This window comes from Poeciliopsis prolifica, unplaced genomic scaffold, assembly GCF_027474105.1.
Source record: "Poeciliopsis prolifica strain line A6 unplaced genomic scaffold, Auburn_PproV2 SCAFFOLD015, whole genome shotgun sequence".
Classification (NCBI taxonomy): Eukaryota; Metazoa; Chordata; class Actinopteri; order Cyprinodontiformes; family Poeciliidae; genus Poeciliopsis; species Poeciliopsis prolifica.
In genome coordinates this window covers 4,319,371-4,441,266 of record NW_026562390.1, presented here as the reverse complement: position 1 = coordinate 4,441,266, position 121,896 = coordinate 4,319,371, and the positions used below count along the sequence as shown (strand labels likewise).

The 121,896-nt window shown below is 37.3% G+C and overlaps 3 protein-coding genes across 3 annotated transcripts; 2 read left to right on the top strand and 1 right to left on the bottom strand.

The window, feature by feature from the left end:
- The first annotated feature begins 10,161 nt into the window (after positions 1 to 10,161).
- Positions 10,162 to 53,886, top strand: plppr1 (phospholipid phosphatase related 1). The gene is made up of 8 exons (XM_055040660.1): positions 10,162 to 10,454; positions 24,246 to 24,353; positions 33,424 to 33,612; positions 41,028 to 41,160; positions 43,668 to 43,918; positions 44,887 to 45,063; positions 51,901 to 52,032; positions 52,493 to 53,886. Exons 2-8 carry the CDS (start codon positions 24,294 to 24,296, stop codon positions 52,523 to 52,525), a joined length of 975 nt encoding a protein of 324 aa, XP_054896635.1. The 5' UTR covers positions 10,162 to 10,454; positions 24,246 to 24,293; the 3' UTR covers positions 52,526 to 53,886.
- Positions 53,887 to 56,102: 2,216 nt separating this feature from the next.
- Positions 56,103 to 116,061, bottom strand: grin3a (glutamate receptor, ionotropic, N-methyl-D-aspartate 3A). Its single transcript, XM_055040586.1, has 10 exons — positions 115,279 to 116,061; positions 107,958 to 108,679; positions 90,150 to 90,819; positions 89,044 to 89,427; positions 88,649 to 88,794; positions 85,204 to 85,319; positions 83,970 to 84,121; positions 80,675 to 80,836; positions 79,917 to 79,987; positions 56,103 to 57,862 (listed from the first exon to the last, which is right to left on the bottom strand). The coding sequence occupies exons 1-10, from the start codon at positions 116,029 to 116,031 to the stop codon at positions 57,301 to 57,303; spliced, it is 3,738 nt and encodes a 1,245-aa protein (XP_054896561.1). The 5' UTR covers positions 116,032 to 116,061; the 3' UTR covers positions 56,103 to 57,300.
- Positions 95,214 to 98,183, top strand: LOC129366619 (tripartite motif-containing protein 16-like protein). The gene has a single exon (XM_055040588.1). It carries the CDS (start codon positions 95,214 to 95,216, stop codon positions 96,870 to 96,872), a length of 1,659 nt encoding a protein of 552 aa, XP_054896563.1. The 3' UTR covers positions 96,873 to 98,183.
- Positions 116,062 to 121,896: the final 5,835 nt, after the last annotated feature.

Below are 121,896 nucleotides of genomic sequence, written 5' to 3'. Positions count from 1 at the left end.
AATGGGAGGGGCCAACCCAGCATGTGATGTCCCAGGTGTATGATGCCACTGATTGCATCAGCGGCCACAACCACATGGAGAATGTTCTTATTTGTAATGTCAAACAATACAGTCAAGGGTCATTGACTGCCCTTAGATCCTCTTCTTGGCTCTGATTGGTTGTTTCTGATTGAGCTGGGTATTTGTTCAGATGACAGCAGGACCATAGAGAAAAGTTGGATTTTTATTTACGATGTAGACATATTGATAATTTTGTCCACATAGTAGACATAGTTTTGTCTACTATGTAGACAAAGATGAAAAAAATAGTATATTTTTTTATTAAAAGTTACATACATAACTTTAATTTATTGAATTCTGCATTTTTGAATGTTGAAAGCAGAAGAATTTATCATTAAGAACATTACTGTTCATTTTATGTTTTCAAGTTTGTTGTTTCGTTTTTTTTTTTTTTTTTTTACCGGTTTCTAGGTGAGCCTACCTGAATTGTAGTTGAATTGCAGTTTCCTGGTGTTTTTAGCTTTCAGGAGTGGCACGAGCGGAATCTGGCAGAGGATTCCAGAACATCCACTGCAGAACTGCCAGACTCAGAAATGGCTGTCTCCCACTGGCCATCAGACTACTCCACAATCCCATCACTAAAACTGTCTAAGACTGCTTGAAAATATTGAGTTATATATATTTAGCAACCTATTACTATTTGTCTGTTATGTAATTAAAGGCACACTTGTGTTTCTGTGTGTGCTCCGTTGACCAAGCGATGATATTTCATTGCCAATTTTACTTATGTTTCTTTGAGCAATGACAATAAAGTAAGTCGAAGTTTAAGTCTAAGTGGGGCCGGGGGGGTGGGGCTAATGTTTTCCATCTGTTGTCAAGTGACTGATGATGACGTTGGTGGACGTCCCAGAATACACTTGGAGACAATAAAGATGACCCACTTGCAATTTTATGTGTCAAAAAGTTAAATGTAAGAGTGAAAATAAAGCCAGTTATGTAGCACAACATTTTATTCGGTATTTTACACCCACTATGTTACTAAAATTAGTCGGTCTTGTAAAGTTTTTAGCAACCATGAGTCAACAATGGCTGGGGCTCCATACTGCATAGTTTACTGGGGCATCATGCTATAAAATCCTACATATATCATACTCAAGGAGAGGGGTCTCCTTTTCTAGCTCTCATCAGACGTGATAAAAGGTTGGATCCCTGAAGTCCCCCATCCATGCTCCGCTCCTGAGGAAAGGCATCTCACATGCTTTAGACTCATTGCATCTCACAACAAGAAATTTTCAACTGCTCACTGGTCATTATTTCTTCCTCAGATCATCCTCTGTGAACTGAGGTATGATTGTGCATAAAAACTTGGTGAATCATCTGAAATACTCAGACCAGACCATCTGTACTCAACAATGATGCTAGTGTTTATCTTCCTTAACACCCCTTCTTACACATTCAGATGCTCAGTTTGGACTTTAATAAGTTGTCTTCACCCGGTCTTCACCATTGATCCATTGATCCAATGGTGATAACGTTGATAAATATTGCAATGATAACAACTCTGATTATGTATATCTGTTTTCATCTTTCTTCTCTTTCCATGATGCTCTGCTGTCATGGAACTCTCTCCAGTTAGCACACAGACAAAGTTGTGTGCATTATGCACATTACATGAAGAAACTATTGTGTTTTTTGTGTTTGACCAGCTCCTGTTTGGATATATCTTTGTACATAGAATGGATGTACAACTCACTTTTTTTCCTCATCAAGAGAGCTATAAGGTTAAAGTGCCTCTGGCAGCAAAATGCATTTTGCATTGAGGTCAAACGAGGGCAGAGTCCCCTGAGAAAATCCTGATGCTGTGCTGAGTATCTGAGTTAAAAACTTGAAGCAGAAATAGTCAAAAATACCACATGTTAACCAACAAAATACAGACACTCATACATGCATGCACGCGCACACACGTAGGGAGCTTGGTACACTCTGGGGACCTCTGGAGAAGAGAAAGGTAATTTCATATTGTATTTTACACTATGTATATATTGCTTTCGCTACTCCTGCTACTCACCTTTAAGCATGTCTTAAAGCTACTAGCAAAAGTCTTTATGAAACTGCAGAGGTGAGGTTGTGAAAATGTTCTGCTTCGAATGAGAATGGCAAACAGAAATGAGCTAACCCTATGAGGGTAAATAAATAAATACAATGCAGAGTTTTTCAAGTTATGGTTTTCGAAGATCAAGCAAAACGAAGAAGGAAAAAGCTGAAAGGGTGTGATGATTCATGACTGATGGAAACGAACAGCTCCACCTCACTCTGAATCCCAGGCCTTTTGTCTTGTCTCACTAATCCTTCTCACAGCCTGGTCTCTCTTCTCCCATAAGCCCACATCCCAGTTATCCCTCTCCCAATCCTCCCTGTGCACGAATCTCCTCATTTCACGTCAAACATAATTCAGCTGCCTACTGGTTCTGCTGCTTGCTCCTCTTTGACCTTCTCACTTATTTTATCACCTCCTTCTCCCCTGCCTCCCCTTCTCCTGCATCAATCCTGCCCTCTGGAAGCTCTGGCTTCCCAGCTGTGACCCATGCACGCTTCTCTTCCCTGTGATCCTGTTAAAGCTTCATGTCAGCATTAACGTCTCTCTGCACATATTAAAGCAGACAGGCATTGTGAGGGCCTGAAAGCTGGAGGCTTAGTCTAGGTCTGCAGAGGCTTGTCTCCTTGATTGTAGTTTGTGTGATACTGATAGTCTCTTGCTTTTAAATAAGATATTCTTGACTTTGTGTGTCTTTCAAGATATTGTGATTGTGTGTCTGAAAATTCTCCTCTCCTCCTTTGAGGGGGGGGCCGTCATGACTATTTGCAGGCTTGTCCAGCATCAATACTGTCCTCATCTGCTGTCAAGCAAGTTACAATAAATGAATGGAAGAAAATGTCATTTTGAAGAAAATGTGTTTTGAACAACAACAAAAAAATCTCTGCTGTCAGGGAGGTTTAATTGATCTTTGCCCAGAGCGCAGATACTATCTAGTGAGAAGAGACAGGTCTTTTCATCTTCAGTGTCAAGATTAAGATTCAGGGTTATTTCCTGGAAAAAAAAAATCCATTTGATACTGACAAAACACATTTCTATGACAGAATGACCCATTCCACTATTTTAGGACACCTGAATGAAGTGAAACGTTCCTTTCCTGGAAAAGTCCCCCATGAAGTTTATTTATGTAACATAATAATATAGCATTTCATACATTACTAAAATGTATTCTCCACAAACAGACAGTGTATTCTTTCTACAATGAAATAGTTTTTCTCACCCTTTCTTCCCTCAAACAGTTCCTTAGTATTCTCTTAAACTATGTTATTTCATCACTATTTATCTTCTCCCTGTTTCTCCTGTCCACTCAAAAGACTTCAAAGAGACTCATATTATACTTCCTCTCAGATTTTAGGTTTTTCTTCAACTTTTCAAGGTTCCTTTGCTGTTTTTTGTTCTCCCTTCTTATACCCACACTGATTTTATTTTATTTTTTTCTTAAGCAACTGAGCGTTCACATCCTGGTATCAGTTTGTTGGTTGCCAAGACAATCTACCGAGCTAAGTTATTTATAGCAACAGATCAGCATGAATCCCACCCAGTACAGGCGTGTCATTTTTTTTTTCATGAATTTGTGTGAGATCGTTTTATCAGAGAAAGAAGAGATTCTGCAGTCGGTAACCTGTCTGAGATTTCAGCAAAAATAAGTTATAGTTCATATAATTCATGATAAATTGGAGCTGCATATACAAAATCTAATGTTGCAAATGTATGTAATTAAGCAGACAAGTTCACAGGTCCCAACATCAGTGCAAACATTTCACACTCACATATTCACGGGTTCCACAACATCTGACCTGCAAGCCAACAACTCTAGTAGCAGCTGGAGCCACATTTCTTTATGTGAAGGCAACTTTGAGAAGGAATGCGTTGCTCTTACATTGTTCATGAATGATATTTTGAGATTGAACCTCAACACAAACCTGCTAGACACACACTGTGCCTCAGACAGCCAAGAGTTACTATATGAGGAGGTTTGATATATGTAGTAGTAGCCTCCCAGCTGAAAGCACAAGCTGACTCTCAGGGGGCATCCTTCAATGGGCTGTAGGATTTAGCTGACTCCACCACTGACAGGACCACCAGTGATGTGTAAACTTGGGATTTTCAATGGTTCTGCAGGTGGAAAGTTAACTAACAAGAGGGTTTGTGAAAATGTACACCCTAGACATATATATATATATATTTTAGTTTTTGCAAACCAAGCTAAAGAGCCTATAAAAATATATTTGTTGAATTTCTAAGCTTTTGATCAATAATGACCAGAAGCCTACATTATTCATAGAGTGAAATTATGAATGTTTCACTCTATGAAAATCTAACCCTCACGCCAATATGATGCTTGAATTCACAGTTTTATTTTTCACAGATTTGAAAAGATTATATGAAAAGAATGCACATTAGTATTTGGTTTACAGATATTTAGAATTGTTAACAGAGTTTTATAGAGCCTCTACAAATGAGGGTTAGTTTGACTTTAGATCTCGAAATGTCTTTGATATTTTTCAAATTATAAATGTGATCATTTTTTTTTCTTTCAAGTTTAACCCAGCTGGTAGTTCATAGCTCATTAACCATCATGAAGTCTGTTTGACGGGTCCAAGAGTTTACAAAAAGAATAGATGGTAAAATAAAAATGCAGGAGAAGAAAGGAAGCCACAAGTAACATATAATGGGGTTGCAAAAAGAAGAAAATAATGACTTTTGTTTAAATGAGATTTGGTAAATTCTGGTGCAAAAACAGGAACACAATTATCGGTTAGTGCTTGTTTGGGTTACTGTTTTAAAGTCACACATATTTTATATAGACCTTACTCTCACAGAGCTGCAGTGTGCAGAAGCAAGAGCCTGACATTGATTACCGACCAAATTAGTTGTAAACACAAAGAACAGGAGAAACAAACTCAAGCTGGTGGGAGAGCTTTGGCCAACAGCTCTCCCAGCAGGTTTGTTGGTATCTTTGTACACACAGGGAAATAAATCTCTAGTCCTCATAATTACAACTTGAAGTCAGAAATTATTGTCTGTGTTAGTTTGCCGGTTGTAAGGTGGAGTTAACTGCATTGTTAATAGAAAACCAAACCGAAAGCTAAAAAAAACCCATGAGACTAAAAGCGTGTTTAGTCAAGAAGTAGCTGAATTGTGTCCAATGTTTTTATTGTTCTGTTTCCAATAATTAGAAATCATTTAGGTTTATAACTTTCGTAGTAATTTTTGTTTTTCATGGCTCCAACCTGCCAAAGACTACAGATGAAAATTCTGTTAGATTGAGGTATTAATGTTGAATAACATGAGCTCTCAAAATTAAATAGAGAAAATAAAAATTTAAATATTGTATGTTGCTGTGTCTGATGCTCAATTTTACCGATGTAACATCCCGACTGTAAAGTGGTGCTCCGTGACTATACATTACTGGGTCACTGTGGAAACAAACGGCTGTAGATTGAAAACCTTTTTATTGTTTATCTTCTTCCAGTGTGTGTGTGTGTGTGTGTGTGTGTGGGGGTGTGTGTGTGTGTGTGTGTGTGTGTGTGTGTGCGTGTGCATTTAGCTGTCTCGCGTCTCCATTGATTGCAACCAAGGCCGTAGCTCCTGTTACGTTACCATGGAAACGAGCCTATCGCTTGGGAGCCGCGGAGAAACGAAACACCCTCTGATCAATAAGAGTCTTTAATAATATGTCCGTCGGAGACGAACACAAACACGCATGCAAAACAGAGACACACTAACCCAGACTCAGTAAGTACTGTTGCGTTGAAGGAGCCTTTTATTGAGATGTTGCAGTGAAGGATGAGCAGAAAATAGCTGGACTCTTTTGAAGCCCACTGAGACACTTAACTGAGTGCTGCAGGGAGAAGTCATGGCAGTTGGCAAACTGCTGAAGAGGGAAATCTGGAGTGTTGTCACTATTCGTCTCACAAAATGTCTTGGAAAAAAAGGAGAGGCTCAACACGACACTTCTCATTGTGAATTCTTATAACGGCACTTAAAATATTACTAGCATTTATGTGAAAAGTTGTGTAAACTAAAACTGAAACTTTAAACATTGAAATAACAGTGGATGCAAGTTACACATAGGGGCTGATAGTGATTACATTGTGGTACAGATAGTGAAGAAATTAGACAAAGATAACGTGAGTAAACAAAAAAAGCGGTAAAGCATGTTATAACTTCAATTTATGTACCAAAATTCAGTAATTTAGTAGTTTTCTAAGTATACAACCTGAATGCCATGTAAAATATATTTAAAGTTTGTGATACAACATGAAATCAGTGTGTTTTAGGAGAAATTATATTTATGTGCAGCATAACAAATATCTAGACTGTGTATATAGTTTTGTGGTGCATCATTAGCACACTGTAGAAACTCTATAGGGAATCTGTGCAAAACTTTTTTTGCTAAACAAGGAGATTAAAAGGAGGTGTACAGTAAATGAGATGACAAGCATACTCTCAATAAAAGCTGATATGTGTGTGCCTGTGAGAACTCTACTCCTGCAAAGGGCTCTACAGCCCAGCACAGTTAATCAAGACTGTGGAAAAAGCTGGCAGGACATGTCATATATAATGAATGTGAAACCCCCCCCCCAAAAAAACAATTCAATAAATCAAGGTGTTTTATGATACGCGTTTCCATATTTTGGACTTTATTCTGTTGTGTTTCTTCAACTTCTTGCATTCAAAGCTGTTATCAGTTTCTGACTTTCTTGTTGCTGTTTTCCTGTTTTATTTTGGTAAGTCAGGTCAGTTCTCTTTACTTCCTGTTTCCAGCCTCATGTTTTGCAGTGATGTGTTTGTGTACTGTTTACAAGTTTCTGATAAGTGTGAGAAAGTTTTATTTAAGTTTATAAAAACCCAACAGCTTACAGTATTTTACTGTATTATTTTGTTGTTGTTGTTGTTTTTTGCATCTAAAATAACTATTTCCCCAATAAAGTATGTTGTTCCAACTAATTTTGGATCCCTTTAATTCTCTGTGCTTTTATTTGCTGTGTTGCTTCTCAGTATTTATGGGACTAAATTAAGCTGTGTGTGAAGAAATGATACATCAACATCCGGGTATATTCCACAAACCTTTCTTCCCTCTTTAAATAGGCCAATGATCACCATCTGGTGCTGACACACATGTGGAGGAAACAAGCAGAGCCTCTGTCCCTCATAGCATCCAACTATGGTCTGCAAAGTATAGTAAAGCCTGAACTTCACTTCACAGCAACTATTGTAATAGTTGTGTTTGTTGAAAACACAACATTACGACGAATGCTTTTGAATATTACTAAAGTACACAGTGGGCTTGTGGTTAACACCAAAATTATCTATACACCTGATTTTGATTTTATTTAGCCAAGATGTATGTGTCGCCAGATAAAAAAAATGGATACCTACAAAATATATTTTGTAAAGTCTCTTTTGCTTTTATTTCACCCACTAATTGTAGTTCTTATTTTTGTCAGCAAGTGGCGCTGTTAAAATAGAGCGATTTAAAACTACCGGAAATTGAAACAAACTCTTGTTTACGTTCGCTGGCACTCTGACTGAGAAAACGGAAGTGGAGGACATTTTTGGTTCATTTTCACCATTTTGCTGAAGCCCTTGCTGGTTACGAATTTTAAGTTTGTATTAAATGGACCATTTACATAACAAAATACTATTTTTTCTGCATTTTTTGAACTTTATTTTTCAGTTTTGCAACTCAGAGAAAATGTTATTTTTGGGAAAAAAGAACCCCTTTTTTGTTTGATGTTCAGCGTGCTCTATTTATCCCAGCGTATTTCAGTTTTCACTGTTTTATTTGACGTTCTTTGTGCTCTGTCAGTCCTGTCATACATTGTAAAAGTACATTTTTCTGATCATAGCTTGTTGTGACTGTGGACCAAGGATGAGAGATAACGAGGCGCAGAGATATTGAGCTCAAAAATCTCCTGGATGGAAGAAGGTGAGTCAGAGCATGGAGTGTAATGTAGCATGCAGGCCAAATCTAGATCACTGAACACACCAGTATTTCTTTTGTAATTTTTCATATCGGAGATGGGCACCATGATTTCACTTCAGTGTGTCTGTCCCAGTTTTGGCAGCAGTGCATTTACAGTGCTAACACTGGAAGGAGTTCAGGCCTTTCTTTTTCACAATTATGTACTTTTAACAGTGGTGGATATTATAGATTAGATGGAATTTAATTTTTTATTTTTTTTAATAGTTTATAGTGTCAGATTGTATGCTTTGGACAACCAGTATTTCCAATAAAACATATTTCCCTTTCTTGTAGAGAAATATGCCATCCTCTCTGCTCGATACATCAAAAATAAAACTATTTTCACTGGTACTTTCTCTGATATCTTATTCAATGGATCTTACTATATAAAGGTCTGATATGCTGAGCAATTCTGAGGGTTTCAAATCTGTAACATTTTAAAAGCTTTTCATATATTCATGTAAGCAACCAGCCCTATGTCTATTAGAACTCTTGTGAATCCTGTTTTTCAATGGAGGCTCTTTTGCATCAAATTTATATCTTATGTTCTCCATGAATTATGACCATTAGTTCCAGGAACGGATATTAGCTATCCTTTGATTCAAGTTCAAGTTAGGAAGTGGCAGTCCACCCTTCCTGTAGGATATCTGTGAATGCATTTTAGATATTTAGGGTCACTTACCTTTGAAAGTAAAATTAAAACCAATATTTAATCCATGGACAATTCCATCGGCGGTCCAGTTTTAGTGCTGATAAAGCAATTTGGTTTTCCCATTATGTGGAATCAAAAATTATATAATCAATTTTAAATAAAGCCTTATACACTACGCTGCCCTGCTTTAATATGATGATCAGAGTCGGGAAAAGAATATGATTCAGTTCAGCAGTCTAGGTTGAGCAATAACTCAGCTGTTTTATTTATAGGTGGCTTTTCTCCAAAGAAATATGAGAATCTCACACTCACTGAAATGCTTGGCATGCAGTTTCTTTTGAGGCTGCAGGTTGACTTGACTGAAGCGTTTCTTTCTTTTTTTTTGTATATTTGGATTTTAAAAAAATCCAGGACGTAGGCTATCTTCAGTATCTGCACTTTCTTATGCACAGAAGGTCCACAGTAAAATATGGCAGTTTTTTTTTAGAAAGTTTTTATTTTATAAAAATATGTTTTAAGAATATATGTTGAAATTAATAAATTAAAGGAATAAACTCAGCAGTGTTTGTAACTCAGTAATTTGTTAGAAAAAATTATAACTGAATTGTTGAGCCTTTAAAATCTTAAAAAATATGTCAATTATTTTATTTATATAGATATCAAACAGTTACTGTGCTCTAGTGAACAATGAGATCATTTAAACTGACATTAAATGAATTGATCGTCACATGTATTTTGATATCAAAGGTGTATTGAAGAGTAGCTTAAAGGAGTGATAACTTCCTATCACTCTTTAAAAATAAGTATGGTAGCACAGTGAAACTACAGTGAAACATTGTTTTATATTCTTATGTATCTAGAATATATCTACATAGAATATATACTTTTTTTTATTTCATTCATTAGAAATAAGGAGAAGATCTGTCGTGGTACAGTTGTGTTCATTTACAACAACTCTCAGATATTTCTGCATTGAGTTTTCGTGTTTTTTTCTGAGCATCCATGGGTTTCTCTTGCCACTCAGTTAATTTTAGGTTGACTGGTTGCCTGTCATGGACTGGTAACCTGTCCCGGGTGCATTCTGCCTTTTGCCCAATTACTTCTGGACATAGGAACCTATGTCCCCTTCCCCACCACTGAAAGGACATGGATGTATGGAACCTCTATATTTGTATGTGGTTAAATAAAAATTATTTGTTTAAAAAAAAAAAAAAAAAGATACGATAATTTATGACCATGGCTCATTGAAACCCAATCAGCAGCAGAGGCAGCCACTCCTCAGCCAACCATCCACCTGTGAAGCAATGACGCTTCATGCATAGTAAAAGAGGGCTCTTAAAGGGACAGCCACTTCCCCCGCTATGCTAAAGAAACTTGGGGGCTTCCTTTAAGTACACAGGGGGCCTAGAGGACAGGCTGCCAGGGAATATGTGGGGCTAGACAGCCTGCTTGCTTGTAACACAAGATCCTTTTACAGAATTATCCACGCTCCGCTGGAGCCGCCTGTCCCCGCCCCTTCCGTCCCTCCGACAACACACAGCATCCATCCTCATGGGCTCACACGCTGCGTGATCCACATCACAACCCACGGAGCGGTGGCTTGGCCGAGCCTCATGGAGTAGTAGGACTACTAGTAAGAGGAGGTGGGCTGCTCTCGGCTGCCTTTTGTTACTTTCCTCCCTTTCTTCTTTTATGGAGTCGCCTTTTTGTCCGGAATATCGCTGCATCCCATAGCGGTGAGTGTCTGTGCTGCAGATGCTGAAGGGGAAACGGGACTATGGAGCTATTGTCTGTTGCTGAGCCAAGTTCAGATTTCTAATTAAAAGACAAAGCTGGGGTCAGATTTAATTGGATTGATCCATTAATTAACAAGAATCGCTCAGAATCTGTTAAAACTGCTATTCGGATAGAATATCGGTATTTCACAGGCACCTGTCTGTCTTTACCAGCAACAGTGGCCACCTTCCAGCGCTTATTTAAAGCACAATCGGGGATATCCTCAACCTTTTTTTTTTTTTTTGCACAGCCAACAAGAGCAGCGTGAGATATTTTAATGTATTCTTGCTGTGTGTAAATATGTCGCCTCCGTTGCCGAGCAAAATGTGTTTTCAGCCCAAGAGGGGGAAAAAATGTGACCCGTTTCCCCGCCCCCCCAACATCAGATCCTGGCTATGTCTCTTCCAGCAGCTCCCGTAGCCGTGCAAAGACGCCGCTGATTCCTCAAAGACGGAATTCCCAAGCCTATTAGGGGTCTTTATGATCGTTTCAGGGCAACCTTGAAATTAAATCAGTGTTGCATGTGTCATCAGCATGCTCTGATTGCCTCTTCTTTCATTATGTTTCCACTGCAGTGCCATGCATTTACTGTGATGGCTTATGCTGGGGGAAGAAATGAATATAATACGTGCAGATCCGTCACATTTTGCTCTTGTGGAGTAAAAATTAGGATTTAAGATGTTTGTAATGCACCGATAAGGTATTCAAATAACAGATTCATCTTTATGTGGGCAAAAATGCGTTGATTCTCGGTTACAGCTATAAATTGTACATTGACCAGGAATTTTAAGTAAATTATATGTGAAGTCATTATTACAGGAGCCATTGCTACTTATGTTGAGTCAGCTGCAGGATTAAATCTTGCTTGTCCGGTCATTGCATGCCCTTAACCAACTGTGTGCATGCACAGTTGCACTGAACCCTCCTCAGCTTGGCTGAACATTGAAGACAAGGAAGCATTACCCACCCAGAGAGGCAGCATATTTTCACCTTCCATCCTATACGGGCGTCTTACTGCATGTGCTCGTATATTTACGGGCGTGTCTAAGCTCATGTCTGTTGTGTGAGCCAAAGCAGACGAGTAATGTCATTTAGCGGCCAGATGGCCTGCAGTTGGACCATCAGGTGAGCCTTTTCCACGGCTGTCAGTAGGATCTGGTGAACGCTGGGCACCGCTTGGATCCCAGCCACAAACTACACAAGTGTGCACCTGAGTGTGTCTCTATGCGGTTGCTCTCATATACAGTGAGTGTACGCTCCCTTTTCAAATCGCTGCATATGTTAGTTGGCAGAGGCTGGTTAGTAAATGCTTGGATGTGTGCATTTTCCTGCACAGCTAGCCAGGGTGAGGTCACAGTGACATAATTTGCCTAAAGCATAATCATCACCAAGAATGACTGTGTGGTAGAGGCCTATGAAGGGTTCCTACTTGAACAATCTAGGAAAGGATGGGACTTCCTTTTGTAATTGTCCAGGTCTGAATCAAAATGGAAATTTATGTGGTTTAACTTCTAAGTGTGTCTAATCTCATCTTTTTCAAAGGTTGTAATTGGCTTATTTTAAATCAAAATAAATCTTTTCATTTGTCAGGTCAAACATTTTGATTTTCCACTGATTGGCTAAGTTCGCTCACTTTCAAATATCAAAAAGAGACTTTATTACTATCTATAAGTACAAGGTCAACTGCCATTCTAGATTTTAACTTGGTTCTAAGAAAAACACGTGAAACGGTGTAAAATGGTGGTGGCAGCACCATGCTCTGGTCATACCTTTTTTTCCGCATTGGAGACAGACAAGTTGAAGGGATGCAGAGAAATGTACAATCCAGAGCTGCATTCAGGTTATGCTTAAAGTTCTGTGTTCTATGCATGTTTATTATGCGTTACATGAAAAATATGACACATTATTCATTCTGAATTTGTTGATAGAAATGTGACAGAAAAGATTTCTTATGTATAATAGGTGCTACTTATCATGGCTAGTCTCCAGGTACAGAAATATTAGAGGGAATCCTGCAGGACAGTGGACCGTCCACTGAGGCCGATTAAATAATTCATCTCTTGTGTGAGGTCGCTCCTTCAGTGATGAATCATAGCGTCCACATGAAATTCAAGATGCATCCTGATCAGCTGTAACAAATTGCTTACAGAAACTGGATACTGTTGTTTTGATCTTTTTGTATTACTTGATCCATTCATTTAGCTTTGCATTTACACACATAAAGCATTAAAAAAATAATTCTTGCATGAAGAAAGGTTGAGTTTTACCTATCAAGATAAAACAAATGGGATTCAATCTGCTTTCTTCCCTTTTTTTTAAGTAATCAGATTCCAGTGAAGCTGCAGAAAGAAGTGACATTTGAACCCATCTCTAAAATCCATCCTGAGGAGGGACTAAATATTGATTTTCCATGCAGTCTTGCACCCATAGACATACATGTATGGGCAGAATCACACATAAACCTCCTCCATGGCTCAACGCTAGCAGGAATTTGATTACATCTAGACATGGGGGGCAGTGTTATTAGTGCAGTGGTGGTGTCTCGATTGGGTAATAGATCTGTCACAGCGATGCCCCCTGGGAATGATCGGCCCTATTGGGCGAGATAAGACCTGTCACTAGAGAATGAGTGACCCTGCCTTTATTTGAAAACGCTGATACATACAGGTGATAAATCTCCCGGTGGGTGAGCTGGAATGGTTTTGCCAGATTTTGCAGTGTGGCTTACTGTTTAGCATTTCAAATTTGAACATCACCACATATAGATCTATATCTTAAAACCATTCACTCATAAGAAAAAACTTCATGCTGTCGAGGTTAGTTAAAATTTTTATCAAAAAAGAATTGGTCAGTCATAAAATTCAGAGAGTTCAAATCCGCAAAGCAGGTGTAGTTCAGTGCATGTCTCTGCAGCACTGCAAAGCAGCATTTTCTATTGAGGGAAGGGCTGCTTTGCAGTGTTGTCCCCTTGAAAGTAAGTTTAAGGAAATTGTCAGGATCATTTTCTGGTTTGGGATAGTTGTCAGAATACTCCATCAGCCTGCTGAAGACTGATAGAAGCAGAAAAAAAGGGGACAGATCCTGAGAGATAGGCTGACGGCGCCTAAGACTAAAGCCGATTTTGTGTGTATGTTCAATTCAGATGTCTTTGCGATGCACTTCACAACACTAATATACCACTTCACATACAGAAATATGAGTGGGACATTAACATATTAAAAGTAATTTTAATGCTTTAAAAAATTTAATGGGATTAAATCTTTTTTTTTCCTTTTAAATGCAAAAGTCCTGAGCTGGAACCTTCTGTGTTTCCGGTACATCCATGTGTCTGATACACAAACTGTATCAAAGCGATGGATGACACAATTGCTTTTTTTGGTCCACTATAAATTTTGCCTCAGAAAGCAATTTGTTGTACCAGTTTTTTTTGCAAAAAAGCTGGCCTACTACTGAAGCTGTTCAGGCCTAAAGTACCATCTCAATGCAAAGCATGTAGTGAATGTTGTCTGCGGGGGTTAAAATAGACTTCTGAGGTGCAATCAGAGGTTCTGAAAGAGTTCACAGCTGTTACATATTGAAATGTCTTTCTGTTGAAAATATGCATCTGCTTGATTTGTTTCATAATTGTCATCAAAAAGTGTTTTAAGCACAAGGGTGAGCACCTCACATTTTTCTCTTTTAGAGAAAAATGTGCTTGGCCTCTGCTGTTTTATTTGATGCATCATCTATCCATGATGGTATGTCTGTCAAATCAAATCCCTGGCCTTGAACTATCTTGCATCATAGATGTGTATTATGAAAGGATCCGATTGCTTCAATTGGTGTTAGAACTTGGGATTGTTTTGAGTTGGCTTTGGAACTTCCCTTCCTTTGTCTAGCTGGTGCAGAGGAAGACAACCAAACTTAAAAAAATAGCAAACTGCTCTTGGACCCATTTTAGCTTCACACCAAGAAGCTACTTGGCTTCTTGGTGTGACTGTGATGCTGCTGTCGCTGTTCAAATGCCACTCAACTTTTTGAATAAACTGACATTTATCTTTGGCTGGTAAATCCCATTTGTCCATCTCTCTGTCATTGGTCTACTTTGTGGTATGGGAGGTCATGCCCTCTTTGTCCTGTTCATGGTTTCATGGGGACTCATGCTTTTCTCCAGCAGTTTAAGGTTGTACATCTTGGACGCTGCTAATTTCACCTGTAATGACTCAGATGTAGCTAAATATGGAATAGGAGCTACAGATTCCTGTCACCAGATGATAGAGTTCATATTTGAACTAAGACTTTCCTGCATAGCTCGATGCTCAGTGTCTGCTGTGGGAAGCCGATCCAGACTTACTTCTTATGTGTGGCATAAAATGTTCAGAAGTTAAAAGAATCTTCACCGAATTTTTTGTCTGGAACAAATCTAATTGAAACAAAAGTTGTAGCACAGAAATGTGAGATTTTCCTTTCTCTTCAGCTGGGGTAAGAAGAATGCGGATGTTATTTTGATGATTCTGAAGTAGCTGAATGCTCAGATCAAAAAGCCTGTTTGATCTCACTATCGACTAAAATCCAGATATGTTACAAGGCAGCATGAGGAAAAAAAAACTTGCACTGGATCACTGAATGTTTAAAATGAAGTGAAAACACAATGGACACTCATGGGAAGACAGGATTTATTTTCTTAAAAACTTGATCATGCATATGCAGATACCTGTAGGCATTTTCTGCTTAGTGACATTTGTTGGGCTGCAAAGCAACTCATTATTTTTATACCTTAACAAACTGTGTTGCTTTACAGAAGCATATGCACAAAATAGTTGTGAAACTGCAGTTTATAGAATCTAATTAAACTTAACTTCTCAAATGTTAAAAATATATCCCTATTGAGAAAAGCTAATTAGGAGCTATAAATACTCATTTGCAAGTTGGCATGATTTGTTTCTTTTGTCATACCACATGCATGAGAAATAATTGGATTTGACAGAGGAATCATGAGTCTGGGATAAGACCTCTGACAAAACAGACAGCTGGGCCATTGAGCTCAAACATTTTGAGGCCATTTTTAACCCTGTCATTTAAATGTCTTTTTGTCGCTTATGTACAGTTTGTGTACATACTGTTGTTTTTACAAGTCATATGTACTTTGTATTCCAAACCAGCCATGTAAAAATGGTCTTAAGATGAAACAAATTTGGCAAAAACAGGAAATCTGAGTTTTCTGACTTTTGTTTTTGTTAGAACAATGGTTATTGGATATAAATTGTACTGTTGGACAGCCTGGTTACTTTCCCTCGAGTATTCCACATTTGTAAGGACAATGTATTTATGGATTGAGCAGCAGGAATGAGTATGTGGACTGCATCCATAAAAAACTAGCCAAATCCTATCTGCCAATGCCAAGCAGTTTATTCCACGATTAATGCTTGTTTTAAGCATCTGGTACACCTGGTACTGACAGCCAGGTGCCTGATGTCTTCTTCTGCAAGCATGCCATTTGACTAATCTGGGAATTGCTCATTCCTTACCACAGCTTTCAGCTGGTGGTGGGCAAAACCAAATTGCAGCAGCAGAGTGGACCAACACAACAGTGTTGTGTTTTCCTAACGTGGCATTTTTAAGGAAAAAACAGGCTCTTTAATAATTTAAATGTATATTGCTCAGAAGCAATCAATCAAAATTTCCCTATGTGTTTGAATGAGCAAAGCAGGTACTTCTATCTATGCATACAATATGGAGTAATGGATTAATAGTTTTGGATTTCTACAAATTTCTACAGGCCATTAGAAACTGTGATGCTGGGAAATCTTATGTTTTGCTGCTCATGTGGATGTTTTTTTTTATTTTTTATATTTACTACCTACCCCGCCTTCTTCTATGAAAGGAAATATGTTTCAGGAATGATCTAAGAAAACAACAACAAGCTTGAGGTGTTGACTTGGTTTTTAAGGTCTCCAGTGGAGCATCTGCGGATGTGCTGGGTAAACCACTCTGATCCATGGAGAGCCCATCTTTCAGCTTCCAGGACAAAAACGATTTGCTGCTCACATGTTAGTGCCAGACACCACAGCACACCTTTAGGGGTCTGGTGGAGTCTTTGCTACCAGGTCAGGACTGATCTGCGACCAAATGGGGACCAGCAAGCTTTTGGGCAAATATTCATAATGTTATGATCAATCAGTTTAGTAAACTTAGTAAAATCGCTGATAAAGATAAACCTCTGAACATACAATAAGATATGTTTCTCTCAAAATAAAACTATGCAAGTTTTCAGTTTTTTCTGTCTACTTTTCTGTGTCCTTTTTTTGTCCCATCTCTTATATTTTCTGTTTCTCAATTTGCTCGTCCCGCTCCGCATACCTGATTGAATTCAGTGTTCTGTCTGATGTGTAACACCTTGGGGAGAATGGATTGGAGAGAAGGTGGTTATCTTTTATGTTAACTTTCACTTACGTATATGTGCATGTCTGTATTTTAGAGAAAGCTTGCAACAGCAGTTCTCTAAAATATTGTACAATGGAAGATTGTGACTATTCTATCCCAGGGTGATATTTAGATTCTGATTTTGTCAGAAGTCGGCTTTGAAAGAAAAGCAATGACTTTACAGTCTGAAAAAAATTATTCCCATGGAGCACTTTAAAAAGTCCTACAAAGGAGGATTGAAAACTATTTTTAGCGCCAAAGATTCTCTGTTGGCAAGAGTGTTAGCTATGGGACTTTACTGTTTCAGGCTCAGGAAGCTGTGGTACAGTCAGCAGAAGAGAAAAGAACAAGCAAAGGAAAAATTGGATCTGCATGTCCTGTTATCTATGAATCTTTTTCTCAACAAGCTGCAAAGTGCATATTTGCTATTTGGTGACAGTTGGAGTGTTTATGCAGCCAAAAACCTCCTTGAGTTTCATTGTAGCTGAAAATCAACTGCTGAACAATTAGACTGTTTGCAGGCAGTATTTTTCCAAGGCTTTGTAGTAAAAATCAAGAAACTAAAAATAAGCTTGAGAGCTGAAGAACAAGACTGTTGATACAAAACATAAAACACTGCATTTAGATACAAAAAAAATGTAATTTCCTCATCTCAATTGTCAGTAGCTTCAAAAAATCACAACGCAAACATCCAAGTTTATTAGAAATATCAAAAAAACAGCTTTGATTCTAATGTTTGTTTAATGAGATGGGCATCTCTCAAACGATAAAACACCTGAAACAATATGAAAAAGAGTGTTCCATTTTCTTACCCTTCTTATAATTACTGAGCAGTTTTTATGTTTCCACTGATATTTGCTCAATTGGAAGGTCTCCTTGTCATGACCCTAATCTTTAGTTCCCTGCACAGATAATCTGTCAGATTTAACTTGTGTTTGGGCGGACCACTCCGAAACATTAATGTTTCTACCTGTCAGAAGAAACATGTTGGTGAAATAAAAAATCTACTTTGCACTTAAATCCCATGGATGTCAGTGTTGCACTGAAGTGGAATTGCTGATTGTGGGAGCTTTGGCAAAAATTGCAATAATTGGCAACAAGTTGCTGCATGGGCAGTTTGGCTTCCTCTTCTCTGCATATATGTCTTAATTAAGTCACATTGGATGTCTTTCAAAAACCAGTGGTCTACTTGAGGTCATGCTACAGCATCTCAATTGAAGTTTTATGCACTCCAAAACTAATCGTGTGGGCCATTTTTAACCAATCAGAGGTGGGCTTGCTGGCATGCTTCAGAGCATTTTCCTGCTGCATAATTCGAGTGCACTTGAGCTTCACAAACTGTTGTCTGAACGTTTACCTTCAGGATTTTCTGGTAAAGAGTAGAGTTTATGCTTTCATCAGTTCAGATTGCAAAGCAGCAAATCAGCCCTATGCCAGGACTCTACTGCTGCCATATTTAATTGTATGATTTTCTTTTTTTTAAATTATGCGAGTTTTATGCCAAATGTAACGGGATCCAGCACTTAAAAAAAGCTCCACTTTTGTCTTTGCAGTAAAAAGGATATTTTTGCAAAAGTCTTGAGGTTAATGAAGATGTCTTTTAGGCAGATTGACAAGTCTTTCTGTTAAGATACAATTTTTTCTTAGTCTCTTTCTTATTGTTGAATCTTTAACATGGATCTTAAACAAGGCAGGTGACACCTGCTTTGACTCTTGTTTTGAGATCTTTTGTCATCTTTCTGAAGCTTTGATTCATTCTTAGAGTAGTTTTGGTCCTGGAAAAAATGATTACCATACTATAATTTTAGAAAAATCTAACAAGAGACATTAACTGATGAGCAGTAAAGTAAAATTGACAAAAGAGGGTAGGAAGTCTGGACAAAAGAGGGTAGGAAGGTACAGCTTACTTCTTTTATTCACAAGTGGTAAACTAAACTTTTTCTGTCTGTTTTGTTTTTATTGTACCTACTGTGGATGCTGCATTTTATACTTTTAACCTTAAATTAAAATGGAAAGGTTTTATAGTAGTCTCACCAGCCTGTTTGTAAAAGCACAAGAAGTGCTGTAGTTAAGCAAAATGCAATTCTAGCTCAATCCAGGACAACATAAAGATAAGAATGTGACAATGGAAGAAAATTATTGAGGTTTTCACACACAGCTTCTGATTTTTGACTTGCTGTGGGAGGTAAACAACTCTCCTCATCTTTCTGTAGGAACAAAAATCAACTGGAGATCAGGAGATGGGTTTTTGGATGTAATATTTCTGCGCTCAATATTTTACTTCCAGCTCCTGCTGTCTCTGATTGGAGCACAGTCACAACTAGAAAAAGCCATCACAGCTGAGTGGTCGGGCTGAGGAGATACTGATGAGTGCTGACAAGACCTGTGGGCTACTCGTTTGATGAGCTTGCCCCTGGGTAGATGATCTGATCTTGTCATTTCTGACTGTAATTAACTGGCACAGAGCTAGAATGAAAATTCTGTTTGGACATTATGTTTGGAGCGTATTTTTAAAATGTCTTGAGGTTCCGGGAGAAGATAAATTGTGTTAAGCCCTTATCGTGACTATAGGCCCAATTGTTCTGAGCCGTGAGGCCGGTCTGCTGAGTGCCAAATAAATGAGTGTGGTGTAAACTGTTTGACATGAAGTGTGGACCCTTTTAAAAAATTTTTTTATTTGAGTCATCTGTCACAGAGCCTCTGGTGAAATCATCATGTTCACAGTCAAACTGTCACATTCCCATATTTCTTCAAATATTTCCTCTATTTGGAGAAAACACAGGCAAAAAATGAAATTACAAAAGCTGGCTGTTTCTCCAAAAATAAATAAAAAAAACAATGCAGATTTGTGTTGAAGAGTTTGCAAAGAAGCCAACAGCAACCCTGAAGGAGCTGCAGAAATTTCTCCCAAGCATCACTTTTACTCCACATGTGACGACCTCATATATATTGCAGGTCTGGTTTGAAGATTAGGACTTCCAGACAGAAACCTTTTTTTTTCAATAAAATAAAGTCTGTGGTTCCATGTGTCTGATGAAACCTCATCTTAACTTTAACTACAGTTCCAAAACGTGAGTTTAACATAAGAACAACACAGCTCATCATAAAAATAATATGACTTTAAACTTTTATTTTCTTCCACTCACATCCTGTAGAATAATACTCTGCTTTAGTTTTGAATATGTAAGTGGACGTCCAGTAGATTATAGAACGAATGAAGCAGAAAATCTGATTTTGCAGAGATCAGATAAATTCAGAACAGGCTGATTTAGGTGCTTATTATTTTGTTGTGATTGGAGTTTCATTGATATAAGCTGCAGGTAATACAAGTGAATCATTTTAGCAGTTTAAGTGAAACACTAAAAAAACCCTTATGTTGTAGTATTGGATATATATATTTTTAAAAGTACATTTCATTAGGATGGTCATTTAATTTAATTCTAGTGGATTTTTTACCGCAATAATAATAATAATAATAATAATAATAATAATAATAATAATAATAATAATAATAAAAGTCAAACTATTGTTTCTCCCTTCTGCTGACATAAAATGTCACTGAGTTTGAGGTCATTGAAAGTGAATTGAGATGGATTGCATTGGTTTTTGGTAGAACTACTTTCATGGATTTTTTTTGTCTCTTTTTTTTGGGTGCTGTGCATGCTCCTTCAGGCGTCCAAGCCTTTTCAGGTGAATGCTTGCGGTTTCAGAGAACCGTGAGAGCATCATCCATAAAACAGAGAACCTCAGTTTAAATTCACTCGACAGCTATCCGCCCGGTTGATGCGTCCTTGAAAAGGAGAGCGAGTTTCCTCTGGCTCTATGACAACAGCGAGTTAATGTTTTGCATTGATCTTCATTGAAGATCAAGAGAAGACAAGGATATATTAGAATACGGAATAAAGAGGAATGATCCGTACAGAACCAAAGTCTTCCGCTTAAGGTTGTCTTGCATTGACACCAACAGATTTGTTTTGGTGAAACTCCAGCGGATTGCTTTAAGTACTGGGAAGCAAACTGATTTTTGGCATCTAATGCAGTCCTGAGCAGGTTGGGTGGAGTGTTAAATGGGTTAGGGACAGGCACTTAGGGACTGATTAGACCTGCCAACATCAATACTGGCTGTCAAGGTGTAGTGACTGAAGGATATTGAAGTGTTTAGTTTCAGATTGGCGCGGGAGTTGGACGCCGTGAACGTGAGAGGTTTTCAGTTAGCAGACCGATCGTTTCAGTCTGGAATAATTTTACACAACAATACAAATAGTAGCTGTTATTCAGCAAGAGTGAAATAATAGTTCTTGATGCCACTTCATAATGTGCTGTGGGATTTTTTTGCCATATTTTAATATGTTTAGTTTTGGTTTAACATCACTAAATACCAACATATTTAAAAATACGATTGATTGGAATTATTGTGTTCTGTTTTAACAGGACAACTAAATTTTTTAATATTAGTGGTGGAATACATTTTCACTCTTTTTAAAAAATTTTTTAAGGCAGTTTTGTGTTTATGGGACTATGCATCCTTTAAAAGTTTTTTCATAAAGCATCTTCTGACTGAAGTAATGACATGACTCTGAAGTGGCTCGCTATCTGATGAAAACCGAGTTCAATATTTTATAGAACCAGTTAACAACTGGCTATAGCGAAAATACTGTTTGAGCTGAAAATGCTTTGTTGCAACAAAAAAAAAAGTTTGGTTTAGCGTAAGCATTAAGCAACCTTCAGCCACACAATGAAAATCAACTTGCATACATTTAAAAAAAAATATTTCTACCAAGAAACCAATGTCATTTTGTTGACTCGCTTGATTTTGGTCAAGGTCTGGCAGTGCACATAGTAATATTTTTCTAAGTTCTGTCTTAATTGAAAATGTTTGTTGATAAATTAATATCTGTTAACAACTGAAAAGGTTGTATATCACAGAAGTTGTACAAATAGTGCTCTACATGTTGTTGAATGGAAACATTTGCAAATAAGTCTGTCTTAAAAGAATTACATTCTTCTTTATAATTCTGATTTTCTTTTTTTTTTAAACATTTTTAGACTTGTTTTGCATATTTCAAAATATGAAAGTGCACCATAATAAACAATCTGTTCTCTTAATTATAACTTTGCACACCGAAAACTATTTCTTGATAGTCATAAAACCCAAAAAGAAAAGTGCATGCATGCCTCTTGATTGCAAATTATAAGTCTTATAAATTAAGCCGCACTTAAATCAAAGACACTAAAAACAAACAACAACAACAAAAAAATCCTTCCTGTTGCTTTTTACAGATTTTTTTTTTTCTGGCTTTTGATTTAAGCATAATGCAGATGCTTCAAATGACTAACCTTGTGTCCTGTGCACTCAATGATTCACAACAAAGTGTTTCCAGCTTCACTTCATCATGGTGCGTTCAAAGACACAAGAAAAGGTTATTTGTAATTGTCAGGCCAGACACCATTCAAACCACTCCACCTGGAAATCTGCCTGGTACATCATTTATTGTTCACATTTGAAAATACTGTGTTTCCATCTCTGCATTTTACAGAGGATTTTTGCAATAGAAATTAAAGCTGACCAATTTCCTCTTCTACCACTTTTGAAAATCCAAAACGAGGTTTATGCCTGTACAAAGGGCATGACTGAAGACTTTATATATTTTTACATCTGTTGGTTGAACTGGTGACATAACGTTTGTTTTCTACAGCAGAGAGGTTCTGGAGAGGCTGATAGAGCGATATATTCTGCGTTCACTCCATTCATTATTCAGGATTGTGCAGTAAAATGACATAAGCTCAAATTAGGAACTTTATTCCCTAACAGGCAATTAAAGGCAATTATAACTTGATGGTCATGAAACATTCATGACCTCTTAATATCGACTGAGGGTCAGAGCTTTAAATCAAAAGTAATTACAATTAAATCAGATGTTTTTATCTTTAGGAAATAAGCTTTTAAAAACCACCATTTCTTTTAAAATGTGCAGGGATCTCTTATCAATCACTAAGCAATAGAAGCCAGAAAGAATACATTCCTGCCCATTTCACAAAACAACATGAAAACAATCAGTTCCATCAATCTCAAATTGAGACAAAGTGTTTGCTAAATGTACATGCAACTGTTGTTTTTCAGTTCAAACCTGTTTTCTTGTGTTATCGTGATCTCAGTTAAGAACATACATTTCTCAGTGATTTTTAGAAGTTTTTTTTGTTTTTTTTAATTTCAGTCAACTACCAACAACATTTACAATCAAACATTTAATAACGCTGCTTTTTTAAATAAATGACGGCCAATCTGTTAGATTTAACCGTCTCTAACTAGCACAAACCCAGCTTTTTGTTTTCACAACTAATCTGACTTTTTCAAAAAGCTGTGCTTTATTTTCTCACTAAAACCAGGAAGACGGAGCACATCACTCTGATCCTAAAGTCCTTATCCTGGCTCCCTGTAGCTCATAGAACAGACTTTAAAATACTGTTGTTGTTTATTCCCTAGTCTAGCACAATAATTAAAAATAACAGCTGAGTTGTTTTATCAACCTTCCAGACCGCTCAGGTCTTCTGGTTCTGGTCTGCTCTGCATCCCAAACACTGAGAACTTCCAGAAAATTGCGAAACAGTGATTTGAATGTAGACTAAAAACTCACGTGTGTCGAGTTGTTTTTGTATCTTAATTAATAAAACACGAACCAACATTTGATGTGTAAATGATGGCATTTTGAAAAATTGAATGTTGGTTGTTTTTTTTGTGTTTTATGCAAAGCACTTTGAACTGTCTTGTTGCTGAAAATGCTGTGCAAATGAGATTTGTACAGCAATCAAATCATAAAATTTGTGATTTGGTTTAGGAATAATGTCTTTTCACACGTAAAATTGTTCCTGTGGAAATGCAAGTGTCACTTCAAAGCCTTTCAATAACATTTCCACAAATATTTTTTCTGACTTAAAATTCGTATTGTCTCGAGGTCAACATTCTCAAAAAAAAAAAAAAAAAAAAAATGTATTATTTTCCCATTACATTCTTATTGTGTGATAGAATAATTCTTTCTTGAACACTCAAAGCAAAGTTAATGAAACAAAATGGACTGATGCGTTTACATGCCACACAAAGTGGCAGTTTTTGGATTTACTACATTTTACAGAAAAAAAAAAAGTTCTGCTAATCGGAGCCTTCGAAGAAAAACCGGGTAGATTTTATTGACGAGGTAATTGATTAAGTATTGATAGTAATAGATCTTATTGTTCCAAGTGGCACATCAATATCAGTGTGGTAGTTCCACTAAAATAGATTGTGATGGGTAGAAAGTGTGTGATATGATCACATGACAGCTGACACTTGATGTTTTTTATGTTTTCCACAGAGTGAGCGCCTTTGCATTTTAAAAGCACATAGTCTCCTTGGAGACAAGATGGCGTCCAACAACACCTTGCGCAGCTACTCCATCATCCCCTGTTTCATCTTTGTAGAGGTAAGAAGCTGTGTGTGGGTGCATGGGTGCAGGTGATAAGTCCAACATATACGATTCTTAGAAATGTGATCATGCAGATGCATCGAGCATTCATGATGAATTGTAGCAGGCTTTCAGGGAGGGACATAACTTGTCAAAGTTCACATTTACTGTTGGGTTATGTGGAAAACCTGCTGCACAATTTATTATTTTTGTTGTGTTTAAAGGAGGGTTAGAGTCTATCTTTTTGCTTGTACTGCATTAGAGAGTTGAGCACAATTACAGTGATACAGATTTTTTTTCTCTTTATTAGCTTGTGTCCTGCTTGATCACAAAATACACTGTAAGCTACTTCAAAATGTTATTTGAAGTTTAAAGCACAGTATGTCTGTCTACATTCTGTCTCAGCAGTCCTGCAGTATTTCCTCTTTTGATTTTTCGAAATAAAATGGGTCAATGTTAATACCGATCATCTTTACTTCACTGCTAGCCATTCAAAACTGTAATTGTTTTATTCCAATTCTCTAGCGATACAGAAACGATATATTTGTCTAAGTGAGAATTTATTTCACTGCAAATGACCTTTTTCAGGAGAATTATAAGCAACTTACCAGAGTAGAGAAAGTGGAAAGCATATTGTTTATTTCTGTGTGTGTGTGTGTGTGTGTGTGTGTGCGTCTGTGGGTGGTGTGTGTGTGTGTGTGTGTGGTGTGTGTGTGTGTGTGTGTGTGTGTGTGTGAGGGAGAGCTCTGCAGCCTATCCATATTTAATTATGGTGTCAGCTGAAAGTCCTTAATCAGAGAGATGTCTCAAGACACTTGGCTTTCTTCTCCCCTTTCTTTTAATATTATAGTCTCATTAGCACTCATTTGGCCCCTCATAAATTTATTCAGTGTTTGCTTTTGTGTTACACTTACACATTTGGAATATCAAACAGACCTTAATATCAGACAGTCACAGTCTCTTTAAATACAAATGTAATTTATTAATGCTGTTTAAAGAAACAAAAGGCCTTTGTGAATGCTTCACAGTGTTTTTTGATATGATCTTGCTCATGATTTGAAGTGGTTCTTTCCTGCTATCCTGCATTAAATTAATGCTAGGCTGTCACCAGTGTTTAGAACCAGAGTTAGGACTCTGTTAGAAAAACAAACAATTTTGACGAAGTAAGCACTGAAAACAGTTTGGTCGAATTACTGCGTCATCAAGATGTTTTGAAAATTAGGTTATTTACCATACAAACTTTTCTTGATCTGAAAAACTTCAACATCAAAAACATAAAACAGAAGACACTTGTAGGGAGGATAAATACTTTTTAACTTGGCTTTTTCAGTCATTTGAGGGATTCTTATATGCGTCCCATTATTATTATTTTTGACCTATTTTTTTTTTGTTGATGTTTTTTTTTCCATCTGAAACTAAAAAGTAAAAAAAAAAGTCTCACCACAAAACATGTTAGACTAGCAAGAGAAATATATTTAATAACAATTAATATGACAAATGTTTAATAATTTGTTGCTATATGACATTTCTTTTGTATCGTCCTCCATTGCTGTGCCTTGTTGCTGTGCAATGTGATAATTTTCTGGTGCCATGGCCAGAACCTGACATTAAATGTTTAATTGGGCTTTGCTAATTATGCCTTTGCAGTTTGTTTACTGATGTGTCACTGGAAAGGAGTTGAAGGAAAACCCTAATTACATTGTTGATGTATAAACACTTTTCGGTTTAATGCTGCCAACTGTGTGTACAGGGGGTTCAGAGAGATATGATGCTGAATCTCTCCAACAGATTGACTTTACTGCTTGATAAGAGGGGATCTAAATATTGATTGCAGCCATAAAGATCGTTTTTTATGTTGTTCCGGTACTACAGAGCTCATATCCTTGCTTTGCAAACTATAATTGGGTTTCTTTTACTGTTGTTTTAAGCTAGGTATTGACTTTTTATTTATTTATTTTTTTAATTAGAAATTTATGTCGATGTCTGGTGTTGATGACCTGTGTTACTCATAAGATTATTTTAGGAGAAGACAAGCTTGTCTAATTTATTTGACTAAAAACAAAAATGGAGCTATTCAATTCCATCTATCACAGTGATTTCTGTTTTATGGGAATTCTAAGCTCTTTACTTCACGTAGTCAAATAAGTAAAAAGTTATTAAACAGCTTTTCACCGAAACTCTTCCAAGAATAATAAGGAATACTTTATGGGAAGATATTTTATGAGATTTTAAACCTTATTTTGTAGAAAATGTTGGTATTTGAAGAATGTTTGGCAATAAAATGAAATCAAAACCCTGGATTTTATGAGCAGGTTCTGTCAAGTTGCTCTCAATGGCCCCTTTTATTATCCAATAAATTGCTTTGCTATTTGCAGATACAAATAGCAAAGCAGCTAGTCACACAGCAGCTTACTGGCTGTTAGACAACTTGCTTAATTTAAAAAGGAGCAGCAGAATGGGAGAAGAAAGGGGTTTAAATCAATTTGGACGTGTTGTGGATGCATTGTTTACATCAGAGGAGAATGGGAAGACTGGTTGAAGATGGTGGGAAAAATTATTTTCACCCAAACTGTGGAGCGTAGCATCTCCCAGTGTTCGTTACTTCAAATGTGGACTGTTTTCCTTAATTTTCTGATTTATCTCCAAAATGAATCTCCAATGTCGCTAAAGCTACGCAGTCTTCTGTTGGTTATTTCCAGAAGATTGATGCATAGTAGCACAAATCTGAGTGTCAAGATATATTGACTTGTCAGGGGAATATTGTTGAATCTGTTGATGAAGAATCAAATGAGTTCTGAAGCGAAAAGAGGATCTAAACCCGCTCTAAAAAAGTGGGCAGTGAATGTGGATCCATGTTTAAATTTCATGCATCCATAAGATGGTGGATCAAAACTCTTCTGACCTATCAAAAGGCTCATCTGAACCCAATAATGTAGAATAGGAATGAAAGTCGTTCTGCTGCTGTGAAAGTACTTTGTTGCTCAGCAGGAAGGCCGACCCTCTCAGGTAATATAACTGCATACATTTGTAGATTATAATGGAAGGACTCACATACGACATAATTAGTCTTTTACATTAGTATTGAGACAAATCAAATGTAAAAGTTGCTTTTTTGTTTCAAACAGTACAGTTGCTTAAATAGCACAGCTATTGTAGGTCATTTGTACTTACAATGACAAGTGCATTTTAAGACTGTATTTAATATCATTTGATCTAAACACATGAAGATCTGTTTTTAATGACCCTCTGATGTCTATCTTATTATTCTATTATCATAGGTCTATGTCTATATCTGCTTTCTATATTTTTCAAGATTTTCCAGCTTTTCTTGGTTCGTGTCTCAATAATATTCAACATCTTCCTTTAACGCCACAACTAAAGCATGTTCCCTTTAAATATAGCTTAACTATATTTAAAAAAAATATATTTTAATTTAATTGTCTCTCATTTTACTTTTTCTGTTTGTGCTTCCCTGCTTACTTGTGTCTTTGTCCTTTTTATTCTCCCTCCTTCCTCCTCACCCAGCCTGTCACAAACATAAGAAGGCAGAAGGATGCCTCTGTCACATGACCAAAAGAAAACAACCTGATTGGATACGGCAGTGAACATGGAGCTCAGTGCCAGGGGCTGCGTGACATAAAGGATGGTTATTCTTGAACATGCCACTTGTGTAACTTTTTCGTCTGTTAGTTAAAATCCTGATTCTAATTTGCTTCAATGGCATTCTGCAGCAATGAAGAAACTCACACTGTCAGATAGAAAGCAACAATGTTACTAAAAAAAGAGGAAACTGTTTGCTAGGAAGCTGGAACACAGGGGAGAAGAAGCAATGATGAGACAGAGTGGAAGGGGGAAAAATAAACAGGAAGGAAGTGAAACGTCGCTTATTGACATGAATAAAGGCAGATCTGAAAAGGCAATCTGTTGAGACGGAGCCAAAAACAGATATACCCTGCATGAAGTTACGTAATGTGCAAGCTACAGGCATACATTTTGTTGAAAACGGGTCAAAGTAGACTCGTCAGATTTCTGTTAAAAAAAACAAAAGCCTTAAAGCAGCATCTTAAAACAGCATTATATTGTCAGTAATATACAATGCCTATGAAAAATCTTGGATATTTTTCTTTTTTTATTCCCTTTATAAATCAAACATGATAGACACAATTTTGTTTTTTTGACAATACTACAAAAAACCCTTTTCAATGAAAAAATAAAAATATTTCTGTAAAATAATGACAAGTAACTGAAAATACTTACCATAAAATAAGTGATTGCATAAATATTCAACCTCTTTCAAGTGACGGACCTAGTTCAGTGCTACAATAAAATAAAGTCTCTCATAGCAGGTAAAAAAAAACTGTGGGAAAATTGATGGTGAATCTTAAGAAAGTTCTTTGGTGATGGAGCTTTCTAGCTAGACGTTCCTCGGAGGACACCAAACACAAACAATCACCACAAATGCACCATCCTCAATGTGCAACATGGTGGTGTCAGCATCATACTGTGGGAATGCTTCTCAGCAGCAAGCCCTGGAAAGTTGGTAAATGTAGAGGGTAAAATCAATGCAGCAAAACTGTATAGAAGTCTTGGGAGAAAGAAAACTGCGGCTCTGGACAACATCCTTTCCCCAGGAAAACAAAGACCTGAAGCATCCAGCTAAAGCTACTGAAAGTATTGTTGGACATTTAACATGGTGAATGTTCTGAAGTGGCCCAGTCAAAGCCAAGACCTCATTTTGACAGAGAATTTGTGGCAGGACTTAAAAAAAGGTCTGCTGACACATAATGGAGCTTGAACAGTTTTGAACAGAAGAGAAAGTCCGATTGAGACATGACGACCTGTCATTGCATCCAATGCTGACTTGAAGTGGGTAAATATTTACGCAATGACTTATTTTATCCTAAATATTTTAATTTGTCACTATTTTGTAGAAATCAGTTTTCACTTTGATATCAAATGGTTAGGTTTGGTAAATTCTCCTTGTCAAATCAGAAACATTTTTGCTTTTATAATTTATCTATTAAAACAATAAAAATGGTAAAGCAGCCAAGGATGTGAGCACTTTTAACAAGCACTGTAGGCTTCTGAACCCTTAAAAAAAATTTAAATTATTTTATCTTGCTCAGCATTTTATGTTCCAGAATGTCAAATCACCAGGTCTGTCATCTACAAAGCAAGAAAACTGTCAACAATAATTCACAGGATGTGATGTTTTTTTTATTTTTTATCAGTTATTTCATGACTGCACTGCTGAGCAATGGGATTTACCATCAGGTAACTGCATTCTGGGTAGGTACTGATCAGCAAATGGACTAATTAAAGCTGATGGTTTGGACAGGAAATGCAGCAGTGACTTCAAGAGGAGAGTTTCTGCTTCCTTTTGAGAAGAATTTGCTGTCAGCACAGGCTGTTGTATTTCAAAGTAGTTGTGAAACAATCTGAAGCCTAAAACATCATAATTGTCTCATATTGATTTTTTTTTATCTAAAGGTATATGGTAAAGAGCAGAATTCAATTAAATAATAATAATAATAAACTTTATTCCACCAGTTGTACTTTGCAAACAGATTTTGCTTTTTGTTAATGATTTAAAATAATATCTTAATCATTGTTAATTTTAATGGTGCTGCTTTGTTATATGGTAAATAGCATTGGAATTAAAGTAAATTCAGCAAAAGCTGAGAATAGTGAGCTCTCATGTTGCTTCAGTTTGACATCAAAACTGTAATGTCGGGCTTTGTAGTTGGCAGGTTAGAGTTGGATGCTTATTTCTGTCAGTGTCTTCTCTAGTCTGCTAACATAACTTGACAGTGAACTGAAAAACTGTGAGTTTACGCAGGATTTATGCAAGATCTTTCTATCGACTTTAAGATGTGAGGAAGTGACACTAATTAGGCAGATAAAAGTGTTACCAACTAATTTATTAAAAGTATTATAATCACTGTTCAATTTGTTTTGATAACTCACTAGTTCAACACCTTATTATCATGATGCTTTATGATTAATAAACTATTAATCATTTAATTTAATGTTTTGTCCTGGATTCACCTTGTCCAGATACCTTGCAGTATTCTATATAGTGAGGTGTGTGTTTTACTCTAACATTTAAAGAATATCTGTGGAACCATTTTATGACTGCCAGTCTCTTTGGTCTGCTGTTCACTTTGCTAATGCAGCATGACGCGGGCTGAGGACTGAATTTAATAGACCTATAAGTTACACTTTAAGCTGCAGAAAGACATTTGTTCAGGTGTAGAACTGTCATATAAAACCAGCGAAAGCAGCCGCCAGGGATTAGACTGCACCTCTATTTTCAGTTCATTGGAGTTACCACACTTTGACATTTTCATCCAAAGGTAATTATAGCACTGACTCATGACCAAATGTGTTTTGTCACAAACTTGTTTACGAGAACTTGAAGAGTCAGTTGAAGCTGGAAAAACAGAAATTGTTTTTCCCTCGTGGCCCATATTGGCAACTTGAAATAGCCTGATGATGTTTCACATGTCTGGTAGCTAACTAGTGTTGTAATGTGATCAGCATAAAAAAAGACTTGAGTTTTGAGTCTCCAACTGACAATCGAAAATCGATTTTGGTCATCTGATGATTTTTGATTCATCTTTCATATTCTGTGTCTTCCTACTTGGAATTTTCCTGTTTTTGAATTATTTTTGTTCCCCAAAGGCAGACGTTGCAGTTTCAAGCAAAGTATTTTTTTTCATTTAAAGCTCCATAAAACATAGTAAGACATTAGGTCAAGTTTGCTGCAACATTCTTTACCTTGTTTGTTGCTCTCTTGCGATCTTTTGTCTGAGCTTTTTAAAAATGCATTACCCTTAAGCCTGTCACAATTCTGCGTTACTGCAGTGCATTGCATGACATTTTGGGAAGCAATGGAATTTGCATTTTAAACTATGAATAATACCTATTTTTGCATAGTTGGAGCTTATTTGCAAAGGTGTTCCAAATCATGAAGAGCATCAAGATTATTTGTATTAATCTGACATTTAATTTGCTTGTCACTGATAGCTGTGGGCTCATTTGTGACAATTTACTATCGGTACATTGACTATAAGAATGTCTATTCATATAGACATATGTCTATATAAGGTGCATATTTTTTTCAAATTAGCACCTTACTCATAGAGTGCAGTTCAAATTTTTCAGATTTTCAGAGCAGTAGCTCCCAATGTGATCTTTGTAAAATATGGCTTCACTCGCTGCATCATTTGGAAGAAAATATGTTGTTACCAAGCAAAGATTTGCATAGGCACACACAGATAAAGTATGCACCACACACACATTCACACCTGGACACCACAACATAGCCATCTGTTAAAAGACTGGATGAGCCAATACAACACTGTTAGCCATCAACACACGGTTTTTTCAGAACACCAACATTCCAGACGACTTCCTGCAGACTGTTAATATAAGATCGACTTTAATTAAAATATTTTCATGTAAAAAACAGCGAAGGCTTGACTCTAAAGATATCACACTTTGTCGCAGAAATGTGCATAGTTTAAAGCATTCACAAGTTTGTTGTTTAAATGTTTCAGCTATTCATTTAAGATAAATTGGGAAAAGGTTATCAATTTAAATGAACTGCTGATGGCACTTTGTCATTGATGTTACAGCAATTCGTCATCATGAGCATGAATGTGGCGACAGGTTGGGTGAACAGCTAATATTTTTGAACAGGAAGAAACGTCCAGTAGAGCCAGTTCAATTTGAGAAGCATCTGCCATGGCAGGGAAATGGGCTGAGATGACAGGAATTAAAAACTTATATGGCTCAGTTCAGGAAACTGACGAAGCAAAAAACAGAAGCCCTGAGCCAGTGTGCTTTCCATGGGAAAGAAAACCAGAGGGAATTCACATGATAAATGGGAGCCATAGCTCTGTTAATGAATCATTTCTGAAAAGAGACAGAATTTACTAGAATCACCTGGCCATGCATACCTTTATAAAAAGACAAATGCAGAAGAAGAGCAAAATGTTAAAAGCTGGTCAGTAATGGACCCATCTGACAACAGTTTGAGTTCCAGTTATTTCAGTGCCACTTCCACATGTCCTTTATAAATATGTATACTAGTTACATGAATTTTGGGGAAATCTACTGAATATGTTTGGTAAATTTCAACAAACTCAGATGTCTGTCTTAATGACTGAATCAGTCTCTGTAGTGACAGTGACACTTAGTGTTGGACACAGGTACTACAGGTACGCATGCTTTCAGAATCACACAGACCTCTATTATTGCATTGTTTAAAATTGTAAATATGTCTCTTTTTCTGCTGTCTGCATATAACACCTTTTTTCTGCTTTTCTACAGTGTACAGATTGCACTAAAGTAGAATTAAATATAACACCGTCACCATTTATCCTTCTCTTCTTGCTTAACTTATGGAGTGGTTTTGGCAGCTTTATGGCATGAAATCGTCTCATCTATCCTGTTTGACGTTAACCCAAACGGCTTCTTCGATTGGCTAGAGTTGCAGTACATCATCGGATGAAAAGCACGACTGCAGCTGATTTTTAGAAACCTCACTGAAAGCCCCCGTATGCAATGTGGTGCATCTTCTGTTCCACTGCCGGTCCATTATCGGTGACTAAAGAAGCTATATATAAACAAAATATATTTATATAAATGAAAGATGCCTGCAGCTGTGTTTAGAAAAACACATCAAAAGGAGGCCAGAGACAAAAAGATGATGATAGTGGGATAAAAGGATGAGGGGGTGAGGGAGGGAAGTGGAAAGAGATGATGATGGTTTGTGTGCGTGTGTGTGGGGTGGAAGGGTTCGGGGGTGGGGGGTTTGCATCACAAGAGTTAGCATGTGATCGAGGGAAAAAAAGGGGAGAGAGAGGAAGAAAGACGTACAATTTTAGAGGATTTATGTTGTTTTGATTCAAATCTGCTTTATTACCTCAGAGAGAAGAGAAGAGCAACGTTCAAGAAAGCAGATTCTTAACCTAAAAGCTGAATCAGACCAACCTCAACTTGCAGTAAAAACTAACGGCTCTCTCTTTCACTTTTTTCCCGCTCTCTCCGTCCATCTGGCCCCGACATGTTTTTTGTGCAGCTCGTCATCATGTCTGGCACCGTGCTCCTGGCCTACTACATGGAGTGTACGGACCTCTTCAGTGTACACGTGCAGGGCTTCTTCTGTAACGACGCCGAGCTGATGAAGCCATACCCCGGCACTGAGGAGTCCAGTTTCGTCCCTCCCCTCATCTTCTACTGTGTGGTCGCTGCTGCTCCCACTGTTATAGTGAGTAAAAAAAAAAAAAAAAAAAAAATCTTCTAAAGTTGTCCTGTGATAATTGTCATATTTATGGTTTTGTTATATTTTTAATTAATTATTTTTATTGTTTCACCATAATTTCAAGTTTTGGCTTTTAAGAAAATAAAATATTTTAACTATATCTTGTATTTAAAGAAAATACTTGCACATTTTATATTTTTGTTAAAGGTTTGGTATTATGTGTTTGTCAGGCAAATTGTGCCATTTTACAGCACAATCAGCTAACCTTGTTACCTTCAAGTGTTATAAAAATGATGTACATATTTAACATAACTTAAAAAAAATTGACTTCACAATTTGGTGCCTTAAAACTGGCCTCTGTCTCTTTAAGAAGCTCACTCTTTCCAACACTGTGATGCTTGTCAATTATGACATTTGACCACAGCACTGAGATGTAGTTGTTATGATAAGCTCAGCAGACACACAGTTCCACCAGGTGTTTTCTAATTGCTGCTGCCACTAGTCCAGAGGAGCTGTGAGGAGAAGGCGAGGGGGAGGTGTGTTCTGGGAAATGGAAGCTCAGCTGGAGGCTCCTGCTCCAAGGAGGCTGGCTCCTTGTGGAAAACCAAGAGCGGCGGAGATACCAGGGGCTAATAGCCCGGCTTATGTATGTGCGTTTCCAGTTTTTTTGAAAAAAAAAAAAAAAACTCTGTGGTGCATCTTGTAGTGAGATGCGCTCTATAGTCTGGAGAATACGGTAAATAAAAACCTCATTCTAACACAATTGAACATTGTGAATTCCACACACTTGATCCCAGTGCCCATGCACTGTTCTGAACAGCAGTGTATCCAAGCTGACACATATATCTAAAAGACATGCCAGGACTTGGTGTTTTCCCAATTCTCCTTTCCTTTCCCATGTTTTGACCTACATAACACTATTTTCAGTACACTAGAAAATATTAGACAATAGAAAGCAATGCCACAAGTACAACACTGTTTTTAAAGGTCAGCAGATATTAAAAGTAATTTTAAAATATTCTTTAAGAAAAATTATAAAGTCAGCACTTTAACCTATGCAAATCTGTCTCTACCCTGTTAAAGTTGTGAAACCATTCATCATAAAATAAGAAGAAATGAAATTACTCTTGCCTGGTCATATCCTGAAGTTTGGGCCTAATCTTTATTTTAATCATAATATTTGCTGGTAATTGCTGTAGTGAAGTGTGAAGCTTTACTCTAACAAACACTCCCAGTGGTCTTTTTTTGCTGAGTTTCTTTCAGCTATTGCACATTCCTCTTCTTTGGCAGCTTTGGGCTACTTTCTGTCATTTGGTAATTTCAAATCTTAGAAAACACTGGTCGCATGTAGAGTTTTTGATCTTTAGGCCACCTTCATTTAATCTCTATCAGCTTCCTCTAACTCTTATTCCGGTAACTTGAAGATGCATGACTTTTTATTCCTGCTTCACCTCATGACCACAGTCCACTGCAGCTACAGCATCGATGTGTCAATATTATAAATTAGTAAGTGGGTCAGAATTTTCTTCAGCTAATTACAGGAAAGAAAGTTTTGGTGCCCAAAATGTAAAGATCGAGATTAGAATTGAACTAGATTCAATGAGGCTACAGATAACAGAGCCTATAACAAACCAATACATCATTATAGACTGACTTTTGTCATTTAGTAAAGTCTTTAATTAAAGAATATTTGTAGCAAAACAGGAAACAAAGAATTTTAGTACATGATTTTATTTTTAGATTGTTGTAAAAGTATCTTTTATCACCCAGGTCATGAGAGACCTGTTTACTCAGGAATAAACCTAAGCAATAAACCATTTCTTTAAAATGCTCATTGGTTCTAGAATCTAGAACCAACTTTGAAAACCTGAGATATGTAGAAACCATTTGTTACTTTAAATCTGTGTTTTTAAATAAATGTTAAATGTTGTGCGTCCATTTTGAATTTGCATTTTCATATTTTGCAGAGTTCCTATCTCATTAGTTATTTTTTTGAAAGCGTTTCAAATGACTTTTTTGCGTGGATGGTTTTTACAAATACTTACCCTGAAACTTTGAGCTGCAGAGACTCGAGTGCGGGCTCCCACATAGAGCCAGCCATCTTTATCAATGTGCTCAGCATCTTTCGGTCATTAGCAATTATGCTGCTTCCTCAACCGATCGGTGCACAGAAAAATGAATATGGTATCTGGCAGCATCTGCTGATAATCCAAGTCTTTTTCAAGCAAGGTAACCTCTTCCATTTGTTTCTCTTTTAATTTTTGTCTTTTATTTGTTCCCATTGCACACTAAATGATGCCCCCTTTATATTTTTTGTGTTAATTTTCTTGTTGATCTTGACACTTGTTATTATTAATGTTGATAATCTTTTTCCTTAAGACTATTGGTTAAAAATACCACCTGTGAAATTTGCGGCAGTTTGCCACGAGGTGGCAGTGTTGCTCCATTCTTACGTTTTAATCCAGACATCATGACTGATTTTCTGTTCATTATCTAAACAAACCATAATATATGCTTTTTTTGTTTGTTTGTTTGTTTGATTGTTTCCAATTTTATAGTTATAAACATGTGATGTAATGTGAGTCAAAACAGATCACATACGTATGTAAGAGTGTTATGCAAATGTATTAAAATTGTTTAATCTGGTGAATATAGTAATTTTGATATGGATTTAAAAAGTTTCTAAAACATTAGGTTGTTTGGTTTATCTAAAGTATATTAATTACTATAATGGAACAAGATGACACATTTTCACTATTTCACTATTTCAGTTCATCAATGTTGATTTTAGGGTTAAAAATAGTCTACTTTTTGTGTATTAAATAAGTGTTTATTGCATCATGAAAAAAAAAAAAAAACACCCACATGTTATGTTACGATAACATATGTGGAACAGATTGCACAATTTATTCTCGGTCCATCTTTTTAGCTCTGATACAACCAAGCATATAACTTTTCAAAAATTGGTGCAGATCAACAAAGAGTGAAGACTGAATGAGGTAACTCTTTGGGTCGGCTTGGCAATTTAACGGAAATCGGAAGAATTATTTATCCGGCTGGCAATAGTGTGCTGTATGTGGTGGTGGTATATGAAGCGTAGCCACTTTATTTTCTGTGGAGAAAATAATTGTTTGTGTGTCACTGATATGAGGAGCTTCTTCAGCACCCTTGGGCTTACTTCAGAGACTGTTTAGGATTTAGTTTCTGTTGTTGCTTTTTTTTTTTTAAAGAAAATACATTTTTATGGTCAATACATTTCTATTCAACTGTAAAGAATACAATTTTTTCTTTACTTAAATATTTATAAGTAACCTTTCTGTTAATAGTGCTTATACCTCAGTACTAAACATAGGGTTTTGTACTGAGGTAGAATGATTTTACAAGTCTTATTAGCTATGACAAAGAAAATGATAAAACATATTTCAGACTTTATTCCCTAACCCACAGTCAAATGTGTGCCTCTGTCCACATGTCCATTTGCCCCATCCACCTACTAGTTAGCTCATTACGTGCTTTCTAGCATCATATACTTTTATTATAACAGGTTTTTAGAGCTTTCAAATTTAAATCATGTCTACTGTGATTGCATCTTCCCTGCAATCACAGGGAAGATGTTTGCTTGCACTTTAAAAGTCTTAAAAGCCCTGAAAGATGTCTGTACTTTTGACATACAGCCAGTGCAGAAATCTTGAAAGCACATCTTGTAATTTCTACGAAATTGTATAAACATAATGGTGGGACACTTTGTATCAGCTTTTCAAAAAGAAGTGTTTTGTTTAACATTTTCTATCCAGTGCTATTCTTTTCATTAATTCTGTTATAAAGCCCACTAAAGAAAGATGAACATGATGAACGTTTAGTTGTACAGTTTGTCCCATTTCCTTATCTTAGGTTTCACTTCTTTCTCAGCAGACATCCGCTGCACTCATTTCAAAGTATCAAGAAGCACTTAATTATGGTTGTAATTGTTAAAGCTGTCTGATTCCTAGACACACACCACCTGTTCGTTTAGAAGAAGATATTACAGTCCATATGCTTCTTTGTGTCTCGAGCGCTAATAATTGCTTATTGTCATTATCTTTTGATGCTTTAAGGCCCTAGAAAGTGCTGCTATGGTTGTGCTTATCTAATGTGCCATTGCAATTCTTGTGCCACAAATAAAACGCATCACGTTGCTTGAGTTTTCTGCCTAAAGCTAAGTGTTACTATGAGTCAGCACTCCACAATGCATCACATATTGATCCTCTCAAATAGTTTTCATTAGTGTCAGTTCCTTCTTTTGCTCTGAAAGTGAATCTGTTTTTAGTTTTCAATAAAAATTCTTCATTAGCAATCAGAATCTTCTTATTACGGATTTCTCTCTCTCTTTTTTTTTTTTTACTCTTCTGTCATCCTTCCCTGTTATTTGCATAAAAAGATTCCTTATCCATGCGTGAATACCCTGAACTTTTTAAGTTGCGCCCTCTGTGTTTTGTAATGGTGTATAGATTGAACCTGAGGCTCTACATTTAATTCTGTTTCCACTTGTCTTACAAAACAAAGAAGCAGCCGATAAAAAATGAACGACGACAGGGCTGAGATACTAGCCAATTAGTACAGACGCAGTAATTTAAGCAGAATTTTCCGCATGGCTGGACCATCAAGGATCTGTGGAGGTTAGATAGGTCGGGTTCAAGCAGTAGTCTATAAACTTGTTCACTTGTGAAGAAGGGTCTGAAACTCAGTCCAGTCCCTTTGGTGCCAAGACAATGATGGATAGAATGGTGTTGTTCATGAAAAAATGCCGGTCCAGCAGAAACACAGTTGAAATTTTTGAGAAAGCAGTGATCCCATGACAGCCTGTTGGAGTTTTGTAAGAAAAAAAAAATCCCAGCATGGGAATGGGAGTGACAGTTTATTATTTTTTAATCCTTGTCTGTTTTTGGAAAAGAAATTCTGCATATTTTTTCTGCATACCCTTTCCATACTTTGTCACCTGAATCAGCTGGTTTACAGCATATTTTGACATGTTTTTTTTTATTGACAAAATTTTAACAAATCTTTAATATTCCCAAAAATATTCCTATGGTGGATTATTGAAAAAGGTTTAAATAATTTTTGGCACAACAGGTTTTAATCAAACGTAAATAAAATGATTTAAGTAGATATCTTTTTTTCAAAACTGATCTTTGCCATTTATTTTAGTACTTTATTTGAAAAAGAATAATTTTAAATGTGAATCTCCAAATGGTATGAAACATTTTGGGCTTAACTGTACCAGAATCAAATTAGTTGCAAACCACAGTAAGTCGTCAGCAGAAATTCAACCCATAATGCGTGCAACATGTCTGTAAAAAATTTAACATGGTGAACTGCTTTTTATTTTTATGCATATATTACATTATGAGTTTCTACGCTTAAAATTTATGAATTAACAAACGGTTCTTGAATAACAAGATGCTAACCGTGTAGCAAGCAGCTTGTCAACTTCTGAGGCAGAAGAAGCAGAAGTTTGATTTATTGTGGATTTAATTAATTTTGACCAGTAGAGTTACTTACTACACCTAATTAATATTGATTTGCTAATTAGGTCATTTGACATGTTTTTCTATGATAAATTCAGCTTTACATATTTTGTAGCATATATTTAGTGTCTATTAATTTGGACTGTTACTCATTAACCCTAGAGATAGAGCTAAAAAAATTGATGCACAACCTATCACAACTCTTGAAACTGAAGAATTAATCACAGGCTCTTCTTAACGTGGGAGCTGAATTTGAAATGCCACAGTTGAAACTGGCGATGAGTAAAAGCTTCTTGTCTTCAATGGGCTGAAGGCAACAGTTCTGCACAGGAAATGAACAATCTAGATACAAACTGAATTCAGCATAGAAACGTTATCGAGTTAAACGTTTCACTTTTTATTTTATTTTTTTACTACAAAGATACTGTTTAACCTATTTAACCTATTCAGATCTTGAAAACCATATTCAATATCACTGTGTCAGTTGAACTCTGAGTTGTTCCTTGGCGTCTGAAATGATTCATGCCGTTGGTCGTTTTCAGTCAGTTTCCATGACATTTCTAGAAAGGAAAGGGGAGTTAACATGGGATGTAACAATGCAGTCATGCAGTAGTACCTAACCTTTACAGTAGGGAAGCAGACTCCAGTGATTCAGATACTTTAAGGCAGGATGTGGCTGTTTGGAAATGTTAATGTCACCAGCTGGAAATAACAAACTCATGTGCCAAGTATGAAGTACTAAAAGGCTTCGAGGGCGATTCCACTAAAGTTGTTGCTGGTGCTTTTTGTTAACTCTCAACTGACACAAACTCAAAAATGTAGTCAGTTTTTTTTTTTTTTGAGTCATGATTCATAACATGACTGCTTCATGTAGGCTTTTATGTACAATTTGCAAGAAGTATTTATCTTTTAAACTTTTCCATATTTTACCATCTTGCAGCCATAAATATTACATGCTGTGCTGTATTTTTATGTTTTATAATAAGGATTTGGCATAAACCAGTGGTATGGTTGTGTGAAGACCTAAATCCAATAGAGAAACTTTGGTAAGATTAAAAGCCTGTTGTTCACATACACACTCTGTCCAGAAATAAGCTATGAGATATTTTTCAGGAGGAGCAAAATGCTAGTTTCCAAACGTACAAAATAACTCATAAGATTTGAAGCTGTAATAAAAGCAAAATGTGGTTCTAAAAGTATGGACAATAGAGGGAGTGAACATAAATGCAGTTCATTCAATTTTTATGACTTAAAGATCTTGAAAACCATATTTAATTTTCCTTCTACTTGCAGGATTCCATTACTTTGTGTTGACCTGTCTAATAAAATCCATTGACGTTTTCTTTTGCATGGGATTGAGTCCAACCGATGCGAACACTTTTCCAAAACACTCTAAATTTTTAGCGATTTTTTTATTTATTTTTGCCAGCATTTACACATCATTTCTTCCTTGTAGATGGAAGAAAACATTCACAAGACAGAAAGGGGCGGAAGAAAATGCAAGTGTCCTGCGGCGTCAAACAAACTCTTTTAGAAAACAAACAAAATAGCATGGCTACAAATTTTGTGCTAATATGTAATAACTGCATCCACAGCCTCCTTTTAAAACACACATATATTCTGTAACAGCGTTCACCACCCCAGGCGGCGTTCAACAAGTTCCATTTTGTGTGTCCAGCAGCAGTTTCTCCATTAGACCTGATGTAATGTCCGCTCCATAATGGACCTGAAGAAAGGCTGCATTGGAACACACTCATTTATGAACACAGGCCAAGCCGGGACAAAATGTCCTGATGATTTTTCATAGTATGCCAAGAGTTTTGCTCTTTGTTTAGCCATGTTTGTGTCCCTTTCTGTTTGCATCTTGACCTCTGATTCTCTGTTTCTTTCCTGTGGCTATTTTCTAAACTCATGTAGATCTTCATCGGGGAAGTGTCCATGTATGTGATGAAATCAACAAGGGAAGCTCTCCTTGCTCAGGAGAAAACGATAGTGACAGGAGACTGTTGTTACCTCAACCCGCTTATTCGCCGCATCATACGCTTTATAGGTAAGAACATCGGCATGTCTTGTTGTCTGAGTCCACTTGTGTCGAGGGTTAGTGGACAAGAACAAGCACATGTTCTTGTTCAGCAAACTTTACTTGTACATTCAGTTTGCAAGTAAATCATTGTAGGTAAGATGGATCAGGTTTGGAAAAAGGCCAGTTAATAAATAGAATTATGAATAGTTCCTTGCAAAACCCTTAACCTTGTCTTAGAAGTGTTTTAAAAGGAATAATTTATTTAACTGAAATGAGTGTTTCAGGTAAGTGTTAAATCAAGTTCACCTAAAAACTTGATTTGCCTCAAGGCTACTGGCTTTATTTTCTTATTTCTTGTTTACTTCTATTAAAACATGTAATAAATTACACATAGCAAAACCTCACTTCACCAAGGTACAAGATCTGCCCATGTAAAATATATGCTCAGTATACTTTGCAGTTCTTTTCCATGAATTGATTGGATCAATGTGGCGTTGCACGGAGGTGATCAGCCACTGCTGCAGTGGGTTTGAGTTGTTGAGTTTAGAGTTCATGGCTCTTTAATCTCCCCCAGCAATTCTCTTAGCTAAAGTTATCCCTGTTACTTGTTCAACTTTTTCTACCAGTTTTTCCTCCCACATAACTTTCCATTTGGATACTGCACACTGTCTATTGGACAACTTGCAACATCAGCACTCTCTCCCATGATTTGGTAGGCTATAACATGGATATAACAAGGTTTTTGTGTAAAAGAAAAATAAAATCTTTTTCAGGGTATTGGGTTTGTGTAATATTCAATAAAAATAAAAAATAAAGAATTAGGGGTATTTTTTCACAATAATACAAATAAAAACCTGAACCATCTTTTTGGATGAGTTTCAATTCCAAATCGAATTACCCAGTTAAGATGCTTTCTACTTATAGTTTTATTAATATACTTTTTCCTATACGTAGCTACAGAAAAGTAAATACTAGTTCAAATATTGTCAGTAATTAAAAAAACAAATTATGAAAAATACTCATTATCATCTAAATAGCTGCAGCTAACGTGTACACAATTATCTAGCTTCTAACTGCTTTTTGCGTCTTTAATGGCAATTGGTTTCAATAAATTAATCTATCTCCACTGTTCCACTTTCTTTATTTTAGCTCATAGATTTAGTAAAACTCTGCAAAGTGATTGAAGATCTTTTGGATTTTCCTTGTACTTTTCAAACCATATTTCTTGCCCTTTAAATAACACCCCTTCAATTAGCTAACCAGTCCTGAAATACTCTTCAGACAGGTCACTTAAATTATACTTCCATCTTTTTTATTGAGTAATTTCTCCGATTTAAAGGCTCACTGAGGCTTTTCGGCTCCTATTCTCTACCTCTCCCATGTGCTCTCCTCTCGCGCTAATCTCCCTTCTCTGTTTCCCCCGATGCCCTTCACACAGTCCCCGTTCCCCTCGCAGACACCCCTTCACACGCTCATACACATGCGCTGAGCAACCACCCTCCACCCAAAGCCTGGATGACAATACAAAGGATAGTAATTTCATGGCTAAGCAGGCTAGATAATCAGCAGCCATATTTCACAGCAAACGGAAGGCAGACATAGACACTGGTCAGGGTTGGTGGGCTGAAAGTGTCAGTGCAATCATTCATATTAAATCCTATTTTTTTCCCCCTTCTGTCTCTGTTTTCTTCTCTGCTCCATTCTCACTTTTACTTTTTGCTAATAGAACACCTTTCTCTCTTTTTTATGATGCATTTGTAAATGCTGATAGCTAGATTAAAATAAACGCCCCGTCTCTGTTTGATCACCTCCACATCGCACCTGTTAACCAGGAGAGTATTTGCATTCACTGGTCTGTTTCAGTGTTTCTTCATTCAGGAAACACTGCGGCGTATTCAGTGGAGCGATTACCTACATAATCCAAGTTCTCAATGAAAAAGCTTCCTGCTGATACATAGTCGCACCGATTTTTAAGAGAAGTAAGCCTGTGCATACAGTCTTAGTTGAGCTAATCTCTGTGCATTCTGAGCCGTCTTTGCCAAATAGATTAGTGGGAGTGGAGAGTGTGTGTTAGCAAAAAAAAATCATCTCTCTAAGGTTACACAGGGTTTCCAAACTGTTTGGAAAATTACAGAATTGAACTTAACATTTCCCGCGCATGAATACACATAGAAAAGACATTAGAACTGTTAAAACTATATGAAATTTGTCATATTTACAGACTTTATTATTACCTATCCCATGACTTAAAAGTTCTGTTCGTTCCTACTGTTGTAGAAGTATCTGAATTGAAATTCATCAACTTTAGGTGTAGAAAGCATGAAATGTAAATGTGAAAAATGCTAATGCTAATAATAATGTTTTCCAGAAACCTGATGTTCATTTGGATTTCATTTGGTGCTTCTGTGGTTTGGATGATTAGAACCCAAATTAACTCAAAACAAAACTTATGCAAATGCTGCTAAAGTTTGTTACATTCATTTTGTTTTAGTTCTGTGAGTTTTTACATGCTCATGTCTGCTCCCGTCTCCCAGGTGTGTTTGCATTCGGCCTGTTTGCCACAGACATCTTTGTCAATGCAGGCCAGGTAGTGACCGGAGGCCTCTCGCCCTACTTCCTGTCTGTCTGCAAGCCCAATTACACCGGCACAGAGTGTCGGTTCAATCACCAGTTTATTGTCAATGGAAACATTTGCACTGGGAATCCCATTGTTGTGGAGAATGCACGCCGGTCTTTCCCATCCAAGGATGCCTCACTGAGTGTTTACTCTGCTGTGTACCTGACGGTGAGTAGGATGCGTCTGACCCCGTGGTTTACTCTGTGGGATCTTTTGAGTCAGCAGCAGCTGCGCTTCAGTTCATGTTTATTTCACTTGTATTCAATACAAACATTTTTTTTAATTATTTTTTGAAAACTAAGGTGGACATCTTTTCTGCTACAAGTGTAATTTGTATGTGTTTAACAAGCCTACAGAGATACAACAATGAGTTTTTCCTCATCATTGAGTGTTCTTTTTTATAATGTTTTCTATCAATAGAAAACATTGGATAGTGATTGATTAGTAGGCGATTTGGCATAGCTAAAAATCAAGATCCAGACCAATATATAAGACCTTGATTATAGAGGAACAGCCAAAAGGTTCAAAGTGAGAAAACAGAGCAGCAAACTTTACTATAAGAATGTTATACTGAACCCTAATTAAAGAACTTGGCAACAAGACAATAAAGATGTAAAAGACTATTCGAATATTTTTATATGCAAGAAATGGCAACATCTACTTTACCTAGCATAATGTGTCTCCTTATTTGGTATATGGCCTATTAGTCATTGTTTTCAACTGAATGAAAACTTTTGGAATATTTTTGCTTTGAAATTAGTTTACTTCTAAAACATCGTCTTGCTTTTCTGAGATAAAATCATCGACTCATTTGTATCATTAGTTCATTCACTGAAAACTACCTATTTTAGTCCAATTTTGAAATCTTACTCAGTTTAACAAAAGCTCTATGTTTCGAAACAGTTTAATTCATCATGATGCAAGGCTTCACATCTTCCCTTCACAGCTTTGTTTTGTCTGTCTTGAATTGGTAAAATGTTTGACGTCCCTGCTGTGGGAACGTCTTTCTAACTTTATTGATCTGCTTCAGCAGAGGAGCATGGGCTTTCAGCGTTCATTTGGAACAAAGACAAGTTCATAATCTTTGAATCCTCTCCCTTGTTCCTAATTTATTTCTCCCTCTTCTTCGTCTCTAGATGTACATCACCAGCACAATCAAGACCAAGTCCAGCCGTCTGGCCAAACCTGTGCTCTGCCTGGGCACACTCTGTTCGGCTTTCCTCACCGGCCTCAATCGAGTGTCTGAGTATCGAAACCACTGCTCTGATGTTGTGGCTGGATTTATTCTGGGATCAGCCATCGCACTGTTCCTGGTAAGGGCTAAAATAAATAAATAAATCAGATGTTTTTATAACCCAGACGCATTTTTGTTGAAAAGGTTTTAAAAGTAAAAATTAGAAAGACATATCATGCCACTGCATTACAGCAAAACATATTTTTCAGCTATGTCTTTTAGCTTGCGGCTCTAGAAACAGAAATCTTGTCCTTTCTTCTGTGAAAAATATCCCAAATTCAGTCAGACTGGATTGTTGGCTAACCTTCCCATCAGGGTCAAAATATTTTTATTTTGGATTGTTTATAAGGTTTTCCTCAAGAACTGCTTTAAATTTGACTGCACCTAATTTCTTACTAATTTCTTTGCTGGTATTGTAGCCTCACAAAATCAGTAAATTCAATTGTAAGAAAATCACAATAATAGTCATCATGACTAAAAATGATCCAATGTACAAATTTTTAATTGGGAAAACCAGGTAACATCTTTATTCCCCAATGTATAAGTATGTTTTGCTCCTGGTAGTTGTGCCACTGCCAAAATGAGGTAAAATCTAGTGGCATTTGTAGTTTAATCAGTTGAAGGAAAGTAGAACAAAAATAGATTATTTTCAGAGCTGGATCCTGGCCACATATATAAATATATACATTTTAATTTTTTTTAAAGCATATGTTATGATCAGAGTTTGGAACACACAGAGACTGCAGTCGAAGTGCTGAATTCAGGCTTAATCTCACTTGATGATTAGTCATAGGCTGCTTCTTTTAGCACTACAAATCCATTGATTCAGGCAATTTGTCATCACTTTCTTTCCACTGCAGCTTGTTTAGCCATTTTTTTATTGATTTCAGTGACAAGAGAAATAAAGATGATTTATCAGGAGGATAAGCTTTAACCTGAGCTCTGAGAGGGTTCAGATACAGCTAAGGCTGGACAGAAGGTTCTTGCAAAGGATCCATTAGTTGATTGAAAGAGTAGAAGAAAGAAGAGAAAGTCCTGATGTTGCACCTGCATTTCCACAGAGATCAGCAGTTGCTCTTATTTCTGAAGAGCGTACTGAGGAAGAAATTCAGGACAAGGAAAGGGAGGAAAGTTGAGGTAAATATTGGGTTGAATTAACAGCTGTGTTTAAAATGTAAAATCCAAACCAATCACCAGTGATGTGCTGTCAAGCAGCTCAGCTTCCACCTGAAATCATATTGACTTAGTCAAGTGCAGGTTTTCTGCTTAAAGTTTAAATTGCTTGGAAGTTATTACTTCTGAAACCTTTAAGATTTTTTTTTTTTTTTTGGAGGTAGGGGGCAGTTGAGGTAGACAACTCCCTAAAGAGGAAGCAAGGTAAACGGATCCAGCAACAGCCTCAGAAGCCTCATTACTTGTAGGTTCCGCTTGGCCCTGAGGGGGGTCAGAGCAGGAAGAGGTGTGAGAAGCAGGCAAGGATACAGAGGAAGACTGAAGAGGAAATGTGGGATTAATTTAGGTGCTCTGCTTGGCCTGGTTGGTAATTTAGCTGAATCTACAACCCGTATGCCACGAGTTCAGAGAGAAACTTATAGATGGTGTAATTGTACTGCTGCTCAGCACCTTTCAATTTATTTTTGTCCAGGGAGTTTCAGTGCTGAAAGTACTAATTTACTCTGGCTTTAAAGAACAACTCCGATTTGCAGGGACATTCAAGAGAAGAAAACCACAACAATGGATTCAAAGCAATCTCTTTCAGCATTACAGACAGCAGCAGTGGCAATGAATGTATTGAAAATAAAGTTCAGGCACCTCAGGAACATTCCAGAGAAATTGTCATTTGTTTTTCATGAACAATCATATCATAGCTTTTGCTTGTTAGCTGTGAAAATCCTGTTGGCTTGGAAAATTATATGCCTTGAAATGAAAGAAAAAAGTTGAAGCTACTTTCTGGCCAACATTTTTTCTTTTCTTTCATTTTTTTTTTAACCAATAAAACAAAATGAGTCTCCACTGTTCAAGTAAGAACTGTTAAAGTTAATTGTGAAACTTTTAACAAATAACTGGATAATTTTGACTTCCCGTGGTCATTATTATTATTATTATCTTTTGGATTTCAATCTACTGTATTTTACAATACTGCAGCTTTTTTAGAATAACTAACGGGTTCAACTGTCCTGTTTTTATCATATCTACATACATTCACATGTTGCTTCAGTTTTTTTAGTTAATAGTATTTCTAATAATTTTGTCTAGAATGTTACAATCAGTTTGTGAAGAAAAAAAATCCAAAATATATTGCACATAAATAGTATACAGACTTCAACTGTTCTTCCACTCTTTTGAAAAGCTATTAACCAGCATGTGTAATATAGTCTTTAAATATATGCAATTTGCTTCTATTGTCCTGACCTTTAAAATATATTTATTCTTATGAACAATTTGAGTTAAAATAGGTTTATTTTTTTATTTTTTCAGAAACAATAATGTTGATGCTGACTTTGCGAAATATGTACATGTCAGTCTTGAAAACTTGTGCAAACTAAATTTAGGAAAGAGTCTAAATCATCTACCTTTTTAACAGTTTTTTTTAAAGTATTAATATTTGCAATTATTTGAAAATGTTTATCTGTGTCCTAAAAGCCAATACGTTATAGGAGATCAAATGTTATAAGCCATTTTATTGCATTCATACCTTACAATGATTTTGTTACACATTGAAATCCAAAAGCAAATATTGGGTCACTGCCATGTTCACGACATTTTATGTGATCTGTATCCAAGTCTTTTCTAAATCTCAACTCTTGATGCTTGTACCATCTGTGACTTTTATGTCAGCATCATCCCCAGTGAGACATTTGGCTGAACTTTTGTTGCCTTTATTATTATTATTACATCTTCTTTTCATGCACACAGCTTGCTTGTTGTATTGCAAAGATTGTCATTTTGTTGAGTTACTTGTGTGTGTTTGTGTTATGTGATCTGCTCAGTCTGCCTTCTCGTTGAAGAAGAACTGAGGAGAGACCAGAGGATATTTCCAGCCAATGCATTTTTTGCTGAGATTATAAAGCTTACAGCAAATTTTCTTCTGAACAGAAAGGAAATAATGCTGGTATTCTGAACATTGCTATTAAGTGAGTTAATACTGATGACATGTAGTGAGTTTTAAAAGTACAGCAGAGAAAAATAAGCACTGGGTATCAAAAACAAATTACTCCAGAGACAATTTAGTATGAAGTGTTATAAAAAATGGCACATGGAGTAATGAAAACTCCATGTGCCATTCAGTACTTAATAAAAAAATATTTTTAGTCAGTGAAAGGTTGAAGACAAGTATTCACATGCATTGCTTAGGTGGGATTTCAACATCATCCTTCCACACAAACTATATTTTGGGTTCTCTTTTGGATTTGTAATTTACAAAAAATGTGTATAAACATATTTGTACCAAAGATGTCTAAATATATTTCTATGTATTGTTTCTTCAGCATATTGATTTTCATCTCCTAACTTTGTTGTTAATTTGGTGTTTTGGCTGTGATGTGCAGAACTGCCTTCCTCTAAACATGGCGTTTTCAAAAGAAAAACGATACATTTTAGTCTAAGATATTCTGCAAACTTAAATATACTTTTTTCTGGCTGCAGAGCTTTTTTATACACGGTGAATGGAGGCTGTTGTGATTAACTGAATTAACTAGTTGTCATTGAAAAGCTACACTGCTGATTCCAGATTATTATTTGCTGATTTTTATTTATTTGTACTTTTCTGTGAAGTCGTTATAATGTTGTGGTGAAATAATCTTCTTTCCATTTCTGGATCATTGCTCCAACAATGCTCACTAGAACATTTAAAAGTTTAGAAATATATCTGCAGGCAGTTTTATCAGTGTGTTTTTCAAATATAAGCCAGTGACGGTCTTGAGAGGGCGGTTTACTTTTCATGAGATGTGTCAAATGCCTTTTCTTGAACAACTCTAATTGAAGTCTAGATTGAGAATACATTTTCTGAGGGAGACATTCCCAGTTTTTCTTAATTTGCGGAACATTCCTGATGTTCCGTGTTCAACTTGGGACCTCTTGTCCTTGGGACAAAAGGAGAAGGAGCGACTGTGGAACATGTATACTTTTAAGTGGCTGACGTATTAAAGATTGACATACATTGATTCAGGGATCTCCAGGGAAAGATTAACGTAAGAAAGTCAGTCATTGCCTCAGCAGTTTTTAGATGGCTCATTTCCATTGTATTAACGACACAACATGAACTAGGGAGGGCTGTGTCTTTGCTACACGAGGGAATAATAGCCTGAATGAAGCTTATGAAGCTCCTGCCATGTGAACACTTTGGCAGTTTGATGGATTTGCAATTTTTATGCGATTTAATCCATAAAGAGAATAGAAGCTGGGTGTGTATTTAATCACTTGGTTGTCGTTTTTTCCAAATAGGAGACGTCTGAATTGACAATGCAGCTAGACAATATCTTCAGTCTTATCCGTTTAAGTGGCAAATTTGACACATACACTTTTGTCTTTGTCTTACATCATGCTGATCTGATGGCTTGTAATAATGCATCAAAGCAAACCAATTTTCTGGTACAAAATTGAATCTTTAGGCGAACGTTAACCTGCGAGTTAAAATTTCACCTTGTACCTGGAACAAAACGTGACAGCTTGGCTGGGGCGCCTTGCATCAGCAGCAGGACACAAAATGAAGCGAAGCAGTCTCCTGTGGTCATGGGGGAGATGTGCATCAATTGGATGAAAATTAGAATGCTGGAGTCATGCAGAAATGTATTTAAATCAGATGCATCAGCTCACAGTTTAGAGTTACTCTGACAGGTATTGATGTAGGGAATTCATTGTGATGCTGGGGAGTTATTTGCAGATTCTGGCCCAGCTGCTCTCGCCTCTTGGTCTCAGGGAACACTTGAGACCCGAACCGCTGCACACATAAAATCTTGAGAAACCTCCAGCAGTGAGTCGGCCTGCTTCATTTTCTTCTTTACTGTTGCCTGAGGGCATGGTTGGTGTCTGGTGAGGTGGAATCTCCTTCAGGCAGCCATGTTTGATTAACTAGGGGATGGAGGAGTTTAGAAGTCCTGCAACCTTGCTGGCATGTGGGCTGTTAAACGGACCTGACTGCTGGTAAAAATAAAAGTGCAGTTTGAAAGAAACTGTACACAGCTGCACAGCTGCTTTTGTAAATATCCAGGTACCAAGGAAATAAAGAGAAAATATTTCACATTAACACTTTAAATAAATAAATAAATAAGAAAAAAAACAAAAAACAACAGGGTTTCTCTTTGAATTATCCACAATATACTAGAAAGAGTATTGTACTTATGGTAAGAAATGATGGTGCAGTGGGGAACAATGTGAGCACCTTCTAAGGCTGCAGCTGAAGCATTTATTTGTATCAAAGTCTCAGCATTAACAAAAACTGATTAAAATTTAAAAATAGAGATGATGTGCCAAGCTGACTTTTAAAGACTCTCTTAATGTTTGATTGATTTTTACGCCCCTATAAACTTTATACCACAGCAGTAACTACTGAAGCAGAACATATGGTCACATCTTTCTAGAGAATCTCTTAGATACTGCGTTTCATTCTCTACAGACCGTCATACTTCAAATATATTGCTGGGGGTTTATGTGAAGAATAAAATGTCAACTTTTTATTATTACCAGATGGATATGGAGGGTAATCCACAGCTCAAACCAAGCAGGGTTTATGGGCAGTGTTATGGTGGTTAGATTCAACCTCATATTGTGAAAGTGCTGCTGCTTATTCAAACCCTCTTCTGCTCTGTGTTTTCACTTTGACATTAGCAAAAGTATGGTAGCTGTAAGGTGAAGATTTTCTTGTATGTTTGGCATTTAGAGAGTTTTCATTTTTAACTATGGAAGGAAAGCTTCTGTCAGATAAGTCTAGACTGAAAAGAAACTTAACTGCTAAATTGATTCCCAGGAAATCTTGTTGCAGACATCAACAAGTCGTCAGAAGGGTAAATTGATATCATTTTAGAGTGCACCTGACCTTTTCTTGAGTGCTGTTCTAAGTTTGACATTTATGTTGTTACGCAGTTAGTTATTTAGCAGCTGTTGTGTGGATTCATGTGAAATGTGCAAAATAACACATGCATATTGGATTCACAAGAACAAGATCAGAAAAGATTTCAGTAATACTTAGAGACACAAAAAACACTATCAATTCCCTACTATGTAAAAATCACATTTGAAGCTATAGAACAGAGATTTCTGTAATGCCAATACGATCTGTTATAGAAAGTGCCAAAACACTTAATGTAATACTTTATGAAATCAATGTCATGTACATGAAAACAGAAATAAGTTAACAAAACAAACTATATTTGTCCATCAGTAACATTCTTAATCTACAACATTTTTTTTCCTGGCATGGATTCATGAAATCCAATTCACGAATTCATGTACTGCTCTTTCTTCTAATGTGCCAATGCCAAGCAGTTTATTCAATTATGAAGCTAACGCTGGCATATTCACCCTCTCTGTGGTATGATTTGTTGGTGGTTCCAGGCATTTGTGCAGACAAAAGTTACTGAAAATATTGTTGTTCTGCTTTCCATAATTAATGGTTTGTTTTGGTTAGATGTCACCGACTTGTGATGATATACTTTAATCAGGATGTCAGTGCAATACTTGGTAAAAAAAAAAAAAGCTTTGATCTGATGCCATCAATGGCCCTGTTGCTTCCTGTCGCAAATGTCTCCTAGGCCCTAACAAGATGTCTTCACTCTGTAGTGAAGTCAGTAGCTGAACAGCTACAATACAATGTCTTGCCTTGAGTTCAGTGAAAGACTGGGTTTGATTTTGTTTTTGTTTTAGCAGATGTCACAAAACTGTCTTACTGATTAGCATTTTCTGTATTTGCATGTTCCAGGGCATCTGTGTTGTGAACAATTTTAAAGGAGTTCACAATCCAGCAACTAAACAGAAGACGGAGGAATACCGTGGTTTGCCTCTGATGACTTTTCCTCGTGTAGAGAGCCCACTGGAGACCCTCAGCGCGCAGGTAGCTCAAAACCCTTAACCTGCGATCCCCACAACTCTAATCTAATCTTTTTTATTTTTATCATTGTTGCTGGGTAGAGCTCCCAAAAGAATGGAACACCAAACTCAAATATTCTCTTTATAACCTCATCATTTGGTGCTTGAAACTTGTTGTAATAAACTATAAGTTCATTATCTTTTTTTTTACTGACGTTTTTGCCTGCAATTTTAATCTTAAGTTATAAATTTATTCTTTTTCTTGCCTATTTTCTTTTCCTTCTGACGACACAAAGCTATGACATTATGTTAGGCATGATATTTGCACTGCACTCCTTTCCATCAAAGCACACCACGCACCAGGTGAAAATAACTGTCCTTTGTTTTCATCTCCACACCTTTCTCCACTTCTGTTTTCCTCCCTCATATTTTCTTTCTTTTCCTTCTTCCCTTTTCTACTCCTCCTCAAACGTGCATTTTTCCAGAACCACTCGGCATCGATGACGGAGGTCACATGACTAAGGGGGCAGCACCGGGTCACGTTTGCGTCTCCACAGCACTTCCAGGCACAATGACGAGGACGCATGCCACGTGGCGCCGATTGCATACAACAACAACAACAAAAAAGAAATCACTCCAGAAATATCTGTTTGAATCACCTGGAGGACAGGATACTCCATGTTTGTAGTGGTTTTCATTTCGCTTGGCTCCTCGCTATTCGGCCAGCGAAGACCCACAAATCTAACCAGTGCAAACTTGTCAAAAAGCCAACTCACTGTAAACACAGGTTGCTTTTCTCCAGGTATCTGAAAGCCTTTGAAACATGGCACGTTTCTTTTGTCCTCCAGGGTGGCTCTTTGTAGTTAGCGAATGGTGTTTTGTACGTTTTTGTATGAGCGAGTGCCATAGCCTACCCTGACAATGTCAAACCTGCACACTTCCTGTCAGCTGACTCACTGTGTTACATCACACCCTGTCAGATGAAATGCCTCATTAGTCACCACATCCATTCCACTCAGTCTTAAAACTCTGCTATGGGAAAACAAAATATTGATGTTGTTGTTATGTGGTGTTTGTCATTTGTACAGAAAAAAGACAGAAATGTTCTTTTTATTATCTCTGTGCATTAATTGACCATTATAAGGTCATATTTTTTAAGGAGTTTTGTTAGTCTGTATGACTATTATGATCCATTTGGACCTGTTTGCCTGCTGTAAACCTGAATATGTTTTAGTATCAGTTTAGGTGTTTGGGGGAACAAGACTTGTCATTTTTGGAGGAAACTTGAGGAGGGTCACTGGCGTCCTCTAGGACTAAATGCAGGGTCTGGCATCAGTTGAGATCAAATGCAATATTTGAAAATGTCATTACTCAGAAAGCTTACTAGGAGTGTCATTCACCCCAATTTCCTGATTCACTCTGATGTTGAAAACAATGCCTTGAAAGCCGTCCACTGGGTCTTGCATGTGTCAGATCCATGTAAAGATTCCCTTTGTGTGCTTGTTAGAAATATGTCTTTATTGAAATTTTAATGGAGGACTTTTCTAACAGATAGATGGGGTAACAAAACTAGACAGTTTTGAGTAAAATGATTGTTTTCATGCAAACCCGGCCATTGACGCCTGCTTCACTTTTCCTCCTTGATGCACCCCTTCCTCTCCCTCAGCCACCAGTGGATTGTGATGCAATGTTGTGAATCCATTCCCTATTGGAAGATAAGCCCAGCATGAAGAGAGAAGTTGATAATGTTTTATAGATATTACTCATTATCATTGTGATTATATGTCTTTTTCTTTAAGAACAAAAAAAGCATTTCGTCTGAAATGCTATATATATATTTTTTCTTTGTTTGTCCAAAAATTAAATAGTCAGTAGCAACTGTGTGCTCTCTTGTGATTATTTTTATTTTTGTGCCCCTGCATATTTAACAACTTTCTTTTAACAAGTAAAGTATTGCTGCTGAAGATTGCTGTCCCAGTTGACTGAGATTGCAACTTACCTTGATGATGTTCAAGGTAAATTTCTTCCCTTTCGTTTAGTTGAATATCAGCAAATTTTTTTGTTCACTTTTCCGGCATCCAAAACCTCCCGATTGTTGAAGCTCATTTCCTCGGTTGAACAAACAGAACAAAAATCCCATGTGTCCTCTCTTAATTACAAATGTAAAGTCCAATGTACAATAACTTACTATAACAACATTTTGATCTGTATGATCATCTTGATTTTAGAGATAATACTAATTAAACAATTAGTATAAAGTAGCATAAAATACTAAACAAAGGTCAGTTTCACAAATTTCTCATTGTTTTTCAATTAGCACCATTGTTTGCATTTTGTCATGTACACTTCCCCACAAAAGTGCTCATACCATTTGAACCTTTCCACATTTTGTCACGTTGCAAATAAACATATATATATTTTTTATAAAATATTAATTTTATGACATCCCAAATCGAAAAATATTAAGGATCAGTTTTAGTAATATATTTGAAAATTCTGTTTCTGAAAAGGTAGGTCTGCATTTGTATATTGAAACTTCTAAATATTGCTGTCACACCTACTAGAAATAGTTTGCCACTGACCAAGATACTAAAGGTGTTGAAAAAAACAATCGCAATACTACGTGAAATTGTGAAAAAGCACGAGCTGTGAAACAAGAATATTGACACCTTTGTTTGGTTTGTTAGGGATAATAATGAACATTCAAGTTGGTTTGTTCTTGTCACCTGCACATATTTTAATGCCCTGCCCAGCAACTGTTGGTTCACACCCTTGTAAAACTGCACATGTTGCCCAGACAAGAGATTAGAATGCACATGGATATGCTCAAACTAGGTTTCTTATTGAGTTCTACAGCAGATTCATCCTGTTATTACCGCATCGACTTCAGGGATGTTTATGTCACCGCCTAGCAAGAAATACACACACAGACACAGAAAGAAAGCTGACGGCTCAGCGAGTGCACTTTCTCTTTTGCTCTGTCAGGTATTCATTTCAGCTGTGACAGCCTGCGCTTACCCTGCAGACACACTGCCTAAATAGATAGGAGCTCTTTGTGTTTGTGTGTGTTTGTGTGTGTGTTTGTGTGTACACACAGCAGTTTTTGACCATACGATGATCTGAAAAAATTTTATTGTCGACGCTTGGGAATATGCCTACTTGTCCAAACTAGCATCCCCTTGCAGTATGAGTGGAGACGAGTGTTCAAGCCAAACATTGTCTTCAGGATGGAAGCAAAGTTTGGAGTTGTGATTTCAGACAATTTTAAGACCAGACTGTGTCTCCGTAATGAAGTGTGAATTCGAGTTAAATTATGTTCATAACTTTGTTTTTGTTGTTGTTGTTGTTGTTTTTAGAATAAGATCTCTAGTTCTTTCCTTTAGCCTACAAAAAGATATGGACTTTTTTGATGGACAGAAAAAAAAAAATCCACTCATGCATTGTCTTCTGCTTATCTAAGATTGATTTTTAGGGATGACAGACCAAGAAGAGAAACCCAGACATTTCTTTAACCAGAGCCTACTCTTCAGCATAACATGGGGGACCCCAAGGCATTCCTAAGCCAGAAGGGATATACTTGCATAGTTCCTCACAAGTTGCGCGTCTGCTCCAGGTTACTGTGGGGTGTTCTTGGAAAACCAGCAAAGCAAGGTGCTCAAAAGAAATCCTGACTTGATACTCAAACTGCAGCTTGATTTGGAAAACCAGTGATTCCACTCAAGTATTCCCTGAGATGGTATTATTCTTCACATCATCTTAGTTCCCGTCATCCTATGGACCATAGTTAAGGATTGAAAGTTGCTTGCTTTACTGCAAATGAGGCCACTATCCATTTCTCACTTAATCTTGCCATCACACACTAACAGATACTTAAAGTTAAGCGAAGATATTTAAAGTTCTATCCTTGGGGCAAAGATTGACCCCTGACCTGAAGGGAAACGTCTAGCCTGTTCTGGTTAAGAACCATGGACTAGAACGTGACTTTCATCAGTCACCTCAAACTAAAACAAACAAAAAAAAGTAAAATAAAAACAATTTGTGCAAAGAAGAGAGATGCATTTTTAATAATGGATCATGTTCAACCCATAACGAAGAAAAGTGCATAAAATGAATCACTTGGAAACTGTTCTGCTGTGTTTGGTTGAAAGTGTTCTTTGCATTAAGTAACATGTCAAAGCCAGAACAGTGGTTAACAATTAAAAAGATATATATCATATTTCATTTTGTGATTGGTTGGCACCAAGATTCGAGTGGTATTCCATGTTTTTATGGCAACAGCAGTACAAGAGCACCAGCATGCTCTAAGGCAAATAGTTTATCCCTGTCTCTTAGTAGCCCACAAATTTGGCTCTGACATGTTAAATAATGACTTATATAAACCAGGAGTGCATCAGTGAAGTACAGGACCAACATTATACAGTGATTCATAATTACTGTTGTGAATTTTCAGAAAATCCTCTGCATAGGTGCCAACCAGTTCTTTATGATAGTGTCTTGTGAATGCTTTATACAGAATCTTTCCATAATGTTTTTCTTGCACAGAAAGTCTGCTGATGTTCAGAAGACTTATTCAAGTAAACCTATTTGCCACAGTATGCATTGCCAAAGATCTGAGACATTAAGCCATTGAAAGGATGTCTACAAATCCCCAATGGGTTGTATGCCTGAAAGATGTAAAGTCTGTGCAAGACACACGATCATAAAGACTCATCTGGCTGGGTTCATCTATGGGTCATAATAAGACCCTTAACAAACTCTGGTGAAATAGTTCATTAAGCTTAGACCGCAAAGAGTCATCATATCAATCATCAAGCTTAACGTCATGGCAAGCAAATCATACCTTTGAAGAAATTGGGCTTATCTCAGAGGTGAGATATTTCAGGGACAAAAGGATGTGTTCTGCATAAAAGGAACGTGGTAGAAAATAAGCTGAACGAATTGGAGAAGAATGAAAAAGGGCAGGGAGGACAGAGAAACACGGCTCCTCACTGATACGCTTGTGGGCTTCAAGATCTCTCTTTCACTCTTGTCCACTACTACTTCTTCTATTCAATTCTCACTTTCTGGAGGTCAGAAAATGTCCCAGCAGGATTCAAATAGCAAAATCGGATCCACAATGAAGATTTCAGGTCAACATTTAGATAAATTCCTGTGTCTAAATGAGAACCTTAGTAAGAGAAATCTTTTTTATCATTTCCAGAAGCTTGGCAGGGTTCCCTATCCAAGAGGTTTTGTGAAGTTGTGTTTCCAAGTTTTTTAAGGTTTTTCTAGACAAAACAAGGAAAGGCAGGCTTCAGAAGTCTGGGAGAGTGTTTGTGTGTTGGTTAGTCTGCTGGTGGGACTGGGTATACTGGCAAAACTGGTTGGACTGGTGTGTTGAGGGCTGACTTGGTGAAGTCTGGTTTGTTTGCTGGTTTTCTGTTTGGTACCGTTCAAGCTCTCTCTTTCTTCTCATTGCTGACTGTAGCTGCAGCTTGATTGCAGTGATTTGACCCTCAAGTTCTGACAGTTCTTGCACTAGTGGGTTTCGACCAACTTGGCCAAGACTACTGTCGCCCACTCCTAAGCTGCAACTTTGAGTTGTAGTCTGTCCAGATCCTTCTTGTACTTGGCCCAAAACACGTCCTAACAGGTCAGAACGGCCATTAGAGGTGGTCACCATGGGCATGTGTTTCTCCAGCAAGGGGAGAGTAAGAGGATGAGGGTGGGGAGAAGATGGAGGTGGAGGTGGAAGATCCTGGGAGGATGGATGTTCCAGGTCATTCTGAATGTCTTGCGGAAGAAACCTTCGCCGGTTGCAGTGGGAGGATTCTGCAGGATTCCAAGATGCTGACTGGTTGTTTCCTTCGTTGCACCTGGGATAAGGCAGAGAAAAAGTGAAATGTCAAGAAAGAAATCTAAATGCCAAGGTGGGTGAAGTGTGAATCATTTAAATGCAACATGCTGGTAGGAATACTACGCAATTAATCTTAGAAAAAAGCTGCTGGTACAGACACAAAGAGAACATGCTTTTTTTTGCCTGGACTTAGGAGTTGTGGCACATAATATAATTGCCTTGTGTGTTAACAACTACTGAAAATACTGAAGTGACACATGAAGTTCTGGACAACATTTGGACATCATTTTTGAGGTACTTATTTTGGCATTCTTCCATACCAGCCTGAATATTTTCTGAAATAATTTGTGCTGTAATAAACTATTTGGTGAAGCTGAATATTACTTATTCTGAAATTCTGGAGTGCCCAGAGACTTCAAGACCCATTTCTTCTGAATTTGGATGGCGAGCCCCAGCCCAGAGAACCCAGTGAGATGGTAGATAGTGACCCGACTGGTCACTATCCTTGAAATACTGAGAGAACTGACTGACACATTGGAAGAGACTGGACAAACACTGAATCGACCAATACATTGAAACGATTATTTATTTTATTTTCTGGGGTTTTTTTTAAACGCGCGCCATTTTGTTGCAATTGTATATGTGGATCCACAATTGTTTTGTTAAATTTTACTCTCTTGTTGACACTTTGTGCACTTCTATGTTGTCATTCACACCTGGGCTCCCGAGAATTTAGAGTCTTTTGATCCGACCCAAATTCATTTTAGATACACTTTCATAGCATTGGTGCTGGTCAGAGAAGTAAATTGAATTACCTGCATTTTGCTATTATTAAGTGTATTTAAAGTAACTTGTGGGTTACAGACGACTACAGTGAAAAACTGTATTTGCAAAGTTTAGGGGCCACAGGTGCTCATGCATAGTTAATATCCACAAATCCCCTCTGAAATGGTTCCTGACGATATGTTGCCGTCATACTTCCTGTTGGTGTTCTATTTGCAATTATTTCACTCATTTGTTTATAAAGACAGAGAATAACTTTGTTTGGAAGTTTTGTCCACACACACTCAAATGAAATACACTGAACAATGTTGGAAGAGATATTATCAGTATCAGAAGAGAAAACATGCTACCTTTAGCCTAGCAATTCCATCTATTGTTGTACCATCCAAGCATTTCTGTTTAAATCAGCTACTGTTCTTATTATTGTTTGACTTTGCTTTATGGTTGAGTTTGTAAATACCGCAATCTTTTTTTGTAACAAATCACTGATAACCTATTCATTTCATACAAATTTGAAAAAGAAAAACTTAATACAGACTTTATATTAGATTTATATCAAGGGTCCTTCTGTGCCAGCAGTCATCCTAACAATCCTTTGCCAGCCAACCTGGAGCTTCAATTTTACCATGGAGTTAAAACTACCATACTCAGGAGAGCATTGTTTGACAGTGCTGCCAACTTTTAGTGGAAGCATGCATCACTTTGCCATTCCTCTCTCCTTTTGTACCTTTTTCTCTTGCTCTCAGGAGTGATGTGAACATTCAAAATCCTTTAATCAGTGTCCACTTTACAGCCTGTTTATTTCTTCTTTTCATCTTGTTTATTCTTCATAATCATGATTCATGAAGGGTAATTTGGAGCCACCACAAACAATATAAGACAAATTTGGATTCTATTTTCCAGCAGTTTGAGGCCAACTGACTTCAAGAAAAACAGTTGCCGAGCTGAAACATTTTTGTAGATTAAAAAAGCCTTCTTGGACTTTAGTCCAAAAACAATATTCTCTTTACGATGTACATCAGGAGGAGAGAAGATTGACAAGTAATCTAATGAATGGTGTTTAGCAAAAGTATTCATACTCATTGACATTTTCCATATTTGGTCATATGTTTGTTTATAGGCATAAACTAATATATTTCTGGGGGTTTAAAATGTTGAAAAACTCCCAAAAAGATTTCATGTGTCTTGAACCATTCAGCTCCGAGTCTTTGAGGTTTGAATCTACCAGCTTTGCACTTCTTGAGACTGAAGCTTTGATAATCTTCCTTTGCCATGCGGAGCTCAGTGAGATTTGATTTGGAGTTTATACGAGCATCAGTTTTGTAGCACGGCTGCTGATTACCATTTGGATTTAGGTCTGGACTTTACCTGCGTCTTTTTTAAATCCCAAGATGATTTGATGTAATGTTTTGATGTAAATGAAGCTATTCCATTGTAATTGGTTTGAGTTTTGCCTAAAGGCTAACCTCTGCTTTAGTCTTTAATCTTTAGCAGCCTAAAATAAGATTTTTGTAGCATTACCCTCGTACCAGATGGAAACTAAAGCTTTTATTTTATAACCTAACCCTGCTTTAATCTTTTCCAGAAGCCTATACCTGAGCAGATATGTGCTACTTGCTTTTCATAATGCTCTTTGCGCTACAACGTTCTCCTCATGAAACATCTGTGTTTATACATTCAATTACACACATGTGTAATGAAGGGTTTACATTAGATTTGTGTTTCACATTCTTTAAAAAGTCATCTGTAAAATCATGCTCCACTTTTGTCCATCACATAAAATCGCAAACAAATTCACAAAATATGTGGTAATAACATCAAATGATAAAGATTTAAAGGTGCAATGACACTAAATATGAATTAGTTTAACAACTTGACAACTGAATGAGAGTTAAGTCTTAACTTTTTGGTGCTAATATAACTATTGTTTTATTTCAGCCAGCTCTTGTGCAGTGAAACAAATTTACAGATGTTTGATGTCAGATAGGTCAATATTTTGTTGTGAACCAAAAACAATTATTACATTAAGTTATCATGACACAATCTATTCCCACAATACGAAATAGAAAGGGCACAATTATAGCGTTATTATCAATTTACTAGTTGTCAGACTGTTGTGATTTAAAACGCGTGCTGTATATAGAGATGATTTATTAAAATTTCTCAGAGTTGTTAACATCATATGGCCAAATCTGCCTGAGCTTTACTGAAGAGCTCTCAAAATCGAAAGCTATTTTTACCAGAGGAAAAAAGTGACAAGAAGAATCTAATGAGATACTCCTAACATCAAAGCTTACAGATGACATATCTGAATATAAGAACATAAGAAGAGTTTCATCTTAAAACTAGAAAATTCCTGAAGAAATTTAACCGGGGCCTGCCAAAGTGTGCCCATCAGTTTGGACCCAGCGTTCTGATGCTAAACATTAGCATCCATGCTAAAGAAAGCTGCAATATCATCAATACCATGTGGAGAGTCACAAGCATGACTTTCTGCATTAAGTAAGGGAAATAGCGAATACCTCATGCAAGGTAAAAGGCTAATGCTAATGCTCTACCTTGCTGCGCAAGACAGTGCCCTAACTTGAGAGGAAAAGATAATGCAAGCTAATATCATTGCAGCGCCCACGGCGCTGCATTAGCCACAGACGAATCTTAAGGCTTTTATTTTGAAATTTTCAGAATGCTTAATTTTAAATGGTCAATGTAATCCCATGTACAACAGTGATTTGGTTAAATCAGACATATAATGGTCAAAAAAGCACTTACTTAATATAAAAATTGTCAAGGCTTTTATTTTGAAATTTGTTCAAAGCTTAATTTAAAATTGCCAAACTAATTCCATGTGTAACAATGGTTGGTTAAAATGAGTTATAAAAGGCCCAAAACATAAGCAGTTCTAAAGTCCAGCTTTTTCCTCTGAGTTCTGCCATGTTATAACTACAGTGATGCGTTTTTGTAGTCCTAACCACTGGCCCTGCTGTGTTCCGTTGCTATGGTAATGGATCCTCTGCCAGCTGTGAGTCAGACAGGGGAGACATAATTCTATCAGTTTGAGGCAGCCATTTTCACTAAAATAGGCATGAGCCAGAAAGGAATCTTAAGACTTTTATTTTGAAATTTTCATTAAGCTTCATTTTAAATGTCCAAAATAATCCAAAGTTTTACAGTGGTGTATATAAAAAAGTCACATAATGCCCAAGAGAGCAATTACGTGATATAAAAGAATCTCAGGGTTTTTATTTTGAAATTTTAATTCAGCTTAATTTAAAATTACCACACTAATCCTGTGTGTAACAATGGTTGGTTAAAATCAGTTATAAAATGCCCCAAACACAAGTAGTTCTAAAGGCCAACACCTTCCTCAAAGCTCTGCCATAATAAAAACTACAGTGATGCGTTTTTGTAGTCCAAACCACTGGCCCTGCTGTGCTCCGTTGCTATGGTAATGGATCCTCTGCCAGCTGTGAGTCAGACAGGTGGAGACAGAATTCTATCAGTTTGAGGCAGCCATTTTCACTAAAATAGGCATGAGCCAGAAAGGAATCTTAAGGCTTTTATTTTGAAATTTTCAGTAAGCCTCGTTTAAATGTCCAATCTATTCACATGAGTAACAGTGATTGTGTTAAATCAGTTCTAAAATGCTCCAAACAGCAATTGATATAAAAATTGTCAAGGCTTTTATTTTGAAATTTTCATTAAGCTTAATTTCATTAAGATTAATTAAACTTAATTAACACTAATCCATGTGTAGCAATGGTTGGTTAAAATCAGTTATAAAATGCCCAAAACACAAGTAGTTCTACAGGCCAGCTCCTTCCTCAGAGCTCTGCCGTAGCAAAAACTACAGTGATGCGTATTTGTAGTTCTAATTTATAATTCTAAAGGCCAGCTCCTTCCTCAGAGCTCTGCCACAGTAAAAACTACAGTGATGCGTTTTTGTAGTTCTAATTAGCTGCTCGGCCCTGCTGTGCTTCGTTGCTATGGTAATTAATCCTCTGCAACTGTCATGTGTGTGAGACAGAAAGAATTCTATCTTTGTGAGACACCCAGTCAGTTTTCACTGAAAAAAGCGGTCCAAACAACTCCTTCCCGTTCGAAAACCGTGATACGTATCGGAAAACCGTTTGAAGCGTATGAGAGCGCTATCTTTCGTCTCCGATAGTCCCGCTATTCATATCTGTACATCACTCACATTAATAACAGCGACAAGATAAAAATGTTGTGCGCTGAGGTCTGACATTTTTCAGAAATACATGGAAGTGATCCTGGCTGAGCGAGTCGAAATCCTGTCGCATCACTTTGCTCTGAAGCCCCTAGACAGAAAACCATAAGCCCTAGAAAAATTTTGAAAACATTTTACCGGAGCAGGCATGCGTATCTATGTTATGACCGAGTTTCATACCGATAGGGCGATATTTGTGGGCGTGACGGCGATTTCAAAATTTATTTGGGGTCAGAATCGCACTGCTTCCCACACTCTAACGAAACGTTGATTACACTCTAGTTTGGGCAGTTTCTAACTGACAAAAATTTTTGATGGTTTTTCGCTTTTTACTTTTTTATCGTAACTCCGAATCCCACCAAAAGTAATAGCTCCAATGCCGGGAACGAGCCGCACGTTTTGATACCACTTTTGTGGGTGGGCTCGCAGCGGTACGAGCCGCATTCCGGCTGGCGGAAGAAAAATAAAGAATAACTAGAAAATTCCTGAAGAAATTTAACCGGGGCCTGCCAAAGTGTGCCCGTCAGTTTGGACCCAGCGTTCTGATGCTAAACATTAGCATCCATGCTAAAGAAAGCTGCAATGTCATCAATAACATGTGGAGAGTCACAAGCATGACTTACTGCATTAAGTAAGGGAAATAGCGAATACCTCATGCAAGGTAAAAGGCTAATGCTAATGCTCTACCTTGCTGCGCAAGACAGTGCCCTAACTTGAGAAGAAAAGATAATGCAAGCTAATATCATTGCAGCGCCCGTGGCGCTGCATTAGCCACAGACGAATCTCAAGGCTTTTATTTTGGAATTTTCAGAATGCTTAATTTTAAATGGTCAATGTAATCCCATGTACAACAGTGATTTGGTTAAATCAGACATATAATGGTCAAAAAAGCACTTACTTAATATAAAAATTGTCAAGGCTTTTATTTTGAAATTTGTTTAAAGCTTAATTTAAAATTGCCAAACTAATTCCATGTGTAACAATGGTTGGTTAAAATGAGTTATAAAAGGCCCAAAACACAGGCAGTTCTGAAGTCCAGCTTTTTTCTCTGAGTTCTGCCATGTTAGAACTACAGTGATGCGTATTTGTAGTCCTAACCACTGGCCCTGTTGTGTTCCATTGCTATGGTAATGGATCCTCTGCAGGCTGTGAGTCAGACAGGGGGAGACATAATTCTATCAGTTTGAGGCAGCCATTTTCACTAAAATAGGCATGAGCCAGAAAGGAATCTTAAGACTTTTATTTTGAAATTTTCATTAAGCTTCATTTTAAATGTCCAAAATAATCCAAAGTTTTACAGTGGTGTATATAAAAAAAGTCACATAAAGCCCAAGAGAGCAATTACGTGATATAAAAGAATTTCAGGGCTTTTATTTTGAAATTTTCATTCAACTTAATTTAAAATTGCCACACTAATCCCGTGTGTAACAATGGTTGGATAAAATCAGTTATAAAATGCCCAAAACACAAGTAGTTCTAAAGGCCAACAGCTTCCTCAGAGCTCTGCCATAGTAAAAACTACAGTGATGCGTATTTGTAGTCCTAACCACTGGCCCTGCTGTGTTCCATTGCTATGGTAATGGATCCTCTGCCAGCTGTGAGTCAGACAGGGGGAGACATAATTCTATCAGTTTGAGGCAGCCATTTTCACTAAAATATGCATGAGCCAGAAAGGAATCTTAAGGCTTTTATTTTGAAATTTTCATTGAGATTAATTTTAAATGGCCAATCTCATCCCATGTTTAACACTGATTGGGTTAAATCAGTTATATAGTGGTCAAAAGAGCAATTACTTGATGGGAAAATTGTCAAGGCTTTTATTTTGAAATTTACATTAAGCTTAATTTTAATGGTAACACTAATCCCATGTGTAACTATGAAGTTTTGAAATCTGTTCTAAAATTCCCAAAAACCAAGTACTTGTCATGGCCAGCTGATTACTCATCAGTAGTAACTGACAGTTCCACCATGTTGTAGTTTTTATATTCACCTATGACCTCTTCTGTAGGCACTGAGAGTTCCGCCATGTTGTAGTTCTAACGTTCAGGAATTGTAGTTCTAAAGAGCAGCTCAGTCCTCCTCAGTAGTAACTGACAGTTCCACCATGTTGTAGTTTTTATATTCACCTATGACCTCTTCTGTAGGCACTGAGTGTTCCGCCATGTTGTAGTCCAAACCTGCAGTTATTGTAGTTCTAAAGAAGAGGTCAACTCTCATGTCGGTGTGACACACAAGGAGAGACTTAATTCTAAATGCTTGAAGCAGTTATTTTTTCTGAAAGGCCTGAGAGAAATATTCAAGCTTTCATTTTGAAATTTTTATTAAGCTTAATTTAAAATTCACATACTAATCCTGTGTGTAACAATGGTTGGTTAAAAATAGTGATAAAAAGGCCAAACACAATGTAATTCTAAAGGCCAGCTCATTCCTCCTCAGTAGTAACTGACAGTTCCGCCATGTTGTAGTTCTGACAATCAGCTCTGACCTCTTTTGTAGGCACTGAGTGTTCCGCCATGTTGTAGTTCTAACCTGCAGTCATTGTAGTTCTAAAGAGGTCAACTGTCATGTGTGTGAGGCAGAGACAGATTGCTATCTTTGTGAGACACCCAGTTCAGTTATAATGGAAAAAGCAGCCCGAACAACTCCTTGCCGTTCGGAAACCGTGATACGTATCAGAAAACCGTTTGAAGCGTATGAGAGAGCTATTTTTTGTCTCCAATAGTCCTGCAAATCAAATCTGTAGCTCATTCACAGTAATTACAGCGATGAGAGAAAAATGGTGTGCGCTGAGGTCTGAAATTTTCCAGAAAATGAAAATATATGGTGGAGAGCGTCAGTTAGGCTGGAACTTGATTTTGCTCTAAAGCACCTTGACAGAAAACCGTAAGCCCTAGAAAAATTTTGAAAACATTTTACCGGAGCAGACATACGTATCTATGTCATGACCGAGTTTGATACCGATAGCACAATATTTGTGGGCGTGGCGGCGATTTCAAAATTTATTTGGGGTCAGAAATCCACTTCATTTTTCACTCTAGCGGAGCGGCAGTTGGTGGCAGTTATGCTCTGCGTTTCGGCAGTTGGAAATTTCGCTCGTTTTTCGCTTTTTACGTCGCCGTTGTAACGCCGATTCCCCATAAAAGTAATAGCTCCAATGCCGGGAACAAGCCGCACGTTTTGATACCACTTTTGTGGGTGGGCTCGCAGCGGTGCGAGCCGCATTAACGGTAGCGGAAGAAGAAGTTATAATAACTAGAAAATTCCTGAAGAAATTTAACCGGGTCCCTGCCAAAGTGTGCCCGTAGATTTGGATCCAGCGTTCTGATGCTAAACATTAGCATCCATGATAAAGAAAGCTGCAATGTCATCAATACAATGTGGAGAGTCACAAGCATGACTTACTGCATTCAGTATACTAAATATGGGTAATAAGAAAGGGAAATAGGTAATATCTCATGCAAGGTAAAAGGCTAATGCTAATGCTCTGCCTTGCTGCGCAAGGCAGAGCCCTAACCTGAGTGGAAAAGATTATGCAGGATAATCTTATTGCACTGCCTGCGGCAGTGCACTGGTGGGGAACAGAGAAATGCTAATGTTTGTGCTAATGCTAATGCACTGCCTTGCTGTGCAAGACAGTGCCCTAACTTGAGAGGAAAAGATAATGCAAGCTAATATCATTGCAGCGCCCGCGGCGCTGCATTAGCCACGGCCGAATCTTAAGGCTTTTATTTTAAAATGTTCAGAATGTTTAATTTTAAATGGTCAATGTAATCCCATGTATAACAGTGATTTGGTTAAATCAGACATATAATGGTCAAAAGAGCACTTATTTAATGTAAAAATTGTCAAGGCTTTTATTTTGAAATTTTTTTAAAGTTAATTTAAAATTTCCACACTAATTCCATGTGTAACAATGGTTGGTTAAAAATAGTTATAAAAGGCCCAAAACACAAGCAGTTCTAAAGTCCAGCTTTTTTCTCTGAGTTCTGCCATAGTTAGAACTACAGTGATGCGTTTTTGTAGTCCTAATCTTCTGGCCCCTTTGTGTTCCGTTGCCATGGTAATGGATCCTCTGCCAGCTGTGAGTCAGACAGGGGGAGACTTAATTCTATCAATTTGAGGCAGCCATTTTTCTTAAAATATGCATGAGCCAGAAAGGAATCTTAAGGCTTTTATTTTGAAATTTTCAGTAAGATTCATTTTAACTGTCCAAAATAATCCAAAGTGTAACAGTGGTTTTGTTAAAAAAAGTCACATAATCCCCAAGAGAGCAATTCCCTAATATAAAAGTATGTCAGGGCTTTTATTTTGAAATTTTAATTCAACTTAATTTAAAATTACCACGCTAATCCTGTGTGTAACAAATGATTGTTACACAACCATTTGAAATCAGTTATAAAAAGCCCAAACACAATGTAATTCTAAAGGCCAGCTCATTCCTCCTCAGCAGTAACTGACAGTTCCGCCATGTTGTCGTTCTGACAATCAGCTCTGACTCTTTTGTAGGCACTGAGCGTTCCGCCATGTTGTAGTTCTACTTTTCAGGAATTGTAGTTCAAAAGAGCAGCTCAGTCCTCCTCAGTAGTAACTGACAGTTCCACCATGTTGTAGTTTTTATATTCACCTATGACCTCTTCTGTAGGCACTGAGTGTTCTGCCATGTTGTAGTCCTAACCTTCAGGAATTGTAGTTCTAAAGAGGAGGTCAACTGTCATGTCAGTGTGACACACAAGTAGAGACTTAATTATAAATGCTTGAAGAAGTTAGTTTTTCTGACAGGCCTGAGAGAAATATTCAAGGTTTTATTTTGAAATTTTCATTGAGCTTAATTTAAAATTTCCACACAAATACTTTGTGTAACAATGGTTGCTTAAAATCAGTTATAAAAAGCCCAAACACAATGTAATTCTAAAGGCCAGCTCATTCCTCCTCAGTATTAACTGACAGTTCTGCCATGTTGTAGTTCTGACAATCAGCTCTGATCTCTTTTGTAGGCACTGAGTGTTCCGCCATGTTGTAGTTCTAACCTGCAGTCATTGTAGTTCTAAAGAGCAGCTCAGTCCTCCTCAGTAGTAACTGACAGTTCCACCATGTTGTAGTTTTTATATTCACCTATGACCTCTTCTGTAGGCACTGAGTGTTCTGCCATGTTGTAGTCCAAACCTGCAGTCAATGTAGTTCTAAGGATAAGGTCAACTCTCATGTCAGTGTGACACACAAGGAGAGGCTTAATTCTAAGTGCTTGAAGACGTTAGTTTTTCTGACAGGCCTGAGGGAAATATTCCAGCTTTTATTTTGAAATTTTCATTCAGCTTAATTTAAAATTGACACACAAATACTGTGAGTAACAATGGTTGCTTAAAATCAGTTATAAAAAGCCCAAACACAATGTAATTCTAAAGGCCAGCTCATTCCTCCTCAGCAGTAACTGACAGTTCCGCCATGTTGTAGTTCTGACAATCAGCTCTGACTCTTTTGTAGGCACTGAGTGTTCCGCCATGTTGTAGTTCTAACCTTCAGGAATTGTAGTTCTAAAGAGGTCAACAGTCATGTGTGTGAGGCAGAGACAGATTTCTATCTTTGTGAGACACCCAGTTCAGTTATAATGGAAAAAGCAGCCCGAACAACTCCTTGCCGTTCGGAAACCGTGATACGTATCGGAAAACCGTTTGAAGCATATGAGAGAGCTATTTTTTGTCTCCGATAGTCCTGCAAATCAAATCTGTAGCTCATTCATAGTAATTACAGCGATGATATAAAAATGGTGTGTGCTGAGGTCTGACAGTTTCCATAAAATTATGAAAATATATGGTGGAGAGCGTCAGTTAGGCTGGAACTTGATTTTGCTCTAAAGCACCTTGACAGAAAACCGTAAGCCCTAGAAAAATTTTGAAAACATTTTACCGGAGCAAACATTCGTATCAATGTCATGACCAAGTTTGATACCGATTGCACGATATTTGTGGGCGTGGCGGCGATTTCAAAATTTATTTGGGGTCAGAATCGCACTGCTTCCCACACTCTAACGAAACGTCAGTTACACTCTAGGTTTTGGCAGTTGAGCTTTTCGGTTCGGCAGTTGGAAATTTGGCTCGTTTTTTGCTTTTTACGTCGCCGTCATAACGCCGATTCCCCATAAAAGTAATAGCTCCAATGCCGGGAACGAGCCGCACGTTTTGATACCACTTTTGTGGGTGGGCTCGCAGCGGTGCGAGCCGCATTCCGGTCTACGGAAGAAAAATAAAGAAGAACTAGAAAATTCCTGAAGAAATTTAACCGGGGCCTGCCAAAGTGTGCCCGTCGATTTTGACCCAGCGTTCTGATGCTAAACATTAGCATCCATGTTAAAGAAAGCTGCAATGTCATCAATACAATGTGGAAAGTCACAAGCATGACTGACTGCATTCAGTATACTAAATATGGGTAATAAGTAAGGGAAATAGCTAGTACCTCATGCAAGGTAAAAGGCTAAAAGCTAATGCTCTCTGCCTTGCTCCGCAAGGCAGAGCCCTAACCTGAGTGGAAAAGATCATGCAGGATAATCTTATTGCACTGCCTACGGCAGTGCACTGTTGGGGAACAGAGAAATGCTAATGTTTGTGCTAATGCTAATGCACTGTCTTGCTGCGCAAGACAGTGCCCTAACTTGAGAGGGAAAGATAATGCAAGCAAATATCATTGCAGCGCCTGCGGCGCTGCATTAGCCACGGCCGTATCTTAAGGCTTTTATTTTGAAATGTTCAGAATGTTTCATTTTAAATGGTCAATGTAATCCCATGTATAACAGTGATTTGGTTAAATCAGACATATAATGGTCAAAAGAGCACTTATTTAATGTAAAAATTGTCAAGGCTTTTATTTTGAAATGTTTTTAAAGTTAATTTAAAATTTCTACACTAATTCCATGTGTAACAATGGTTGGTTAAAAATAGTTATAAAAGGCCCAAAACACAAGCAGTTCTAAAGTTCAGCTTTTTTTCTCTGAGTTCTGACATAGTTAGAACTACAGTGATGCGTTTTTGTAGTCCTAATCAGCTGGCCCCTTTGTGTTCCGTTGCCATGGTAATGGATCCTCTGCCAGCTGTGAGTCAGACAGGGGGAGACATAATTCTATCAGTTTGAGGCAGCCATTTTCCTTAAAATATGCATGAGCCAGAAAGGAATCTTAAGGCTTTTATTTTGAAATTTTCAGTAAGCTTCATTTAACGGTCCAAAATAATCCAAAGTAACAGTGGTTTTGTTAAAAAAAGTCACATAATCCCCAAGAGAGCAATTCCATAATATAAAAGTATGTCAGGGCTTTTATTTGAAATGTTAATTCAACTTAATTTAAAATTGCCACACTAATCCTGTCTGTAACAATGGTTGCTTAAAATCAGTTATAAAAAGCCCCAAACACAATTTAATTCTAAAGGCCAGCTCATTCCTCCTCAGTAGTAACTGACAGTTCCGCCATGTTGTAGTTCTGACAATCAGCTCTGATCTCTTTTGTAGGCACTGAGTGTTCCGCCATGTTGTAGTTCTAACCTGCAGTCATTGTAGTTTCTAAAGAGCAGCTCAGTCCTCCTCAGTAGTAACTGACAGTTCCACCATGTTGTAGTTTTTATATTCACCTATGACCTCTTCTGTAGGCACTGAGTGTTCCGCCATGTTGTAGTTCTAACGTTCAGGAATTGTAGTTCTAAAGAGGAGGTCAACTGTCATGTCAGTGTGACACACAAAGAGAGACTTAATTCAAAATGCTTGAAGAAGTTAGTTTTTCTGACAGGCCTGAGAGAAATATTCGAGGTTTTATTTCGAAATTTTATTAAACTTAATTTAAAATTGCCAAACTAATCCTGTCTGTAACAGAGGTTGCTTACAATCAGTTATAAAAGCCCAAACACAATGTAATTCTAAAGGCCAGCTCATTCCTCCTCATTAGTAACTGACAGTTCCGCCATGTTGTAGTTCTGACAATCAGCTCTGACCTCTTTTGTAGGCACTGAGTGTTCCGCCATGTTGTAGTTCTAACCTGCAGTCATTGTAGTTCTAAGAGCAGCTCAGCTCCTCAGTAGTAACTGACAGTTCCACCATGTTGTAGTTTTTATATTCACCTATGACCTCTTCTGTAGGCACTGTTCCGCCATGTTGTAGTTCTAACCTTCAGAAATTGTAGTTCTAAGAGGAGGTCAACTGTCATGTCAGTGTGACACACAAGGAGAGACTTAATTCTAAATGCTTGAAGAAGTTAGTTTTTCTGACAGGCCTGAGAGAAATATTCAAGGTTTTATTTTGAAATTTTCATTCAGCTTAATTTTAAATGTCCAAAATAATCGAAAGTTTAACAGTGGTTTTGTTAAAAAAGTCACATAATGCCCAAGAGAGCAATTACGTGATATAAAAGAATCTCAGGGCTTTTATTTTGAAATTTTCATTAAGCTTAATTTAAAATTGCCACACTAATCCTGTGTGTAACAATGGTTGCTTAAAATCAGTTATAAAAGCCCAAACACAATGTAATTCTAAAGGCCAGCTCATTCCTCCTCAGTAGTAACTGACAGTTCCACCATGTTGTAGTTCTGACAATCAGCTCTGACCTCTTCTGTAGGCACTGAGTGTTCTGCCATGTTGTAGTTCTAACCTTCAGGAATTGTAGTTCTAAAGAGGTCAACTGTCATGTGTGTGAGGCAGAGACAGATTTCTATCTTTGTGAGACAGCTCAGTCAGTTATAATGGAAAAAGCAGCCCGAACAACTCCTTGCCATTCGGAAACCGTGATACGTATCGGAAAACCGTTTGAAGCATATGAGAGAGCTATTTTTTGTCTCCGATAGTCCTGCAAATCATATCTGTAGCTCATTCATAGTAATTACAGCGATGATATAAAAATGGTGTGCCCTGTGGTCTGAAATTTTCCATAAAAGTATGAAAATATGGAGAGCGTCAGTTAGGCTGGAACTTGATTTTGCTCTAAAGCACCTTGACTGAAAACCGTAAGCCCTAGAAAAATTTTGAAAACATTTTACCGGAGCAAACATTCGTATCTATGTCATGACCGAGTTTGATACCGGTAGCACGATATTTGTGTGCGTGGCGGCGATTTCAAAATTTATTTGGGGTCAGAAATCCACTTCATTTTTCACTCTAGCGGAGCGGCAGTTGGTGGCAGTTATGCTCTGCGTTTCGGCAGTTGGAAATTTCGCTCGTTTTTCGCTTTTTACGTCGCCGTCGTAACGCCAATTTCCCATAAAAGTAATAGCTCCAATGCCGGGAACGAGCCGCACGTTTTGATACCACTTTTGTGTGTGGGCTCGCAGCGGTGCGAGCCGCATTAACGGTAGCGGAAGAAGAAGTTATAATAACTAGAAAATTCCTGAAGAAATTTAACCGGGGCCTGCCAAAGTGTGCCCGTCGATTTGGATCCAGCGTTCTGATGCTAAACATTAGCATCCATGCTAAAGAAAGCTGCAATGTCTCAATACAATGTGGAGAGTCACAAGCATGACTTACTGCATTCAGTATACTAAATATGGGTAATAAGAAAGGGAAATAGGTAATATCTCATGCAAGGTAAAAGGCTAATGCTAATGCTCTGCCTTGCTGCGCAAGGCAGAGCCCTAACCTGAGTGGAAAAGATTATGCAGGATAATCTTATTGCACTGCCTGCGGCAGTGCACTGGTGGGGAACAGAGAAATGCTAATGTTTGTGCTAATGCTAATGCACTGCCTTGCTGTGCAAGACAGTGCCCTAACTTGAGAGGAAAAGATAATGCAAGCTAATATCATTGCAGCGCCCGCGGCGCGCTGCATTAGCCACGGCCGAATCTTAAGGCTTTTATTTTAAAATGTTCAGAATGTTTAATTTTAAATGGTCAATGTAATCCCATGTATAACAGTGATTTGGTTAAATCAGACATATAATGGTCAAAAGAGCACTTATTTAATGTAAAAATTCTCAAGGCTTTTATTTTGAAATTTTTTTAAAGTTAATTTAAAATTTCCACACTAATTCCATGTGTAACAATGGTTGATTAAAAATAGTTATAAAAGGCCCAAAACACAAGCAGTTCTAAACTCCAGCTTTTTTCTCTGAGTTCTGCCATAGTTAGAACTACAGTGATGCGTTTTGTAGTCCTAATCAGCTGGCCCCTTTGTGTTCCGTTGCCATGGTAATGGATCCTCTGCCAGCTGTGAGTCAGACAGGGGAGACTTAATTCTATCAGTTTGAGGCAGCCATTTTGCCTAAAATATGCATGAGCCAGAAAGGAATCTTAAGGCTTTTATTTTGAAATTTTCAGTAAGCTTCATTTTAACTGTCCAAAATAATCCGAAGAGTAACAGTGGTTTTGTTTTTAAAAAAGTCACATAATCCCCAAGAGAGCAATTCCATAATATAAAAGTATGTCAGGGCTTTTATTTTGAAATTTTAATTCAACTTAATTTAAAATTACCACGCTAATCCTGTGTGTAACAAATGATTGTTACACAACCATTTGAAATCAGTTATAAAAAGTCCAAACACAATGTAATTCTAAAGGCCAGCTCATTCCTCAGTAGTAGTAACTGACAGTTCCGCCATGTTGTAGTTCTGACAATCAGCTCTGACCTCTTTTGTAGGCACTGAGTGTTCCGCCATGTTGTAGTTCTAACCTTCAGGAATTGTAGTTCTAAAGAGCAGCTCAGTCCTCCTCAGTAGTTACTGACAGTTCCACCATGTTGTAGTTTTTATATTCACCTATGACCTCTTCTGTAGGCACTGAGTGTTCAGCCATGTTGTAGTTCTAACCTTCAGGAATTGTAGTTCTAAAGAGGAGGTCAACTGTCATGTCAGTGTGACACACAAGGAGAGACTTAATTATAAATGCTTGAAGAAGTTAGTTTTTCTGACAGGCCTGAGAGAAATATCAAGGTTTTTATTTTGAAATTTTCATTAAGCTTCATTTTAAATTTTTACACAAATACTGTGTGTAACAATGGTTGCTTAAAATCAGTTATAAAAAGTCCAAACACAATGTAATTCTAAAGGCCAGCTCATTCCTCCTCAGTAGTAACTGACAGTTCTGCCATGTTGTAGTTCTGACAATCAGCTCTGACCTCTTTTGTAGGCACTGAGTGTTCCGCCATGTTGTAGTTCTAACCTTCAGGAATTGTAGTTCTAAAGAGGTCAACTGTCATGTGTGTGAGGCAGAGACAGATTTCTATCTTTGTGAGACAGCTCAGTCAGTTATAATGGAAAAAGCAGCCCGAACACTCCTTGCCATTCGGGAACCGTGATACGTATCGGAAAACCGTTTGAAGCATATGAGAGAGCTATTTTTTGTCTCCAATAGTCCTGCAAATCAAATCTGTAGCTCATTCATAGTAATTGCAGCGATGAGAAAAATGGTGTGCGCTGAGGTCTGAAATTTTCCAGAAAAGTATGAAAATATGGTGGAGAGCGTCAGTTAGGCTGGAACTTGATTTTGCTCTAAAGCACCTTGACAGAAAACCGTAAGCCGTAGAAAAAATTTGAAAACATTTTACCGGAGCAGACATACGTATCTATGTCATGACCGAGTTTCATACCGATTGCACGATATTTGTGGGCGTGGCGGTGATTTCAAAATTTATTTGGGGTCAGAAATCCACTTCATTTTTCACTCTAGCAGAGCGGCAGTTGGTGGCAGTTATGCTCTGCGTTTCGGCAGTTGGAAATTTCGCTCGTTTTTCGCTTTTTACGTCGCCGTCGTAACGCCGATTCCCCATAAAAGTAATAGCTCCAATGCCGGGAACAAGCCGCACGTTTTGATACCACTTTTGTGGGTGGGCTCGCAGCGGTGCGACCCGCATTAACGGTAGCGGAAGAAGAAGTTATAATAATAATATAATAATAATAAAGAGGCGTTCTATTGGTGAAGATTAATAGGTGCCTGCCATGCAATGCATGGAGGCAGTGACTGACTTGCTTCGCAAGTCAGTCACTGCTCTCCTTATGCATTGCTATGGGCAGGGCCCCAATAATAATAAAGAAGCGTTCTATTGGGTGTAGATTAATAGGTGCCTGCCATGCAATGCATGGAGGCAGTGACTGACTTGCTGCGCAAGTCAGTCACTGCTCTCCTTATGCATTGCTATGGGCAGGCCCCAATAAAGAGGCATTCTATTAGGTGAAGAACAATAGGTGCCTGCCATGCAATGCATGGAGGCAGTTACTGACTTGCTTCGCAAGTCAGTAACTGCTCTCCTTATGCATTGCTATGGGCAGGGCCCCAATAATAATAAAGAGGCGTTCTATTGGGTGAAGATTAATAGGTGCCTGCCATGCAATGCATGGAGGCAGTGACTGACTTGCTTCGCAAGTCAGTCACTGCTCTCCTTATGCATTGCTAGGCAGGCCCCAATGATATTTCCACCTATCGACCTGGGCTCACGGCATGGCAGTGGTGAAACAGAGAACATTTTTGAGACGACGAACACTTTATCAGATCTCGTAAGCCCCAGGTCATATAATAACCACACCAGTTTCAGGAGGCTTAAGAGTACTGCAACTTCTATGCATCAGTTTTTTTTTTCTTTTACTGAAATAATTTAATGATGATAATAAAAACTAACAGTTTCCTTAGTTTACCTATATTCCTTATGGGTTAACATCCACAATATTCAAATATGGGTTAAAACATACTTTATTATTTAGGTTTTAAACTTATTTCTGCTTTTTTCCTTATTTCTGCTTTTTTCCTTCCTTTTGTGATTATATACAAATCATTTAAAGTTGGCAGTTTCTTTGATAAACTGATATATGTTTTAGTAAAATGAACATTGTTCTTTAATTACATAAAATTACAAGCTAAAAATTTGATATTTGTTAAAAAAAAGGAAAATGGTCAAAATAACAAAAAAGATGCAGTGCTTTCAGACCGCCAATAAGTTCAAATTCATTTAGAAACAACAACATCAATGTTTTAACTCAGGAAGAGTTTGAACATCTAAATAACCATTAGGTTTTCAATGGGGTTCAGTGCAGTGGTCTTCAATATCAGAGACCTCCAGGGAAGAAGCAAACTGCTTCTTCCATGTCTCTTTAGCAACATTTTTAGCAGATAACTCAGACTGTTAACAGGGAGTGAAACTTTATCAGGTAACGTAAAGGCTGAAAGTACATACTAAGGCAAAGTTCTGTTTTATCTGCTGGGGCTTTCAAGCTTTATCTACCTTGAGACATCTGGGGAATGCGTAAGAAATCTTAGAGCTAAGGTAAGAGTCCTGGAGGATTCTTGACAGAATGCACACAGAGTCAGAGCTTTATGGCTAACTGTGCCAGTTGTGCTAATTGTTAATGAAAGAGTTTAAAATTTCACCTAAGAAATGGTGTTTCTTAGGTGAAATTGTGTTGTGTTTGTTTTAAAATAATAGTGAATCCCTGATTTACTGCAGTTCAAACATGTAGACTCACACACATACCTCCGCTACTGCTATTAATTATTGATTGATTATGTCAAAAGGTTCCTGCATTGTTCCAAGTAACTAATGAATGATTTAACAGTTAAAAAACCCCTTTCCTCTTAAATAGCAAGACAGAAGCAATTGTTTTAATTTTTCAAAACTCATTATAGAGCATATTATTCTTTCACAAAATGATTCTCTTCTGTTTTGTGGCATGCAAAAAAAGAGAGAAAGAAACATAGTTTATCATGGAAATGAGAAATTGGCTCCAACGGTTTTGGGAATCAAAATTTTACCAAATCAGAGATTGGAAATTGTCCACACAAAAAAGAAAAAAAAAAATCTTAGATTGATACATCACAATTAGCATCCACTTAATTCTCAAGAAAGAAGACCTGTAATCTTCTGCTCCCCCCTCCCTGACATCAACATGTTTAGATATTTTTACCTTGACATGGATAACATGTTACTATTTTATATTCTTCCATTTTATACAGAAATATTTCTTAGGGGAGGGTTACATTTTACTGTCATCCTTGTTTCATCATGGAATTTTATGAAACCAAGATGACCTCCCATTTATTCATATTTACCAGCATGCAATCATTTTTGTAACAAATACCAACAATAATATTTCCCCGATATTATATATATTATTATATATATTATTATATCTGTCAATCCAGATACTACTTAAGCCCACACTTGATGGATCATTTGAAATAAAATCTGTAGCATTATGAACCTACTGGTGTTTTTCACAAGATACTGAACAACTCACTCACCATATAGTAAAGTCTTAAATTATTGATAAGGCCTTTTTTTTTTTGTTTTTGCTGTTGTGTAATTGGCCTTTTTCTTTGTTCTGTGATGAGCAATAATCTATTTTAGTTTCAAACTACACAGTGCAGAGTACAACCAGTTAGCTGAGATCTAAAATCAGCTTTATCATTATAATGTGGTTGCAGTGTGAGCTAGCCTTTTACTCAAAGGGAATTTTGATCTCAATTTAGTTATTTCTTGTTTTGGATCAAGGGAAACTTTACCTCAGATGTCTCATATATATTGTGTTTCCCTTTGTGTGATCAATTGGGCAATACCACCTGTTCTTCGTTATTCTCGGCCCCCACAGAGAGTTGTCTGCTAAGACTAATCTCGCATTGTTCCCCAAATGACGTTTTGTTTCTTATCTTTATTTGTTTTGCATTGCCAGGTTGATAAGTTCTGAAAATCCCAATGTCCTCTTTACTTAATTGAGTCTCTTGCTTTTAAGCGGCTTTTCTTATTGCATCTTATTTCACCTGCCCTTTTTTGTTAGCATTTCATCAATAATGTTTACTTTCCATTCATTTAGACTGTCTGTGGGCTCAGTTTTCTACTTTTGGCTCAGTGTTTCATGACAAGCACAAAATATGGATTTTAATATCAACTGGAAGCGATTTCATTTCATTATTTCATTTTGTCCTTGTGGTATGTGTTTCCAGCTTGATTCTGAAAACAGTTTTAATTGGTCATCTGAGAATATCTTAACCTTCTGCAGACATTTTTCCACACTCAGACCGACAGGTCTCTGATGATTTTTTTTTTCTTGATGTTCTTGTTGATATGGTTAGGAAATTTAAAAGGTTGTAGTTTAATCAAGAGCACTAATCATAGCCAATTAAATTCTAACCTTTGTGTTCTTTGCTGGTCATATCGTATCTTCCACACAGACTAACAGCTCTGCACCTGAACAGGATTATAAACTGATACTTTCAGACTGAATGCAGTAAGGAAAAAAAAAAATAGATGATTTTATTGTTTGCATTCCTGTACAATAAATGCAAGACCCATAAAAGTAGTGCAGTGCTTGCAGCTCAGACATTCCACATGGCAGCAGATTTCTGAGATGTGGCTAATGAGAGAGTAATAATTTCTGACTTTTAGACAGCATGGAGGTATGACGCGAAGGAGTTTGATTGAATGAGGTAAGTCTGCAAGGGTAGGAGGTCTGTTTTCATTACCATATGCATCCTTCACATGGACGTGTCTCCATAATTATTATGTATATTTAATCCCCATTTTGTGCACTGCATCTCAGTGTCCCCGACTGTTCTGAGCAGAGATGGATGTGAAATATACAGAGAAGTTTAACTTTAAGTGCAGAGTGGAATCATTTGAAATTAAATCTGTTTACTAAGCACACACCCTGATAAGGATTTTCTGATCAACTGATCAAAGTTGTTCAAAATTACACAATTAGCCAATACAGGATCCTGGTCTGCTTCAGCAGTAAAGTTATTTCCACTTTATTATAACTTTGGCACTCTTAGTACACACACTAGTGACTTTCTGAAGATTACTACATTCTTTTTTCTACCTTTCTTTTTTATGACAGTGATAGATTTTTGACCAAGTTTATTTTTTCAAAAGAGACCAGAGTAAAAACTAGAGTACTAAAATATTCCAACAATGTGTCATGTAAAACAGATATAACTTTATAATGTGTGTGTAAGCATAAAACACGCAGAGCTACAATCTTCAATATACTCACATCTTGATCCAGCTTACAATATTCCAAGAAGACCAGCTTGCAAATTTGACAGGCTCACAGTAGCATGTTTTCCTTCTGTTTTCATATGACTAGTTGAGAACTTGGCTCCTAAAATATTTTCAAAATTTTGTCTATTATATGCAGATAAAACTTTGAGGTCATATTAGCTCAACACTATAATGTGAACAATCTAAAAACTGCAATTTCTGACACCATACACAACAAACCATCCTGCAGGATATGACCTGCATTAACTATGGGGAGTCGACTTTGACCAAGGACTTAAAAAAAATACAAGGAAAATTACAACAGATGGAAAAAAAACAATCATGAAGTGTACAAGTCCTTTAAAAAAGGACCAATATTAGTGGAGAGGAGAGTCTTTTGACTTACCTCCTGTCTGTCTCACTATTTCTGACTATACTCTGACGTCACATCAGATTATATTCTCAACTCCCTCAGATAATTGCCTTTCAAGAGATTGACCATTCTATTTAGTTCCTGATTAAAAATGGGTCCCTTAACTGCCACTTGGATGTTAATTGATGTCACTCATTCGCAGGCTGATAATTTGACCAATGGGGCATTTAAGTTTGGGAAATTGTCTCCCGGCTGGAACTGCCATCCTGTATTTTTAGTGTGAATGAATGTGAGATTATATGGTCCATATTTTATTCATAATGACACTCCAGAGTTCAGCATGATTTCTAATATGAATGGTTTCGGTAACATTTCCAGTGCGTCTGGTGTTTAAAGTTCAAATAGTAGAAGTAGTGGAGAAGAGAAAGAGAATCTTTGCTCAGTAAAAATAAGTTTTTGCCATTTTTAGTAAATGACAAAAAACAGTTTTTTGTTTGTTTAGAGGAAAGGAAAAAAACACAACAAAATCTACCTATTTAATGTAGCCTGACATAAGTTTTAATGAGCCTAAATGTCAAGTCAAAACAACATACTGAAGTCAAAACAAATAATTATGCCACATCTGTACAAAGTTCTGCCAATGTAGAGAGGGTTATCTGAAATCAACTTAGTAAAATAAACTAGTGGGAATATAAAACTGGCATCTAAATTGTTCATTTTGCTGACATAGAGATGCACAGAGTAAAGTTTGCAAGTCAAGGACATTACCTTTTCTCAGGCTTGGTAACAGTTGGTAGTTTGTCATCAATGAAGACAGAATTAAGGGCTCTGTGTAACCTCTGGAAAACAATCAACACATCATGTTATGAATTTTAATACTTAAAAGTTTTGTCTTACGAACAGCATGTTCAACAAATTAGAATATTTCTGTAACTCAATTCATTGAGTGAACAACCCTTGATATATATATATATATATATATATATATATATATATATACATATATATATATATATATATATATACAAATAAAACTCAACCCAAGATTTATCTTATCTTCAGTTAGAGAAGATAAAAGTTTTACTTTTTGAAATACACCTTCTAAAAGTTAAGTTTTTGTGTGCTTTTTCTGCATTTGAAAGGGTACATTTTGAAGCAACACTTCAAAAAACAGGTCAGTTGTAATAAAGCAACAGCTGTACTACTGCATGTTTGCAAACCTAAGTTATTTAACGGTAATTATTATGATTTAATTGGAAACTTAAAGAACTTACAAAGATGTGATGCATACTAAGCAAAAGTACCACTAAATAATTAACAGTGAAATTAAGTGGCCTACTTTCAAAACAAACCTCTGAGGCACAACAGTATTATATCTTAATTTAAAATTTTCTTTTCTTTTGCAGACAGCAGCTTTGCTTTCACAGACCTTTTCTAAGATGCCATGAGAAATCTTCTCCTGGTAATTGTGAAATAGTCGACTAATGTTTCTGTTTATTTTTTTGTTCAGTTCAGTGAGTCTGTACCTGACTGGTGTGCAGCCAGTATTTGGAGCGTGGCTCCTTGACCCTCGGGATCACTAGCTTGTACACAATGTGTTCCGCTATCGTGGTCAGAAGAGATAAGGCCACGCCTACACACAGCATCACAAACAGACCAGAGAAATGCTTTATGCCCATCTGCAGTGTCTGGTGAAACACAGGGAGAGAGAAAGTCAGAAGTAGAGAAAGAAAGTTAGTGAAACACAGAACCCAGCGGGAGACTTCAGAGCAGAATAAAGACACATATCAATTACAAACTAATAGTTTACTTGACAGGCATACAGGAAAAAAAAAAAGACAACTCAGCAATAATTCTCAGTTTTCTCTGCAATGCATTGTCCAAAGCATCAAAACTCTCTGCTTGATAGTTCAGGACAATAAGACATTGGACACTGATGTTGCTTGTTATGTTCGTCTCTCATCATTATTTTGGATAAAAATAAGCTAAACTTTCAATTTGTTATGGAGTCTGGTATACTTATTCAACATAAGAAAAAAAAAGCTCATTCCAAGAACACAGAACCTTCATCCCCTAATGTTTTACCTTATTGACTCTCATATGGATCTAAGCGACTTACAACACTGAATCTACTGGAATTTAAATTTCATCACAATCCTCAGTGTTAGACACTTCACAGTGAATCACCTGTTGCAGTTTCTGCAGCTCTGCCCGCATTATCATAAGAAAACTATTTACTGCTGAGCATGAAGTAGCTTGTGATATGGCGCCAGCTACAGTGATTACATTATGAAGTCCAAAATACATGATGGATTAGATTCATCATTGCAGTATGTTAACTTGGCCAGCTACCGCTGATGAAACTTTGCAGAGTGGAAGCCCAAGGTTCAGTTAAAGTTGGAAGGGACGGACATTACTGGTAGATGACTGCTGAGGAAGAAAATCTCTCAGAAAATGTTGTTCAAAAAGCAAATTATTTATTGAACCCTGGGTTTATGTTGTTGGGACAGAACAAGAGTAGTTTTAGCAAAAAATTGTGATCAAGCTTGTTAAGCTAGAGGAGATACCAGGATGATTAATATCATTCATCATTTTAAATAATGATTACCTCAACTCTTCTGCATAAAATAATATTGCATAATGTATCACTGTGCATTCTACATAATATAATATATTTATATTTCTAATAGTGTGATTATGTTTCTCAATTAAGATTTGAGCCAGGTTTCTTTGTATTTTAATGTCCTACATTAAACTCATCAGCTTTCTCTAAATTTATTGAAGAGCAACGTGATGTTTGACCTTCCTAATTAAATAATATTTAATAAATTTCTCTAGAATAATCTCTTTTGGAGAGTCTGAGGGCTGGATGAGTGATTCATTAGATTTTTTTCCCCCTTTTTGTAGCATTTTAGAATCTCCAGGCTTAATACAAAAATGTACAATACATAAATAAATAGGAAATGCTGAGTAGGACTAAACTGTGCCAGGCTGCTCAGTAATTCATGCTGCTTATATCCCATTAATTTCCTGCTGATGTTGTCCGGCTCTCATTTCTAGTGTAGGAAAGGTACCGCAGGTAACATAAAATCTACCTTTACTGTGTATTTTGCACAATTTATCTGCCATTTTTAATCTATCAGGGTATCCTCATGTGATCTCTGCAAGGTACCCGTGTGGAAAAAGTTGTGATATTAAGTGACAGACAGATAAAGGAGAAAAAAAATATTATCCGAGCAGCTGTCTCTGCTCTAACTTTGCAGAGGCTAAGTTGTGATGCTGAAAAATGAAATGCACCTGGGGCAATTTAAATGTCTGTTACAGAAGATAGAATCTGCAGCACATCTCAGTGGCTACGCACTAGAAAATGGCTCACTTTGGCGTTACCGACTGTTTGGCATTGCAATATACCCTTTCTCCTTCTGATATGACCCTCCTGAATTATTTACATTCAGGCTGCATATGTATTGAGGTTATGCTGTCTTTTGCAGGCACATTATTTTTATTAATTTGATGTAATCATGAACTGCAGAACTTAAGCTAACTGCCATTCGCTTCAAAACATGCAATCATGCAGACAAAATAATGACAAAGTTCCCCTGTGTGCACTTTTACTGAGTCAGGAGCAATTTTGGAAAACTACGATGTAACTGGTTGGAAAGATGGCCTGGTTGACAATGGATAACTGCTTGGAAATTGCAGAACAGCACAGACAGTGGAGCATTGATTGCTTAGAGGGACATAGGTAGTTTGACAGCAGGAAAGTCAGAGGCCAGTGTCTCAATTAGAGAAGAGCAATTACTGTATGAGGAGGGTGTGGAGAGCAAGGAATGGATTTTCAGAGTTGGACCAGAAAGCTGGTGAGACCACAAACCAAATCCTCTGTGTCGAACAACCTAGAATAGAAACATTTCTATTTACTCATGGGCCTTAAAAATAGCATTCACAACCCTTGAACCTTTGTGATATTACAACCATAAAGATCAACATGTCTTAGTGAATATTTATGTTCAAAACGAGGGGATGATTGTGAAGAGAAAACAGAAGAATGTGTGATTTTCATAATATTTCATAGAAAAAAGTCTCTAAATGTGGGATGTATTGAAGAATTTGACATAGATCCTTACTTCTATATAAGTCTGGAATTTAATTGAGTCACTTTAACACCCTTGGAGTTTTGTGTTTATGTTTATGGTTGTTTATGGTGAGCCTCTATAATGTTGCAATGACTTTCTACTTAAAAAAAAAAAATGTGCATGACTAACTGTTGCTATGCCAGCAGATTCTCTCCCTCTCAGCTGTGGATCTCTGCAGCTCCTGCAGGGTTTCCTCAAGCTGATTAATGTTCCCCTTGCTTAGCTGCCAGTTTACCTGGACAGCTATGTCTTTGTGCAAAGTTGTCCCATATCATTTCCTTTTTTGCACGACAGAATGAACCATGCTCTGTAATATATTTAAATCTTCAACACGACTTTATACATGACTTGTCTAGTGTGGTCTCCAAATAATGAGTTTTTGCATAACAGTGAAATTACACACTGATTAACTTTCCAATTAGATGAGTTCTGGATTTTATCAATTTACAGCTATGACACATAATTATATTTTATGAATCACACAATAGTGCATAATTGCAAATCACAACACAATAAAGTTTGTGGTTGTAGCATGACAAAATGTGCAAAGGTTTGACAAATATGAAGGCCATTAAAGTGACAATATTGTATGAAAGTTTATCTTGGTGTTAAATTGTTCTTTTGCTCTTTATATGAGATAAACAGCAGCATATAAACTCTATTCACTCAACACCTTTACACTTACCTCAGTCACAGCAAAGCTGCGCTTTCCGCAGGGCACAACCTTGTACCATTTGTCATGCAGCATGTCCATGAACCCATCGGATTTGTACTGACTAACAAGCTCTGAGAAGTTGGAGGTCAACGGCGAGTTCTGAGGGAGGCCTATGCCATATCCTGCCCATAGCAACACAGAAACAAAGCAGCCTCATTAATAGTTATACTTTTGTACGTGTAAACATATAGTAAAAATGTATTTCACTTCTTTTGACAAGAGGCATAAATAACTTCAGTGTTCGTCCATGTGTCTCAGCAAGCCAGGAAAGTGTGACAAAATCTGCAACAGCCAATTACAAAAGTACCCTGACTGCGCTGATTGATTTGAATTGTATCCTGAAGGCTTAAGGGTGCATTAAGTAATTAACAACAGCACTGGAATCTGGGGCTGTGGTGGCCTGTAATGGAGGCAGGCGCCATGGGAACATTTCCACAGCGGGAGGAAGAGGTTGGCTAAATGGACCAGAGATTAACTGTGGACAGTGGAGATTGTAAGCTTTTGAAAGCCAAAAGGATTAACTACTGTGCATATGGTGAGTGATTGATATTGTTAAATTTAAGGTGTTTGAAGTGAAAATAGTTTGGTTTAAAATCATACTGGCATGAAATGAAATGAAACCAACATATGAAGAGTTAAAATGAGTCTGTCAGTTAATAACAAACATCATTTATTCAAACTAAATAAATATTATGTCTCATTTTTGAATAAGAGTGATTTTAATTATTCACCTAGGGAATAGTCAGAAATGAAATGGGATTTCCTTTGCTCTGCTCGACTGATTTGACAACCGAAAACAATACAAATTTTGTCTCAAGCTGAGCAGTAAGATTTGTGTTTTTGCTGATCCTGACAACTTGCATGGATGCAGACATGGCTCAGTAGACAAAGGGTCATCTTGTATTTAGAAACAAAATGAGTTTGGTTGGTGGAACCTGTATTTTCTTTCTAATATTTTAATATGCGCTCTTTTAGTTAATGCTTAAATACGAACATCATCCAAGAATAATTTAGAGTTACATTCAACATAAAAATCTGCAAATACTGAACCACAAGTAGGTGGGGCTCCACTGTAAATGTGTGCAATTCTGATGCGTTGCAATTAACCCTCATTTTCTGCTGTCTTTTCCATATTTGTCATTATCGTTACTGTTGCTTACTAAACAAACAAACAATTGTAAAGCTCATAACATTCAGATATTACCTTCTATGGCAAAAGGTTTCCCCACTGTGAGTGTTTTACAGTCGGCATCTATGGAAACCTCATAGTCCAACAGGGCTTTGTCCATAATGAATGCATCCAGTTTCTGAGGGTCAGCCCTGTAATAAGACAGACAGTGGACTATAGAGGAATAACCAACATCTCTTATCCTATTAATTAGCATTTCAGTTACATTTTGCTCTGGGAGGCTAAAAGGTTATGTGTCTTAGTTGTATTTTGAAAGGTGAGGCAAAAGTTTATCTTGTTCTTTCAATGAGAATTATCCATAGAAACATTTCAAATATGAGGCAGCAAGCTGCAATGGGAAACATAAACCAACAAGCAGTTTCTATGTTATATCACAGCAGCCATTATAATATTGTGTTGGATGTCACTGTGGGTCTTTCTTGACAAGCACATAAGAAACAAATACATACAGTACTGATGAAAGGTAAATAGTTCCTTATCTTATAAAAGTTTCACCAAAAATAAGCAAGATTTGATTGTCTAAAATGAATTTGCACCAGTTGATGGTTCATCTATTTCTTCGAGGGGCGTCCACTTAATACTGCAACACTTTAAGCTCTTGTCTGCTCATCTGAGAAGTATACGGATTAGGAAACTGAGAAACAAGATGTGGTGTAAAAGTTTTATGTTCTGAGTAGATTTCTCTAGGAAAACTTAAACACAGTTTTTCACAGTAAAGACAACAAAAAATATATCAAATCCTGGTTATATTTTTATACACAGTCAGTAGCTAGCTTTTTAAATAAAGCAATGACAGGAATTAAAAAAAAGAAATTGTTTTTTTCCCTCCAAAACACGTCAGAGAGCAGAAAGCTGACAGCAAAAATAAAATCACAACAATGGCCTCTTAACTATACTGATAGGAAAGCATCTGGAGTGCACACAATGTGTCCCAGAATTCATCTACCACAGCAAGCTGTACTAATTAAACGAGAATGTTGACACAAATTGTGCAAGCACTCCTCAGGCGAAAGAGCAAACACTGTGTGGTATTGTTCTGCAAAGCATTATCAAAACTAAGTGCGGAATGTCATATTGCAGACAAGATTTTCAGACATCACTGGAATATAGTAAATTAGTGGTCTTCAAAATCATGTGATGTTTTTATCTTTGAGGCTTTTGTCAAAGAAATCAACATATTTAATAAACAATATACATCATCTTAGGCTATCTAACTAACATGATTACTGGATAATAACCTTTATCGCATGTTTTAAATTTAAGTTGTCATTTCCCCTCTGGGATCATTTGTGTTTTAAATCTTCCAAAATATGGTTTTGGAAGATTAGTGTTAATCTTCCAAAAGATTAGTGCTGAAGGTTAGTGGTGAAATAGCTCTGTTCGAAACTTTTGTCTTGCCTGAAGATCTCATGGGATGGCCTTGCATTTTTTTCCAGAACTTTGTAGACCACCGGCCAATAAACTCAATGTCTGTCTCCAAGTTCGACCAGTTTATTTAGATTCTTCACAGATACATTAAAATGAGTTGAGCTGTTGAAACTCTGTGTCAGGCCTTCAGAAATTTCAACTCTCAAATAATGAGATAGACTTTTCATCCTGTATTGCATGTTTTATTTTATTTTTTTATCAAGGGCAGCATGTGAAATCCTGCTCTATCCTTAACTCACTGTTGCCGGCTCATTATACTGATTTGAAATGTATTGAGACTTTCAGCCTTCATCTTAAATCCAATTTTTTTGGTTAATGAAGCCACTATTTTCAAACAAGAAGGAAAAACATGTCTCCTTTTCTGAAGCATACTCTTTTCTGGTGACAGAACATGTTTTTGTGTTGATGCATAAAAAATATCACAAGATTGTAGCTGCAAATTACATTAGATGTTCATATTCAAAAAATGTGTATAATCACATATACATTTTAATATATGTGTTTTGACTAGACTCTCTTGTCAAAATAAAAGTACCAGGTCGGAACTTTTCTTTTGCTTAATTTGGTTTTTCTGGCTTTGTAGTTTGGTTAATTTATTGGCTGAATAATGTGCAAAACTGAGAATGAAATTGGGCCAAAATTTAACCTATGAGGCACACCAGAAGCAAACTCCTTTCTCAGTCAAGCTTGAAAGTTTTTGAAGGATCTTTTACCAGGGCTGTCAAAAATTGTGTAGCATGTTCTTTCTGCTACTTTGAAACACTCATTTGAATGATGGATGATATAAAACCTCCAGTCGGTTGTTTTAGATCTGATTGCCAAAAGCCCTACTGCTACAGCAGGTTTTTAAGAGTTCGAAATAATATGTAAAACCATCCCTCAAAAATTACTATTGATTATATGACATATTAAAACAAAAGTTCAATGAATTATGAAAGATTGACTTTAGATTTATTTTATTTTATTTTATGTTAAATTAAGATAACCTTCAACAAATTCCTATCCTATTAATACCAAGCAACGCACACATCAGTCATTAAAGCCAACTCAAGGTCATTTTCACTTGAATCAGTGATGAAAGAGCTCTTTGTTGAAAAAGAAACATGCAGTTATACTATTTCTCAACCTTGTAGAACCTTGGTGTAGTAGCTTTTCTATAGGTAAAGTTTCTTATAAGTTTCTTATAAGGAAATACTTTTAAAATATTCAAACATGAATAGCCTATGTTTCTTGTTCAGTTGAGTTTTCTTTCCAAATGTCTGCTTCCTTTGCCTTTATCCCAAACATCTTTTAATTGTTCTGTGAAGGCTTTGCTGATGTAAAGTTTTTTGTCCTCATAGTTCACTCTTGTTATTACACTAGACAGTGGTATTATGCTACAACTCTGAAAAGCACAATGAAGTCGCTGATATATTATGTCTTGTCCGTGGCTGACTGCACCTTAACACAATGGTTAGTTCTGCAGCACACTTGTGACATGATGGCAAGATGTAATTCTCTAAAGAGAACATTATTCCTGTGACACTGTAGTATATATATATATATATATATATATATATATATATATATATATATATATATATATATATATATATATATAAGTAAAAAATAAATCTCTTTTCATCCTTGTAAATTGTGTCCTTGCCATGGCCTGTGTTGCAGCTGCCTTTTCCCACTATATTCAGCCATGCTCCACAGGGATGCCAGCTGAATGTTGAAGCAGCTTAGGATGACAGCAGTGGCAGGGTAAAGAGTAGGGTGGGTTCTGAATACAAACAGACAAGCTCGTGGTGGGGAATGACAGCAATAGGATTGAAATATTTCCCCCTTTTTTCATTCTTCATCAATGTTGACATGCCTTAAGCGCGCATGCATCTTTTATCAAAGGAGATATTGTATTCAGATTTGCAGAAATGACATGAAGAAATAGCTGGGTCAGCATTATGAAAAATGATATTGGGACATGGATCTGACTCTTGTCTGTGCCTGCATGATATACAGTATACACCCTCTATCCAAACTGTTGTCTTACTTTAGATGATGTATGCCATCTGGTGTTGCTGGAACATTGTATCTTCTCATATACTCGTGCATTTCAGGGAAACTCTTCTTGACGTAGTCCTCTGCACTGCTTTCTCTCACTGTAGCAAAGCGGAATCCCTGAGAGGGATGGTGCAACTGCAGAGGCAAAGAAAGAAACCAAAATTTCACCTTTAGTATAACTTTTACGTAAATAAATTATCATTCTTCAGTTCAAATCTATTCTTTTTTTTTTCTTTATATTTTTTTTAGCCAGCTTAGAGTTCTGGTTTATACGCCAACACAATTTGAAATAAAGAATAAAGAAATATCAGCCCTTAAAAACTAGACTTGTCTAACAAAACAACTACTTGTGGAAAATTAATTATTTAAAATGTTATATTTTACCTTTGGATCATGTATCCCTGACAGCTGCTCGTAGGTTTTCTCCCCAACCATGACCGCAGCCAAGTTAGCAGTGTAGGTGGACAGACAGAAGAGGCAAAAGATTGCCCAAAGGTTCATCAGCAGGCGACCAGTCCAGCACTTGGGGGGTTTGATGGCTACTGTTCTCCCGAAGAGAATAGCATAGCATACGTTAAGGGCCGAGGAGAAAGAGAAGACGCGGTCACGATTGCGTCCACGGGGAGTCATTCCAAAGGGGCTATGCCACTCGTAAAGGGTGAGGAAAACAGCGGTGACGTGGAGGGAGACGAAGATGCCGAGCCACATGGACCAATGGAGAGGCCACATGAAGGCGCCAATGGGTGCAGCTGTGTCACGGGTACGAACCTACAGGTGCAGAAAACTTTAGAAGTGAGATGACTGAAACATAAGAGTTACTATCATTTTAATACTTTAGTCCCTAGTTCAATTGTTCTGTTTTTTCATCCCAACTTAAAATGGTCAAAGTTTGACACTCCTTATGAAGAAACGCATTGAAAACATATTAACTTTTCATAGAGAATCAACCTTATAGCTCAAAACTGTATTCAGTTTCTTAAAAATATGAAATGTTAATATCCTGGTCTTGAGTAAAATCGCAACAAAATTAATCAGAGAAGGAACAGCCATTCCCACCATCCACATGCAATAGCTAAAGGAAAACAACTCGGTGTACTCTGCTCTCGTACTCTGATGAACTGTCAACCCAAACATAGCTAAAGTTTTACCTTTCCGGTTAGACCAGGGGGGGAGAAAGAAGAGTGATCACTACCATCACTATGTCTGTCTGCTGGCGAGAATAGCTATAGTCATTGTAGTAATAGAGTGCCCCCACAAAGCTGCACACTCACCAGTCCAACCCTATGTGGGGAATTGCATTAGGGTCCAATACCGTAAGACTTGCTGTAATAAAGTCCTGCTGTATTGACAGCGACCACCAGAATACCAAGCAGAGAGAATTTAAGGGAGGACAATGACACACAGTGAAAAAGAGAGGCTGAAATAAAGAGTGGGATCTGGGATTTAACAGGCAATCAAAAAGTAGTCAGAGTGAGAAGGATAGTACTGACCAGAATCCCCAGGCTGGTGGAGAAGAAGGGTGATGTAAAGTCAATGACTTGACTTCTGGCTGAATTAATGCTGAATGATGTCACTGCCAGGTGGGCAGCACCACTTAGTAGATCGCCTACCAGTCCCGTCCAACGGCCATTCTTGTACCCTCCGTACTTCCCGTCACCAACGATATACAGGTCAAAAGAAAAGCCAATATCCTCCGCCAGCTTTTCCAGCAGGTCAATGCAGTAGCCATAGCAACATTTCTTCTGTTCTGTAGGAACAGAGCCATTATGGCCTGCAAGTTTCTGGAAAAGTCTTTTCAAAACCGAGGTCTCATTGGTAAGCGGGTCCAAGCACAGCTGGCCCGCTGGACACATCCCGTCTCCATCCACCTCACGGGTAAACACAAAGGGATGCTCCACCAGCGTCACCACTCGCATGTGCAACCGCGCAGATCGGCGCCAGTCTCCTCCGCTACCAGGCCCTTGATGGCTTGGCCAAGCCCCCTGGTCCATTAGAATACTCCCTCTGCGCCAGCGTCCCAGACGGGTCCAGGTTGGCTGGCCTAGAGGGTCCAGCTGGAGAGACCAGATGTAGTGATGGGCCTCTGAGATGATATTCTGACTTTGGCTTTCTTTGGATATAAAACCACTTTGGCCCTCAAATGACGTGTTGGCCAGAAATCTAAAAAAAAAAAAAAAAAAAGGAGGAAGAAAAAAAGGGTGAAAAAATACGAGAGACAAACAGGAACAATGTGGAAAGAAACAGGACACAATAAAAGATATATATATATATATATATATATATATATATATATATATATATATATATATATATATATATATATATATATATATATATATATATATATATATATATATATAGATATTAGTATGAAATAAACCTCAAACTAAAGATTCCCTAAAGGTGGACTTTTAGGATTATTCTAAACCTTCTACTATATATCTTAAGAATAACCATAAAGTCAATAAACATACCAGCACACTGAACTTTCAAATATCTTTGGAAATATTAAATGAGTATAAGTATTTTGCATATTCATGAAATGATCATTTCAACACTTTCTACAGACATAAAAAAAGTGTCATAGGAAAAAGATAAAAGAAACAAAATAAGTAGTAAAAAAAAAATACAAGATGAAAATAAACATGACGCATAATATTATATTATTCACTTAGTCACAAATAAATGATGGTGCCAGTGATGCCATAGTCTTGAGGAAATTCTCACTGTACTCAGTGCAGGGTTTCCTAAAATTGAAATTTTATTATTGCATGACACAAATAATCTACACATGTATTTGTACATAAGATTCGTGAGCACAGCTGTACATGTGGCACAGCATTATGCACAAACATATGGCTAGCCATAGAACATGTTCTTATTGAATACATGAAACTTCATCTTTCATGTTACCAGAGTAGTTAAGTAGTTTTTTTGTTCAGAATCATGTGTGTTACAGCAGGAAAGAAACATTACGACATAGTATATAATGGTGACGTGAAAGAGACATTGCTTCATTGTTTTTGTTTGCTTTTACAAACAAAAATCTGAAAAGTGTTGTGTGTATTTTCATTGCAATCCCTCCTTCTCAGTTACCTCTAAATAAAACCGAGTGCCACCAACTGTTTTAAAAAGACCCTTAAGTTGAAAGCAGAGTAACTAAAGCTGTTCCTTTAACAACTTTAGTGAGCAAACGGTTTCATAAAGACCAAGCGACACACTAGACAGGTCAGGGACAAAGCAGTCTGCCTGTGGGAACTCAGTGGCACGCTGATTTGCAACAGGAATCCAGACCAACTCGCTCCGCGGGTGGAACACGAATACTTTCTGTATTACTTTTTACCTTTTCATCATCCTGAACAGCCAAAACAAATCGGTCAACCCGGATATTTGCATGTTTGTCCATCACCACAATGATGGACAAACATTGTGGTGATGGTTTAAATGATAGCATATTCTTGTGTCAAAAATGTCTGTTCACTGATGTTCTCCATTTAATTTGACTGAATTGGAGCAATATTGGGCAAAGAATGAAAAAAAAGCTGATAGAGGTATAAGTGCCTCAAATACTTTAGCAAGATATAAGCATGATTTGCTTATATCTTGCTAAAGTATTTTCTTTGAAAAAAATCTTGAAAGGTATGAATCATTTTCTTCCTGCTTTACAATTATGTCCTACTTAGTGTCTCCTTTTCAATATCTATAGCTGTAGCATAACAAAATGTAAAATAACCCACTGAATCAATTAGTTCTGTTATAAGGAAAAACAACCGTTTTGTGTCACATGTTCAATGGAGCACACACTGAAAGAACACAGAGAACAGCTTAAATCATAAAATAAAGTTAGATATTTAACAGAATACTTCAAAAGTGCCTTTTAAAACTCATTATCCAAACATCCAGTGTTATCCGTGTGTGATTTACAGACTTGAGTTAATAATTAGTTTCCATACAGACAGTGCTGGGCCTTGGTAGCCTCAGTACCAAGGCCCAGTGAAGTGCTAAAAGTGTTTTTGTGTGAGTTTGTGAGTGGAACTGCACACGACAGAGTATGGTTCAGCGGTCAAGCCATCTCTTAAACTGAGGCATGCCAGCTGTCTGAGAATGTCAGATACCAAAGCAGATGCAAACACTTGCACCCGAACAGAGGAAAATACCCACACCTGCCCACTGAGTTGTATAAGCTTGGATGTGTGGAAAAAAAAATAAAAAATTGAATTTACTGTGAGCAGGTTGATGTGCCCCCCTCTGGCATGGCCTCGGGAGGTACTGATGTAGCTGATGTGACCTTTTCCAAAATATATCTTTTCTGTCACCTTGCTCAATGGAAAAACACCCTTTCCCAACTACATGTTGAGTTTCACAGTTGTTTAACAGGTACTAAGCCAACCTGACAACTCCCCTACTCTGTTTTAAGGTCAGTGTTTTTAATTCAGCCATCAGCGAAGAGCCGCTTTTCCGACTGCACACAGCAGAAACAAAACACCTTTTGCACATTCCTGAAGTGGAATCCAATGTTTTTCTAACTCCTGAAGTTAATGTTTTATATACAGAAGACACCAACAACACATTAAAACATTTAAAAACTGAACCCTGAAGGTCAGTGCCAGGATGTTTGAGCAGACATAGAGAGAAAAAAAGGGAAGGATGCAGCGACACAAAGCTAATAGAATACCGCAGATCTCAGAGGCAAACCGAACAGCTGGCCCTGACGCTGACCGCCCTTGATCGTTTATGAATCATTCAATTTTTTTCTGATTGAAAACATGTGCAGTGGTTAAAATGACATACAAAGTTCCGCTATGAACGAGCCTCAATGGCTCTTTTGTGCCATGAGTATAAAAGCAAAGCATAGGCTGACATTATATTGGTGGAGAGCAGAAATGGAAATGGAAATATTACTCGTTCTGTTCTGTCAACACCATATTCACATTTCTATTACTAGGAATTCAGCAAAGTGTATTTTTCAGTTTATTTATTCATTCTTTTCTTTTTCTTACCAAAAAGACCTTATATATACACATAAATATATAATATTATATTTATATATAATATAAACTGTCTCATAAAATGCAAGTTGTATGAGAAAACTTTGCATTGTATGATACTGTAAAGATTGAGCTGGAAATAATGACAACTATGTTTACAAGAGTCAAAACGATGCTCTTAAACCTAAAAACACTTCTCCAGCTATTAGAAAATTAATGCATCGGCATCATTGTGAGGGTTTGTTTTCTTGCCAGCAGTTTTGGTAGAGACAGCAAAGAAGAAGGAGGGCCGTCTCCCTGGAACCAACAACTAGAAGATTACAAGTTTGTGACATACCAGAAGCATGATCACGAGACATGTCACAGCAGGTGCTTCAGATTGGAAGGACTAAGGTACCATTAAGTTTTTGAATAGCCCCAACCTTCAATCTTTTAAAAATGCAGATGATAGGGCAGAAAATAAACCCAATTTAAATTAGCTTTACCATGTCTGTTAAGAAGTGGGAACAAATATTACTCTAGAATTATATGACATTGATAATTTTATAAAACTGTCTGGTTTCTCTGCAACCAAAATCTTCAATAAACTCAAACGTTTGCATCATGTTTGTTTGTAATCAAAGTTGATGACATTCATGCTCACGATGAGAATAATAATAAAAAAAAACTGTGACCAACATTGTATATTGTGCAACTTTTTGAAAAATACATAAACCTTTCTACACTGGTTCATTTGTGAGTAAAAATAAAAGTTTAAGAAAATTTACTTGACAATAACTGGTGTGGGATTGAGTGTTTTGGTAAATGTCACACCTTCCTTTGCTTTAGCTTGAACTGCTACATTATTTTTTTCCATCTTTCTGTTTAGTTCTACAGATGCAGCTTTATAGTGAAAAATATAACGTTAGTTGCAAGCAAGTAGCAATTTATGAGAGGAGTAGTTTGGGTTTGTCAAAATGAGATTCTGTAGTATTTACTATCTACATTTATTTTTTTTCTATACAACATGATAGAAAAAATAAAGCCTAACAGGAAGTCATATTTATGAATCTGTGGCATTATGTTAGTGCCTGTGTATCTTTAAATAGAAGTGCTCAATTAAATTGCAGTTGGCCAGTTTTCAAATTGGATCCTGCCTGACTGTGGTCTGCAAGTTAAAGCCCTCTGACCTCCAAACTTATGCAACTCAGCTGGAGTGTTACTGACCTTAAAGCTAACATCAAATAAAGCCTTTCATTATTTTTATAGAAGCTGGAATGTTTCTGTTCAGTAGTCAGTCGAAAGAATTTACCACGTCAAACTGACAAAACATTTACAAAGTTTAAAAATGACAAGAGGGTTAAACAAAAGGCTTGGTTTGCCACCTCCTCATTCCCTTTCCTGGTTGAACAAAACCAGCCCAGACATGTGTGCGTCACTCTTTGTTCCCTCCTATTCAGAGCTACAAGCAGAATGATGGGTGTAACCGCTGAGATTAACTGCAGCAACAAGCTTTATAGATCAGAGTCCAAACCAATTCTTGCTCATAGGAAGTCAAAACTTAGTCCTTGTTACTGAGACGGGACAATGGCACAGAAAGGACTTCAACTCGACGAGGACAAATATTCTTGTTCCATCTGTTTGGATCTGCTGAAGGATCCGGTGACCATACCCTGCGGACACAGCTACTGTATGAGCTGCATTAGAACCCACTGGGATGAAGAGGATCACAAGAAAATCTACAGCTGCCCCCAGTGCAGGGAGGCTTTCAAAAAGAAGCCTGTTTTGAAGAAAAGCACAATCTTAGCCGATTTAGTGGAGGATCTCAAGAGAACTGGAGTCCGAGCTGATCCGGATGACCACTGCTATGCCGGACCAGGAGATGTGGCTTGTGATGTTTGCACTCAAAGGAAGTTGAAGGCTGTTAGGTTTTGTTTAACCTGTCCTGCATCTTACTGCGAGTATCACCTCCAACCTCACTATGACGCTCCACCTTTACAGAAGCATAAGTTGGTGGACCCTTCCAAGAAGCTCCAGGAGAACATCTGTCCTCATCATGGTGACTCTGATCACCCTGATCAGCAGGATGCCTGCTTTCTCTGTTTGACAGATGAAAATAAAGACCATAAAAAAGAATCCGGTGCAGCAGAAATGTCTAGGAAGCAGAAGAAGCTCCTGGTGAGACGGCAGCAAATCCAGAAGGGAATCTGGGATCGGGAGAAGGAAATGAAGCTGCTTTGGCAGGAGGTGGAGGCCATCAATGCTTCAGCTGATAAAGCAGCGGAGGACAGTGAGAAGATCTTCACCGAGCTGATCCGTCTCACCGGGAAAAGAAGCACTGACGTGCAACAGCAAATCAGATCCCAACAGGAAAGCGAAGTGAGTCGAGTCAGAGAGCTTCAGGAGAAGCTGGAGCGTGAGATCACTGAGCTGAAGAAGAAAGATGCTGAGCTGGAGAAGCTCTCAAACTCAGATCACAACCGGTTTTTACTCAACTTTTCCTCACTGTCAATACCCAGTGATGCGACACACTCATCCAGCATCAAAATACGTCCTCTGAGGTACTTTGAGGATGTGACAACAGCTGTGTCAGAGCTCAGAGATAAACTACAGAACATCCTGAGAGACACATGGTCAGACATCTCAGATGCAGTCGCTGAAGTGGATGTTTTACTGTCAGAACCAGAACCGAAGACGAGAGCTGGATTCTTGAAGTATTCGCAAGAAATCACTCTGAATCCAAATACAGCAAATAGCCATTTGTTATTATCTGATGGGAACAGAAAAGCAACAGTACTGAAACAAAAGCAGCTTTACTCTGATCATCCAGACCGATTCACCAGCTGGCTCCAGATCTTGAGCAGAGAGAGTTTGACGGGACGCTGCTACTGGGAGGTGGAGTGGAAAGGGAGGCGAGTTGACATTGCAGCTTCATACAAGTCAATCAGCAGAGCAGGGAACTTAGATGATTGTGAGTTTCGATCTAACTACAAATCTTGGTCTTTGTATTGCGATAGAAACGGTTACACGTTTTGGCACAACAGAATAAAAACTCCGGTTTCAGGTCCCGTTTCCTCCAGAGTAGGAGTGTACCTGGACCACAGAGCAGGTACTATGTCGTTCTACAGCGTCTCTGGAACCATGACTCTCCTCCACAGAGTTCAGGCCACATTCACTGAGCCGCTCCTCGCTGGAGTTGGGTTTTATAAGGACGGGATTTCCGCTGAGTTGCTGAAACTGAACTAGTCCAAAGGGACTTGAGCTCATTGTGCCATTTCTTGTGTCACTCCTCTGAGATGAACTCTTTAGGGTGCAATGTGATGATCATTTTTGTGGTTTTATGTCGGTGGAGTTTGTTTAGGTATCGTTCCGTGTTGTTTCTGCTCACATAGATGATCACTGCTAAGAAGGATATTTATTCACTAAACACACATTCTTACATAATTCAGTCTTAGCCAGTAAAATTGTAAAGTGATGACATTTAAAGCAGAGGAGTCCTGGTGGGTTTCTAAGCTGGAGTATGACGCCTGGGTGAATCATCTTCTGTGCAGCAACCTTAAATCAATGTCATGCCCCACATGTTTATGCCTCATGTGTCACCTAAACATATCCTAACTCATGTTAATATTCCTTAATAAGCAAGAAAAAAGTTGAACATTCCCTCATTACATGCTTGAGAAAAGCAACAAAACTGCTTTTTTCTGACACCAGAATTATGGTGTCGGGAGAAAAGCAATTGCCGCTCCTTTTCTAGTCATATTCAAGTGTCTGCCAAGTGCATTGTTTCTTCTTAAACCGATCCTGCCTGAAGCAAACTGTTTTACTTACACTGGCTCAGGAACAAACACCTCTGAGGAGACATTTATCCTTCAGCAATTTCTATCTTTACAGGCCATCAAGCTGGCAGATCAACATAATGCACCTTCCTTTGATGGGTGTGATTTCCTCTCATAGAACTTATGTAAACGTAGATTATCTCTGGTACAGTGAAATTTGCAGTGCCTGAATATTTTTTAGAGAATTTTAAGAAAAGAATCCTCTTGTTTATCATCTACATTGCACGTTGTATAAAGTTTATTTATCTTGGATACTAGAAACTGGTGGAAGAGTCCAACAGGAGGCTCCAAAGAGGCCGATGATGACACTGAAGGAACAGCGAGGATTTCTAAACAGGCCTTGTGTTGCATTTCTACATGCGGTAATAATCTACATGCCAAAATAAAAAATATATAGAATGAAGATCTTCTAAAACCTTAGTATTGATGTGTATTATAGTGAGAAAAAGTTCAAATTTAGGCCACAGTGAAATTTGGTGGTGGCAGCATCATTCTCTGGGGTTCCTTTTCTTCAACTGAAACTGTATTTTTGTCAAAGTGAATTATGTCAACATGTGATATGTCAACAGACCCCCAGACAAGAAAACTAGAACATGAAGATGAATCAAAAGAGTCTTGTCTGTTTATTAAAGGGTGGGTCTGTATGTATCCAACGAGGATGTTGAACCTTTGGTTTTCAGTCTGTTTTTACTTTTGTCTTTTTGTAAATGGGAATAAATGTGATTTTTTATTTATTCAGTTCTACTGGATGAACATATTAAAGATCAAATAAGCTTTGAAAGTCTTGACTTATGACAATCTGCTTATGAACACCTGCCAATGAATACAAAGGTTTAGACTTTCTAAACTGCAGAAAAAGAAAAAAAAATCACACTGATAAACACTTTTATTTTCTCACTTTTACTTCACTGTACACTTTTCAAATGTGGCAATTTGTCTCACTCTTTCCGGTTGAATTTAACTTTTTAAATTATACAATTCTATTAACACAGATAAAACAGTTTTAGGTTTGTAAAAAAAAAAAAAGCCTAGATGATTTTAGAAACCCAACCAAGAGTATATTTTAAAATTCTAAATGATTAAATTTACTTAGGGGAAAAATGGTACATTTAAACATCTGGAAAGATCCATTATCTACCGGATATTTAAAATCAGATTTTGGGATCAGTTTTGAACCTCAGTAAACTTTGGATCAGAGCCTTCAGGTGTTGAATGTTTTTACCTATAAACATCAATACTTTCACATTTCACTTCTGGTATGTCTGCAAACTGTAATTTATAAGAAAAAACATCATATTTTAACATGAAGTCAATATTTTAACATATTTGTTATGTTTTCTCCAAGTATCAAGTTGAGAGACTCTGCTGACATTTTGCCCAGGACATGCAGTTCTTAAACGCAGGATCATTGTAGTTGTCGGCCGTATAAGGAGCCTTTCGAGCAGATGTATTTTTGCTATGAGTCAGCTGCAGAAATATGCCAAGGACATTTATCATTTTAGCTGACACATTCAGGGATTGCTAATCAGAAATGAGATGCCTGTTTCCTATACCTCTGCCTGAAATAAATAAAACCGTGTTTTCAATAAGACTACATATTTAGAGGGTTAGATGTGCCTGGCTTATTATAGGATCATTGAATTTGATACTCCAACATAAAACAGATTTTGATGAAGAACAAAAATGTGATCCTTTTCAGAGCCTGGCAGCTTATTACAAAACATAACTGTCACAGTAATGGCCCAGCCCTTTGTTTTGTTGCTATTGTTTCTGTCTATGTTCTCCCAGCTGGTTGTTTTGGTCTTCTGTTTGTGATCTTTGCAGGAGTTGGCATGTGAGTGTGTGTACCAGTATGGATGTGGCAATTTGTCTCACTCTTTCCGGTTGAATCTCTGGGACCTGTCAACTATTCCAAACATTCTACATCAACTCAAGTCTCTTCACCTTGCAGTGGATTTTTTTTCAACCATGTAGTTAGAAATGCAAGAATGTTTTGTTAACTACCTGCTGTAGCAAGGCTTATGCAGCAACACCTTACGAGCCAAATCTCCCCGCTCGTCATGTTCTGCACCACACTCCCAACTTCTTCCTCCAACTCGCCATCAGACTGGCCCTGGCAGTGTGGTTTTCTGTTTCAGGCAGCCTGGCCATTCCCTGCCAACACAGCACCCTGCTGCTTACTTTACCTTCCCTGAGCTGCTACCTTGCTTTCCTGTCCATCAGGATTAAGTTTCCGATCAACAGCAAACCTGGTCAAATCTTCCAACTGCAAGCTTTTGAATTCACACAACTAAACCTTCCCAGTCATATCTTCTATGCAGGTAGATACATATACACTGCTTCTGTTTTTTTGACAGAGCAACAGATAATAATGGCGTATGTGTATAATCTAGGTTTTGGCATTTTGGAAGAGTTTGAGGTGTTTGTCTTCTGAAAAACGTTCCAATAGAGAAGTATTAACACACAAAAGTTCGCTGTAAGCTATTGGTGATAGATGGACACAGCTTCTTAAATGATCAGAGAGATCAACGTGAAAACAGGTTTTAGCTCAACTGTAATAGAACGTTAATACATAAGATTTTGGATTATAGAAAATTAGGCTGTTTTGCCTGGAGAATCCTTGCGCGGATAAGGTTGATGAAAGATATCAGATAAATAAAGTCCAAAATTAGAAAATGAGAAAATTATTCCAATTGTGCTTGAAGGAGATCAGTATTAGATACTTTGATAGGAAATGAAATAATTTTCTACTTTAGCTTCATAACTTTTATGACAAGACATAATTTAATGTATGAGCTCTGCATGTAATAACACTGACTCAGTGTTGAATTGAAGAAACAATGCTCAGTTCACACATAAATAAATAATAAATATATATATATATATATATATATATATATATATATATATATATATATATATATATATATATATATATATATGTGTGTGTGTGTGTGTGTGTGTGTGTTTTGGGCTAAATCTCCTTTTTAAGCCATTTGTGTATCTTAACTAGATCATCTGTTTTTTGTATTTTTTTTCTTCTGAAAGTAGCATAATCACTTGGTTGTGCAACTAAAGGACACTCTGTAAAAATACAAATTACCACCCTTTTCACTAAACTCTAAACAGTAGAGTTTAGTGATGACTGGTATTTTTCTGTTTTGTTCTGGTGACACCTTTTTAAATTAACTTTATTAAAGAACGTTCTGCATGTGCTCAGGTATTCATCGCTACAGTGACAGGGCTGAACTGTTAATATTCTCCACACAGTATGTGTACCGTCACACCCCTAGTTAACTTTTTTCCAATGAGCTCCTCCAATTCTGACAACAGCAGTGCTCTAATAGCAAACGATAATAGAATTATATCAGAAGCTTGTTAAAGATTATATTGTTATGTATGGAGTATGTGCAACTTGCTAAAGGGATATTTAATAAAATATTAGTGGGAAAATTATTTAAATAGAAACTGATCAAATGCATCCTTTAGTTACCAAACATCAATAAAAACAGCATGCTAGTTTCTGAGCAGACTTGCACAGATTACTGGAAAAAAAATGCTGCAGTAACTCTAAATTCCTGTAAATCATTTCATTGCAGTGAAATTTGTGGTGAGAATTGTCAACTGTCCCTTCTGATTTACTATCTTCACATAATGTTAAGTGATGTGGCTTGAAAGAATTTCCCCACAGGACCAAGGGAGTGAATGACAAAAGGTGCAGCGCTGAGAGTGCTCAGTGAAAGCACTGCAGTGATACGGGGGGAGGGGGGGGGGGTGGGGTGATGGTGGTGAGGAAAGGAGTGACTGAAATGATGAAGAGTTTATCTGCATAATAACAGTGCCTTGATCTTTCTCTAAAGCTTGAGGAAGCAAAGGAAATGATGAATCACAACCATTCAGCATGTCAAATAAAATCCTTATAGTTTATCAGTTCCGCCATCACGAGTTATTTCTCTGACGTTGTTTGCATTTGTTTCATTTTGGTGCACATTAATTATTCATGCTAAACAAATATGTCAAGCAATAAAGATATTTATGAGAAAAACTGGAAATATTCCTGTTGCTCACATTACAGTCATAATGTAGAACAAGCAGAGATGCTTCTTATGATGTTGGTATTGGATTTTCTGAGGGATGTGTAAACATTCGGTTCATCACAAAGCCGTATTACAGAACCAGGAAAGGTTTGACTGGATATCATCATAACCTGAATACAGTTTGTCTTTTGACATATTTTTTTCATTTGAACTTTTATGGTGTATTGCAAAGCGAACATTTGCTCCACTCAGTTTTTATACTTAGTTTTATTTTGGGACCTGTGTGTTTATGGCACACAGGTTCTATTCTAAAACACACGTGATTATAAGTCAAAACACGAGCAGAGGTCAACAAAAAACAATGATGATTAATTAAATTGATTAGATGCACTGAAAAGATTTTATTTTTTAGACCAAGTCTACATCCAGTTCAAAAAATAACTTGACTGGAAATGGCTAATTCAGACTAGAGTACTGTGTCTGAAAAAAGGGTGGTGTTGAGAAGGGATGTGGATCAGGGACACTAGCTTAGGTTGGCAGAACTTTTGGAAGGTCAAGCAAACTAATATTACAAAATAAGAAGACATGCAGGTATGCTGGCAATGCTGAGAATAAGATTGTAATTTAACAGTGTGCCACTTTTTTGCTTATTCTCTAATGACTGATTTATGTTTCAGTTGGACTGTGCAGCATATGTCTCTCAAAAAAGGGTGAAAATAATTTAGGAAGTTTATGATTGAAACAACTGAATGAGGTTCTTAGTATTATCAGATCTATACCCATCAAAACATTTAGGTGTTACTATCTTCGGTCTCCAGAAGTCCTCTTGTTTTCAGTGCAAAATGTCTGTCCAGTGTTAAGTAAGCATTCATGTAACTGCATCACTGGGATTAGTTGCATGGTCACCCAAAATGATATTAAGGACTTCTTAATGACTTGGAAACGGACAATTCAGGCTATAAATGTTTCCCCAATTGAATTAGATAACAATGTTGTCTTTCATTGCTGTAATTTGTCCTGACTCAATTTGTACTGCTTTCTACTTTCCCAGAAAACCCTGATTTAATCTGAATCAATGCTTTCCTGGTTAAAAAAGACAAAGACACAATGATTTCAGGAGCCTGATATTTAAGCTTAAAATATCCATTTTGATTGGTCTAACGTGTCCTGGTTTGTACGACACTATCAATATAATATACTGTGCAATTCTTATAGTGCAGTACATTTATCTGCACTATATGATTTGGCTGTATGATTGAGGCATGATGCATGTTAAAAAGTTTTATCTATGTGGTTTCTATGGTACTGCATTTCCTGTAGTTTGCTGGACTCTAAAGTAGTTATTTCCAGCTGTTTTTGCAGGTTTTGCATTAGTTATTTGTTTTTAAAGTCAAAGTCACGTCACTTTTTGATGCAATTATATTCAAACTCTTGTTTGCTTACTCACATGTTTTAAAGCTACATTAGAATTCAACTGGAACCCAAATCCCCTATGATATGCTTTTTTCTGATGAAAAACATCCGCTCACATTTGTCATCAGCTTTTTCCCCTTTTGACCACTTGATGGCTTGGCCAGCAACCCTGCTGCAACCATAAGTCCATGATAATCATGCAATAGATTCCCCCGAGGGCATGAACGTCCAGGCTGGTGACAGACAGAGCCTCACTGCTGCTCATCTGTCACTTGGTTTTTGCTTTCAATGCTGTGCTGATGACAACTCATCCCTCCAGGTTAGGTCGTTCACAAAGCACCTGGTGCAGTGAGCTCATCCAACAAAACCCCCAGCAACTGAACAGTCTCAAACTACTGACGCCTGGAGGTTTAAAAACACACTCGCAAATGATGTGATGCGCTTTTGCCAAAGATGTTCAAGATGGTGTTATTTTCAAAACCAATTTAAGAGCTGTCTGTGATCATAATTAAGAGAGAAAATGTAAATACAAAATGATGACTAAAAGCCAAGCAACTGCTGTGCAATAATGAGTTGAAAGCTGTAAACGTATTAAGAAACTTTCAGTTTAATAGTGTAATAAATTCTATGTTAGGTAAACCCTTCAACAAGGTCATATAAAGCCTTGAAATCTGAAATAACGTTATTAAAAAAAAAAAAAGATTAAAGACAATCTAAATATTGTAATTGGACTAAATGTTTTCGTTTTCATGTCATCTTGACAACTCAAAATAGTTTGTACACCCAGTTGCACTTAAAAACACATGTTTATAGATGTGCATGTACATTAGTGGGTACCTCAAAACCACCCGACACCTTTTTATATTATGAATATATTCAGAAACTGCTGGATTTTTCCTAACTGGGAGCCTAGAAAGGCCCTCTGCCTGGTAAACCTTAAATATGAGACGGGCAAGCAGTATTCTTATCAGATTAAATGAAAGAGCACGTATCAGCTGTTCATATTTGCAATCTTGCTCTTGACATTATCCAAAGCTGATATGAGACCGGGGCGAGAAACACAGGTAAATTTAGCTGTTTGTCCTTTGGCTAACCTTAAATGACCCTTTCGCAGACATGATACTGGCTGAAAGTCCTTTTAACCACATCAATAAATACCACAGGAATAAATATAATGCATAAATATCATTTGGGTGAATTTGTTATAATTATGCAAAAGTTAAGAATTATGATAAAAGATTGCAATATTATTTAAGCTACAAGTATAACTTAGTATCTTAATAGATACAGTGGCTTGTAAAAGTAGGAATACATCAGATCAGTCTTTACACGTAATACTTATTAAGAAGTTATACTATGCATAGTTTCATGGAGCAATGATTTATTAACTTTTAATTAGACAAGATAAAAGTCCTGCAAGTGTAAGACTAAATGCAACATTATGATCCCAAAACCGAGTCTTAATAATAAAAATCTAAGCCTCATATAAGGAGCTGCTATAAAGAAAAAAAGTTAGCAGTTCCATTTTTTATCCTCAATTTAAAAGGTAATTAAGAAAAACCTGTTATCAGCCAGAGTGGCGGTCAAGTTGAGGTTTAGAAGATTAAGAAAACAGAATGAGGAAAACAACTCCCTCCCCCACCAATTTTTTGCTAATGAGCTTTAAAGAACCGGGTCTATAGATGTCCAAAACAGGCCACTGCTGTGAACATGAAACAATGAAGGTCATCAAAAGCTATGGATAAATAAAGGATGACGAGAAGAAGTGCGGAAATAGCAAAGTAAACTTTGCTGTATTAATAAATATAGTAGGAGGAAGTATTACTGGATTGGTAAGTCTACTGACTGATGGGAAAACGATAAACACAATACTTCAACACAGCAATTACTTAAAACTCTTAGATATGGTGACATAAACCTTTCTAATTTATTGACAGTTAACATCAGCACGTTGTAAAATAATTAGTGAAAATTTTGAGGTTTCTAAAATGTAATGAAGTTGCGAGGAAAAGATAAAAAGCTGAGAAAGGACATTGGAAATAAAACTTGATAAGTTTAGTGGTCAGGTTTTCTATCTTACAGCACCAGTGTTTAAGCACAAGGCTCAGTTTATCCTATATAGAGGAACGATCCAACATTTGTTTTGACAGAGTCTGCGTCAATCTGTTTTGGACTTAATTGACAATATTTTTTGATCCTTCTGTCAAGCAGTGACCTCAGATTGTCAGGATTTGAAGAGCAAACTGTCAGATTTCCTCAGTACAGGAACAAGCCCAGTACAGGAACAAGCCCTGAGGGACACCATTTATAAACAAAGAAAATCAGTAGATGTACTTATTTAAACTTGCATTAAGCCTGAATTCAGAGAAAACTGTACATCTACAGCTAATTTTGTCAATCTTATAATTGACAAAGTAATATTTAAGCATGTTTGAGAAATTTTATGCTCCAATGTATCAAGCGTGGCAATCAAGCTCTGAGTCAACAAGTTAATCATCAATAGTGTAGTGTGGTAATAGTTTTGTAATCCACAATTTTGTTCCTCTAAAGTGTTGAGTGATTAAGGTGTGAGTGAGTTGCTTTACAAGACAGCCAGTTTAACACTACTTGTGTTTATGGTCCTATTAAAGAATACAAATGTAACAGAATATAAAGAATTCCAAGCTGAAAGAAGAGCTTATGATATAAATAACAAATATACAATTATATTAAGCTTTAATATAACTCTGCACTTCTCCTTGGTCTTAATATCCTATTGCCCTGAAGCGCACCAAGTCAAAATTACTTCCAAAACACAACCTGACTTTTGCCACAAACTCTGCTTATTCATTAGATTCACTCTTCCTCGGGCCATTAGAAGCAACTGACCCATCTAAATGTTTGGGAAATATAATTCCTAAATGGATGCTGAGCATTACGTCTTGCGGTATTTTGCCAAGAGAAGAAATGTTGACAATGAATGGAGGAAAAGAAAAAAAAAGAGACAAGTGAAAAGCTAATACTAACTGCAGTGAAAAGAGAGAAAAAAACATGTTTTTCTATTACTGTTCACAAACATGCAAAGAGTGTTATTTGTAGTCTAGCAGCTGGTAAAAGTAAACTAGGTTGTCATTCATAATAAATCCGTTCTCACATTCTAATCATAAGACGGTGCACTCATCTGTTGCATAAGGGGTTATTCTAGACACAGAATCCCACACATGAATCTAAACCTCGTCAGGTAAATCCTCTGCCTTCACAGGGTCATTGGCAGGTTTCCAAAAGGATAAAACATTTCTGCTGAGCACCAGGGATATGTAAAATCAAAGCCTAAATAATGATTAAACAAAGCAAAGAGTCTTCCAAACAATCTCCCCTGGCTCGTTGAATAATAGAGATCTAAATAATCGTGTCCACTGCTCGTCAGAAGTTAACATAAACACAAGAAACTGTAAGGAATGTTAAAAAGATCTAGTTCCTTGATTTTTAATATACTTTGTGTTTTTTCTCATCCACACAGGGTTTGCATTATCCATAAAAATACAAATGAAGCCGTTCTCAAACACTTGCTCTTTGTAGCCATCAGCAGGTTTGTGTCTTAATTCTGCTTAAATATGATGTCTCATCGTGGCAGAATCTGTTACTTTCCAGGCACACTTCACACTTTTAAACTTCTAATCTTGACTCCGAATGTTTTTCTGCAGCTGAGGTCAGTGCTTTCCTCAAGCTTAATGTCTGGCCGTTTCACTCATTCTACATCCTGTTTTGAGATGTGTTTCAGATCCCCTGTAGAAACAAAACAATGCTGTGACTCTCTCAATGCCTGTGGTGGTCGTGTACTACAAACATAGGGTGAAATAACAATATAAAAGGACTAAATTCACCTTAACTTCAAACAGACAACAAGGTGGTTGAAAATTTGGAATAACACAGTCAGTGGCTGTGATCACATAGGAGGCAAATGCAACCCAAATCAACTTTTTCCCCATATTGAAAATCATGTCAGACTTTTTCATAGCAGTCTGAATGTCTGATTTGTGCCACTCCCATATGCCATGCTAAACTGAGTACATACAGTTGACACTATCTGCTATATTAAACTGCATGACTCAGGTTAAACATTTTGGATATCCTTCCACAAACATATCACAATAGTTAGCAGTAATGTTGGCCCATTTCTCCTTACAGAACTGGTGAGACTGAGTCATGTGTGTAGGGCACCTTGCTCACAAACTCATCTTAAATAAATTAAGTTTGATTGAGATGAGGCCTTTGTGATCCAAACATTAACTTTTTAACCAGTTTGGCACTATGCTTTAGATCATTGTCCATTTGGAAGACCCATTTGCACCCAAGCTTTAGCTTCCTTGCCTCAAAAATACTAAAGATTTGAGAACTTTGCTCAAAAGTCAGGTCCTTGCCAGAATTAAAAATAATTCTAACAGATCTGTCAAAGAGTGTTTAAATGTGCTGCCTTGAAATGTGTACGACCTTGAATACAGCCAAGAAAAAGCATGAAGTTAAGTTGAAACTTGCTTAGGATTGCTTGACTAACTTTGGAATACAAAAAAAAAAAAAACAAACAAACATGAAAAATTCAAGCATGTTGTACCTTATTCTAAACTTAACTAAAGATATGTTGTATGTTAGGTAACCATTCTATCCTGGAAGACAAGGTTGGAACGCATTATTAAAGGCTGAGTATTGATGTGAGATTCTTAGCCTGAATAAGAGTTACTTTACATACATTTATATAGCAAATTTCATGCAATATGTTATTCAGAGACAGGTCCAACCAAAGAGTGTAGAAATTATATACATATGATTACATGCAGAAATGTACAATTGAAGTAGTTGAAAAGAGGAAAAGCAGTAGAAACTATTCTTAGTAACAGAGAAAAATAGCTTGACAAATCATTGCCTTCTGATGTTATTGTTTCTTCCATGCAGAAGGACTTTGTCATGCTGTTGGAAACAATAATGTTATGAAGCTGCAGAAAAATTAACAGATTAGTAACAGAAAAAAGCACACAAATATGTGGTTGTTGCATGCTGTAATTTCCTACCTTGCCAAGAATTCCCCTGAGCTGCCATTACTCTGTTGTGCATCCATACAGTTTGTAGTTCCAGGTATAAGCGCCAGGGCAGGATTCTCCTGGGCTGCACTGCCCACGGCTCGTGCTACAAACTCCAGTGAGTCCTGGACATAATGATCCAAAGAAGGGGATTCCATCATGCCATGTGCAAGTAGCCCCAGCGGTAACCCATCTGTTCTAAGCTCAGCGACGTTTTGACTGTCCCCCAAAACCCAGTGAAACTCCGGGAGGGTCATTCGAGTCGCCAGCGTCCATAATCGGCGAACTTCCCGAATGTCGCACCCAAAGGTCACCACTCCCCGCGTGGAGGAATGTTCCCTCAAGGCCTCCAGCTGCTTCATGAGAGCCTGCTGCTGGTCTGATTTCGAAGAGGAATTTGATGAATAAGATGATGCAGTTGGTGATGGATATGATGGGTGTTGCACCTCCACTCCCACAGGGTTGGTGGTCGCCTCTGCCAAGGATGATAATGAAGACGGAAGGGGCGGCAATGTTGTTTTTGTCAGGTTGACCAGTGTGCCCAAGTGGAAACGGCTGTTGTTCTTGATGAGGAAGAGGAAGTCGTTTATTTTCCACTCCTGACAGAGGACAATGCTAAAGTCCCACCATCCGTTCATCATTAGCAGATAGTAGAGGAGCTGGGACGGCGGGGCCGCTACGGTCCGCATTGCCATTTGAAAATGAAGGCGATTCTGTGAGAGGCAGTAAAACTTCCATTAGAAGAGGCAAGAAAGAGAACAGTTCAAAGGCTTAAATGCAACATATAAAGAGGATTTAATAAGCAGGATTGTTTGTGTTTTATTTAGTTAAAATATTGTGCTAATGACATGTGAATTACACCATATACTTATGCAAATTATACCTTAACTTCTGTGTGAAAAAAGGGGAATAACATAGGGATTTGGCATTGAATACAAAAAATAATAATAATAATTGCAAAAGTCTTAGAAAGCCAAGAAACCAGATAAATCTATCTGTATTGAAATAGCAGTCCTGCATTCTATCAGCATCAATTAATTACTTAATTTGATGCTGAGGTATTGCACAAGAAGCATGTCAAATGTTCCTGTTGGCCAAAATCTGGAGGTGGCAACCTCAACCAGTTTTTCTCCTTGCAAAATTTCAGACAAATGAGTCAAAAACCAACAAGTTTTTCAAAAACTGTAGAAAATTCACAGAGAGCTCTATGAAGCATGAAATTTACAGGATCATTTTTCTCCATTAAAACACTGACTAATGCACTCAACTGTAATATCCAGTCACTACTTGCACATCAATTCCACATTAGCATTGAAGTTTTGAACTAGGAGCATCATAGTGTGAGCTATTGCCACTGGCTTAGCGACCAAAGAAAACTGATGAAAACATGAAGATACATTCTTCATAAAAATATAAAGATGAAACAAGGATGGATTTTTGTTTCAGTGATCCCACACCTAAAGCCCATGGAAAGTGGATTCAAATACAAAAACTAAAACTTTTTGAATGTTCCTATCAATCTCCCAAAATTAATCAAATCAAACATTTATGAGAAGGACTGAAGGTCAGCGTTTACACAGGACTCCCTTGACATTTAAGATTTTAAGAGTTTGTATAAAAGAACAGGCCGAAATCACATCTTCACCAAGCATAAGAAGAGTTTCTCAACACCGGAGGAAATAAATGTATAAAGCTTTTATACATTTATTAAATAAATAAATGTATAAAGGAAATAAACACATTGAATTTTTATCTTAAATTCAATGTGTGCCTAGTGTAAAAACACAGTCTGGTGGATATAATAGATTGCAATCTCAACGTTCCAGCCCCAATGAATATCATTACTCACATCATGAGAGTTACAGCTGTGTTTATGTATCGACACTTTTTTTGCCTAACTTTGAGGAAAAATATCCCATATTTATTTCATCCCCCCCCCCCATAGTGTGGGCAATTATGCAAATGCATAAGTATATATTTTGTGGCGTCATCACCAAAAATACAAAAAGCACAGAATGGACAGTTTTACTTATCGCAGTTCTTTTTTTCCTAAAACTCCTGCAGTGGAAATCGAAACATCTAGAATAAAATGTGTTTTTATTGTCAGTGTACATTTCTTGCAAAAAAAAAAAAAAAAAAAAAACAGTTTAAAAAGAAGGATTTTATTTCTTGTAGTTCATTAATGAAGATTCACTGTTTTTCACCATTTTATTTACTTTCACTGTTTTCATTTGTATAATGTCTACCTGATAAATCCCACTGTTGTTGAATCAATCTTAGGTCAACAGATGCTTCAAAGTTCATTAAGTCTCAGATCGTGGAGTTATGGTTATTTAGTTTCTGTGAACAACTAGAAAAGTCTTCCAGTGTTTGACCCACATTGATGCAAACCAACACACTGATTTGTGTGTTGGTTTGCATCCTGTCTGTTTCAGGCGGTTTTATGCAGCCTGCAGATGCAGTCAGTTCTACACAACGTGCTAAGTGCTTTACAGCAAAAATATTCTATCCAAAATCAACAGTTGTTTGAAACTTTTGAAAAAAAATAGCTGATAAAAAGATTAAACATGATTCAATAAGATTATAGGCTCTGCATAAACACTATAAGCATAAATTGGACCTACTGCCAATTGCAGGAAGATAAAATAGAGAGTTAGAATTTGTATTAAGACAAAATATGAGTAGCTCAAATTTGGAATTGGCAAAGTATTCAGATGAAATGTAATAGATTTGAATTAGCAATGAGGGCTTAGGAAACTCTGGCATGCTAAGCACATGCTGGTTATCCAGCCAATTAATCAGTTAGTTGTTTGTCAGTACATGTAGAGAGTTTGAAGGCCCCTTAGAAACTCTTTACAAGTTTAACACAAGCTTTGCGCTAAAAGTCCATTAGGTTAAGCTATTGGTGAATTTAATTTATCCCATTAGTCACTCTGTCCAACAGGCATGCAAAAAAGACATTACTAATCTTATTTTTGCATTATAATAGCTGGGTTATTTGTAAAAAGAAGGGCAATAAAAAGCAACCGTACATGTTTTATTTCAGATTTAGAGGTCCTACATCAGGAGAGGAAATTGTAATGCAGTCCACAGGGCATCAGACTCTCACCTCTCCTTAATGCCCATGAGGATTTATTCTCAACTGCAGCACTTCTGCAATGTAATCTCCATAAATCTTTAACCCTCTCAGTTTTTCTTATGTAAGTAAAAACTGAGTAATTTGTAGAAAGCTTAGTGGCCATGGCTTTAAACAAATGCAGAGATACTGTGAAGCCGAAGTTTCTTGACTGTTTGTTACAAAGTTTGGCTTTTTTCTTTTACTTTTAAATGTACTTTTAACGATGACTGTGTGATCTAAACAATAGCTGCTCTGACTTCTTGTGCTAACTGCACAGTAAAACAGCAGACGCTAAAAGAATCACAAGAAACTGGACAAACCAAACATGATGGAATTGGTTGGATTATTGATCTTGTGATTAGATGATGTCTTGTAGAGAAAGCTTTCTGTTCAATAAGAAATTCTGAATGAAACCTTGAATGCTTCAGATTATTGATCTGCAAAAGTTGTATTGCTTATGGGCTGCACAGTGTTGAAGCTGTTAGCATTGTTTTCTTGCAGGAAGAAGGTTCTGGGTTTGAAATCCGACCTCGAGTCTTTCTGCAGGGAGTTTACATGTTCTCCCCCAGAGTGGGTTTTCTTTGGGCCCTCCTACTTCATGTCATGGACCAAAAAACATGACTGTGAGATTAATCGGTCTCTCTAAATTGCCATTATGTGTCTGTGTTTGTGCATGGCTGTTTGGCCAGTATAACTCTGTTGCCTTGTGATGGACTGATGATCTGTCCAGGCTAAGCAAGTTTAAATAATGGATGGATTTAATAATAAGGTGAAAAGTTATAATGTTACTAGAACTGATAGGATCTGGGTTTAGGAAAGTTCAGTTATGTCCCTGTTACCTGATCTCCCTCACTCAATGCATATTTTCCTCTTTCATATTTTCAAGAGTGAATTATACACACTTGTAATGTTTATTGACAAATGTTTATTTATCAATAAACATTTGTTTGAAATAAATCCTACTTCAGTATGATTTTTGCATCACTTCAGTTGCAGCTATGGCCACTGTCCCTACAGAATCAATGTACTAGAAGTAAATATGTGTTTCTTCTAAAATCCCCACTGTAAGACCACTGCAATAAAATATTAAAATGTTCAAGGCTTTTTACACAACTCAACTATGAGTGCCAATAAATGTGGAGGTGGCTGTTGGACTTGAAAAAACACCACTTATCTGTCTCTTTCATCCGCACTCAGGAGGAGCTCATTATTCACTTTAACAAGCACATGTGCTGCACTTTAAAGTGCTGTAAAACACAACTGGATTGTGTTAAAGAACTGATGTTGCTCTTAAATGACAGCAATTGTGCAGCGATCACTGCCTCTCGTTCATTAGAAAGGACAGAGACTCATCTCAGGTTACTCAAAGGGATCCATTTTTATTTTCTAGAGCATCAGAAATGTGATGGCATGTGTCAAAGTGAAAAGATTAGGTAGTTTTGTACTTATTACAAATCTGTGAAGCATTTGGAAAAAAAAATGCTTCCTTAAACAGTTGGGAGTGAACAGTGCGTGCTGAAGGGTAGATTGATGGAACTATGCAAAAGAAGCAGAAAATGTGACTGAAAAATTTGTAAGAAAATGTCTCAACCGGGGATTTAATATTTTCCTCTGTAATAAGTAAAACAGAATTAATCATTTTCTGATAGCAAAGTGAAGGTTATTCAAGAAATTAGAGGGATCTTTTTACAAAAGTTTGAGCAGTGAGAACTAAGCTGTTTTGCAGCATTACATGATTTGGATAAAATAATCCAGTGTTTAAGGGTTAAGTGTGTCATTTCAGACTAATTAGGGATCTCCGATTCTAAGCGTCCACTCTGACTGTTATGATAACTTCTTTACTATTTATTAAAGTGTTCTCGATTCTTTAATCGAATATTCAAAGAAACTTTGCTATATTACAAAGTTTATTAATCCATACTCTTCAATATATTATCAACACTGCACTGCTAACAAATACCACACACCGCCAACTCCAAACTCAGTGTACTCTGGGGCATGACATCCTTCGCTCAACACCTTCTCCAGTTTTTCCACATGACAAACTAAGATTTTCCCACAATTCATGAATTATGCATACTTTACCTTTGTCTAAACCTGAACTTCCTTTTGCAGAATTTAGTAAGACAAAGACCAACCACATCAAAAAAAACAAATAATAAGATCTTCTTCCCGCAAAATCTTTAATGTTTTGGTGAAACTTTTGTCATACTTCAGATTGAAGTTATTGAAAAAAGACGGAGCCCAAGGGGAGCGAAGTCAATTTTATAAAACTTTCAGGTAAACTCCTCGCACTCTATAACACTGTCTTATTATTTTTCCTAGCAACTTTTTCTGCCTACTCCAAATTCCATCCAAACACCTGTCTATCCACCTTCCCCTCCATCAGGCAATTTTTTTTTGTTTGTCAGCTGTATCTGTACATGTTATTTCACTTCAGGGATCCAGTTTGGACTTTTAACACCTGCCAAATCTACAGAGGAATGGATCCTTGTGCACAGAGCAGGAAATTAGATGTTAGAGTAGGAACACACACAGACACACTCATGCATGTTAAGGTTGTAGGTGGTGAGTATTTCAGATCCCTCTAGTCCAACTAATTGGTTTGGGTGTGGTGAATCGCATATCTGTTTACATTTTAAAAAGGGAAGACATTAATAACAGAAACAGGTTGTGTGATAAAGTACAAAAGGTTGGCATTAAACACACAATTAGCAAATAAACTATTGATGAAAGCCCATAAATCATTGTAGAGTATTTAAACTTTTCACTTATTTAGGGGTACTTTTAATTCAGATGCAGGCTTCAAATTAAATTTCCAATTAGTGTTTCGCTGAAGAGCTGAATTTCTCGATCATGAAGAAGACAATACTTGTTTTGGCCCCTGCAGTTAAATAATTATCAATTCATAACAGTAACTAAATAATTGCATTAGCTGATTTTTAAAGAGGAAAAGTCAACAGGGCAGTAAATGAAAATTAGTTATTGTAATTTTCGACTACTTTCAGGCACAAATAATTGAAAATAATTCCACTTCCCAGTTGAATTATTTTAACTGAGATCCACTTGACATTAGATTAAATATAGCTGTCAAACACACTGGATGCTCTAGAGGAGAAATGATCAAACAAAACAAAAATTGAACTATTATTCCATGTGATAAAAAGTCCATTTTGTGGAGATAACCAGTGTTCTGGAGTTTTACAGGTGGAAAAACAAGAAAGGGAACTTAATTCAAGTTTTTTTTTCTCCAAATTGATCTAAAATCAAGATAGATGATTGGAATTTAAATAGAACTTGGTGTTTCAACATGACAATAAGCCAAAATTAACATTTTATAAAGAATGAAGAGAAAGGTAATTTATTCTGTAGAAGCCCACAAGTTTGTACTGCCCTGTCAGATAACCATCTAATAATTATAAATAAAAAAATCAGTAAAAACTCGGAAGATTTTTTTTTTCCAAAGCACTATATAAGCATTTCACAACGGAAATTAACAGGGAAATCGTTACTGCTTCAACCCGTCAACAACTGCTGTTCTGCAACAGTGTCATTATAATAAAAGGCCAAAGCAGCGTGAGATCACAATGCACTCCCACATTGATTCTTGGGGTAGCTGATCTGATTGAGTTATGCAGATGCGCTTTGTCACCAAAACGCTGAGAAGCTCCTGAATGATCTTCATCGCGGTTATTGAACCGGGCCCAGCTCTCTTCCCTCAGTCATTTTTAAGCGGTTGTTCGAACAACATGACACATCCCTATCTCTTTTCTGCAGCCTTGGAAGTTTTCCATTTCAGCACCACGGACAGAGCACAATGATCGTCTCCCCATGGAACGATTAATTTGAGTGATTCGGTCAAAAATAACCATGGCTATAATCAATGCCTCGCTGCAGAAGTACAGACAGAAAATAAGGTCTTGCAGCAGATGGGATGTAAGTGCATACGATGATCAAGGCCATCAGCGGTTGGATGAAGTGTCTCCTCCTCCATTATTTATATATAGATTTATTAAACGGTGAACTGAGGACAAATATTCCACAGAAACTGAAGTGAACTAAACCTAATAACGACACAAATACAGGCGTAAATGGAGGTAGCTGTGGTAACAATCCAGACACTGTGCATAGGTAAAGTGATCAACAGTTAACAGTTTAGAAGAAGCTGGGAAGAAACTTTTTTTCCCCCTTTACCTCACTGTGGCGCGGGAACTCCTTCTGCACGACGCTGACTACTGGCACCTGGAGCGCCAGAGACACGAATTCCAACTTAACGAGCTCGTCTCGGTTCCGCGGGAAGGCGAGCATAGCGGAGACCCCCTGCACGACCACCGTGTGACACACGCTCTCCAAGAAAGACAGCGGGTCTTCGTCCTCAGGAATGGCCGTGGAGGAGTATGAGAAGGCTGGCAACTCGCCCAGCGCCGATCCGACTGCCATAACAATCTCCAGGGATAAATTGTAAGGCAGCAACCCGGCCCGGTTCAGAGCCTCAGCCGCCAGCAGGACCGAGTCCCGCGGTGAGAACACGCCATCCTCCTTCGAGGGATTCCCATCCCGCTGTCTCGCCTGGCTTTTACTCCTACTTGTGCCTCGCTGATTGTTTGTGGCGGCTCGAGTTCTGAGGTTTCCATATCCAAGCGCACCGGCACCTGTTTTGGCCGGCTTTCCTAACTCCAGCGGTTGATCTCTCTGCAAAGCTCCCTCAGCAACTTCAGAACTGCTGCCAGGAGCTGTGGATACCAAGCGGGGCTGGACGTGCAGAGCTCCCAACCGAACCGTGTGGCCGATCCGCTTCAGTACCTGGCATGGCTGCGGGTGCGAGTGAGCGCACGGCGGGAGGAAAAGGAGAGCGCACAGTAGGAGGCACAGAGACTGCGAGACCCCGGTGCCTACTCGCGCTGCTGGGCCATCCATCACCATCATAATCCCGGTCGACCTCGTCATCCCCGCTCCACAGCTGCGCCGGATCCCCCGTCCAACAGCGCAACAGCCCACCAGCGGGGCCGCACCGTCGGTGCCACTGCTGCCCCCCCGCCTTTGCTCCTCGTGTGCCACTGAGACCAGCTGCAGCCCTCTCTCCCGCTCCAGCTCCCGCGCCGGCTCCCGTTAAAGTTGTGCGTTTCTCCTCGGACACAGACAACAGGCTGTTGAGGCGCAATATCAGACAGGAGCCGCGCACAAGCAAAAGATGATCCCCAAAAGTGCTGTTTTTCATCTCAAAGGATTTTCACATTTCAGGACAGCTGATTACTGACAAAAACCGGCCAGCCAAACAATAACATTTCCATATATTCTAGCAGGAGGTCACTTTTATTAAGAAGAGTGTGTCCAGAAAATACAATAAAAATATCGACCAGAGGTTAATGCGCATCAAACACATTCCAAAACAGTGAAGTCCTCGACTGCAAAAACATGTTGGTCATTGGTTCTAATGAAAATCATCCCATTATAATCTGCGGTGTTGGGCCCAAGACGGTATGTTTCTTTATGGTAATCAGAATTAAAAAATAAATAAATAAAAAAAAACAGAAAAAAAAAAAAAAAAAAAAACATCAGCCAAGTAAAACCTTTGAAGAGCGCACGCGCGGCTTGGCTCGAGCCAACCTCTGTTCTGACACTTGCACTGGGAAAGACCTCCGAGAGTGCGGTGCTTTTACGCAAAGAGAATTAACCCCATAACTTCTATCTGGCCCAATGAACTGTAAATGTTTTAATGTTCTATTGGAATATAATTATGTTAGGCTGAATAGAAAATAACCAAAGCAAGTTGTTGTAAACAGTTTATTCAATTAATTTAAGTCAATTTGTTAACAGGGCTTTTAAGTATAAAATGAAAGTAAGTAACCTAATGACAATACTATTCAAAAGATTATACATATTTCGCATGTTGTGAAAAACGTGTTATTTTCCTCCTGCTACAGATTTGAGGGAAAAGAAAGAGGGAAATTCAATTTACTTCTGTTCGGTGTTATTTGCATGTGTTGTGTCCAGAGCACATCACGTCATCTTGGAGCCTTTTACATGGTGCAGAAAGGTCAAAACCCTCTATTATAGAGAGCAGCTCCACAGTTTCCCATTCAGAAAGCACAAAAAGAGGAGTGGAAAGCAGAGGATAATGGTGAAGACTGTGTGCAGAAAAGCTTTGGAGTTGTAGGGTAAACTAATTTCAAGACACTTTCAAGATTTCTTTGATCAGATGCAAAGAAGAAAGAAAATGTAATTCATTTGAATAAGTGCTTGTTTTTGACGTCTGTGTTGTAGTAGTTTTATCACTGAGGTAGAAATTATTAGATTTCTTTTAGAATTAAAATATGTATGAAAAAACATGTACATCTTGATTCCTTTATTTATTTATTTTTTTTACATTTTATTTTATTTTATTAGATGAAGCAATGCTACAGATGATTGTCAGCAATGATTATATTTTGTGTGCTCTATCATAGGGATCTCCCATTATTTGAAAAGTTTCACCTAAATTTGTTGTAATTTTACAATTAACTAAAAAATGCAGTTTGTGACAAGCCAACACTTATTATTATTATTTTTTTTTAATTATGCATTTTGTTGTACTTTTCACCCAGAGAGGCCACCGTTTTTCATCTGCATGCTGGGTTGATGGCGAAATTGGGTCTGTTTTGTGCTGGACTCTAAAGATTCAACACAACAGAAATCTGACTTTAGCTTAATTGCTTAACATATTGTGTTTGACTGGCGACAATGCCACACTGTGTCGTTGTTAGCTGTCACAAGAAAAACAAAAAAAGAAATGACATAGCTGAACACAACTTCCTAGGCTCCACAGCTGTGATCTCAACATTTCTCTCCAGAGGACTTTGAGTGATTTGTACCAGCAAAACTGATGAGGTGGTGACTACCTTCCTTCACAAGCTAAAACCAGATGCCAAGACACTAGGAGAAACATCAAACAGGCAGCACTGGAAGCTGAAGCTGAATGTGAAACCAGGGATCTGACAGCAGACCAAAGACCCGACCCTAAGCAGCTTTTACGGGACACGACACAGAGCTACAGAACTATTTACCGGTTCACACAGTCCAACCAGAGGTGTATGTCATTTAGCAACAAACACGAGCTTCTTCAGTCAACTCTTTCCTCTTCCTCTGTTTGGTCCTCTTTATCCTTATTACTCTTATTTTGGGTAAAAATGAAATACCTTTTCAGTTGCACTGTTCTCGCTATATTTAACTTTGGAAATTATTTCCTTAAAATCTTATCTAAATGCTCTTAGGTACAACGTTCTCAACCCTGTCTTTGTGTTCCTTCTTCCATGCACACACCTGTTCACTTGAATCTCTTTCTTTAAATTTTAATATCACCTTTGTGTGCACCCGTAAGCTAGATGTCTCCTTTTCATGCTTTAAAAGTTTATTCAATTTCACAGGCCTCTCTACCTAACGGGTTTGTCCCATTTTTTGTAGATGTCTGTCTGACCCCTTGTCTGGCTAAATATTCATCCATGTTTCCATGTCTGCTCTCACTACCCTTTACTTTAAATATTACTCCTGCTGATTCTCCAACCTGCCTGTCAACATGTCAATATGACTGCATGAATGTGCATCTCCTTGTTCTAACTCCCTGCATGTTTTCCTTCCTGTGAAGCTTGTGCACTGTGTGGTGCAGCTGCAAACATCCCTGTTGCTTTCGACCTGCCAGACAAATTCTCTACATGGTTTCCTTTTCCCTTTCAGACAATGAACTGTTCAATTCAATTCAAGTTTATTTAATCAATGACAGCACAGTAAACGATCTTGCATGACAAAAACAAAGCAAGTTTTTTTTTTTTTTTTTTTTTATATCAAAGGTTTTCAATCCATAGGCTAATTTGCAAACCCTGTCCTTGGTTGGACATTTTTAAATACAGTGTTTATACCTCCTGGGTCAAAGGTTAAGGTAGTTCAACCTCACAAGCAAACATCTGACCATATGAGCTTAATTTGACAAAAATGCAAATAAATCAGCCAAAAACAAATTATGCACATAGTCTCTATGATTTTACAATAATTGTAAAAAACAAAACTTATTTTACAATTTTGTTTCATATTTACTTATAAAGATGCTCAAAAGTGTCTTGATATTTTTTACATCATTCTAAACAACGCTAAAATAATAAAATCAGCAAATCTGAAAAACATGCTTTCCTCTCTCATTTATTAATATAAATGACCCAATCTTCCTTTAAGGTGTGTAGCAAAAGTGTGTTTTCAGTCTCATTGCTCAGTGATAATTCCAGCTAAGGGCCTGAGGTGAACCGTTCCAGCTCGTTGCTTTTGCAGAAATTCAGCTCATTTGCTTTGTCTTCAGAGCTCTCTTTTAGTAACAGATTAAGGTCTGGGTTTGGATTTTAATCTTTTAAAATTCTACCTCAAGCAATGTTTCTTACAGAAATGATGCCCTGGGCAAACCCCTTTATCTCTCAAAGGAACAACAAAAGGAAAAGTTAAAGGTCCCATTGTTATCTGAATTTTAAGGAATTTCTACTGTTTTGGATTTTGAATAAATGTCATCAAAGTTGCTCAAAAACAGTGAAGTAGGATACTTCCTGCATCCTTCCTGAGAGGGCCAACCACTTATCATTAGCTCTACATGCATATAAACAACAAAGTTTATTTTCCTCACCCTACTTCAAAGTGATTGTTTTGCCCCCTGTGGCAAGAAACTTGAAACAAAACATGAACAGGAACAGGTAGAGTGAAATACAGCCTGTGCGGCCAACAGAGGAGTTACCGTAGGCAACATGGCTTAGTAGGTAATACAAGATCTGATAAAAAAAGGTATCACGATAGAGACTTCATAGTGCTCATACTTTTATTTTGTTTGCAAGCTGGATGGATACATCTTCAGAATGTGATTTCCCTTGCATCCATTTATAGCACCTAATTTCTATATTTTAATGATGATCAAAGATCAAATAACCAATTGAAAGATATTTTGATTAAGGACTCCTGCAGTAAGGAGTAATTCATCACCATTGTGTTTCAAATGTTTAGCTGTCTTCATGTTAACCTTTCAGAAGAACCCGAATGCAGAAATGAATGTGGCAGATTGAGGAGCAAACCTGAAAAGCTTGACAAATAAACTGAATACAGACTTTTTGACACAAACAGGTTGTAAAACAGACAAGGAAACAAGAGCATCTGACATGTGAGTTGAGCAAATGTATACATTGGGGAGAGTGATTGAACAGCAGACAAGGGTGAGTTCACCAGACATCGAGCAGCTGAGCTAGAACCATGAGTAAGAAGCAGAAATCATAAACCAAGAATTCAACATGACATAAGGCAGGAAACAAAATTCCAACACTAGCTCTACATGCGATGTGAATTATGATGAATGCTATATTGCATAAAACTATTTATTATTTAGATTGATTTATTAAGTAGTTAGATCCCTCTCACACAAGAGGGCAGTGTGGTGCCGGAAACAAGAGGTGTGGTTACCTGAACTTCAGGTGGAAAGAAGATTGATTTGTGTCAAGCATACAGCTGTTTGCTTTTGCTTGCCTCAGTTTGCTTCTCACTATTTGGTCTGTATGTGTAACCAAGTGATGCATTGCATAGTGTTGCCCCACCGCTGCTCCCTTTTTCTTTTGACCCTTATTTTGGATTTGAGCAGTTGTTCTTCCTGCCATCCAGAGGACATTGCTCATGGTTTGTGCCTCTCTGGTTAACAGCCTTTGAAAGATTTCTTAGCACTGTCTGAACCTCTATCCATTTTCTCCACTCATTGTGTCCTTGCAAGGCCTTATAGGTTAATTTCTTTCTCCTGCAATCTAAAGACAACAGGGCAGGGCACAACATCGAAAGGTCACCGATCCTTCACATGGCCTTAATCAATCAAAGGTTTGCTTGGACAATATGAGGAAGTACCTGAAGACAACTACAAAAGCATAAAGGTATGTTTTGCAACATCAAATCTTCTATCTGTGAAGCAACAATTGCCCACTGTGCAGCTTGCATCTTTAAATTAAAACATGTTGGATGATTGTGCAATATCTAATGCTTAGAAACATTCTGTTTGTAAAAATAATTATACATTTTCAAGAATTACATGATAGTTTTACATACTGTGCATTTGTTGGTGCCCCTGGAAAAAGATGTGTTCAAAAGCCTTAAAATATAGGGTTGTCTTGAAAATATAAGTCATTGTGTATTTTGAATACATGATGACTTTTACAATATCACTTTTTACTGCAGTACTATATAAATAAAATCCATGTTGACATTTATTTAATTCACTCTTTCTTTGTGGCTTTCTAAAAAGTTTTGGCGACATGTCAAGTCTCTTCAATTCATTCCTTTTCTTGATTTCCATATAACATAATCAAGTTAAAATTCAAAAATGCTTTCCACTAACTTTTAGGGCAGAAGTTTTATTATGTTTTGCTCTCCCCAAAATGAAGTTTGTGCACTGTCTACACACATGTCCAAAACTACAATTGTTGGTTACCTCCAACATCTCTTCTTTGACTGTTACAAGTTACATTAAGCCTTTGCCCATTTGAATGGTGAGTTCTTTAGTTTTAATAACATTTATTTCTATAAAAATGAGCACCACTCCTGTAAAAGTGTCATCTTCATGATTTAAGCTTTCTCTTTCACTTTGCCCTCTCCTACAAAATGAGCAACCACTGCTGTCATAAACTAAAATGATCTTAATGGTCCTTAAATTAAGTTGAATGAATACAGAAGAGTGCTGATAAGACTGCACCCTGCCATGCTTCCAAAAACAGCATAAGCTCATCTGATTAAGTAGTCCCAACAGTAAACCTTTGAGGACAGTAAGAGAAAAAG

What these genes read in the sequence shown, in the direction of transcription:
- plppr1 (XM_055040660.1), top strand. Translation starts at nt 24,294, where the DNA reads ATGGCGTCCAACAACACCTTGCGCAGCTACTCCATCATCCCCTGTTTC. An exon ending in CCGCATCATACGCTTTATAG is followed by an intron (nt 41,161 to 43,667) that starts GTAAGAACATCG and finishes CCCGTCTCCCAG; the next exon opens with GTGTGTTTGCATTCGGCCTG. An exon ending in CAGCCATCGCACTGTTCCTG is followed by an intron (nt 45,064 to 51,900) that starts GTAAGGGCTAAA and finishes TGCATGTTCCAG; the next exon opens with GGCATCTGTGTTGTGAACAA.
- LOC129366619 (XM_055040588.1), top strand. Translation starts at nt 95,214, where the DNA reads ATGGCACAGAAAGGACTTCAACTCGACGAGGACAAATATTCTTGTTCC.
- grin3a (XM_055040586.1), bottom strand. Translation starts at nt 116,031, where the DNA reads ATGACGAGGTCGACCGGGATTATGATGGTGATGGATGGCCCAGCAGCG. An exon ending in GCAGCTTTGCTGTGACTGAG is followed by an intron (nt 80,837 to 83,969) that starts GTAAGTGTAAAG and finishes GTGTTTCACCAG; the next exon opens with ACACTGCAGATGGGCATAAA. An exon ending in GTTACCAAGCCTGAGAAAAG is followed by an intron (nt 57,863 to 79,916) that starts GTAATGTCCTTG and finishes GCCTTATCCCAG; the next exon opens with GTGCAACGAAGGAAACAACC.